Below are 144,179 nucleotides of genomic sequence, written 5' to 3' on the forward strand. Positions count from 1 at the left end.
TAGATTCTCACATATTTCCGGTAACTTTTGATACTATGATCCTAAAAGGAGCTCAACGAAAGAAAGCACCAAAGGAAGAATTCTGAACTGGAATCTATATTTCACTTATTAGTGGACATATTATCACAACAAGAGGTGTACAAGAAATAGAACTCTGCCGTTGACTTGTATGATGTACTGTATCGTGTCCTGCCACCCATGACAAGCAAATCGATCAGATATAGTGCTGTCGTTATACATGTTTGCAGGCATCACATGTAGGCGCTGTCCGCAAGGCGTGGGCTAACTGCGGTCTTGAGAGGCACTGCCTTGGGGAGCACGAGGCCAAACCGCTCCTCCATGTTGAGCTCTTCCACGTCGTCGGCGAGCTTCCAGTCGAAGGAGTGCACCAAGGAGCCGAGGGTGTACTGCACAAAGACGAGCCCGAGCTGCATCCCTGCGCAGATCCTTCGGCCGGCACCGAAGGGAATCAGCTCGAAGTCGTTGCCCAGCGGCTCGATGTGTGCGTTTTTGCCGCTCAAGAACCTCTCCGGCTTGAACTCCAGAGGGTCCTCCCACACGTTGGGGTCCCTCCCTATGGCCCAGATGTTGATGAGGAGCCTGGTTTTCTCGGGGATGTAGTAGCCGTCAACCTCGCACGATTCGAACGAGTAGTGTGGGATGCCCAGCGGCGTGGAAGGATGCAGCCGCAGCGCCTCTTTGCAGATGGCTCGCAGGTAGGGGAGTTTGGGTATGTCGGACTCTTCCAGCCTCCGGCTTTTGCCGATCACTTGGTCCATCTCAGCTTGAGCCTTCTTCAGTATGGTTGGGTTCTTCAGCATCTCCGCCAGCGCCCACTCGATTGTGACGGAGGATGTATCGGTTCCAGCGACGAACATGTCCTACGAGGAAAAGGACAAGGTTACATCTCTGTCGAATCATGACACTTGTGGTGATGCGTGAGGAGAGATGAGCATGATGCGTTTGTAAACGCCGGGGGTAGTTGGTTGTTCATATGATACTAATATGTTATGGGAATTATTGTGGAGGGGAGAAGGAGCTCACGAAGATGAAGCCTCGGATGTTGACGTCGGAAAGCGACACGCCATCGGCGTCCACCTTGTTGGCCAGCAAAAGGTCGAGCACGTCCGGCCTCCCCTTGCGCTCGTGCGCCGTCTCCTGGTGCTCGGCCACGAACTCGGAGAGGATGGCGTCCATCCTCAGGTGGGCGCGGCGCAGGTGGCGCTGCACCCCCTGCAGATCCATCCACGCGATGGCCGGCACGAAGTCGCTGATGTTGAACAACCCCACCCCTGTCAGCATCTCCGTGACCGCGTGCTTGAACTTGCTCGACTCCTCGCCCTGCGCCGCGAACACCCGCCGCGACAGCACCACCTGGCCGATTATGTTGGCGTTGGAGCACACCACCGCCTCCTGGACGAACACCGGCCGGGAGTTTTTGCTCGACTCGCGCATGGAGCGGAGCAGGCGGCCGACCTCGTCGGCCCGGACCTGTGCCTGTTCCGCGATTGCCTTGGGGCCGAGAAGGTGGAGGTTAGAGAACCTGCGGAGAAGCTTCCACCGAGGCCCGTAGTTGGAGAACACGAAGTTCTGGCCGTCGTAGGTGACGTCCTTCCCGCTGATGGTGGAGGGGCGGTTGGCGAACTGGAGGTCGTGCGCCTTGAGGAAGGACCGAGCGGCGCCAGCCGTGGAGGCCACCACGACCCGCACGGTGCCCATCTTGAGGTGCATGATGGGGCCGTAGCGCTTGGCGAGTTCAGCCAGCGAGGCGTGGGCCATGGGACCTATCTGCGGCAGCGCGCCGAGCACCGGAATGCCCTTCGGCCCGGGGGGAAGCGGCAACCGTGGGTTCGATCGTAGCCTGCGGCGGAGGAGGAGGTGGACGACAACGCTCAAGAGAATGCCGACGATGAGCACAGTGTCAACAGCCATGGTGATGGTGGTGCTGCGTTTGCTTGGCTCAATAAAGGTCCGTCTGATGCTTCATATATATACACATGGAGAACATGCACAGAGGCCGAAAAGTCAAAGTCTAGCGGATGATGTCTGCTTTGAACGTCTCAATGGCGTTGTGGCCGCCAGAAACACAAACGTTTATTGCACACAAAGGAAGAACGAGTTGATGGCTCTTTGAAAAGCATTATTATTATTATTATTATTATTATTATTATTATTATTTTTTATTCAGCTTTTCTTTTTTATCTTGACTTGAAACATTAAACCTTGTGGAAATGTTTGTTTCTTTTGTGGGCTATATGTCTATACATGATCTGTAGGTTGGTCTCTTATATCGATGCATCGTTCTTAGAAATATAGACACACACACAACAAATGACAGTCTTCGATGGAGGGTGGTTTAGCCAAAATTGACTCGTGCAAACAGAGTAAATTTTAGTCAGTCAAACGTAATACTTGAGTGATCAACACGTATACTACTCACGACATGATTTAATTAATAATATATATGACACTTATACATAGATTCGAACATAAGACAATATACTAACCAATTGAAGTATCTTAGCAAAGACTATAATACCAAAATGGTAAATCTAAAATTTTACTTATTGTATAATAATTAATACCATTTTTTTTTTCACTTTGCACAATAAGCCATAATTCTCTTTTTGTTGTTATAATTTGCATACCGCAATATCATAAGTTAAATCAAGAATAACAATATACTATTAATCCAATGGGGACTACAACTATGTATCCATAAGTGGAACATTTATGGATGCATATGTTAAGCATAACTCTTGATAGGTAAACTAATACAACTAATTCTAAATATTAACTAATAAATCTTTGGTATGAAAAAAATAATTGGTGTCACAAGTAAATCGAATTTTGGCAACACAAATCTACTTTTGGTTAGCCTCATAGCAAGGAGCAATATGAAGAACACTACATGACTATAATTTTGTGCATCCACACCTCCTCCCTCACCACAAGACTGGCAGGCAATTCTTTGTAGTATTGAATCTGTTCCAAGTGCGTTGCTTACGGAGGACAATATTATTTGTGGAGACATGAAAAGGACTTGACTTTGTGATATGTGCAAGTTTAGGGTTCATAAATTTTGAAAAAGAATGATGGTGGCATGCTTAATTATTCAGGAGCATTTATTCTCATATATTATGCTCAATTTTGTATCGGATTTTTGTTTAGGTTAACGGTTCAAAATCTCATCACATAAATCATTATATTTAAAATATTGACTCGATAGTGATGTATTAATTTATTTTCTAGGGGTTAAGGATTCATAATTTTCGTCATATAAATTTTATACCTAAGACATCCACTTAATAGTAGTATATTAGGCGATATACTAGTGTATCAGATTCGCCTAAAACATTGATCCGATAGTAATATACTGATTTTACGCTTGTGATCATATATCGGAGACATTCACTAAAAATCGAGATTATGAAACATCATATAAAATATTAGTTTAATGGTCGTGTATCATATTCAACTACGAATATTCAAAATCTCATTCGATCAATTTTACACCTAAAAAAATAATTAGGTAGTAGAGTGCGAGGACTAATTAGCAAACGTTATAGAATCAAAGCTCATCTAATAAATTTTCATCTATTCAGAGACGTAAGATCTTATGATTTAACATATATTTATTTTATTTGACATGAGGTGACGTACTTAACAGTTATCCTCCCGTCGACGTCGAGCCCTGCATGAACAACGGTGCCATCCAAAAAAGGGGAACCATGTGACGAAGTTTCTTCTACGTTCTTATTCTCGCGAGAGACAGCGTAGTAAAGCAAACACCGACGAGTCCCTCTACGAAACGCTCCAAAGGGTTTGGTGGTTCCAATTCCCTTCCGAACTAAACTTTGACGCTGCCGTCCACTTGGGAAAGTTTGACACGGCAATCACATCACCTTATCTTCCTCTCCAAATCGTCAGCCATCTCTCTCACGGTCAAGCTATATAGTCCAATGACTTCTCTCGTGCGGGCGAGACGGCACCTCCTCCCTTCTTCTGTCACAGGTAGCGGCGATCTGTGGCAACCTCACACGTTGAATTGCTATTCTGCTAGTCAAAGTTTGTGCATGATAGCGGGGTTGGTGGCCATATAGATCTGAGGTTTCTTTATAGGGCTCCAAACAATTTAGCCAACGAACGACTCATTCTTTTTAACCCTTCCTAGTTAAATATTATGGATCCATTGTTGTCATTTAAGAAGGGATTCGGACAAAAATGAACTCTACAAACGGGCAATCTATCAAAAACTATATTCTTACCGATTCATTAGCCACAAGTAGATGTATGTATGCCGCTAAGAAGATGTCATCAATAATGTGATCGGAGAAATTAGTGTAAGAAGTCATTTTCAGATACAGCTAGCTCAAGGAAGGAAGGAAGGAAGGAGGATTTTGTGAGATTTCGATTTCAAAAGGGATGGATAATATGAGGTGTTGTGTCATCGTCCTTTGTCTCTGTGCAATTGTTGTATTGATAGAGTAACTACGTAGAGACATGGAAGAGTTGGTGGCATTTTCCATGGTCTATATTTATGAACATTGAATTGTCCCAATCACGAATTCAACCATACAAAGCATTGAACCACATTCCCGCATATATATATATATATATATATATATATATATATATATATATATAATTCAACTGTTCAACTGATGATGTCTCTATAAAGATATTAAGTGCCGACGTCGTCGCCTTCTGCGGTGCTGCTGCTGTTGCAGGCGGAAACAAATATTTTTGAAGTGTGATAGATAAGTGCCATATTCGGAACAGTCACTTCTTGGGAGTAATTAATTGGCAGATCACTCGTGTTAGGCTCGTCGAGATAAGTCTTTCCATCACTCTGATGCAAATCAACCCAACGTGGAGAGCTGTTCCTTTCGGTGTGCTGTTTCTTTCTTTGACTGTTGAACTAATCTAGTTTCTTATGTTACGGTGTGTGGAGGAGAACAAACAAAGAGTCAAAACATCTCCTCTTTTTGGCATTATTTATTTATTGATCATTTTTTCTAAAAATTTTTTATAGAAAATTTAATTACAATAGTTGTTTTTTACCAATTGAGTTTTTTGCTGTCTTTGAATGTATTGACGGGTTTCGTTTGGGTTATTAGGAGCCGAAAACTGTTGCCTCTTCACTCCATTAATAAAAACAAAAAGGCTTAAATCTTCTTTGGAAAGGAAGTGAGAGAAATTGTGGTGACACTTTGATAACAGATAAGATTTTTTCAACTACATGAAAAAATCTCTCTACTCTTTTCTTTTTATTCCTTTTTCGCTTGATTTATTTTGTTAAGAAATCTATCTAATCAACCTTAGTTGTGGTTTTGGAATCGACAATTTTAGTTTTAAAATTGAGGATTTTGATTCTTCTATATTCAAAATTGATTCCAGATTATTTTAGTTTAGATTCTTAAAAACTTTGGATTCTAGATAATTTTGATATCAAAATCACTGGTTTCGATACGACCATCATTTTTTATTAATAAAAAAATAAATTCGAAATCGTTAGTTTCGATTCCATTTATGATTTCTAAGAATTGGAAATGAACCATATAATCTCAAATTTGAACTATCAAACCCTTAATTAGGTTCCATATTGATTCTAAATCGCTATGATTCTTATTGGTAATGAATGAGGCTCAAAGCAACTCATGTAGAGAAATGATGTAAATCTTTTTCTTTGCTACACAGAAAAAAGAAAACCGACTTAAATTAAAGATTTTTTGAATTAATTTTGTGATTGAATATAATCTGAGTGTAATTTAACTAAATTTTAAGCGTTACTATATCAATTTTTACTGAACTAACTCAAACTTTTACAAAACATGATTCTTAGATCAGAGCATCCGTATAGGATTTAAGAAAAAAAAATCTCCAAATATTCATTATAATTATTTTTTAATTTTAAAAATTTATGATAATGAATTATTAAAATTTAATATTTTTTGAACCAATATCATATAACTTTATCAACTTCTACTGAGTAAATCTAAATTTTGATAGAACCATTAGGACATGATTAAAAGATGATTGGTTTCATATTTTTATTATTTAAGAAGTTTATAATAATTAATTATTAAAATTAAAGATTTTTTTTAATATGTTTGGCGATTGAGTGTAATATAGTTTAATTTCGAATATAATTGAGTCAAATTTCACTAAGCTACTCAAACTTTCACCAAATTACTTTGTCATGATTCTGATATGATTATTTTAAAAAAAATTATGATAATTAATATCAAAATAAGAGATTTATTAATACGTTTTGTTTTGCTTTCGATTATAACTTAGTTCAATTTCAAGTACAATCTGATCAATTTTTGCTAATCAATTCAAACTTTCACATAATTATTAAGGCAGACATAATTTTAAGATGTCTAATACCAGTTTATTTATTTTTATAAAAAAATTATTATAATTAAGAATTAAAATTTTTAATCGATACTATAATGAGTTGCAACTTTGATCAATAAGATAGGATTATAGGATGATCGATTTATTTATTCTCTTTTCTAAAAAAAAATTATAATAATCAATTATTAAAACTAAAATTTTTCGACCTAGTAATAATTTAACTAAAAAAGTCTAAAGGATACTTCCTAATACCGATGACATCAACCGATAAAAAAAATCAATAGTTGAGGGTTTTTTTCCAGTAAACAATGCCCTTCTCATTTCGCACAACGTTAAAAATTGTACCAACTTTCTCCATTCAACTGCAAAATTTTGTGCACCATAACATCATCATAAAATGACACAAACATTCTCCTTTAACACAAAAAATGCAAATGAAAAAACGTTGAAATTGTTCTTTTATTCTCACGCAACGCTGTCCGAGCAACGAAATGACCTAAAATTTTCTTATTTCACACTGCAATCCGACGGTTGAAACTGCACAAACTTTATTCTATCACACAATAATACGATGGCAAAGAAATAATAACAATTTTGTTTTTTCTGTGCAACAATACAACCGTGGAAAAATGATCTCCACATGCTTGCATTACACAAAAACATGTTAACTGAGAAATAAAACAGATTCATTTTAATCCATTAACACGCATGAGAAAAAAAATGCAAGAATAGCACATTTATACTTTTTTTTCTTTGCACAGCGATAAAAAAAAAATTGAACTCACGGAGCTATGCTACAGTAAAGAAATCACATGGCCTTTCTTTTCGGCTGAAACCAAAATTTCAAACTGCACAAAAAAACTAATAAACAGGCAAAAGTTCTACAGGCCGAACCGATCAGCATCTGTGGTGCATCAGCCAATGTGACAGTTTAAAAAGAAAACCAACGATTATCCCGAGACTCGATTGTTTAATTTAAGCTTATTTTCTCATAACAGATACATTTCTGTTAATTTGAAAGGGCCTAAACAACAGATATAGTAAAAGACTAGAACAGATTTGATGCTATAGCGGGGCCTGTCATAATATACAACCTAAACCATGAAAGCTAACACGAGCCAAGTGAATAATAGGTAAGATGGTTTTTGCTCGATTGGTCCAAATGATAATCTACACCTTGTAGTTTCCACTTCCATTAGGGTCAAATATCAAAAATTGCCCAGCTCCTGAGTTACCATCCAACTCCATTTCCTCCACTCGTACCGTCTCCAGTATCGGGTTGAGATGCTACTGATCTCCTAGAATCACCCCATCCCGGAGCTGAAGCACCAAATCCAGTGTTTGAACTGCCTGAGCCATTGGGATTTGCTAATTCCTCGGTCAAACCGCCAAAGCTAGTGCCTCCACCCCAGCCACCTGTGCTGCTGCCACCGCCACCGCTATTCCCACCCCAGCCAGGACCAGTACCACCGTTTCCAACTCCCCCCAAGCCAGCCCTGACCTCTCTGCCACCAACATTGCCTCCTGTCCCCCAGCTACTACCTCCACTGCCACCTTCGCCCCAACCACTCTTGCTGCCACCCCCACCCCATTTGTCACTGCCTCTATCAGCATAGCCACTTCCCCAATCCCCACCACCGGTACTACCACCAGTGTTGCTCCCACCCTGTCCACCACCACTGCCCCCACTGCCCCAGCCCCAAGGGTCCCTGCCAGGGGAATTCTGAACTTTGGCACCAGGAAATGTGCTCAAGCCATTGTTTTCATTTGAACCCCATTTTGTAGCACCATAACCAGAATCGTGGCCCCCACTGACCAAATTATTTCCTCTGCCATGCCCTCGCCCATGCCCTCGGCCTGGACGAGGAAGCCCACTTGGATGAACATCTCGACTGCCAATGCTCCTAGAGTCAAATCTGTCACCTGGTCAGAAAAACAACACAGGATGAGAATTGCAATTAAATGCTGCCAGCAACAAGGCATATTTACCAGAAAAGATATGTTGGTAACCAAAATTTACATGCCAACATGACTTCAGTTAAACAAATGAACTTCATCAAACTAGCACATTCAAACAAACACTGTCAAGGAGATGCAATGTCCAGGAAACAAGACACCTGACACTTGTGCCAGTCATCACTCAGCCACACCACGTGTTCCCCTCTTCTGCTTGTTGGACAGAAGAATTAGGACAAACAACCTTACAACTGATTAAATACTAATGTTAAAGTTTGGCCCTGTAGGTGTCATCATAAGATGTTTCTCCCTGAATTGTGGAAGGACCACCACAGCACAAAATATTCTACATGAATACTAGCAATAAAGGTTTTTAAGCCATTTTACTAATTTGCAAGAAATTCATTTTAAATCTGGCCAAATTCTAGCCCATTGCTCAACAATTTTCATGGCAAAACCACATAATAAACCAGCCATCACTACTGATCCATGACAATGAAATGCATTTAAAATGGATCTGATGAATCTTCATACGTAAGATCAATGTCAACTCAAACCCTGTTTTAATATGGAATGACCAAGTATTAGTTATTTGACTCCTTTTGGGGATTCTCATCAAAGCCAATTTAAGTGTCAACTAAATTTATATTCATAAATAAACATATAAAATCAGTTCATTTGAGATTTAGTAAGCTATTTGCTGGATATCCAATTTACTCTGTTCAACTCCAACAATATTTCTTCCCAGCATCGTAATTAAACAATTCCACATATAGCATGAGAAATCAATATAGTATGGCTACTTTTACTTCTTATGGTAAAGCAATCATAGTACCATTTAGTTTTCTTATCCAATATAGTATGAGACACAACTATAACGATAATGGACTTTATCAATGAAAACACAGCTACTTGGGGCGAGCCACAGGAGAATACACGAAATGTAAGAACAATTATTTATAGAATTCAATGAACTAGACATAACCAAACCAAAAATCTCAATTTGATTTGACTTTGGTTTTCAATGATTTTAGGAACAGTTTTAGTTTCAGACAGCTAAGAACAAGGGGCCTGTTTAATTCAAAATTGTCACAATATGCAAAACCAAACTGAACATCCGTACCAGTCAGCATCATACCATGCCAAAAAGATATCAGCACAATCATGCTACAAAAGGACAATCCCCGAGATGGATAACACAGACAAAAAAAGTAATTATCAAAAGGTAGCTGACATGTTCTTTGATAGATAACAAAATTTTAAAGGAAATAGTGAAGTTCAAATTCTTTCAGATAGCTCATCAGGAGTGTATTTAGTTTTTCAAAACATGAACTTGGTAAGAGACGGTAATACAATATTAGTAACAATGAGACAATTAAATTGACAGGTAAAAAACACAACAATTTTTTTATTTTCAAAAGCATGGTTGGTGAGAAACGGTGATACAAGATTAATAGCACTGACAATTATATTGACACAAAAATAATAACAAACAACCTTACTCAGCTTTGAGAACAACACATTTCAATTATAATATTTTATCACATACCTGTTCTCGAACCAGGCGTGGAAGATCTTTCCCGGTCTGAATTTGCATGACCTCTCCAGCCATCATTACTGCCTGCTGAGGCACTGCCTACAGATCCCCCACTAGAGGAAACCCATGCAGGGCTTTTGATTGGTACCATTGCAGCAAGTGTTCGTAAAGATGGGCCAGCATCAGGTGGTGGTTTGTCTATGTTCTTCTGAAAATAAGCCACCAGGCGATCAATGTCATCAAAATCCTTTTTCCGAAACCTAAAACCTTTTGGATACAACCCAATATACTCATGATGTGGATTTGAACTTCTGATATAGGATAAAATGAATGTCCCTGGATGTTCATGAGAAATCCCAAAACAATAGACTATCCTCATTGGATTTACTGCCTTCTCTGCTCTCAACAAATCGTCAACTTCCATCTTTGTTCCTTTTCTGAATTTGCGATAAGAAAGCATAATTTTCAGGTGAGCGACCAATGGATCAACATATCTATCCATAACCTGGAAGTCAAGAAACAACATGCCACTTGAGAGATGTCAACTCACCTAAATGTTTATTAATAGAATCAAAAGACTTGTGCATTAAATCCCTCTTTGTTAAGCAATCATATATAGACAATCAACATGATTAAGATGAGAACTGTAACAAATTACCAAAACTTAAATTCTGGCAACAAAAAAAAAATGTAAAGTTGAAAAAATACAGAAAATCCAAACAATCAGAAGAGTATGGTATGGGATGTAATAGAGCTTCAACGTAATAAATCTTTATTTCGTTCTGTGAAAAAAAGTTAGCCTAACACTTATCGTACATATATAAGTGCAAAATACAACAATTATGATTTTGTCCTTTCCACTACCGGTTAGAAAGTTTGAAATGAGAGAAAGAGAAAAGCTTTAAGAGGATTTATTTCATACTCTGGAAAAAGATTTGATATACCGTCTTAGCTTTACTTTTAAAGAATGTTAAAAATATATATATAAGTACCTAAAAAGATTTCACTTTGACCAAGGAGTGAAGTCAGAAAAATACCCTTCAATTGCATTTTGTATTATTTTTACAAGTTCTGTGGGAAACCTCTAAAAGTAGGTTAATTAAACAGTTTATCACTTGCAAATATTTAATCTAAGCACCTTTTCCTGAGCTTTTAAAAAAAGTCAAAATCATATTACTTAGTCCATATTAAAATTGAAACTGTGTACTCTTTCATAACACTTGGCAAGCTTTCAACAATTGCAATATATAATGAAAAATGCATAAATAGTAGAAATGGTCTCATGAAATATTTAATTTAGATGCTATATAATACAAGCTGAAATAGGAAATACTGAGTTTTCAAGCAATACATACAAAAAAAACTTATGATAACTGTTATCCATGAAGCATGGTGATTTTGTGTCATTTTATAAAACCAAACAATTTCAAAATCTCTTACTACAATGTTTAATATGTTCTCTAGTGTGTTTCATAATATTAAACAATATGCTTCAAGGATAATCATTACTGAGAACTGAAAAACTGCAAATGCAATTAAAATATAATAATATATATGTGCACTAACTTCATCAAGATCTTCAAATGTATCTTTATCAATTGTCAATGTCTTTCCCAGTCGAAGTAAGCTGGTAATATTTTTGTGATCTTTTCCACCTTCCACTATTTCTTTATGAGCATATACTCCATCAAAAACTTTCAGTGTCAATGTCAAAAATGAAGGCCCTTTAGAACTGGGTCGGATAATGCTCTCACCAGGTTCCTTATCAGATAGGTACTGTTGCAATAAATGATTTTAAAAGTTAGTCTCAAAATATGAGGGCATTAAGTAAGAGGCAATACTGAATTCCATCAGGGGTGCAACTTGTCAAAAAAACACACCTCCATTGTTTCATCAGCTGTCAAATTCTGGAAACGGGGATGAACAATCATCCTTGGTTTGAAATGTTTCTTTGCACGTTCCTTGTCCTTTCGGGCCTTCTCCATCTCACTCTGCAAACTGATCTCATCCTCATGGTAATAAGGATCACGATTACGAATATTGTAAGGTCTTCTCCTCAAATCACTAGCCTTGGTTGTCAGGTAAACCACAAGTCTATTCTTATTGATCTGCTTAATCTTGCAGGTAAGTATATCACCTTCATGTACCTTCTCAGGATCATATCCGTCGTCTGAGAAATCATCAGAGAAAATCATCCCTTTCAAACCAGAATCAAAAGCACAAATGATACGATTTTCTTGTACATGGCGCACTGTGACCTGAACAATTCTCCCTTCTGAAATGGTATCATCCGTTTCACCAGAGAGCATAGCAAACTCCTCCTCTGCACCAGGTTCTTTGAAAGGTGTCCGCCAATCCTGGAAACCATGTAGAAGCTCCATCTTTATATCATACAGGGTCTCCCTTTTGTTGGTCCCATACTGATTAAAAATGCTTTTGGCATACTCATTGATGTCGAGCACTTTAAGCATATGTGGCCTCTCCCTCACATGTTCGATTGCCATCTCTTGTACATCATCATCCATATCGTTAGGTTCATTCGGAACATCTTCAGCATAAACATCCTTGGCCAGATTCTTTGCTAGATCATACGACTCTGGATGAATTCTTGTGTCATCCAGAAGGTCCATAATGTGACTGCTAGCAGAAGCTGCCCCACTCCGGCAAACACGCAAAAATCCAACAGCATTAATGAAAACTTTCTTTCTAAGAATCTTTCCCATAGGTATCTCCTTACGATTAAAAATGGATCCGGCCCTAACAAATGCTTTTTGCAAAGCAGATGCTTTCCGTGGTCCAAGACCAGAAATGAACTGTAAAGGAGCAAAAAGCCATTCATGACTTGCAGCTAGATTTATATCCACACCAACCTGGTTGGTTGCATCAATCATAACCTGCTCAACAACCTCATACTTCTCGTCTGGTGTAAGAAAATGTTCCAGGGGACAAAGTTTCCAAGATAGAATCTCTTTCCCTGGTCCACAGAGTGTAGCAACCATCGCCAAAGGGTTTTGCAGATATCGACCAAGAGCCACGGCACGTTTCACAATACCTTCAAGGAAAACTACATCAGAAGGATCAAGAATAAAATTAGTATATTATTCAAATAAAATAACCTTTACCTGGTTGACCAGGGAGTTGATCCGAAGAAATTCTTGAATTCTCATATAGGCGAGGCAAGGATTCATCCCCGAAGACAATACTGAAATATTCTAGATCCTGGCTGACATCTTTTGGATGATCTTCCACTATCTTGAAAATAACCTACAAAACATAACATATGGGAAGTCTTAGGTCCTAATAAATTCTCAGAATAACTAATATCCATCAAACAGTCATCAAGTGGATATATATTTCTTCAATTGTATATGCATGAACCAAGTAGTCTTTAATATTCTTAAAAATGCATGATTACTTGTAAAGTTATAATTGTATTCAGAAAGTAATATATGCAGCATTCACTATTGAATTAATCAATTCATTCCCAAAAACAGAAAATTATAAACTACAAAACAACCATTCTTTGTCATCCATTCACAATCAACATGTTTTCTGAGGCATTACATAGTAATTTTATTCAAGTTACTTCATATCATCCAAATTGCATGCCATTATAAGCTGTATAAATTGGAGTATTTGTAGCATGAAGCCGTAGTAGATTATATATCAGCAGTCCACAGTAGAAAGTAGACTATATGTCAGCAATCAATGGAAAAAGAGGTATTAAGTTGAGCATGTCTTCCAAGAATTAGAGGATGTGGCATTCCTGATCATTAGAACCTAAACTGAATTATTTCATCATCCAACATCAATTCCTTGGTACTGGATTTTTCTTTTGAGCATTGTTGCACCTATTGCTTCTCCAAGGACTTCGCTAGTGGTGTAAGATGCATCTAAAACCCATGTATTAAAATCTCAGTCCAATACTGATACCGGCTGGTGTCCAAACTCATATGGTAACTCATAAGAGCAGTGTCCGACACTCAATATGAGTCAGTACCACCCAGACCAGAGAAAAAAAAACACAGAGAAAAGAGGAGGGTATATGGGCAGAGGAGGAGAAGAGGAGGGGATCAGGAGGAGGCAGATGAAGAGGAAGAGAGGAGGCAGACAAGGACAAGTACTGGCATAAGGAGGTGACAATCTTGACGAGGGGACAACGTCGACCCAGCAAGGAGGCAGTGGCAGCGACACGACGAAGTGGAAGAGGAGGCAACAGAAAAAGAGAGAAGCAGAGAGAAAGATTGCCAACTGTTAGGATGTAAGAAACCCAAATAGTTGCCAGAATTTAAAAACCTGATGTGACATCAAGCTACAGGCTTAATGCATGGTAACCATAACGTCAGTATGTTCCCTGCTAGTAAGTCCAGAATAATGAGCTTACCCAGCAGTTGCTTGGTTTCAGACTTTGGACAAAAAAAGCAAAAGAGAGACAGAAAAAAGAAAACATGGATCGCTACAAGATTCTAAAAACAAGATACCTGTACTGTGCTACAGGTGTAGGCTTACCTTTTGGTACAACTTGGTCGATCTGTTTACTTCCCAATAGGCCCCAAAGTGAAAAAGAAAATCATTCTCTTACATATCAAACACAAATTCCTTGCAGAACCATTTTTCACGAAGTTCTTGATACCTTACCAATCCTTAGACAAAATCCATAACCTAGTAATTCCATTCAGGCTGACAATCATGCTTCTTGAACTCCCAAAGATCCATTCTCCACATCTTTCCTCCAATATTTTCTTTTGAACTAAGGCCTAAACAGAAATATATAGTACGTACTACAATTTTGGCAACCAACTGACACCTAATTTGAACACAGCCAAAAAAATGGTCTTACTGCAAAGTAGTCATCATATGTTAACAAATGGTAAAATTTTGAAGTAAAGTCAGAAACCAAAATTGAGCACAAACCACAAGAGAAGAAAAAAGCTTATTACTTCAATAAGACGCTGCTTGTATTTGACATGGACAACTAAAGTTGAACACAACAGGAAAATAACAAGTAATGATACTCTTATCAGTATCTTAACCAGCTTAGTATAAATATGCAGATATTGAGAAATCAAAGCTGGATAGAAGTATCAGTAATTGCATCTTAGGCCACAGTTTCAGAAGCTACAGAATTTCATATACAGCAAACAACAAAACTAATGAACTAAAGTGCAAAAGTTGCAACCAAGCAGCGATTTAAAAAGGCACTCGGGTGCTCGCCTAGGCGCTCAGACGAGGCGAGGCGAGGTCCGAGCACCTCGCTAATCTTCCAGGCGACGCGCTTCAAAAAGGCGCCGCCTGGGCGCTCGCCCGAGCCCAGGCGCTGGGCGCTTCGGGCGAGCGCCTGGGTTAACCAAGGCGACCGAACCAGGATTTTAGGTCTGGTTTGGTCCTAGTTCGGTCTCCGATGGTTAGTTGGTTCAATCGAACCAACTAAAACTGATATCAGTGACAACCCAACCCTAACCCTCGTTGTCGTTGCGCCTCCCGCTGCTCGCCGCTGCCTCCTTACACTCCGCTATCGCTTCCTCTTTTCTCAGTCAGCAGGCTCAGCACCCCCTTACACTTCCTTCTTCTCCTTCTGTTAACAGTATACAGTATACTGTTAACAGTATATTATATACTGTTAATATTATTAGGTTTATTTGAAATTATTAATTTTTAATACTATTAAAAGATTAATAATATATTATTTTAATTTTTAATACTGTTAATTTTTATTTATTTGAAATCATTGCTAGGTTTTAAGATAAATGACAAGTGTACAGAGCAACTCAATTGAGTCTCCAATGGCATAAAAAAAAAGATTCAATGAAGATGATTTATGTGAAAATGACGATAATATTGATTATGATGAATGACTTTAATATAAAATTTTATTGTTTTGAATTTTAAAACTTTTTGTTAATGTGACATTGTGATTTTGTATTTTAGATTTTCTTAATTTAATAGCATATTTTAATTTAAAATTTTAAATAATTATATTTATTAATTATATTATATATTTTTATATTTTAGCACCTCGCTTCGCTCGGGTGAGCGCTAGGCGTTTTTGGACCATAGCGTCTTTTAGCGCCTAGCGCTTTTTAAATCACTGCAACCAAAAATTCCAACAAAAAAAAGATGTATATGGAACATAAAAAAGGGAAAGAAACACAGCACGCACTTCATAAATGTCACCCTTCAGAAGCTCTGTTACTTAAGTGCAAATAGCAAACCTAATAAACTAAAGTGCAAAGTTGCAATCAAGAATATAAAAAAAGATGTATATGGCAGTGTAGTCAAAAGTGCTAGGCACCAAAAGGTGCCATGGACCCAAAGTGCCCAAAGAGCGTTGCTCGAGCGAAGCAAGGCGCTCTTAAATATTATAATTTAAAATTATATATCATGATTAATAAAAATAAACTAAAACTAAAATAATACATCAAACTTGCATTCATTTAAAGTACCAAACTACATTGTCTATATCAATAACAAAAATGACAGAATAAAACAAAATTAAAGATATATTAAAATCCAGTTCATCATTTTCAATCTTGTCACCATCTTCCTCTGTAGGTGATTTATATTCCTCTTCTTCCTCCTCTTCCAATAATTGCAGCTGTTCACAGAGGAAGGGGCAGCTGCTGTTCACTACAGGCAAGACGGGAGGCAGCGGGGCAGCTGCTGTTCATTACAGCAAGAAGAAACAGCCGCCACTGCCGCTGGATAAAAGCGTCGCTGCAGCCTCCGGAGGGAGATGCTGCTGCAGTGCAGAAACGGGAAAGAGGGTTCTGCGTTAGGGTTCTTCTCGTGTGCGAGAAGAAGGGTTTCGTGCGACAGATAACTGGTTCATTTGAACCAGTTCACTTGCGTTCATTTGGTTTGACTCAGGCTCAACCTGGACTGAGTTAAACCAGGAGGGCGCTCGGGCCTCCACTGGGACCTAGGCAAGCGCCCAGGTGCCCGGTGACTTCAATGGTATACGGAACATAATAAAAGGAAAGAAACACAGCACATACTTCATAAATGTCATCCTTCAGTTGTCTGCAGGCCATATTTGCTGCTCCCACACAGACAGCATGAGGTTGATGATCTGTCATGAACTTCAGAAGCCTTTGATGGTCATTTTTCTTTCTCTGTTGATCAGCAACAGCCTGGGATCGAACACTAACAGAACCAGCATACAGCACATCCACCATTTCTCCTGCCGAGTCCAACATAACAATTGTAGTTGCAGGCTTCCCAGGTCCCCAACAGCAAGCCATTACCCTTGATTCAGATTCATCCTCCGGATCATTGTCTGCATCCTTCCGCTTGAAAGGGGCAACAGAGACTTTATTCCACAACTGTCTTCCATATTCCATAAGAAGCCAACTCTTGGCCCTAGCAGTCAATAGTGATTGAGCTTCCTTTGCCATTGATGGAAGAATAAGGGTGAGAAATGAGTCGTCCAATATCATCTTCCGTTGCTCGTTCCAAAGCTGAGCAGATCTACTGACACGCTCACTCAGATAATACTCGGAAGCATCACTTAACAATTTCTTTTGGATATCTTCTGGTAATTTGATCGTGACCTTAAGCAGCTTCTCTTCTTCACCTTTTTGGATAAGTAGCCATTGAGCATCCACAAACTCGGATAACGGCTTATTGCGGAGCCACTTGACACCTGCAAGCTGATGATAGGAATCAATTGCCATATTTCCCTCAGGAGTAGGACTTGTTGACACGACAGCCTTCTCCATAAAGATACTGCGCACATGTCTTCTAACATTTGGCTCACATCCAATCTCCACTGCTGCCTGCAAGAAAACAAAGTCAAAGTTGCGACAAGATCAATAAAACTTGAGACTAAGAACATTACATCCACACAGAATCTTTAAGAAGAAAAAGATGAATACAGAACACACATACCATGTGCCGAGCACCTTTAAGCACATCTTGTGGTGTTTCAAACAAAGCACATGTAAAATTTGCTGCAATTTCTTCAGGAGTTTCTTTTGCATCTTCAAATTCATCTGATATCTGATAAAAAGGTAAAACAGCATTCAGAACATTAATTCCTAGTATGACAATGAGCAAAAACTCACCAGAAACAACAGGCTAGAGGCTCGAAACATACCACATATACAGCCCCAGTATGTATACTAGTGAGTGATACCAAAGGCAAATCACCAATTCTATGAACGTTGACTATTTCTTAAAAACTAATAACATTTTTTAACTTCTTGGGCAAAATAAAACCAGAATAAAACTCACCTTTTCTAATGAGAGAAGCAGCCCAAACTGCTCAGAATTAGCACCAAATTTGTTAGCAACCTCCCAGAGACCAGCTTTGTGGAAACTACTGTACAATGATTTCCGCTTTGGTCTCTTAAATTGAACATCCTCTGTATCAACTTCACCTGGAGGAAAATGCAAATTGAACTTGGCATCAATATCATCAACCTCTCTCTCTGATCTTGCATCCTTCAGGGCTTCCGTAATTGATTTGAAAAGTTGTTGATTTAATGCAAGTCTCATTTCATTATCAATTCTTCGAGCTTCCTCTTCAAAGCGTTTGTTATAGTAGGAATGGAGGGCACTTTTCCTCTTCTGAAGCAACAACCATTTTCTGTCCAATGTCTGAACAGCCCAGAGCACCTGAAGACAATTGAGACTGCTTTTAAGAATATGTTTTACTCACCCACTATAATTTCTTTATAAAAAAAAGTTATACAATAGGTTTACTAGGAAAATTGAGATTGCTCCACAGAATATGCTATAGCCCACCCACCACCAAAGAAAATTATGCAACAGACTTACTAGGATTTAGTAGAGGAGAATTTAAGTACCTTATGCCACTTCATCTTCGGCGTTTCTTCAATATCTGCCATGTTGGCATCAGGATCTTTCAAAAGACTGTGACATAACTCCTTGCGGTACATGCTAATGAAAGGAATCTGAGAAACAACAGCAATTACTGATCAATATCCTTATAAAACCTTAATAAACATATTTGAATACATCAAAGAAGTCCCTACATCAAGCTTCTGCACATGCATCATTGTCAAGACATTTCCAATTTCCTCCTTATTTATCTCTTTGACTATTTGATCATAACCAACTAGAGGAGAAATACCACCACTAGTAAGTTGGCTGTATATCCACGTACTCTCGTCTTCTATGCTTTTATCATCGGTCGGAGGTGACCCAGTTTTGTCCTCAGACACCTGCAAGGGAAAAGAATATACCAACACCAAGAGATATTTCGTAATTTACAAGTCCACCTACCATATGCTACATCTTAAATTTTATAAACAGATGATGAATTGTGTTATTACCTGAATTCTCTCAGGCACATCTGTTTCTCGGATAATGTCATCCTTTGGGGTCATATACTTCTCTGAGAGAATAAAAGGTTCAAACTCATCCTCCAGTCTCTTCTCACTCCAACTGCCATCAGCAGAAACAGCTGCAAGGCCTTGCTTCCGTAGCATTAGAAGCTCATCAACATCACCAAATATTTCATGGGCTTCTTGCAAAGCAGATGATGAAACTCCTGGGGCTTGGCGTGACATCTTTTTCTTGGGCTTTTTCTTTCTATAAGAAGTCATTCAATGGTCAAAATAGTTAAGAGAACAGTAAACGTGGCAACGGAGCATATTGAAAAGTTCGAGGAGAGGTATCTCTTCAGACCTTACAACAGCACCAGTCTCATCAACATCTTCTTCATCCACGATAAAATCTGCCATTTCATCTTCCTCCCCAATAATGTCCGCTTCTTCTTCTTCTTCGGGCTGCTCTTCTTCCTCAGCGATATCCTCTAATGGCACCACTGTATGATGAAAGAGAAGGATAGTTAATTTCCACAAACTAATCATCTCTTCAATTACACGAGTTGATTACCTTCGTCATCTCCAAACAAGCTACGCTTAAGTTTTTCTTCAGCTGTTCGGCCACCACGACTGTCCCTATCAAATTCTTCATCATCTGAAAACCCAGACCGCTCCACTTCATTGTCCCTTCCAGCCTTCTTCAATCGCTTAAATTTGCTACTCTACATGCGATTACCCAATAACAACTCAAACAAGTCATAGCCATGTTTGAGGAGGAAACACACAAAAATCCCCAAGGGTCTTAACAGTGAGAAGCAAGGTCAGGAGACATACTGGTTGAGGTCGACGGAATCCGGTTATGTTGTTGTCTTGAAGTAACTCATAATCATCCTCATCAAGAACGTAATTTTTCTCTGAATCCCTGAAGTGCAGATCATACAGCTATAAATATGAAGAGGATTTCACCTATTAAAAAAAGCCACAAGGGAAGTCAAGATGCATTACCTTCTCTTCTTCTTCCTTTTTCTATGTCTCTCCTCGTCACTCTCCTGTTTTTCCTCCTCCTCTTCTTCCTCTGCTTCCTCCTCTTCCACATCGTCCACTATAAATCCATCTTGCTCGTACTCATCCTGCCCCTCTTCTGCTGACAGAAAAAACAACTTATTACACGCTAAAAAGACTGTTACCCCAATCACCCAAAAAACTAGGGCCTCTGACCACCACAGGAGAAAAAGATCAGTCGAAATCCCAACTGTACCTTCTTCTTCCTCCTCATCATCGTTGCCCCCATCACCAACGTCATCAGCGTCCTGCTCCATGGCTCGTTCTTCCTCATCCTCTTCGACCTCATCTGCACGCAACGAAAAAAAAGAAAAAAAAACTCAAAGATGAGGAACTAAGAAAGTCACTTGATTAAGACACACGAAATCACATCGAACGAGATGCAATTTCGGACCTTCCTCATCGGAGACCACCGCTCGTCCGCCCATCTCGTGTTGGAACCGGAGAAAAAGGTTAGGCTTCGAGATGCAGCCTGGCAATTTTCGACAAGGACACTGTTCTCTGCAAGATTTCGCGATCGCAAGGGAACGGATTAGGGTTTCCCGAACCCATCGCAAACGGCGAATAGAACGAGAGATCAGAAGAGTGATAGAAGAAAGATTAGATGATCGTACCTTAGATCTCGAAGTAGTGAACCGCTAGGGTTTCGGAAGAGGGAGAAGGAAGAAACCCTGACCTCGGAGCTCCACGGTGAGTACGTCGATCGATAGGGAGCGGGAGAGGGAGGGGGAGAGGGGTGAGGAATAATGAGATGAAATTAATACTTAAAAACAGATGGAGGGGCATTTTTTCTAGAAAATACCTCTTCCCAATTGGTACCTTCTTTTTTTTATTTTTATTTTTATTTTTATATTTTTTAATTTAAAAAATAAATTAATTATCTCTTAATTAATTATATTATTATTATTATTATTATTTGATTTGTTTACCGTATTTTTATTATGGTGATCATCACATTATGATCAATTAATTTTTTTTATTTAAGTGATGTTATTTTTAAACTATCATAAATATTTATTTTATTTCGTAATATGATATATCATCATTTTTTTAATATATTTTAATTGTATTTAATTTATTTATAATGTTTATTATAAGTAGCTTTCAAAGTATCTTTTATTATGATTATCAAAATATTATGTCATGTCAAAAATAGATCGAAACTTACGAGGGATAATTTGAATATTTTATAAATTAAGGATACTATATTAAAAAAAAGAGAAAATATTATTTGAGAAAATAAATATTCTCTAGAAAAACCATCCAACCCTCGTATTGAAGCCAAGGATTACTCTATACCCTATCAATTATAGGGTTTGAACGTGAATCTATTTAAATTTGATTTAGTAGTTAAAATTAATGAAATCATAATTTATGTCAGAGTTCTCCTCGGAATTAAAAGATTAAGATAGTTGATGGGATATAAAATGAAATAAAATTTTTGTATATGAATAAATACTAGTAGGCTATAATACACAGCGGAATTAAATGAAATCATAATCAAATATAACACCGAGATATAAGTGGAAAACCCCTCCAATATAAAGGATAAAAATTACGGAGCAAACTAGAGATAATCCACTATAAGAATAATGAATATACAAATCTTAATCTCTTGCCCAAAACCCTAGTAACAATCACAAGAGAATAACTATGATACAAGGATTACGTCACTGTATACAATATATAAATCCTCCCTAATTCTCCCCAAGTAATCATAGTAAGAATCTACTGTAGATCTGATCTAATGAAAGCACTACTACATGATTGAGAACACTTTCTCTGTGTTGTCATTGTCTTTTTCCCTTTCTTTCTCTTCATTTTCTGTCTTGTTCTCCTCATTTTCTTTAGACTCCCGTAGCTACAATAAACTACCACGTTGTTGTCTTTTTCTACCTCTTTTTATAATCACCGCACCCCCTAATATAATATAAATTAGAATTGGGTTAAGAAGGGGTGAGCTGTGGGCTGAATATGGGTTGTCGACCCAACAATAAGTCAGGTATTGCAAAATAAACGAAGGAACATTTCAAATTTGACTTTAGAAAAATCATAACATCACCTAAGAAAACAATCCTAATGGAGTTCTTTGAGTTCTAAGCCTTCCAATTTATACAATTTTATTTTATCATTAAAGGCATTTATTTATGCCCTTCATTTTTATTTTTTCTTTTACCATTTGTCATTTTTACCATAACACCATTCACATTAAATTCTTTGTGTTTAGTCTCTTTTTTTTAGTAGATATTTTTTAAAAATTAGAAGAAATTTCTATTACATCAAATAACATATCATATTTGGACTTGAACTTAGGTCCTATGTAACAACAACTTTAATGAACACATATAATGATAGATTTGTGTATTTTTAATTCATAAAGTCTAAATCGAAGCTGATTTAAATTATCATGCATGGGGTTAAACATTATACGATGTAAAATATTAAAATGATTAAAGAACATATCAATATTTTTTATATACATTCATCTTATGTTTAATCGATCTTTATGATAATTTATGGTAAAAGGTCTCTATTTACTACAAAGAGTTAAAGCGGGACAAAAGATCCCCAACTACAAATAATCTCACCGACTCTCACTTAGGTCAACAAATAACAACACAAAGAACAAGTAACGACTTGCAACTCGTAACACACAACAGTACTCGTTGCTTATTCATTACGCGTTAATTAAGGTTATAAGAGTTCCGAGAAATGTTAAAAAGTTTCAAAAGCAAGTGTTTTTTAATAGGCAAAAATTCATTTCAACAGTTTTTCGACCTGCAATTATTATTATTATTATTATTATTTTTCATATATCATTGATGATTTTTCCTCAAAAAAAGTCATAAATTCTTTTACATCGTTATTAACTTATAATTTGATTTTAATTAATTATATAGTAATTTGTTAAATTTTATGATTAGATAAGATATATAATATAACTAATTGGATACTGATAAAACATATTGATCAATAGAAAAGAAGTTCATATTAAAATATGATTCCTTAAGGGATGTTCTTGATGATAGAGATTCTCAATAGATGATTCAATTGAAATATTATAATATCTCTTTTAGATTGATAACGATCTTAGATCTAAAGACGATATTTTTACAAATCACACAAAGATCTTTTTTTAGATGATATGAAAAGATACGCATTGTAAAATCAGATTTAATTTTATTTGATTTCGACATAAAAAATTATTTTCATATTTAATATAACATATTACATATTTTATACTAATATATCTTTGATTAGCTTTACTATCAAGCTACTTAAAACTGGGTTACACGTTAGATTTTTTGTTATGTGAGTTCATGCTAGTTAGGACAATCAATTCAAAACTTCTAATATATCCATATTGAACACCATCATAAACTATTACAACATAAATTAATTTATTTTTTTAAATCATGACAATTGATTCAAATTAGAATATATATATATATATATATATAGACACACACTCTCTTTTGCCCCTCCGTCAAGCTATTACCGGAGAGTCTCGGCCTTGTCTTCTCAGGCAAAAATCCTTGCTTTTGTTGCTGTAATTGTTGTCGTTGCTGCTTTCTCGCTGTTGGTCTTGCAACTTCCCCTTTGGAAGATAAGGTGTGAGCCTCGTCATGTCTGAGAGTTTTATTGGTTTGAGGAAGAACTCCTCTGCTCCTCCCTCCAAGCATCTGTTTGGTAGGGGCACATCGAAACACTTCCACTTTATGGATTGCATCAACTCCAGAATATTAAGCAAGTCTAGCAATTACAAGGAGAGGAAGATTGAAAGATTCTGAGCTTTCCCTTCGTCGAGTTCCGACATCTAATGAGAAGGATATGCAGTTTTCTTGATTCCGACATTGAATGGTCAATATCCGCACTTGAATCTTCCTAGTCATTTTTATGGTGATATATCTCATGCAAGAACTTGATAGAATAGAATCCATGTAGTAAACGAGCAGTCGATTCATGTTTTTTACCTGGTGGTCCGGGATGGCACATTCTCAGAGGACATGATCACAACTGGAATGTTCTTCAAGGATGATGATCCCTGACACCAATGCAAACTCATAAAAACATTGAAACATAGTTAGGAAGAGAGAGATCGAACAGCCATCATTATCACCTTAATCTTCTTGAGCAGATCATACCCTGTCATCCCAGGCATACAATAATCTGTCATGACCAAGTTCACCTCAATCTTCTACAACCAAAACCACCATCTAAATCTCATCAGGATAAGGAAATCCATGCCGCAAACAATCAAGGGATCATCTAGATCTCACGTTCTTATCTGCTGGGACAGGTGATGTGCTTTCCTCATCCTCTCTCAGACCCAACATTTGCAGAGCCTTGCTCCCGGAATCCACTGTGGTAACTGAAGCACCAACACATGCCTTTAGATCCCCCCCCCCCCTCTCGCTCCACTCTATCAAGGAGTGTCGTCGTTACCTTGGCAGGATGATGAGGTCTTGAGGAGCCTCTCGATGAGCTTCCTGTCAATGAGGCTGTCATCCACAGCAAGTACATGAAACTGTGCCTCCTCCGCAGCGACAGCCATTGTTGTCTTCCTTTCTTCCGACGACACCGCCACGCTCTTAGCGAGCGATGAAGATGACAGGAACCGGGTGTAGAATAAGCCGAAGTTGGCGTCTTGTTTGGTCGAGAGGGTCTCTTGTCTTCTCTTCTCTTCACCTTCCCAAGTCTTCCGGCATCCAGCAGTGAAACACCACCTTCCAACCCACCAAAATCTCACCTCTCGGAAAGCGAAGATCCGAAGGCTTTTACTCTATCATTGAATTGGATCCCAAGCAAAGCCACCACCCATCCATCTCTCGCTCTTCCTCTCTCCCTCGCTCTGTGAAACGCCAACGCATTCGTCTTTATCCAATTACCTCAAGATGAGTGCAGGTGATAAAAAGCATTTGGATGACAATATTCCATGCCATCCCATCTGCTCTCGGCTGTCTCCATCGTTTATGCTCGTATAAAAATAGAGACCGAATCAGAGACGCCACCAACTGTATCTTCATGCATATATGTTATTATTGTTCTATGAATGATGAGATGGTGGGATAGGACAAGGCATCCAATGTAGCATGCATGCGCCTCTGACAACTGCACACTTCATAGGCTGTCTACATCGATCGCAGAACCTAATGCAGATATTGCTGCTTCCTATCAGTGGTTTCTTATTATAATTAAGTAATATATATATAATATCTTTAGGATATATTTTTGAAAAAAAAATCTAGTTTTGATAAATAATCGTAGGGCACTCCCTTAAAAAAAAATATTTGCAAAGCGTTTTTTTTCGTAAAAAAATGATTTTACCCTTAGGTTTTTCACTCGTGACATAATCCAAAGATCTCGCGGACCCACTATTAACTACCTTTATGCATCGACCCCTAAATAGTGGGGGTAACCTTCGTCACCTCTTATAAAGTCAAAGACCTTAACTAAAGAAGGCAAAGGCCTCGGACACATTCGATATCAACCATCATGTCCTCTCTTTCGTCATCTTCGCCTAAGGGTTCAAGCTCAAGATAACTAATGGTAGAGGCGTAGGAGACTAATGATCTAAATATAATCGACCTATGCAAAGGTGCAAGCGATTAGGATGAAGGTGGCCATCGACGAAAGTGCAAGCGACCATGGGTGAAGATGCAAGGGTAAAATATTTTTTTATATAAAAAAATGTGTTGTACAAAAAATTTCGAAAATGAGAATGTTCTACCAAAAATTTCTTAAAACCAAGGACATTTTCTAAAAATTAAAATAAAATTTTATATACATAAAAAAGTAAAACTATACATTCAGAGGAATCTATATGATATGCATAAGATATGTAATACCTTAATATTTTATTCGAGGATGAACTAATATTAGTAAAAAGAAATGTGAATAAAAACTAGTTAGGTGTGACAGGATTAATTTTCTTTATGCCAATGCTGACTTTTTTTTTTTGGGACGTAAAGTGGATGAAAAGAAAACATTGAAACTGTAGAGATTATAACTAAATGAATCATGTTTGATTTACATAATAAATGTAAACTATAGGAATTATAGCTAAACTGTAGGATTAAAGCTTCCCTCACGGAAATATATAACGAGTACAAGTTTTGAATTATAGGACCACTTGTTTTAAATTTTTTGATCACCATTATTACTACATCTACAAGCTTAAACCTTTAAAGGATACATCATCTACATGCGAGTTCCTAACTGCATGCATTTGTTTGTTGACCTTTCAAGAGGTAAAACTTTGTTGCGTCTTCTTTTTACTGCGAAGGCTGAATAAATTGCAACATGTACATATTGGGCTCAGTTTAATGAATTAAACACACCTCTCTTAATTGTCAAGTATCTTAGAAGACCACATCTCATAGAACATTGTCGCAGAAGAGGATATAAATCCACTACACATTCAACCATCCAATAAAACAAACACATGGCATTTCAACTACACCATCGAGCTACATCTTAATTGGCACGATTCCTCTCGAGCGACCCACTGATTCCATCCGAAAGAAGATGGAACGGAATCAGAAGAAGCCCTCCGTCGTTGCCGAATTACGAGTGGCGGAATTCATGAACAGCAATGAGGGCACCGTAACAATCCATTCTCGTTGCACGCGTCGCAACGTCGCACGCTGCCTTCCTCCTGGACGAACACCTTCCGGCTACCATGGCAGGTTGAGCACAGCACGAAACGCACACCGCCACAGCCGCCGCAGACGAAAGCAGGGTCCTGAGCCACGACCCCCTCGAGCATTCTCCCGAGCTCACCGGCGTCATGACACTGCCGGACCTCGTCGGCCCCTCCGAGCCACCTGTTCCCGATGAACACCTGGGGCAGCGAGAACGGCGGGCCCTTTCCGAGCAAGCGCTGCAGCTCGCAGCGGTACGAGACGTCCATGGAGACGTCGCGCTCGTCCACGGCGACGTGGAAGCCGCGCAGGATAGCGCGGACGGCGCAGCAGTCCGCGAAGGTGCGCCGGACGCCGCGGAGTGAGGTAGAATAGAGGATTACCTTGGGGCGCTTCGGCTCATCGGCGAAGCGCTTATAGGAGGTCTTTGAGGCGGGGTGGCGGTGGTGGTAGCTGAACGAGCGGAGGAAGGAGGAAGGCTTCTTGAAAAGGGAGGCGGCAGAGGAGGAAGACGAGGACGGCGACGAGGACGACGGCGGCGAGAAGTCGTCGGCGAGGTTGGCCATGAGGGCTGCGGCGTCAACGGACGGTGATCAGGGGTGGGTTCCTATGGAGTCGACGTGTCTGCATCCCACTGCTGTACGACCGGCGGTGGGCTCGCCGGACCCATTTCATCCGGCATCTCGACCATTCACCTCCCTCAACAAATAAATAATAATAATAAAAACATTTGACCAAATCAAAAGCAGAAATTAGAATGCCAGTTGGTGAATAGGTAAAACCGAATCAAATAGGATAAATCTAGATTTTGATCATCTTGAAGCAAACACTTGGTACCGTTCCATAAGTAAATATATGAGAGAATCCTACCAAAATGAACATGCAGTTACTGTGAACGACCAAAAGAAATGCGATAAGGAACAAAAACATCAAGAGTACGAAACCAGGGGCTTCATGTAAGCCGCATCTCCCGCAAAGCTCACAGGGCGCATCCAAGGAGGGTGGTAAGCATCGATTGCAATCTCCTGGTTGGCTTGGAGCTCACCTTCCCCTTCATCACAATCATCATTCTCCTTCGCAACCTGAGAATGCAGACCACATGTCAGGATAACCATCACCCGAAGCTGCTTTAGTGCAACCAGATAGTAGTTGCGTTGGAACACCCATATAATATGGTAAGGTACATGCACAAGTACCATAAGATTGCATTCACACAAACCAAACAGTGTAGTAAATCGGATTATATTTCTGTCATATTCTGTCAAATATTTCCAATGGAGATAAATCATTTTCCGTTTATGTTAGAAGATAAATTAAATTGTCCTGAAGACAAATCGCATATTGATCAAGCAGAAACGAATAAGGAGCCAGTTCACATGGATCATAGCAGTTTTTATCAGCAAATGAAAACTCAGGTGAGAATGCTCATTAATTGGTATAAGATGATTGCTTAAATGGAGAGAGAAAGACAGTATGCAGCAGACGGCCGAGTAGATTTGTGAAATTTAGCTTCTCAAAGAAAACAAGCCAAGTTTCCTACAGGGACTTGTGATAGGAACGAGGAATGGTCTCATAAGAACATAAGGGGAAGAAGCAAGGTTTGCAATACCGTACCGTACCGATATTTCGACCTGGGCTCGGTACCGGTACACCCAGGTGTACCGAGTACTGTAGCACTGCTACAGTGCTACAGTACACTCGAACCCGTAACCGTCGGTCCGCGTACCAAAAACCTATCGGATCGGTACGTACCGCCCATATCGGGCGGTACAGTAGACCCTGAGAAGAAGAACTATATTGAAACATGGATAATAAATTTTATGCTAGAAACAAGTTGATGCTACCAAGATCTTGAACTAATATTACTTTCATGTTCACATCAACATCTTCTAGTTCGGAAGAACAGGGTACAACAAAGTAATTACTGATTGATCGGCCAAAATTTTGGGAAAAGAAAAGAAACATCTTAACAATAAAGAAAAACCTTGGCAATTAGCCACCTTGTCTTGGAGGGGACGTTTTCATCAATTTCAAAGTGAATCGAAAAAGTAATGAAATGCACAAACATAATAAAAAACAAGGAGATGATGCACCAGAAATCATCTAACAGTATTGCCAGGAAAAATAAACAGAGCATCTGATTGCTGGACAAGCCATAGTACTTCACCTGGAGTGGTGCTAGAATATGAGCCACACCAATCTAAATATCATTGGTCTCCCAGAAAAGGGGATGAATGATGACTAACTTGACAAGTTTGCAACTTACAATAAATAAGACACCCATAGTGGATAAAGAGCACGATTGGCATCAAACTTACTGGAATATAACCACCAATGATTATTGCTCAAGTTAGTTAAACAGGAAGATGACATCACGATGACCATTAATGTAAAATACCTTGATCGGGCAATGACAAAATGTCGGCACAAATCGAATTTTGCAATACTCATTGAACAATATAGTCATGAGTAGGAGTAAAATGGTGGAAACTGAAGCTCCCGGCTTAGACTTCAAACCAAAGATACCAATCATGGTAATTTGCATGAGAATAATGGTGATGAACAGATAGTGATGAATGTGTGGCCAGTACTGTCCACATGTATCATAAGTGATATCATACACATCTTGCATCTGCAAGGGGAGTATCCAAAATTAAATATACAGATTACTGATACCAATGAATTAGACAAATGTAACCCCAACAAACCATACAAAAAGTGATGAGACCACAACCATAAATTACCACTAAATCCATGATAGTCAATAAGCAATTGATTATTATTAGTAACTCATTACAATTAGATGATGTAATACATCTCTGTCTCAGGAGTTTGTTTAATAATACTCGTTGATATGTACTTCTCCATGATACTTGTGGTAGTTATGAGGAGAATAGAACAGTAATGTCATATAGTGTCACCCAAGTAGACAACAATGGGACTATTAGCACAGAAAGATCTTTACCTTGCATGTAGTAGTGTCAACTAACTGGTATTTACTATTCATAAAATCATGTACCCTTATTAACTATTCTACCCACTGGCACAATTATAAATTCTTTGTGATGACCCAGCAATTTCCCAATTAGGCTATGGAAATCTTGCATATCGGTATAAACTACCCAGAGCATCCAGGAAGCAAGAGTCAAACCCTATAGCACCTCCTCAGCAAGTTGAGCATGCTTGGACATCTTCATGGATGTCTATTATAACTCATGCAGAAATTAGATCCACTTTGGTCGACGTTTGACAAGTTAATGAGATCATTCCTAGTTGTAGTAGTTCAGGTTAATCCATTTCTCATATTAGTCCTAATCCATTCAATCTCACCAAAAAGGAAGAGACAAGGATTTAAACCCCTTTTGTAATGCAGATAGACAGCATTCAACGGTGAGAGCCGACCAGCTGTCAACCCTTTGGTTATGGCCGAACACCCACGAATGCCAGGAGAAGTTGGCAAGGTCAATAAGCCATCACCTGAGGGAATATTTTCGAAATAGTGTGAATACTTAAATAGGTTACAGAAGTCCCCACTCCTGGCAGTCTATATATCATGGATGTAGCTCCTAAAGCAAGTCTCAACTAATCTAAAGAGAATTTTCTCTAGTTTTTCTTTATTCTCTCATCTTCTTTGTCTCCCCTTAATTTATCTCATCTCCCTCTATCTCTTTCTCCCCTTAATAGAAAGAAGGCATTCAATGTAAACGATAGAAGTGATGCTCCTATAAATTTAGTATCAAACCCCATTCAAGATCTACACTGCTTCCAAAATATTGGCGCACTCATCAATTGTTGTGTAAATTTAAGTAGATCATACGGAGATAATGATGGAAAAGTTGACATGGTTGACTATGAATTCCCCCTTAACAAATCCAACAAATTTCACACTTTGATCAAACAAATGCACAATTCAAAACTTGGTCCAAATCGATCAGAGTTGAAGAAAAAAAATTGACTTTTTCCTTCCTTCATAGAAATGTATCAAAACTGACTCATGATAATCCTAACAATTTGCAACTTTTTATTTAATGTACATCTGAAGCAGCACTTTACAGTTTAGATGTTAAACATAGTAAGGGGCTGCTTCAATTCATATGGACCACCAACAGAGCTTCAGATAGGCCATAATTTCTGATGAAGAGTCTCGAAAACAGGCCTCGAGATATATCCTCACACCAGAATGACAAATGCAGAATGTGGCTGTATCAAGAGCATGGATAACAATCTATCTGAATCTTTGATAACAAGGACTAAAAAAGATATTTGCAGTGCATTAAAACTAAATATCACTCATGTATAAGAAAGTACTAGGATGTGTGTCTTCTTAAGGACTCTCCGAAAGAGGTGCAAGAACATGACTTTTTGTAAAGTAAAACTGATTATCAATGTGAGCAAATGTGCATAAACACAAACATGATGCCAAATATTGTCATACCTTACGAAAAGTCTAAAAGAATGAAAAGACTAGCAAAGAGCTAACTCAAATACTGTATAACAATGTAGAAAGTATATGAAAACATAAAGAATTAAAGGCGATGCAACAATTGCATTCACAGTACCGATGGTTACTAGCAGGAAATATGTTGCCATCTTTTTGGAAATATTCGGAAAGACAGCATACCTGATTTACATAAACTGCATAACCAAGTAAGAAATAAATGATAAGGAAAGGAAGCAACAGCGGTGAAATGACAGCATACACCATCCCGATCAATATTGCAAGTGAAACTATTGGAATAACTCTGTAGTAAGGGAACCCAAAAAGATAAGAATCATTCTCTATGCTTTGACCAAACAAACAGGTCCTCACAACATGCCAAGTAACCAAACCAAGCTGCAGAATTTCCAACGAAAATCCTGATAATCCATCTGTCAAAATGTATGTAATAAAGAAATCCGACTGCAAGAAAAATACAATAACCACAAGATCATCTCGCTGACTGCTCCTTCAGAAACCATGAACAAAAGAATAGGCCTAAAAAAGACATGTTACACATAGTTAACACTTAACAGTGCTTTGATGGCAAATAGGTTAGGTTACTACCATTCTCACACTTGCTAACTTATCAAGTCTACGGTAGGTGAGAACAAAAGCCTTACAATCGAAAAGGTTTCAACCCTTGCTTTGCAAATAGTAACATTCTTATTCAGGCTTTGAAGGAACTGAAATATTTACTACGTTTTAGTACAATCAAATGTTGGGGAAAAAACTCTTAATTTGAAAGAAATCAAGGCAGAATTTCAAAATTTTCCAAATTGATTTCTTTTAAGGATATGAAGTTATGAACCATGATTATTCTCGATGTCTGATGAACAGCTTTCACAGCCTACATAAGAAAAGAAATATAATTTCTTATGAAGCAAAAATGTCATTCATGGATCTCGCTTGGCAAACCAAGGATTAAAAACCTGATCTAGAAACTAATGTACCATTGGTTATCAATTAAGTTAACGTTAGTAATACTACATTTTATAATGGTTATCAACCAAATTAGTATGGTACACCAAGCTACACTATACGTCAATATGGGTTTATAGTCCATACCATACAAACTGGTACAAGAGGGGAGGCTAGGTGGGATGTGGCATGGTAATTTTCATGAAGAGACCAATGACAGTGGTGACAAAAAGGGCAACGAATAGTTGGGGGGGGGAAGAAGGTGATGCCAATGTGGTTGGCATGGCGAGTCTTGATACAAGGCCCCAAGGGCTACCCAATGGCTAATTGGGTAGTCATATTAAGGAGGATAAGCTTATCACCTGGTACAAGCCTATACCAAGTCCCTGTTCAGGGCGACATGTTTTAAAGCGAGCTTAAATCACCCAGTTTACTCTGGCTCACGTACTGATAGATTATTAGACCAATAAATGTTGCATCATACCAGACGATATTAAAAAGCATGGTAATAGAACATTAATAATGCATGACATATATAATTTTAATTTTTTACTTGTCTATAATGTCAAATAAATGTATCATGTGTCCTCACTACTAACTTTACAAGGCATTTTTCATATGTTCTCCTAATACATGATTTGCTAGAGACTTTAAAACATTTTAATTCATTATTAAACTAAACAAAACAAATATTTATTTTTTGCAATTTTAATAGGGTGGAACTAGTCTGATTGGCACAGTACCATACCATCATTGACCCACATCGTGTCGAAACTAGACCTAGATTTTAATCCTTGGCATATATAATGAAATTTCTTCCATAAGGTATGTTTTTAATCATCAGTGAGATACTTATACTGGAACTATGACTTCAGAACTATAAATTCACATTTTTGAGATCTTCATTTTAATGGATCTATGGCATGCCAATTTTAATTGGTCAGCTAACAATATTTCTGCATCCATATTCACTTCATAATATTTTTTCTTAGCATATAGTTATCATACTAACTAGATTCCAAATCAATATGGAACCTTGCAAATATTTCTAGTAAATAAAAAGAAAGAGCAGCATCTCATCAACCCATGCAGCTAAATTGATATTGTTTTGAATATAGTTTAATAACTGTTAATTTTAAAAGCTACCTGAGCTGAAACAGCACTTGCAAGATGACTAGGAAAATCCTTTGGATGAGTGAATGACTCTCCAATTTGTTGCAGTAATGACCCCGATAACAAGCTTAAGAAGAAAACATTCCCAACCAAGAAATAGAAGACCATGCTACAAGCTCTCATTTCTTTTCTGCTCTGAGAAATATAACCCTCTAATGAGGCCATATAGACCATTGCATAGGGAATGACATATATGAAGCTATTAAGAATCACACTTGGAAGATAGCCAGTCAGGAAAGAGCTCAACCCTGGTCTACAATTCAATAGAATATACGTTTGTTTAATAGTTAAACGACATAAAAGTTATGCCGAAAAGAAGGAGAAAGGAAAGTCAATGAAACTAACATAGTAAATTTATTCATAAATTTCCTTCTACTAAATGAACAGATGCAGGCGCCACAAGTTGAGTGGATATTTGATCATACAAGGTTAGAAATTAAGAATTTCATTCTCCTTAATGAACATCCTTATGGACTCGATAAATTTGAAGCATCAGAAGATGTGGCAAAAGAGTGAAAAGGACAGATATAAAGAAGAAGGGAAACAAGAGAAAAGCAGAAAGGATAAAGATAGAGAAAGGAAACAAAATAACAAGCTGAAAATGAAAATAAACTGCACAATCTGTGTGAATGATTTTCATCGTCAACAGACAGATTCTTTAAGAAAACAATCATATACATGAACGACGATAGGTTATCTTTAAATTTAAACAAAACAAACAATGGCGTGGTGGCAGTTTAAAACTTCAAATAACCAATATCAAAAAATGCATAAAAGGATCGGCCACATTCGATTGGTGGGTCTCAAAAGGATCGGTCTATAAACCACGTGTCGTCATATAACGTCTGATGTGTCTGCCAAGTGTTTGCCAGGTTATCCCTTACCTATCAGTAAATAAAAAGATTTACATATACTTATAATTATAGGCATCTAAGGGACTAAAATGTAAAAATGCCATTTTGACACCGAGGACACTAATGTAAAGTTTTAATTTGACAATTGTCTAGGGACCTACTTGTAATTAATGTTCTCAATGATTAAAATGTAAAATTATACTTTCCATACACATCCTTTCCTCTTCCACCTCCTCAACCTTTCACCACTTCTCATCACTGCCTTCAAAATTTCCACTACCTCATCACCCTATAAAAAGACATGTATACCCTTAATAAAACAGCAAGATAAGAAAATAAGAGAGAGAAAATTAGGTAGTATTTATTATTCTGTTATTTTATTATTTATTATTCTATTGATTAATGTTGTTATTTAGTTATAATGTTATGATATCAATTGGTTAATTTTACGATGTCAAATTGATTAGTCAAAAATTGATAATTTAATCAGCCCAATTAACACGTAAGGTAGCCCAACTCTGTGAACCCAACCCAAGCTAGGTTCGGGTGTATATAAAAACAAAATAAAAATTAGATGCCCTTACCATAATTCAAACCTTAGACCTTTAGTTGGATTCAAATTAAATCTATATATCATAACTAACCTACCTTTTCATATGATATATGCCATTATTTGAACTTAACATTTTCTGAGATCAGATAATACTAAATAATGATTGGTAATCATGTTCTTATATGATTAACTTAAAATTATGATATAAATAAATTTTTATTAGATTCATTAAATATTGATGAATCTTTTTTAGTTGTTTCTCATTGTTATCTGAATTTTTGGATTTAAATGATGTACTAAAGCATTTTATAATATGTGCCCACAAGATTACTAATGTTTACTGAAGACATTGGTCCTTGATATTGAGTAGGCAAATCAGTACTGGTACGATGAATCCTTTCGGTGATTTAACAGGCCACTAGACATGGCGACTAACGATCTCCTACTATGGATATGAGAGACATATCTCCACTTGTGGCTAGTGAGAGATACTACCTCAATGGGAGTGTGACATGGACCCTTTCCATTGTTGTTGGAAAGTTGTCCATCCCGAGAGTTTGAGCGTCCTCAGTAAATATCAGTAATCATGTGGGCATATATCATGCAATGCTTTAGTACACCAATTCAAATACAAAAATTTAAATAACAATAAAAAACCATTAAAAAAAATTCATCAATATTTAATGAATTTAATAATAATTGATTTATATCATAATTTCAAGTTAATTATATAAGAATATGATTAACAATCATGATCTATTCTCATTCAATCTTAAATAATCTTTAATTCCAAAATATTTATCACCCGTTTTGTTGGTGACACTTTAAGAAAAACATGATCGCTTATTTTGAATTCCAAATCTCACCTTTTCCAATCAACATAAGTCTTTTGTTGACTTTGGGTTGTTAGCAATCTTTTACTTATCGACTAAACAATTTTCACACCTCTTTATTTCATTTGAGGGTTGAACAATTTTCATATCTCTTTGCTGAATCGATCGAACAATTTTCTTTCTCCCACATCATCCCAATAAATGGAAGATTGATATCTTCTCGCATATAATGCTTCAAAAGGAACCATTTAAAGTCTAGAGAATTAGTTAATTCTACCAAATGTAGATGTTCATCCCAGCTACCACTAGAATCCATAGAACAAGCTCTAAGAAGATCTTCTAGTGTCTGTATAGTTTTCTTAGACTATCCATATGTCTAGGGGGTGAAAGGTTGTCCTAAATTTATGTTCCCAATGCCTTTTGCAAGCTACCTCATCATCTCGAAGTGAATCTAGGATCCCGATCTGAAATGATACTGACCAGTACCCCATGGTATCGAATAATCCCTTTGACATATAATTTTGCTAATTGGATTAAAGAGTAATTCTTTTTTATCAGAAGGAAGTGTGCTGACTTTGTTAGGCAATCAACTATCACCCAAATAGTGTCACACTCTCGTTGGGTTCTAGATAGACCTGACACAAAGTCGATAGTCGTGTGTTCCCATTTCCATTCAGGTATAGGCAAGTCTTGTAATTTCCCAACAGGTTTTTTATTCCAACATTTACCTATTGGCACACTAAACATTTGGAGACATTCAGCAATGTCTCTCTTCATGCTTCACCTTTTCTTCCCTAAAAACCATAAATAGAAACAAAGTATTTTCTCTAACTATTTTCTTATATCTAACTCCCAATCAAGACCTAGATATACTCATATACATAATGTATATATAACAACAAATCCTAATTCACTAAGAACTTATCTTCAGGCTTGAATCTCTAATCCTAATCTTTATCTTTCAAGAAGTTTGAATCAAATTAGGTTTTATCCACGAATTTGAAACCTCTTAGAACTCCGAAAGTACTTGCTAACCCCAACAATCTTCCCTTGGTGAGTATTTTGTCCACCCTCCCGAAGAGAATATACTTTGCCTCAAACTCCTCTCAATCTTCATCAGTCATCCTTATTGAAACTCTAATCACAAGATCTTTTGGACTTGATACCACTTCATCGGGGAGAAGATTTCCAAAACCAAACAAAGATTATAGAGATCATTAATAAAAAATATACTAAAAAGCCAATATAAGATTTTGACACCCTTTGCTTATATATAAAGAAAATATCTAATTTTTCATCATGTGAGTTCAATTACAAGTACCCTTGAATTAACCTAAATCAAGCATAAATCAGCTTGTACAGCCCTCCACATAAATTCTGAATAATTTCTCATACCTTTTCTCTCACCCTCTTCAGAAAACTTAGGTGCACCCAATGTATTTTCTCACATCTTGCTCTGCCTCAACCTACACAACGTATTTATAACAACAAAAGCTAATTCACCGAGGACTCATCTTCCTACTTGAATCCCTAATTCTAATCTTAATCTTCCAAGAAGTTTGAATTGAGTTAGGATTCATCCAAATAATTTGAATACTCTTAGAACTCTAAAAATACTTACCAACCCCAACAGTTAACAATATTAACAACATTTATTCACTAGAAAAATTGGCTTTTTCTAGCTGACAGACAGAATCAACAACAAAGACGAACAAACTTTAATGAGAAACTAGAACAAAGAACCACTTACATTATCTGTACAGCTCTGGCAGGAGGGAACCACTTCTTTAAGTTTTCAAATTGAGCGATTCCTTGAACTGCTGTCACAGGCAAGGCAAAGAAAACTGTGAGTAAAAGTGCTGCAATGAAAATTCCAGTTCTGTATAGTGCCAAAAGATGACAAGGGATAGCTAAATTTTTCCATATGACATCTCTTGGCTCTGGTGCAGCTTCTGTGGTCCATAATAGTGGATGCATGTGCTGCTGTGTCTGTGCAGCAAAGGCAGCACCACATCGAGACTTAAATGAGACGAAGGCAACAGGTAATTCCTGGAAAATATAACAAGATCTCAAAAACCTAAAAGAACTCATATTTTAAGGTTGACCAGATTACTTGTAAAAAATGCATGCTGTAGATTTAAATTAAAATACAGACATCTATGTAGCAAAAAAAATAGACATTAAGTTCTCAAATTATCATAAGGTCTCTTCTAAAACTTGTCACATCACACTGCAAGACTCAATGTACTTGTGCAACAAGCTACGCCATATAAGTTGGTCAACAAAAGGCAGAAAAACAATATTTTGATGCAGCCAAAATGCAACACAATTCAGCCTTTATAGACATTTTAGTGATCCTAGCTCATTAAAGAAGGAGCAATACATTAGACATGAGATTACTTGAACTTAAAATAAGGTATTAGTGCAGCTCATTTGGGTCCTTACTTTAGATCTAAATCTGTGGTACTGGGTAAGTAATAAACAGTGAGTTCCCTTGCAAATTTAAGAGAGAATTTTCTTTTGTTTCATTTGTTGGTTCCAGGGCGACCACCGGTGGCCTAAAGTTGGTATTAAGAAACTGATGTGCTGCTCCAAGATTTTCCAAGAGTTTTAACCAGGATCTTTAATTCAGAAGTTGCCCAGTCCGCGTACTGATTAGCCATTGGACTGTTAAATACCAGTCCATACCGAGCAGTACTATGAGTATTTGAATCTACCAAGAATTATGAAGATGAAAAAGCTACATTGGCTCCTCTGGGTTACCATCTGATCCTCTTAGCGCCGCCTCTGTCTTCTCCTCCTTATCCTCCACTTTCTCCTCTGCTAATCCTCCTATACCTCCTCGTCCTAATCCACCTCCTCTTCTCCTTCTCCTCGTCCTCCCCTGCTTCCTCTCCTGTAGCTAAATGATATTAAGGAGTAAGTTTGCTTATTGTTTGTTATCAGTACTGTTAGTTTTATTTATTTTTGATAGTTGTCACAATTGTTTTTTTTTTTCTGTCCTTTCTCTCTTTCTCTCACCACTCTCTCAACCCTCCTATGCCACATCCCTTATGTCTCAATCCCCTCCTCTGCACCACCATGTCACCGCTTCCTCCTCATCTAGATCACCACCTCATCCTTCTAACGCCTTTTTGCCTTCTCCTTCATCTCTTATCCAGTGTTTTCTCCTCCTTTGCCTCCTCTTCCTCCTAATCTGCCATTGCCTCTTCTCCTTCTGCTTCTCCCCCTCCTCCTTCCCCTTCTCCTTCTCCCTCTTCTCTTCATCTCTTTCCTAATGGCATTGACCCATACCAAGAGTTGATACATTGATTTGTACTAGTCTAGCCACGAACCAGTATCAGCACTAGATGGAGATTTTAAACCTAGGTATTACCTATTTAGGAAAGGTATTTTCTTTCAATGTTTGACATACTGTTTGAAACAGTACAAAATGGGTGTAACTTATTGGTCCACAAACTGACACTTATGTATGTTGACCAACCAGGACAGTAAGAAAAGGGTCAAGTATTGGCTGAGTGATATATTGACCGATATGGGTCAGTATCGATTGAAATTTGATCAATTCCAACCCAAATCGGATCAAGTTTAACCCCAATGATCAAACTGACCATTGGGGCCTCTTTTGGGACTTTAAATCCTCGCATGCTCCTCTCTTTTGCTCACTCTTATTCTCACTCTTTCTCACACTCTCACATGTGATTAAAGTTCCTAATTGGTGATTAATGGTAATCAAGCTATTGATTAGGATAAAAGAGGGATTCAAACATAGGATCTAATGGAATTTTTATAAAGATTAAACATGATTAAGATCATTTTCTTGCGTTAGTCCTAATTAGGTCTATTGTCTTACATTTAGGCCCAAATTCAGGGTATTTAGGGTTAATCATGGCCTTATACATTTATTTATGCCTCAAATATATACTATTCTTAATTAAATATAATAAAAATATCATTAAATTAGGATAAAAACCTTAAACTTTTTTTTTTGTGAATTTCTGGCTTTTTTTTTTTCAGGAACTATCAGTATGTCAGTATCGACCGGTATATATTGATTCGCCCATGGACCTATGCCACCGGTTGACACGATACGATGGTCCTTCTCTCCTATACAATAGGTAGTGAAATCCTAAAAGTCCAAAACTGAGAATACTAACCACTTTTAGAAAAGAAACGTGGGAAAGAATATGTCTATATTAAAATCATCACTTTAAAATGTTCTATCGAAAGAATATGTTCATCACTGATGCCCATGAGCCCATCCAAGTAAATTTAATCTTGCTTGTTTATTATTTAGCTTCTTTTAACAAAAAGGTTATTAATGCAACCATGCATCTCAAACTCACAAGTGTTAGTACTAGCACAGTGTAACTACTTCCATCCAACAATATGTAATAGGCAATAATAGAAAGGAACCAATCAGTAGACAGATGATATATTGAAGTCAGCAAAAAAGATATATGGCACATGCTTCAATTTTTGTAGCCCCCAATGATCCAATATTTCCATTCATTACTAAAGCAATTGTATAACATGACATTACTTCAAAGTTCAAATTTCTACTGCACATTTCCATTCATTAATCTTTGGTTTCATTCATAAATAGAAGAATTGAATAGTAGTTAGTACTTAGTACCTTTTTGTTGATGATATTTTCATGTTGTAGCAGATGTATTCTTTGGCGTACTTCCTGAAGACTTTCCTCATGAATCTTTGGGTCTCCAATATGTGACCAAAATGTATCACAAAGACACAACCACTTCATGGGTTTCTCAACAGCTTTTCTATGCAAATCCTTAATTTTGTGTTGAAGTGAATATGCCAATTTCTGCAAAATATTAACTTCTATAAGAAAATGGTACAGAAAAATCTCAAAAACATTAAATAAGATGTACTAATCTTGACTCTAAGTCTGTGGCAATATCATAACTGCATTACTTTTTCTAACATTGTTAGAATGTAGCCTGACCCCCTCATACAGTGCAGAGCTGCGTAGAGAACTTTATGCGAGCAATAACTCAAATGTACTCATGATGTCTGACAAGCAATCTACTCTAATCAAAAGAAATTTTGAGCAAAAAATGATATGCAAGGTCAGAATTTTTTCTGGCAAAAAGAGGATTCAGAAAGGCTCATAGAAAATAAAATGTCCATGTAACAACAATCTTATCAGCAATAAGATCATAAGTAACATCTTATAGATGAAACCAGAAAGGTAGTTTAGTCATTAGAACAGATAGAATAACAAAAGAAAATACAAATAGATATGAAACAGAGACAAATGGTAGGAGCAAAATGCATCATATGTATATATAGTATGCAATGCAGAGCATAATAGGTAAGATTCAAAATTCTAGCATATTGAGTAATAGCTTACCAGTAGCTTTCTAATGCATTTCCCATCATGGACTATTTTGTATGATTGATATGTGAATGGATGATGCTTGGAGAAGAAGTGGTCTACACAGCATCCATAAGCCTTGTGTTCAATACAAAGTGGAACTCCTCTAACTAGCACAGTGAATTGGTCAGGCCGCTGCCTGTTGTTACCAATATGTTGAAGTCGAAGAACTAGTATCACCTTATATTCCTAGTTATGGAATCATGAAACAGAACATTAACACAACTACACAGTAGTCCTCTACTTAAAACAATCATAAATTAGACTAAAGTAACACCAAATAACTTATATAAGCAATTCTAGCTACCACAACAATATTGAAATCATCACCACAATCATCCCTCATTCAGAAGAATATAGTCTTGAACTACATTAAAGGCACACCAATAAGTATAAAGTGATATAACATGACATTGATTCTCTTGAATTATGCTTGAGCTCTGAGTCCTCTGACACAAGTAAAGTTAAATAGAAGGGGCTTCAATGAATTGTGAATGGGACGCTGGGGTATTGACCTTCATTATATACAAAGAGAAGTGATCAATTATGTTCAAGGATGGGCAAGGAAAAAGCAGATACAGCTTTTGTTTGGAAAGCTCAGTTTCATATGCAATTAAATTGTTATACACTGCTCACCACATCAGATCTAAGAACCTATCACTCATCAACAGAGAGACTGCAAAATAATTCATATGCAAGAAACATATAGGACACCAATGGATTTTTTTCCCCCCCATTATTAGAACAAAGTATACAAGGGAATAGCAAGTGTGACATGATTGCTATGGATGCTTGCCAATGCTTATGAACAGGTTAATATCAGATCATCCCCAGCAAAGATGGAAATATTATTTTTCATCCACAGTGAAATGAAAAGTTATCATACTTTCTAGGTAATACAAATTAAGCCAAGATCGCTCATTTCTTTTCTAGCATTTAATGCAGCCTTATTTTTCTGTCCAAGACCATATCAGTCATTAGCTGGATCAATACAGGTTTAATGTTGTACCACACAGGATGCTAACATACGGGTCGGCACAGATCGAACAGAAAGAGGGATAAAAGAGGTGGGAGGAGGAAGGGCAGAGGAAAAGGAGGAAGAGAAGGTGGCAGAACAGAAGTGGTGGAGCAGCAGCAGGATGAAGAGGAGGCATATAAGAAGAGGATGTCTTAGGCCCTTAACATAGCACAGTGGATGCCGAGGTGACATGATGAGGCAGTGGAAGGAGAGGAGGGAAGAGTGAAATCATCAAGAGGAAGATAGGGAGAGAGAGGATCAATGGAAGGAAAAAAAAGAAAAAAAAAAAGAGGACTAGTTGTCATCAAAAACTTAAAAGAAGGATGTGAATATCAGTGTTAAGACTTCCTATCCAGTACCCCTGAATGTCAAGGGTGGTTTATTAAGGGTTACTAGACAATAACCCTTGTTTCTTACTGGACTATGTCTGTGTTATGTTTTTTAGTTGAACTGGTAAATATTAATCAGTGCAGACTCATCCAACTGGTTTTTAAATCTTTTCTTCGACCTATTGTTGTCATGAGCATATGCTGTTTTAACTTCAAAGTTCAAGGTATGCTCTCTTCACGCTAATTGTTTATCTGTGTTTTCTGTTTTTGTATTGAGAAGTGTATGTCAATTGGACTAATCACCCATTACATATATGATGAAACTCATATAACAACTTATTCACCTGCTACCTAAACAACACTTATGGATTCTTTATGGATTAGTGAAAATCATGAACAAACACAAAGAACTCAAATCGATGACTAGGTTGTTTTGGCTTTGGCAATAGTTTTACGGTAAAAAGCATAAAGCCTAAAGTGTCCACACTTGAACATCATAATGAAATTAATAACATGAAAATGTTGCACACTACAACTATAAATCTCCTGGTTTCAAATGAAACCTGTTCATTCCCACATCAAATCCAAATGTTTAATTAGTCTAATGTCTATGTTTAGAGTGAAGCTTAAATCATTCCCATATCAGATCCAAACCATATATCCATGTAGTTCATGTGTTTCCCCATAGTACCATTCATGGTCCACCTTATTGGTTCGTATAGGTGTACCGATCGGCTATCAGTACAGTATTTATTGATATATCCACACATGGTATGGTGGGATGTACCGACAAACCGATATATACCACCCATACCAGTCTCCTATTAGATCGATATGTACCGCCCATACTAGTTAATATGTCACAGTACGATGTACCTGAGTACCATTTCCCTGCTAATAAAGAATGTGTGAGTTCTCCTATTATCTATGATAGGTTTTTCTTGTAACATTTGTTCCCCTCCCACGAGAGCAAGTGAAAGGTGCAGGATGTCTTGGTTGATTAAGCATGTGAAATTTTAGAATATAACTATGTCGTTAACAGTGTAACTTAGTCAATAAAATCTTTATACAATACTCAATTCAGACAATTATCCAAGTTTCTATTCCAATTGTTCAATATCTTAGTTCAGAAAATGGTTGTGAAATCTATTCTATTTATTCTCTTATTGTTCTGGATAATTGACTAAATACTAGTTAAACATTAAAAGATACTATGGATGATTGGGAATTAATAATGAGATGAATATATAAATACAAAATTGAAACGTGACCAACTAATCTTTTTTGTTTTTGACAACCACTTATTGAATTTGTACATGTAACGTGGTCATATAGTGTTTGTTTAGGATAATGTGAGCCAACAATTTCTCGATCAGAACAAATGAAGAATCAAGGTATGAACTTAGAAAAGGTAGAAAATCAAATATAGACATTTCTGATTTGTGATCTTATACCCTACGTGGAGAATATACTGCTAGTCATAAGTATCCTACAAGCGAATCACGTGAGTGATGACACGTGTGACTTGATACGCAATCTTTTTGCTTAATATTATTATTATTTGATATTTTATCATTTTATATTGTCTGTTGTATGAATATATTATGATATTCATGGATCTGTGTAATGGGAATCAGATCATGATAAGATCATGATATTGAGACCGGTTCGCCTTTAAACATGGATCCTAAATAATCTTGATCATAAGTTACTCGAAAAGGACATCGAGATAACCGGACAGACTGGTGTGTTGTATACCTGTCCATATGATGGATGCAGCTGATCTCATAGCTGCTCATGTGGGGACAATAGGGATTTAATGCAGGTGCTCATTAGAGAATGAGTTCACTGATTGATCCGCTCATGGAATGTTGGATGGTTGATGATGCCTTATTATCAAACAGCGATTCCGTCGTCCCAATGGTGTATCTGGTCCTTAGACTTGAGACACTAGGGATGTCCTGTATGAGTACTCCACTCTTTGATACCGGACTTATAGGTTTGGAGGTTCCAGATCTAGCACAGCCGGTCATTGGGAGTGGTAGCTAACCTTACAAGGGCTATTGAGTGTCGATAGAGGATCATCCGCTCTCGATGTCATGAGAGGAATATCCCATGTGTTTTTGCTCAGACAAATCCCTGGTCAGGGTCATTCGGATTGAGAGAGAAAGAGTTCTCTCGGAGAATCCAATTAAAGTGAGACTCGTGAAGAAACTGTATGGGCCTGACAGCACCATGTCCGGTATACGGTCTCTAAGATATTAGATAAATGAGGGACTAGAGGTACACAGTAACTGAGGATAAATATGTCCAAAGGATTGAATTCTCATGTACTGTCTGGGGACTGCAACATAGTGGTCTAGTACGTCTACAGTCGATGAGTCGAGTTAATTATTATGGAGATAGTAATTCATTAGAGCCGGAAGGAATTCTGACATATATGACTTACGGCCAACTCAATATTGGGCCTAGAGGGTCCCACACATATGGTAGGCGTTGCGACGAGTAGAGGTTCGGATATGAGATTTGTTGGAGCCCTTATCTTATTAGATATCTAATAAGTTCCTGAATTGTTGGATCTTATGGATGAGATCCAATAAAAGCTAATAAGAGATTATTGGATAGAGACCCACTAATCTAAGAGGCTTGGGTAGTTGGATGAAGATCCAGTACCCAATATGGTAGGATCCATTACGATTAAGTTGACAATGGGTCTCTATAAATAGGAAGGAATCAAAGACCCATAGGCTAGAGGTTCTTTTTAGTTGCCTCCTCATATTCTCCTCTCTCCCTCTCCTCATATTGCAGCCCCTATTTGGGGCGTGTGGACAGCAAGAAAAGACAGCCCCTTCTTGATTGCATAGTGCACGCGAGGAAGAGTTTTGGACAGCGATTTGATGAGCATTTTCGTAGCTTATGCCATGTGGATCACCGTTAGAGAGGAGGATATTTGACCTGCTTCATCCTCTCCCACAGATCTACAGGTTTTCAGGGATATACGATCTCTCTAGGTAATTCTCTTACGCACAATTTTTCGGTTTCGTGGGTTTTTGCGAACTAACTTTTGCATAACGATGAAGCCTTCTTTTCTGCGAGAACTCTGGGTTTGTGTTTTTGTTCTTCCGCTGTGCATATGATGTCGCCCCAGATTTCTCAACATATACACCACTTGTATAAAAAAAACGAAGAACCTACAGGTGATAATGCCTCAAGTTAAAACAATTTCAAAGTTCATTGTTGTTGCATTAGGAGGCCAAAAAGGAATAAATGGCCGAAATAATAAAATCTCAATAAATTCAACTATTTCACAAGATCTACATACATCAAAACTTTTGCTTACAACCATGAACGATCGTTTCGCCTAGACCAATAAGAAATAAATGGTATGTAACGGTCTAATCGTGCACCAATGCACGGACCACCCCTATTTAGGATGGTCCACTCTAACCCATTAAAAAATTAATTAATTAATACTCTTTAGGGCTCATGTTCATGAGCCCTCTTCACTTGAAAACGAGCCCTCTTCGTATTCACCTCCTAATTGTCACGAACGATCGTCGCGCACCCGCAACAACTCCATTCAACGAACCGTTCATCGCTCTCATCTACATGTACAGTTGCTTGGCAGCAAGTTTTAGCTTGGTTTTAAGTCCTTTTGCTTGTAAAAATGTAAGTTCGAACAAGTTGCAGCGCTATAGTGCGACCGCTCACCGAACCGAGCAAAACAGCCCCAAAACAACCCAAAACAGCTCCGTTTTTACGTGCCACGGGTTGTTTTCTGTAGCTCGCTGCTGCACGCGAAACGTCAACCATCTCAGCACCCTGGAACCACCCGAGTGGCACCATGGGGGATGAGGCTTCTATATAATGTCGAGCGTTGAACAACCTTTTGCAAGTTCGCACGTTACCTTGACGGGAACTTGTTGTTGCGCCCGGCACTCGGTGAGCAACTTTTTGTAGACTTGCAGTTGTTCGTTCAACCCTCTAAAGTCCTTGTTTTCCTCCTCTCCCTCTTTTCTCTTGTGCACGCAAGGTGCTCGCTGAATTGCTTGTAAAGCTTCCCCTTTTCGCGAGACATTGGGACTTGTCCGTTGCTCGTTCTTCGAACTAATCAACTTTCTCTTTTACAGGTCCTTCGGGACCTGCGAGGGGTTGCAAGTGGGTTGATCTTTGCAGACAAATCGCAAGGGCGAAGCGCGACTTAGGCAATGCAAGCTAAGTTCGCGTCTTCGCCGCAAGGGTGCCTCGTGACTTAGGAAACGCAAGCTAAGTTCGCGTCTTTGCCGCAAGGGTGCCTCGTGACTTACGAAACGCAAGCTAAGTTCGCGTCTTTACCGCAATGGTGCCTCATGACTTGGGCAATTCCAGCTAAGTCCGTGACATTGTGGTATCAGAGCGGACAAGCACTTCGAGCGAGCAGCGAAGGAACTTCGCAACTTCGACATGGCAAAGCATCGTGGCTAATCAAGCAAGACAGGGCAAGCCAGAACCTTGCCCCAAGCAGCCGCAGGTGGGCAGAAAGTGCACACTCGCGCTGATGCTGTTGGAGCCGCTCAAGAGGAGCGCGGCAGCGAACATGATGAGCGAGAAGTTGGCTACTCTCCGCGAGCGGAGGAATCGTAATCTGGAGCGCCAACGGAAAAAAAAGAGTCACAAGGAGAGACTCACAACGACGAAAACCCGCTTGGATATTCTTGAAGCGAGCTTGGAGGAACTCTACAATGGCCAACGAAGGCATGTTGGGGTAGAGAGCGCAAGAAGAAGCAGAGTCTAGGATCGACACGGTTGAGGCCTTAGTCGACCGATTATCAAATGACACCAAAGACTCCGTGCAACACCTACAGGAAGTTATGACGGAACTCACTTCAAGGGTGACCATGCTCACAAGAGCACTAAATGCGGGAGGAAGCAACACCCGCGTTGCGCCGCCACAAAACTTGAGGGCACCTGAGCCTCATGTTTATGGAGGGGCCAGAGATGCCAAAGAGCTCGAGAATTTCCTGTTCGACATGGAACAATACTTTCGAGCTACGAAGCCTGATTCTGAAGAAACCAAAGTTTATATAGCAACAATGTATCTGAACGGAGATGCAAAACTTTGGTGGCGAACCTGTTAGGAGGAGATCCAACAAGGTCGGTGTCGAGTTGACACATAGGAGGACTTGAAGCGGGAGTTGAGAACTCAGTTCCTACCGGAGAACACAGAGTTCGTCGCAAGAAGGAAGTTGAGACAACTCCGCCAGAGTACTTCCATTCGAGACTACATGAACCAATTTTCTGCGCTATGCTGGACATACAGGATATGTCCGAGAAGGATAAGTTGTTCAGCTTCCTCGATGGTTTGAAGCCATGGGCTCAACAAGAACTACATCGAAGGAATGTTGCCGATGTGATCGGGGCAATTGCTGCCGCAGAAAGGCTCACTGACTTTGTTTCCTCTGAAGACCCGGGAAGAAGGAAACAACCTTTAGGCAATCGCCCTCCAAAATATTCTCGAGGGAAGGAGCTCGGGGACGAACAAAGGAAGAAGACTTCCCACAAAGAGCCAAGCCTGAAGGGCAAGGCCCCGAAACCTGACGGATGCTTCTTGTGCGGAGGGCCGCACATGGTGAGGGAGTGCCCACAAAAACAGGCACTCAATGCTTAACAGCTTCCATCCACCCCCCCTAGATCGGAGAAAGGCAAGGCTGTCGCTCTTAGTTCGAGTAGTTCTGAATCCAGCAGCGATGGTGAGGAGTCGCAAGGACCCGGGATGGGAGCAATGCATTTGTTAAACGCCATGCGGGGTCAAGTGGGGGAGAACACGAAGACAAGGCTACAAAAAGCAGGAAGTGGTGAGCTGATGTACGTAGACATCAAGCTCAATGGCCAAACGACCCGTGCAATGGTGGACACGGGCGCCACCCACAACTTTATTACCGATCGAGAAGCAAAGCGACTTAGGCTGATCTTGGAGAAGAGCCCAAGTCGAATGAAGGCGGTGAACTCGGAGGCCAAGCAAATCTCCGGGTTGGCAAAGGGAGTTCCCATCAAGATCGGAACATGGAGCGGGAACACAAACATGATGGCGGTGCCACTAGATGACTTCCAAGTGATTCTTGGAATTGAATTTATACACGCGGCGAAGTTGGTGCCAATGTCGTTCCTTAACTCCCTATGTGTGATGGGAGGTGGCGACCCCTGTGTGGTTCCCGTCTCTCAGAGAGGAGCCAGGGAACCCTAACATATATCGGCATTACAACTGAAGAAATGGGTACGAAAATGTGAATTAACATTCGTGGCTGCTATGAAGCTAGAGCCACTCAATGAGAAGGTCATTCATGAACCTGCTGTGGTGGCGAACGTCCTAAAAGAGTTCACTGACGTTATGCTACCCGAGTTGCCGAAGACACTTTTTCCATGTAGAAGCGTGGATCACAACATTGAGCTGGAGCCAGGAGTGAAGCCTCCAGCGAGACCACCCTACCACATGCCCCTGCCAGAGTTGGCAGAACTCAAAAAGCAGTTAGGTGAACTGCTAAGCGGTGGTCTTATCCGCAGTTTTAAAGCACAATTCGGAGCTCCAGTTCTCTTCCAGAAGAAACAAGATGGGAGCCTTCGACTATGCGTCGATTACCAAGCCCTCAACAAAGTGACGGTAAAGAACAAGTATCCCATCCCGCTCATCACGGACTTGTTCGACCAGTTGGGCAAAGCCAAGTATTTCTCAAAACTCGACCTTCGGTCGGGGTATTAGCAGGTGCGCATTGCTGAAGGCGACGAAGCGAAGACTACCTGCGTGACCAAGTATGGAGCGTTTGAGTTCTTGGTGATGCCTTTCAGCTTAACCAACGCTTCGACCACGTTTTGCACTCTCATGAACCAGCTATTCAAGGAGTATTTTGATAAGTTCGTAGTCGTCTACTTAGACGATATCGTCGTCTACATTCAAACGCTCGAGGAGCATGTCAAGCACCTTCGGACAATTTTCGAGGTTCTCAGGGAGAACACTTTGTTCGTGAAAAGGAAGAAATGCTACTTTGCTAAACGGAGATCTTATTCTTGGGGCATCGAATCAGTGATGGCTCCATTCGGATAGACAAATCGAAGGTGCAAGCGGTTGCGGAATGGTGAACTCCAAAGAAGGTGCCAGAGTTGAGATCCTTCGTTAGCTTCGTCAACTACTATCGATGCTTCATAGCAGGGTATTCGAAGTGTGCAACTTCATTGACGGAGTTGCTGAAGGAGGAGTAGCCTTAGAGGTGGTCTGATAAATGTGAGATTGCATTCCAAGATCTAAAGGCTGCTGTATTGGAAGAACCGATGCTCAAATTGCTAGACTATGGGGAGCCCTTCGAAGTCCATACAGATGCTTCAGACCTCACTATTGGGGGAGTACTCATGCAGGAGGGTCATCCGGTGGTCTACGAGAGCCGCAAACTCAACGAGACCGAGCGGCGATATCCGGTGCATGAGAAGGAGATGACCGCGGTGATCCACTGTCTACGAGTTTGGCGACACTACCTTCTTGGATCGCGATTTGTACTAAGGACAGTTAACATCGCTTTGAGCTATTTCCAAACTCAAAAGAAACTCTCCCCAAAGCAGGCACGATGGCAAGACTTCCTGGCTGAGTTTGATATGGTAATGGAGTACAAGCCCGGAAAAGCGAATGTCGTGGCCGATGCATTAAGTCGGAAAGTGGAGCGTGTGAATGCTGTACAATTGGAGGGCAGAGGCCAAGCAAGTCAGTTGCACTCCAACTTCCTTTCCAGGATCAGGGATGGACTGTACAGTGATCCCTAGGTAGAAGCCCTGATACAGCTCATTAAAGAAGGCAAGGCACGACGGTTTTGGGTCCAAGAGGGACTCGTTTACACCAAAGGGTATAGGGTTTATGTTCCTCGAGTGGACAATCTGAGACGTGAACTCTTAAAAGAGTGTCATGATTCCCTTTGGGCTAGACACCCAGGCATTCATAGAACCTTGGCTCTCGTGGAGAGGGCCTTCTATTGGCCGAAGATAGGGACTGATGTGGAAGGAATATGTTCGAACGTGCCTCACTTGCCAACAAGACAAGGTGGAGCAACGGAATCCGGTAGGACTTTTGGAGTCGTTGCCCGTATCAGAAAGGCCATGGGAGAACATTTCCTTCGACTTCATATCAAGCTTGCCTGTAGTAGGGAGACTCGGATCGATACTCGTGGTGGTCAATCAATTTTCAAAGTATGCAACTTTCATTGCTGCTCCCCTACACTGTTCAGCAGAGGAGGTGGCCAAGCTGATGATGAAGGATGTTGTGAAGTATTGGGGAGTCTCGCACAATATCATCAGTGATCGAAACGCTCGGTTCCTGGGACGATTATGGACCGAGCTATTCAAATTGTTGGGGTCTAAGTTATACTTCTCCACAAGCCTCCACCCCCAGACGGATGGCCAAACCGAAAGGATATACTCGCTCCTTGAGCAATATCTTCGGCACTACGTGAGTGCCAACCAACGAGATTGGGTGAAGTTGTTGGACATTGCCCAATTCTCCTACAACTTGCAGCGGAGCTCTGCGTCCAACAAGAGTCCCTTCGAGATCATTACAGGACAACAACCGTCAACTCCTCACACCATGGCAATCGGGTATACTGGGAGTAGTCCGTCAGCCAACCACTTCGCAAAGGAGTGGCACCGAAATACAGATATTGCGCGGGCTTACTCGGAGAATGCGGTAAAAAGGATGAAGAAGTGGGCAGACTTGGGAAGGCGACCGTAAGAGTTCAAGGTCGGCGATTTGGTGTTGGTAAAACTCCAACCAGCATCACTCCAATTCTTTAGGAACAAAGTACATAAAGGATTAGTGCGCAAGTATGAAGGGCCCTTCCCAATTATCAGCAGGGTGGGCAACGTCTCCTACAAGTTGCAGCTACTGGCGTGGTTCAAAATTCACAATGTTCTTCACGCCAGCAACCTAAAAGCCTATCACTCGGATCCGCAAGATGCTTCCCAAAGTGTTCCAACTCGGCTACCCCCCACCAGGGTCTCCTACGAGAAGCGAGTTAAAACTATTTTAGCGGATCGCAAGATAAAGCTACCAAATGGAGCTGAGCAGACCGAGTACTTGGTGAAGTGGCGAAAGCTTCCCCGAACTGAAGCCAATTGGGAGCCCGAAGATGCCCTGCGACATGAAGAAACAATTATCAACAACTACCAACACGCGTCGACGAGGGCGTCGACAGTTTGAGTGGGGGAGAATGTCACGAACAGTCATCACGCACCCGCAACAACTTCGTTCAACGAACCGTTCGTCGCTCTCATCTACATGTACAGCTGCTTGGCAGCATGTTTTGACTTGATTTTAAGTCCTTTTACTTGTAAAAATGTAAGTTCGAACAAGTTGCAGTGCTACAGTACAATCGCTCACCGAACTAAGCAAAACAACCCCAAAACAGCTCCGTTTTCGCGTGCCACGGGCTATTTTCTGCTGCTCGCTACTGCATGTGAAACGTCAGCCATCTCAGCACCCTGGCACCATAGGGGATGGGGCTTCGGTATAGTGTCGGGCGTTGAACAACCTTTCGCAAGTTCGCACGTTACCTTGACGGGAACTTGTTGTCGCGCCCGGCACCCGGTGAGCAGTCGTTTGTGGACTTGCAGCTGTTCGTTCAACCCTCTAAAGTCCATGTTTTCCTCCTCTCCCTCTTTTCTCTTGTGCACGCAAGGTGCTCGCTGAATTGCTTGTAAAGCCTCTCCTTTTCGCGAGACGTCGGGACTTGTTCGTCGCTCGTTCTTCGAACTAATCAACTTTCTCTTTTACAGGTCCTTCGGGACCTAGGTTGCAAGTGGGTTGATCTTTGCAGACGCAAATCGCAAGGGCGAAGCGCGACTTAGGCAACGCAAACTAAGTTCGCGTCTTTGCCGCAAGGGTGCCTTGCGACTTAGAAAACACAAGCTAAGTTCGCGTCTTTACCGCAAGGGTGCCTCACGACTTAGACAATTCCAACTAAGTCCGTGACATAATGTCACCCGTTGTTACCCACTGTCTGCCACTCACCATGCACCACCGAGGAGTATGGTTCCTCCTCTTCCTCTTCATCTTCCTCTATTGCTTCCTCCTCTTCTCCCTCTTCCTCCACTACATCTTCTTCCTTTCCTTTCCCCTTATTCCTCTTCCACCTGCTTCTTCCTCCTCCCCTCCTCTTCTTTCTTCCTCTTCCTTCTTCCTCCCTTTCCTCCTTTTCCTTCTTTTCCTTGACCAAGCCTCTCTCTTCTCCTTCTTCTTTCTCTTCGATACACTGATTCTTACCAATGTAGCATGTGTTGCTACACCAGTATCAACCGGTATGTACTGGTTTGATCAGGGAATACAGTTCCGGTACTTGAAACAACATTCCTTGGGTGATACAGAGAAGGTAGAAGGTCTGTTAGATATTCTCTTCAACGTTCAACCATTCACAATGAATTGTCTGCCAAGTCACTGTTGAAGGTGAAAGTTCGATTGCATACTCTCTTCAACCTTCAAGAATTCACTGTGTCACCCAAAGATGGCAGTAACACCCAAGAATTTATGTATTTACTTGTACATGTAGACTCTGCACTCTGACATACTTATATTTAAAATATTTAGAACAAGTTTTGAAGTGTGTCACCGCTGCAAACATCTACAGATATGCAATATAAAATAGCATAATTAATGTTACTTTAACATATATATTATTGTTTTTCCTAATGATAGCCTAAAATATACTGCACCAAATCAATATATAGATCTATATTTGATACTTCAATTCTTGGTATCAATGTCCATAAAGAACCAAAAAAGGCCCACTTTTATCACTTTCAAATTATCATAAAAAACCCATAGAGAACTATAAAAGAATTATCATCAATCTCAATCCTATCCTCCGGTGACCTTTTCTCTGGTCCTCTGTAGACTATTCTGCATAACTGAATACTAAGACTCTATTGTGTATCATAATGTCCTAGCCGAAACTTGAAACTTTTGCTACACCTACTTATAGTTTAATAATTAACAGCTTGTAGCCTTAGTTAATGGATAATCATTAAAGAAGAACCCAGCTAGAAAAACTAAAATAAGAAAAGTACACTATGCACCCAAGAATGTTTTAGCTTCTGATTAACTTTATAAAATAAGACAAGGCTAACGATGATCCACTTTCAACAATGGAACAAGGTTTATGTAAGCAATATCTATTTTGCTTGGAGAAAAATATATGAGGATCCTTCCAGGTGATGATGTAAATGTTAGAAAGGCTACAAGTGAGAATAAAACTAAAAACGTGCAGCTTCTGTAAAGTAGTATGAACTTGTTGAACCTTACCATATACAGCAAGTACAGGATATAAAATGATATAAAGCATAGGCATGCAAAATGGATCCAAAGCCTGTAACAAAAAATATAAATACTAAGCTCAATGTGAAATTTTGAATTTGAATTATTGTATATGAATTAAGACGGAAGAAAAATGTCCGCATGACAAGATGCATATAACATAATTAACCAATCAATAGGGAAATTGAAGAGTAAGGATGATCAATAAGAAATTCTTGCCTCATGTAAAAGAAGAAAAAATGTTGATATATATAGCAAAAGTCCAAAATATATTAATTTATGTTGATTAGGTACAGTGACCAATTTCTGTGAGACATTAAGTCCCAAAATCTCATTGAATATTTTATCATACTAGTCAGTAAATAGAAGGTAACCCAAGATTTCAATAAAGAAGAAGACCAAAGAAAATGCCAAAATCTCTGTCAGAATATAAAAAGAAATTGATGATCATGCAAGAACAAAATAACAAGAACTAAAAAAGCTTCCTGGCAAAATGATAAAGGACATATTCCAAAATGAGGGGTTCTGAAATCAGTTTGACACTTTTTCATGCAAACAGAAAATTAGAACTACCAATTCAGTCTTTCTAAAATGTGTCTGACATATGAAGAAATGACTAGAAATGCTAATCCCAATTTCAGGAGAACCGAGAATACCAACTGTTGCTACAAATTGCACACACAAAAACAGCATGAGAAGTTATGAATTTTCTGATCATGAAAATTTAATAGTTGATGGTAGCAGGTGAAGTTCAATGCCATATAATATGACAATCCTTTCATGAAAGAAAGTCAATCAAATGAAGAAGACACTCATGTCAAAGTTTCTCACCAACAGGAAAAACTATGCTGTGGAAAGAAAAGGAAATAGTGACTTGGGCGGCAACCATTATCTCACAAAATTGCTAATCTGCTAGTGGCACATAAAACCCAAGCACAACCTTGCAATTATTTAGGCAAGCATCATGTTGATGCGTCTTCTATTCAGATGAACCTTTTTTTTTTCTGGCATTTAAATTTAACTAGTCTATGCATAAGTACAAAGAAAATAAGCTTTGGTAAATAAGTGTTTACCCATGTCAAAAATCCAACCCCATCCTTCCATAACAATGTGTCTTGGCACATGCCTGGATGTGATCAGCATGGAATCTTATCATGCCAACTGGACAGGACATGCTTGGACTGCAAAATACTAATCATTAATTCTTACCGTGTTTGGCGATGTTTGAGCCAACACACAATAATGTAACTCATACTAGGGCAGCCCAGTGCTAAATGCTCCAGCTGTTGTGGGATTTGAGGGTTAATTATGCAGTCCTACCTTCCTAATAAAGTGGTTGTTTCCACAACTTGACCCTAATACTTAACTTTTCATTAGACTGCCTAAAATAATTCTTGCATAACTGAAAACTTCAAATGCATGACAAATCAACATTTACAAACAACAACAAAGTCATTAAATCTCAACTATTTGGGTTTGGTTGCAAGTATCTTTTGTCACTATTGAGATCCATAAAAGATCATATGTTTAGTTAAGTTCAGAGTATATAAATCTTTTTTTTTATGATTTCTACTAGTCCTTCTACGTCTTCCTCTACCTCTCATCATAGCACTAACATTAATCATTTTAACTCTTCTAAGTACTGTCTTTATAGATCTTTTAAGCACATGTCCATACCATCTTAAATGATTATCTATCATTTTATCCTCTATTGAGGCGATACCTAGTGATTTACAAATAATTTTTTTTTTTAATCTTTTCTAGTAACTCTATACATCCATCTCAACATTCTCTTTCAGTAATATAAACTTTTTATATATGTTGTTTCGTAACGCCCAATACACAGGTCAACGTTTTCTAGACAAAATATAAAAAATAAAAAGGTAAGATTGAACAAGGTAATTAACCTAAGACTCGATATGTGCAAACATGATGATAATCAAGTGTTTTTATCAGGTATATTATCTCTTTACTCAAATTAATGTACTAAACAGTTACCATAGCAGTCAATGAAGACAGTTACAATTGTGCCATGTCACAATACAAATACAACAGCCACAAAAACCATTACTAGAAGTTAAGAACTACATTTAATCTAGAAGATGCATTTATAGGTATTCATCATGGCATTAAAATCAACCTATTCCCCTCAATATCTTCCATAGCTATCTGCATTGCAAATTTGATTTTAGCATTTTCAATTATTTAGTGATTAAGACAATCCTTGGGTGGGGCTATGTGCTGAGAAATTCTCAGATTTCTTCGTCCCAAAGAGTATGAACCAATGTTTTAGAATCCAGTTAGGCTGATATACACCAAGTTACCAGTTCGACCAAATACTAAAATTGAAATGCTAAAGCTCGATACATGATATATTAAGCTCGAATTTTTTTTCTTAATTCAATGATACCAAGCAGTACAGATCAGTATAGTACCCATCAGGGTTCTCAATTTCAATGTGTACCACCCGGTACGGGCAGTATGTATCGGTCCGAGAGGATATTGGTACGTGGACGGCCCTCTACAGGGTGGTACCAATGTTTTGACCTCGTATCATGAAATACGACGTCTGTACCGGGCGATAACAGTTGAAATCCGACCATTATTGAGACGTACCGATCGGTACGCTCCGGATTTCAACCGTTATCGAGGTGTACCAGTCGGTACGACCTAGATTTCGATTGTTACTGAGGCGTACCGGTTGGCACGCCCCGGTATTCTTGAACCGCTACCTACAAATATTTTTGGAAGTTTTTTTTTTTTTTTTTGGGCATATCGTTGGTACACCTGGCGTACCATTGGTATACCTCGATATGTACTGTATCGAGCAAGGCTCGATACATTGGTACGAAACGAAATTGAGAACTTTGGCATCCACTACCCGGTATACCGATACCATACCTATCCAACAGATTATTAAAACTCTTATTGAACCAATATAAAAAACTTTGTACAAAAGTAGCAACGACTATACTTCTTATTCCATTTAGTAATATCTTCCATATACTGGCCACTTTAAGTCCTCATACAAAGCAAAACAGCTCTATGGACTTTAACAATGTATCCCACTTCATCTTAGAGGACGGACAACAGAAGGAAAAAAAGATGTAAGTTTTGATTCACTACTATCTTGGTAGAAAATGTGTGCAGAGTTCTCTGCCTGCTAGCCATAAAATTAATGTATGTTTCACTATTATTCTCCATGTTGTACGATCTTATAACACCAGGCACTGCAGTCATTTGCAAATGAGAACTAAAGTTCACAAACCGATAATATGTACATATTGTAGTAGGATATACCAGATAGGCAGATACTGTAAAACAGCATACCATATATGTATGTACTAAAACACAATGAACCAATTAAATAACAGAAATAGCATTACCTGTTACAGCCTTTCCCAATATTAGAAATTGTAAAAGCATCCATTGAATATGAAAATTCACTTCGAGAATGGCCATCTTGACAAGTAAAGTTCACAGGTACAAGTATCAGCAACCCAATTATTGAGCAAACTGTGAAAAGTTTAGTTCTACAAAGTAAGAAAGATGATGTATTAGTGCAATGAATCATATAGATTAAAAAGCAATTCCACTATTTTAACAACATTGAATCCAAAAACATTTGGGAGTATAAAGGCATAAGATCATCCGAGACATAATTGCAAGAAGCCAAGAATATATACAGAAGCATGACATAGTCTAAGAAGATCCGAAACCTTCCACAACCCATTTTTAACTTTCAAAAACCACAATTTCACTATGGATTGTGAGAAAATGTTCCCTAAGTGCATTAAACCCCATATACAAGTAATCCATGTTACGAGACGCAAATCAATGATCTTGTCTGCTGCACTTTTCAGCTTCCAACAGGACATGCTATCTAGTGTCGAGTATGCATAACATTTGTTAACGTTGGGTGGAAAGGTCATTTAAGAAATAGTTCAACTATATTGCACACCATACCTACTCTGCAACCAAGATATCCCCATCATGACCCTTCTCTCTTCACATGAAAGAACGATTGTGTTTGCCTACAGGTGTACCAAAACATAGCTCACCAACTGACCAACAGCCATTCGTTAATAATAATGTGACTGCTGCAGGCTCCTCAAGCTCCCAATCCTTCGAACCAACTGATATACTCTAGAGATATTTGAGTCTCTCCTAGAGTCAGAAGTCTTTTATTGAGACTAGATGGAGCAAATTACCCCCCTTTTCTTGGCTTTCTAGATTGTGTTAAAAAATGCAATGCTCCCCTCTGCTCTGTCCGTCACTAATCTGATGACAGAGTACAGCATATAGTCTTCAAATATCCTTTTACCACAAAATTTCTGCCACTTCCGATAACTGAATTGAATTATACTTTTAGTCATTATTCTGATTGGGCCCAAGGGGCTTGAATTACTAAAGAAACTATCGTTCACAAACAGTATGTCAGCAAGTTTAGGGCCTTTGTTGCCACCTCTCTATGGTTGTTTGAATTGTAACAACTCCATATTTCACAATAGTGGAATCCAAATTTCAACATTAATTTGCAGTACCATTGATGTAAGCAACGAGCAAAACCAGCTACCCTTCATGTCTAAGGAGACACTGACAAAACCATTTCTGTTCATGACTACCTAGCTCTCACGAGTGTATATTTCATGATTGCTCTTTTGGTACAACTAACAACAATACTAGTACAAGTTATATTGTCTATGATTCCAACAACTACTGATGCAGCCTGTTGCTGCTAAAACAGGTATAACGCCCTGACAACTGAGATATGGGCTCCAGAGGACACTACAGGCAAGTTACAAGAACTCAGGAGCAAACGATAGGCGTCCTCAGCTGTGAACTGGACCCTCATTAGCTTCCGCATAACCTATCTTGGGCATGGCACATTCACTAAAGAAAGATAAACAGCAATGAGCTTAGTACTGGTTACCCGAATTTGAAGAAGCGGAGGACGACGAGGGCGTCAAGGCCTTGGATGCGCAGGACCTCGTCCTCGGTGACGCGGAAGGCGCGGCTGATCCATGAGGCGGTGGGGCGGAGGCGGGCGAGGGAGAAGGCAGGATAGAGGGGAAGGGCCTCCCGGCGGGCTATTCGACGGGCGAAGTAGACGGGGGCGCTGCAGGGCTGTTTCTTGAGGACGGAGAAGAGGGAGAGCACCACCAGCGCCAGCCCTATGTTCATCCCCGCCGACGCCAACAAGCTCGCCGCGTTCATCTCTTCCGATCAATCAATTTGCTAACCTTTTGCCTTCCCCTTCTATTTCGTGGAACCAAAAAGAGCGATGTGTACGAATCAGTTTCTGTTTGTCGGTTAAATCGAGCAATAGGTTGTTCCAGTCTACACCTGAGTAACACGTGGCAATCAATGGGATGTCAAATTGGTCTACGACTCCTAAGAAACCGCCACGTCGTATACTATGCTGTCGCGAAGGAAACGCTTCGCCTTATTTAACCCTGAAACATCGGTCGCTTTTGCATGCGGCTTCCGCAACTTGTTATATTGTTATATAATAAAGATTTTATTATAAAGATTATATATATATATATATATATATATATATATATATAAAGGGGAGCAACAGCAGAGAATCATCCCAGTATTTCTTGACGACTGACAAGCCACAATTCTTTATCAATATCTGATGCATAATAAACATAATGATTACAAAAGGACTCCTCTCTTGAGCAGACCTGAAAGCTAAAAATCATCTACAAAAGTACAGCTTTTGATCTACAAGAGAAATAAATCAAGAATAACCAAGAAAGGCACTTAGCTCGAACATTACATGTAATCGATTCTGAATCAATGAATCATAAGCCAAACACAACTTAGATCGCCCACGGATCATCCGGTGGGCAAGTCTGGCCGCGATGCATCACATTTAATTGTGTCGATGCAACTATATATATACATACATGCCGAGATGCAAAGCAAGCAAAGGCCAAACATGTTACAGGGGAGGAAGTTTTGGACGTAAATATGATCAAGTGTCTTCTGAAAATACTTTGTAAATGAAGTCGCGGAAGCGTTTGGAGTACTGCTTCGGATCAACAGCTGATATCGAGGTTGGATCATACTGAATGGACTTGTAAGCATGTTCGAGCTTTTTGCTGATATCGTAATCCTGCAGAATATCTATGATGCCAAAATACAGAATCACATCATAGAACTCGCCCGTTGGTTCCATAACTAGCAAGGATTCACCCTCACTCCTCACTATTTGTTCAACCCTTGCTGGCATATTTACGCCTAGTTTTGTTGAAGGCAATCTGCATTTTCACGAGGATGAAAAGAATCCTGAAACCTTATTATGTACACAAAATGATCGACAAGTCCTCGCATCATACCGTATCAAATCCCAAAGAAACTCGTCCATGTCTACTCTTGACAGGCGGAGGGTTGCATCGTTCGTGTCGTCGACTTCAGAGGAAGCTGTCAGGAAAAAGAGGAGAAAGAAAGATGACATCGTTAGCATCAACTCATCAGTCACAGAGAAAGCTTTTGAGCACCAATTTGAGTTTGAGAATGACCATCAGTTGTCTCCTGCGAGGTCGATGCTTCTCTGAAATGGACTCCCACCAAAAGACTGTAATCCATTATCCTCTCCTGCTCCAGGAACTCGCAGTCTTTATCGACTTGCCTGCAGGAGGAGAGCGTAAGCTGGCTCAAAGAAATGGAAGACCAGGTGAATGGGAGGAATCAGCACACCAGACATGAACACCTGTGGAATTCCTGAAACCAGGAGTTCTGCAGCCGGAAAATTAAGTTGAGATCGAGGTCCTTCAGGGTGGTGGTCTCGTCAATCTCCGCCTCGGGCTTGTCCGTCATGCGTCCATGGGAGGACCCTTTGAGATCGAAGCGCCTATGAATAGGGTGCTCCGAGCAAAACAGGTTGCCCATTATGACGAACCGGACCTAATACATTTGGTTTGACGAGGCATTAGAGGTTTGGCTTCACTGAGCTGACATCGAACTTGAAACCAACCTTTCTCTGGGCAGCCCCAGTTAGCTTTACGCAGTGCAGACCGAAGAACTTGGTGACCAGAGTGTTCTCAAAAGCTCGGAAATGGTTGTAGTAGGCTGGAAGCATCCGGAGAAGCACCTGCAACAAGCGTAGATAAGACAGACCTACATTGCTGACACTCAGAATAGCAGAGCACGCACTCACTTTCACTTCCGATTTCTTCATCGTTTTTATCATGTATCGATCATCATTTGTGAGGTAAAAGAAGCTTCCACTCTTCCCCGGGGACGAGAGCTCGCGGAGGGCGTCGTTTCCGCAGATCGACATCATGTAGTCGGCTGGGTCAACCAAGAATAGCTGGCGAAGCGTTCTGAACATCCATGTTCAAGAGGGGAAAGATGAGCTTGCTCACACGTGAGCCGAAAGAGAAAGAGAGAAGCCATGGCAAGAGACCTGAAGACCAGTGGGCAGTAGTCCTTCCACTTGAACTCACAAGATTGGTGTGGGGGTGTTTGTTTCGTTCCTTCGGGAGGAAACCTCGTCCATATCTTCTCCTTTGGATCGAAGACTGACGTTTTCAGATCAAGTGTTTTGGGTTCAGGTAGCCTCCCTACTGCATGCCTGCCAACGACAGAGTCGTCATGATATGAAGACATCAAAGACGACAAGATTATGAGCTAAACAAATAGCAATAAAGCATTTCAGATCAAAGTACCTGATACCAAGCTGGAGATTGAGCATGAGTTCATAGTTCTTGTGCCCCTTTGAGATCGCCTCCCCCTGCTTCTTCATCTCCCTGGGCGTCCACTTTATCGGCTGCTGGATTCTCCCCACCCCCTTCGACTCCGCGTCGTCGAATCGAAGGCCACCAAGAATGTCATCCACCGACATCTCCGCTTCTCCCTCGATTCCGCCGTCGTTCTCGACGCCACAATCGGTAAGCTCGTCTGTGTCCCATACCCCGTTGTTGTTCCACGTACCGATGACAGTGTTTGCATGGCGATTTGAACATCTCGGCACACCCCCTGTCGAGACGACCTCCACCGAGGCTCTTCTCCTAGGCCGCGAATCTGTCGACTTGGAGAACCTCAAGGCTGCCTGCTTCTGCAGCAAGTCGGATCTGCCCGACCGGTTGACTGCCTTCTGCGGAGGAAGCGCGGATGCATTGTCGCCCGTGGAGACCTTGCAATCTCCGAGATCGACAGAGAAAACTCCATGGGGATCCCGGGCAGTGGGGGAAGATGCGGTCGGCGAAGGGTAGTAGACGCCCTTCTGCTGAAGGCTGCCGTTCTCCTTGCTCCAATGCCCGACGTAAACGCCTCCGTCGGCCCAACGGAAGCTCCCGTCACCCTTCGGGAGTCCATTCTCCCACCCTCCCTCGTACCGGTTGCCGTTCGCCCAGACGAGGGTTCCGTGGCCGTCAATGGCGCCCGCCCGCCACTGCCCGTCGTATTCGTTCCCGTTCTTCCAGACGTACCTTCCATGGCCATCTTGAACGCCGGAGCGCCACTCGCCGTCGTAGTAATCGCCGTTGGCGTAGGACTTCACCCCGTGGCCATGCTTAAGGTTCACGGACCAGGTGCCGCGGTAGGTGTCGCCCAAGGAGCCCGTGTACGTGCCGTAGCCTTCCATGAACCCCGACTTGAACTCCCCCTCGTAGGTGCCGCCGGAGGGCCACGAGAACGTGCCCTTCCCCATGGTCTTTCCGTGGTCCCACTCGCCCATGTACATGCAACCGTCGGTCCAGAGGTACTTGCCGGTGCCGTGGGGCAGGTTGCCGAACCATTGCCCAGAGTAGAAGTCTCCGTTAGCGAGGACGCGCTCGGCGTGGTAGATCTCCTCCTCGCTGTCCGCGGGCAAGAGGTCCGTCGGGGCGGTGGCAGCGGACGGGAGGTCGCCGCATGACTCGGGGGTAGCGAGTGCGCCATCAGGGACGTCAGTGGGGAGAACCGACATAGGGTGGGAAGACAAGGTTGTGATGGCGGGTGGCTTGCCGCTACTACTAGGGCTTGTGGTTGGTGGACTCCCGATCCTCGGGAAGTTGGTCGTCCTGAAACATTCTCCAATTTCGCCTCTTCTTGTTCTTCTTCTTCTTCTCCTCCTCCTCTTCCTCCTCCGTCAATATGCTTTCCGCTAATCTGCCATCATTTTCCAGATTTGTTTGCTTAATCCTAATCTTTTCTTTTTCCACTTGAAGAAAAGATTATTACACAGAGTAGTAGAGGAGGAAATGCATGGGTTTGTGTCGCTTGAAGAGTAGGAGGTCTGGCTGGGGCTCCGGGTAGAGCTCTCAGACCAAACACATGGAAGGAGGGAAGAGGAGGAAGTCATATCCATCGTTCCTTAGTTTAAGGTGCTTTAGAAGATGGTCAGAGGGAAGGAGGGAGGGGAATTATTTGGGGAGAGGAGAGCGGATCCGAAGAAAGAGGTCGATGCATCGTAGCTCTTTGTTATCAAGTATTGGCAACAGAACGTGAGGTTTCAGTGGGAGTGCAGATACACGTAATGGAATATACATAATTGTAAATAAACTAATAATTAATAAAAATATAACGGAATTATGGATGAGAGTACTATCAATTTAAGCTAATTTTGACGAAATATATGTGTTATGCAACGCATAACAATGACAAGGACAACTTCATAAACGGGGAAAGAGAGGATTAAACATCAGAATATGGGTGTTACAATGGGTATAACATCATCAAATAAAACCTTTTATCGAAAACATAAACAAAAGAAGAAAAAAATACCAAAAATATCTTTTTTTTTAACTACCAAAATTTCAAGAAAAATTTTACTTTTTATTTTTTGTACCTTTATCTAACTTCTTTTGTATCTACTCTCGTATCAACTGGTTTAGCTTTAAGAATCAAAATTAGGTGATCTTTATTCAATATGTGTTTTTTAATATAGGGTAATTTATAAATAAAAGTTTTTTATTTTAAGAAATTCTCATTTAACATCTATTTTTTCAAAAATCTTGGTAGAGCTTTTTTTTCCTGAAAGATAATTTTGCTCCTTGCCTTTGCTCCGGAAGCCACAACCTCCACCTTTGGACGCCAGCACCTTCATCTCTGTCTGTCTCTGGTCATATCTATCTTGACTCCTACCATTGGTCACCTATGCTTTTATATTGGACTCTTAGTCGCCTTCATATGTTGGGCCCCATTCTCGTTTGCCATTAGTGATTTTTACCTCTGTACTCAATCGCGATCATCTTTGTCCCATTGTCTCCATACCCTACTAATCATCGACTCCATCCCACACCACTATTCTCACTTGCACGTTTTATCATTGTCATTCTTGCTCGTGACCTTCTTTATCAAGATCGACGATGTGGATGATGAAGACAACAAGGGGGTTGAGTGCTCTCAACCGTAGCCCTCACTTATTCTATGGATAAAATTATTTTTGAGAGAAAAGAGATACTTTGTAAAGTTTTTTTTGAAAAGAGGACACTAACTTGACAATTTCTCAAAATAAGATTTTTAAAATTATCCTTTAATATATATCATACTAAAATTAAAATTATCTTGGTTGTCATTAAATGCTTATTCTGCATGAAAATTTGGAATGGCATTCAGTAACATTTATTAATTTTAGTAGGGTATCTATAATTCTTTTATGCGAATCCATAGAAGTTTATTATTTTTGTATTGATTCGAAGTTTAAATTTTATGAATAATAGTTGTAATACATACGAGTGGAGGTTTAAATACAAAATATTCCAAATTAATAATATACCTTCTCATTTTTTAAAGAAAAATTGAATCGTGCCAACTATATCAGGTGCAACGCACGTGACTCTGATCACCTACTACTCCAAAACGTTAGGAGACGGCGGGGGCGGCCGTCCTGATTGCCACGTGTTCCCCTTGTGTCCCATTCACCGTTCTTGAAGCGTTACGCACCCTCCATCTGCCGGTGCAAGAATGTGGCGACAAACGGGGGCCACCGTGGGGCCTGCCTCTTTGCAGGCACGTGGATTTGATGGTGAGTCTTCTTGCGGAGAGCTAAAAATATCTGCCGTTTATCATCTACAAAGATATAAGAGTACCATGTCCAAAGTCCACATGGCGCTTCCTCGACATCACCGCCGCTGCACTCTTCTGTGATGTTCGCCGCCACCGCCGCATGTCCTCTTCTCCGCTTCCGCTCCCTCCCGCTCGGTTGCTACATCTCGCCGTCTCGCTCGTACCGCCAGCGCCGCCCCATCGACTGCATCAGAGTCCTTGCCATGGCCGGGTCCTCGACCTCCGCCGCGCCCCATCGCCACACCAACCGCCTCGCATCCGAGCACAGCCCTTACCTCCTCCAGCACGCCCACAACCCGGTACCCTCTACCCACAGGACCTTTTTCGCTCGTAATTATACTCTGTTCCTCTTCCTTCACTCTTTCTGTCTTCCAATTTGATTACGTTTGATCATTCCGCCTATACCCCGTCGGTGAATGAAACAATTTGACGGCTTCTTGAGTTGTTTGCTCGAGGTGGTTGTCGAATTTGATGTTTTTGTGGTCGAAATCGGTACTTCTCTATCTGATTTCCTCGTGGACATAATTAAAACGCCGGAGCCTAATTGTCTCGCTGTCCTCAAATGATATTTCCTTTTAAATCAAACATTGTTCTCATATGATATGTTTGGTTTCTTGGAGATCCGAGCATTCCGGTGATTACTTGTGATTGCATTTGATTCGCTTTGACGTCATAGATTATGTCTATTCGTTCTGCATGGATAATGCTCGTGCATATATTGTCGACTTCAAGGATGAAACCAAGTAAAACAACCGTTGGAAATTATTTTGGTGAATTATCTTTTGACAGCTGATTCTCTTTTCGTTTCTGCAATTGAAGGTTGATTGGTATCCATGGGGGGAGGAAGCCTTTGAGAATGCTCGTAAAAGAAACGTTCCCATCTTTCTATCAAGTGTGTGCACTTAACTTTAAATCTTCTGAGAAATTTTGCATCTTTAGGATTTCTGTTTGGTCAAAAATCAGTATATCTTCTTATCTTGCTTAACATATTTGTCCTGTTGCGTTTATCTTCTCATCTACTTGCGTTGACCTGGACATTTCGGTTGAAGTTGGATACAGCACGTGCCACTGGTATGCTTTTTCATCCTGCTGTCAGTCCTCCCCGTTTTCTTGTATATGCAGTCTTCGTGTCTTCAGCGCGCCTTGCACACTGCATGATGTGTTATGTTGGAATCATCTGCAGGGCTGTTTTAATTTCTTACAAGTATTATGTCAAACACCCATAAGGGAACTTAAATAGATGTTCCTTAAAAACACAATATGGAGAACTATAACTAACACAGGGAGAGAGAGAAAGCATGCCATTTTGTCGTGGTCTAGTCATAATTATTGGTAGATCCTTGACTTCCAATCTTCTATTATCGTGTTCATTTAAAACATTTCTGAATCCCCTTGGTACCTCCTCTCCAAGCTAGAAAGATAAGATCTTTACAAGAGGTGTCTTTGTTTTATGCAAGAGCTAATATGAATCTCTTAAGCCTCAGAGCAAATGCATACAACAACAAAAAGTCATATTATCTCAACTATTTCGGGTGGGCTATATTGAATCTTTTCTTATTGTGTTGTGTACAATACAATATCTCTAGTTAATTAAGAGCAATCAATTCTCTTTTTATTGTTTATAATAAAGTCTTCTTAAATCTCCCTCCCTCTCTTGAAATACTAAATATAATCAACTCATCTTTTCTAACAAAATTTTTAGGCCTCATTTGAATATACTCATACAATATTAATTGTTTCTTTATAATTTAATACTCAATAGAGATTACACCTAGTTGAAATTATCTTTTTTAATTATCTTAGAACACCTTATATCTATCTTAGTATTCTCATTTCAGCTATATGTTCTGCATGTTATTTTTGTTAGTTGTCCAACAACTGAATTTTTCTTGGTCAAACTAGAGTCTTATATAATTCTCATTTTTATCTAAGGAGCTCTTGCAATTATGGATCTGTGAAACCAATAATGCTTTATGGATATGACTGTTGAGCAGTTAAAAAAAACATATACAAAAATTTATGTTGTCAAGATGAGAATGTTGAGATGGATATGTAAAGTTATTAGGAAAGATTGAAAAAAAAATACTTTTATTCATGAATAAATAGGTATTGTTTTGATAGAGGATAAGATAAGAGAAAATTATTTAAGATGGTATGAGCATGTGCTGAGATAATCTCCGAATGTAGTAGTCAGAGAAGGTAAAATAATTAATGTTAGTGGTATGATGAGAGATAAATGAAGATCTAAAAAAACTTAAATAGAAACTATAAACAAAGGTTCAAGTATTTTGAACTTAACTAAACATATGGCTTTTTACAGATCTCACTGGTGCAAAAGATTTATGTAACTGACCCCAAATAGTTGGGACTTATGCCTTGTTATTTAGAATTTGTTTAGAATATCTAAGGGGCACTTGATAATCATACAAAACCGAAGATATCCCTTTCCATTTCTACATACCCACTTTTACTCTATGGATAATATATTTATCAATCTTCTATTCTGTTGAATAATTGAACAAGGGTACCTACAACTTTTGTATACCAGAACTTGTTGTCCATCTACAACTGCAATTCTCTTTATTTTATTGAAAGTAAGTTTCATATGCTCTTTTAGTCCTGCATAATCTAAAGCTCAAGTTTCTGAGGTTTATTCATAATGCAAGTTAAAATTGTTTCTATATAGACCTTCATCAAAAAAATTAATCTCATCAGCATATAATACATATTATACATGACTAGTCAGCTCATCTATTATAAATGTAAAAAGCTAAAGACTTGAAGTTGATTGTTGCGGCAACCTTATAACATAAAACTCATTACACTCCCTCACAAATCTAATTCTAGTGCTAAACTATAATTCATATCTTTCATGACATCAATAGTTTTCATTATATTAATTCATTTGTAATTAGAGCAGCCTTGATTATCTCCTTCTATTCTTGTAAATCGGTACCAAAAAGCTTTCTCACAAGTCACCAAATATCTTCTCATTCTTAAAATTTTGCTAAATGAATTAGTTGGCTACCTTTAGGAGACTTTAAAACCTCAATAGGGCTGCCATTAATATCTACATATTTTCATCCTTTTGAAATTGCTTCTGTCTCATTTTCTGTAATTTTATGAATAAAACTGTGATTTTTAGACTCACTATTTTCGAACTTTAAAGCTAAATTATCTGTAGGAAATTCATTAAATAATATATAGAAATGGTTTTTCAATCTTTCCTTGATCTACATATCATTAACCAGCATCTTTGACCTTCATACTTTATACACCCAAAGTCACTTAAATCCTTGAGAGTTTTTTTCTTTATCTCTGGCAATCTAGACTCTAGAGGATCTCTTTTTTCGATCTTTAGAGTTTAGTACTTATCTTACCATGAAAACTGCATAGTTCTAGAATTTTGTCTTTTGTGCCTTTTTTTAGCTGCAATGTTATATTCTTATAATTTTGCCAACTTTTTAAGACATAATCTTTTTGTAGTAATTGCTTTTTAAATTTACATCCTTGCCCTTAGATTCTCCAAGAAACTCCTTTGACATCAGGTCCACATACTATTAATATCGCCCTTTTCTAGGTTTAAACCTCATCTCTATCCTCCTTGCTTTCAAAAAGCCTTACATGACTGGTTGCAATTTGCTAGATGCAAAATTTATTTTCGTCTGCTCCAGATGGAATGTAAAACATTGTTGATGTGTTCTCTTGGTTTTTGTTAATATTCACTGATCAAAATTCCAGGTGCCATGTCATGGAAGTTGAGTCATTCGAGAGCAAAGAAATTGCCAAAATGCTAAATGAGTGGTTTGTCAGCATCAAGGTGCATATCATTTCATACAATAATTATCTAATGCTCTTTTTTTGTGAAAATTGTAAGTTAGCATATCCAAAATAATTATAATAAAATGAATTTTAAAAATAAAAGGAGAAGAAGTATACTGTATGTTGTGTTCATACATTAGTGCAACCTACTTTATTTTATGACAATTGTCTCATATGTTCAATCTACTTCTTTTGTGCTTTCGGCCACCGTTGTGCTTCAGTTCAGGAACTTCCAAATGTGAATGCTTGCATATCTTGTAAAATACTGGTTCTAATTATTGGTTTTAATAGGTTGACCGTGAGGAGCGACCTGATGTTGATAAGGTAAAAAATTAATGGGTAATAGTTTTCAGTTACCATTATCAGTCAAATCCCTTTTTCACTTTTGAGAATGTTGTGAAGAGATCATTTCATGTGGTTGATGTGTTTACCTTAAGTTATATAATTGTTTTTTCTAGGATCAGTTTAGGTGCTTAAAGCCTTCTCATGTGGATATGCAAATAATTATATTCTCTGAGTTCTCTAATTATGATCATATGCCTTTACAGGTATATATGACCTATGTTTCTGCATTATATGGTGGTGGTGGTTGGCCTTTGAGTGTTTTCCTCTCTCCTAATCTTAAGCCTCTCATGGGTGGGACATATTTCCCCCCTGATGATAATTATGGACGACCAGGATTCAAAACAGTCCTTAGGTACCTGGTCTTGTCTATTGCAGTTAGGATTAAATGACACTAAATTCATGACCTGTTTAACTCGAGTTTTTGTTGTTACTTGTGCCTAGAAAGGTGAAGGAAGCTTGGGAAACTAAATGTGAGATGCTTGAAAGGGGTGGGACTCTTGCAATTGAGCAACTTTCAGAGGCACTTTCTGCAGCTGCTAAATCCACTAAGTTATCAGATGAACTAGCTCAAGCTTCATTAAAAACTTGTTCTCAACAGGTATATTATGGTAAAAATTCAGTTTCTAACTCATGCTTATAATTTTCCAAATGGACTGCATTTTGTGGCATTGTTAATAAATGTATATCTAATGGTCATGAGGTTTAATCCCTTAATCACATCATTCATCCACTATTCATGCTTATGACATGTGACAAGTTGTTGAGCAAGTATGCTTATATTGTCTCACTATTCTTTTTCAGGACATTATATATTAAGCACCTGAATTGACATATATAGTTAGTTCTATGTGAAAATTTTCCTGTATTAAGTGTGTATTTGTGGTTAGAAAATCTGTTTAGTAAATTATAGACTGATATTTAACAAGATTGTCAAAATAGTTTTTTTTTCCTTTCTGATGATTTTGAGACTGAATCTTTAATCTTGTTATGAGTAAGACATTTTTTCCTTTGGGTATTGAACCTAATTATCTCTGTCCCATATTTCAAGTCGCCATTTTTCCAATACTTTCTCCAAGGATCTAATTGGGAATAGATGAATCAGATTGCTGAGTTTTCATACTAACTTGTATGCTATTTATATTACCGTTCAGATCATTCTGGATCGAGCTTATTCTTTTTAAGGTAAACTTGAGTTTGCTGAACCACCTTTTTCATCTTGAGTAGTTCAGCAGTTGTATAAGATATTGATGTAGATGCCCTGAAATGGTTTAGACAAATTGATTGTCTTTGCGTAAGAGTTGGAGTCAGGTCTGGTTACTTTTAGGTTTGCGAAGTAATATAATAAAGCTTGCTTGTCATATAGTGTTGTCTTGAGGGTTTCACTTTCTCGATGTCTTGTTTTATCAAGTGCAACTTCCTCTACATGACCACTTTTATTATTGCTTTTACCACTGTTTTGTTGGCTGCCACCGGTGCTGTCACTGTGATCACCACCATTGCTTCTGACTCCGGTATTCATTGTCTCCACCGGCACCATTATGACCATAATGTTCATCATCACAATTGGTTACCACTTGGTCATCAGCATGGTCACAACTACTACCGCAACTACCACCAACCTTCACCTTCACCGTCTTTCTACTACTACCTTATCACTAGTGGTGCTACTGCTACCAGTACAACCATCGTCATCTATTATTACTGCCACCACCATTGCAGCAACTGCTAGTGCAGCTTGGTCACTACGATCATTACCACCACTACCATGAGCGTCATTTTTATCCTCCATCACCATTATCATTGTGGCCACTACTGTCATTGCCACCGCCAACGACAATGCCATTGCTGCCACCATCATTATTAGCATTGGTCTTTGTAATGTCTCACGGACATTACTGGCCATTGTTACCACCACAATAACTGCCAAGACCATCACCATTAGCTGTCAATACCACTCCATAATAGCAGCCAACCCTGTCATTGCCACTGATACCTCCATCACCATGCCTGTTGCCGCCAACTCCACCGTCATTATTGGCACAGTTAATACCAGTGCTTGTCAAGAGGATTCTCTAACAAACATTTGTTTGGTTGAAAACTCACATGGAACACAATACTTATTAACCAGCCATCTTCACTAGTATGCAAATGTCTCTGTGATTCAGTGTCAAAAGGAAGCTTTTCCAAAAGCTAACTCATGTAGTAGTACTGCCAACACTTTTCTTTTAACAGTATAAGTTTTTTTCTTTAATTTATTATTGTTAGTGACTAAGTTTTGTCATTGCAAGCTCAGTAGTTATGTGATAGTTAAAAGTTATTATCACACTCAGCTGGTGGGTTAAAATCTTGTTTTTCTAAAAATGAAAAAGAGGAAGTTTCTATGTGGTGGAAGAATCCAACATTCAGAGTCTTGGAGAGGCATGCTAGATGCTTGTACCTTTGGAACAAATTGACATATTTCCCAAGCATAAACTCACTTTTTATCTTGACTTCTGAAAATTTGACTTAGCTATAGTTAAGTCTTTTTTTTTATAGTAATTTTATTTCTAAATTAACATAAAAACTTCTTTGGCCACTATTTGTCGGGTAGAGATTAGGTTTATTAGCCACTATTAAGGTCTCAGTCTGTGTCTCAGCTTCAACAACACTATAAGCAAAACATGAGAGCGAGGTTAATAGACTGTCTAAACACAATAAGGATCCTATTGTACATTATCTGCAGATTGACGGAGGAGATTTGTTTGAAGCATCTTATTTATGAACACCTGTTTTGTCATGTTGCACTGATTAATTTGTCATTTTCATTTCTTTGTTCTATTCTTCTCCAAGATACCGTCCTATTCATTCTGACACCAGATTATGCCATTTGAATGCTTTTACTAGCTTGCAAGTAGCTACGATCCAAAATTTGGCGGATTTGGTTCTGCTCCAAAGTTCCCTAGGCCTGTGGAAGTCTGCCTTTTGTTATATGAGTCAAAGAAGTTGATGGAGAACGGTAGGCAAAGTGAAGCTAATAAAAACATGCAGATGATATGTAATACCTTGCAGTGCATGGCCAGAGGTGGTATTCATGATCACGTTGGAGGTGGATTTCATAGGTACAGTGTGGATGAGTGTTGGCATGGTGAGTACTTAATGATTGTGGTTTGTGGTTTGTTATATATTAGTCTCTTGGTTCCATTGAGTTATAAAATGATTCCAATTTTTACCATGTGTATGATACAAAGAATTAAATGACTGATCGTCATTAAACCTGCGACCTTTATCATATCAATGGCAACATTTTCAATATTGGTTGTGATAGTAAGCAAGTTACGTGTCATCATGTGTTGAAAAGTATCAATGATACTAATATGCTGGATTTAAGTGGTAACATAAAATATGCTGGATTTAAGTGGTAACCTAAAATATTTTGCATCATTTTCAAGATTTTGAACAATTTATTAGTTAAAATAATTTTTTTGTTATATATATATGTGTGTGTGTGTGTGTGTGTGTGTGTATATATATATATGTATATGTGTGTATATATATATGTATATGTGTATATACATATATATGTATGTATGTCCCATCTCTAATGAATAGCATAGAGCTAGCCCCCATAATTTTTAGGGCATGCCTTTTGGCCTCCCCTGCAATGTGGTCATGGGGTATACTTAACCCAATTATAATCTTTTATTTTGTCAATCCTCCATAACAAGCATAACAAGGGGCTCACATATTGGTGGTGAACATAGTTTTGAGCAAGATTTCTTCAGTCCAAGTCCTATATCGATACCAAACTGGTACAAGATCGATACTTTTCAATGTATCGATCACATGATATGCTGGCACACTGATTGGTATGGACCAAATTGAAAGAGAGAGAGAAGAGGAAGAGGAAGAGGAGGTGGTTGAGGAACGGAGGAGAAGATGGTGGCAGAAGAGGACAAGCCAAGGAATAAGAGGAGGTGGAGTACCAGAGATTGAGCAAGAACTGGCAATAGTAGAGGCGACGCAGCAAGGCAGTGGTGACAGTGGGTGGCTGTGCTGAGAGAGATGCCTAAAATAGAGAATTTGAGGTGAAAAAGGATGAGAGAGAGAGAGAGAGAGAAGAGCATGCAAGAAGTAAAAATAGGAAAAAATAAATTAAAAAAAGACAAGTGTTAGAATTATAAAAAATAATAATAAAGGTACCTGGTGGTGGGCTTACCTCCCACTGCTGCTGGTTTCATCCATTAGAAAGGTAGCATTTAATGCATATCTCTACCTAGAATTTCTTTTTATATATATATATATATATATATATATATATATATATATATATATATATATATATATATATATATATATATATATATATATATATTCACTCATAAAGATAGTTTATATATTTGTATCTTGTTACTGAATTGTCATGGCTTCCTTGTTATGCAGTTCCACATTTCGAGAAGATGTTGTATGACCAGGGTCAGGTCGCTAATGTCTATTTAGATACATTTTCAATCACAAGAGATACCTTCTATGCATCTATTACTCGTGATGTTCTGGATTACTTGAGAAGAGAGATGATTGGAGATGCAGGTGAAATTTATTCAGCAGAAGATGCTGATAGTGCTGAGCATCATGGTGCTTCAAGAAAGAAGGAAGGAGCTTTTTATGTCTGGACAAGTCAAGAGGTCTGTTTATTTTCTCAGATTAATTGACAGTTGATTTATGATAGAAAGCCAAGTCATGTAACATGCAAATGCTATTATTCCTTGAATGGTTGTCTGGCAAGCAAGATTTCCTTCATATCATAAACTAGGGATATATTGTCTTCATTACAAAGTAAAGTAACATGAATTGAAGTGTGCACATTATGGATTACAAACACCTTTCTGAAGTTACTATTGAGCATTTTTCAATTGCTAAAGACATTTTCTGGGGCAAATTGTTAAAGATAACCTGTGCTAATATCTGAAATTTTGTGATCTTTCTCATCAACGGCCTCCTTTTCTCCAGTAGCAATATTTTGCTTTTTCCTAATTATTTCTATTGAATTTCATACAATTATTTGCCATTTATATTTGTTAGTTATATCTTATATTTCTTTGCTTCTCTATGTGCTTTTCTGACAAACAGGAGTCTTGTCGCAAGTGACTTGGGCTTGATAGTTAAAACTACAACGCTGTTTTGCGTTTTAACTGTTGCAGCTCATTTCTCCTATGATATGTTCAATTCCTTATTGTTATTGTTGTTCGACAATCCATGCACTATGTCCTTGTGCTCAAGACCTTATCATTGTTTTGTATATGGAATCTTAATATCACCTTTTAAGGTAATCATTGTTTCCATAAAGATTGCTTGCACTGTAAATCTGTTTGTGTCTTTTGCTTTTGATTGGGTAGGTTGTATCTCTATCTCCTTGTTGGTAACATGGAGATGTAGAATCCCTTGTTCATTTTTATATTTTTAAATGCCTAGTAGGTGTTATAGCTCTTCTTCTCATTTTTTCCTTCTTTCTCTCTCTCTCTCTCTCTTCCCACCATCACAACCTCCTCTCCTCCAGTGCCTCCTCCTTTTGATCTTCTGCTTCCGCTTCTTCTTCTTCCACTTCTGCTTCCTTGTCTCTTCCTCTGCCGCCTCCTACTTGCTGCGAGAATCTTCTTCTCCATCTCTGCTCTCTCTCTCTGGTCATCCAGCCAACTCACACCAACAATATATTGTACAGCACCTGAATGGTCCAGCCACTGACTGGTGTTAGTCGCAGACTAAGAATAACATACTAGAATACACAGTAACATCACCTTTATGACAATGTATACAGCCCCATAGTTTGGTGAGATCATTCATTGCAAAATTGTACCATGCATAGAACCTGTCACCTTTGCGGCATGCTGTCCTGTTCAATATTCCTAGTTCAGACTTCCAGGTGCATGCACCTGTATTGGTTCTAGACAGAATTTAACATACTCTAACACTGTAATATCACCTGTATGACAATGTGTATAGCCCCTTAGTTTGATGAGATCATTCATTGCAAACTGGTACTGTGAGGAAAACTGTTGCCATTGAAGCTTACTGTCGTGTTTAACATTCCTAATTCAGATTCCCCGGTGCATGCACAGAAAAAGAATTGGAAATGTATGAGGATGTCTAACAAATATAAGGTAATATGATGCAAAATATTCATTTTTAATTCTGGCCCATCTCTTCAGGTGATCTAGCATTGCCTCGTGGAGTCTGCTACCGTCTAATACCTGCACTTGTTTGAATGAATAAAATGTTAACAGAATTTGTAACTAGTAGAAGGTTAGATCCCATTGACTGGTTCAAAAATTTATTTTAATGTTAATGGATTATATTGGTGTTCTTTTTTTTCATACAGGACATTGTTTAACTTGTCTTTTTTTTTTTGCTTTAATTGTCGTTATGTCACTAATATTCTCAATTTCTGCTAAAGGTTGAAGAGCTGCTTGGAGAATATGCAAATTTGTTCAAGGACCATTATTATATAAAACCATCAGGAAATTGTGACCTTTCTAGAATGAGTGATCCTCATAATGAATTTAAGGGCAAAAATGTGCTTATAGAGAGAGAAGATATTCCCTCCATGGCATCAAAGTGGGGAAAGTCTGTGGATGAGTACTGTCATATTATGGCAGAATGTTGTAAAAAACTATTTGATGTGAGATCAAAACGGCCAAGACCACATTTGGATGATAAGGTCTCAGATTTTTATTTTCTCATGCTCGAATCCTTTGTCATTTGTGAAATTATGACTATGAACTTGTAGTCTCTAGCAAAGCTTCTGAATAAACGTGGTGCATTTTTCAGGTAATTGTTTCATGGAATGGGCTTGCAGTGTCTTCGTTTGCAAGAGCTTCTAGAATACTCAGAACAGAACCAAAAGGAACCAAATATTATTTTCCAGTGGTTGGATGTGATGTAAGCTCACCTCTTTCCAGTCACTTCTCAGCATGATATTAGTGTTCTTTCATGTCTTTTGACATCTTCTAGGTTACCTTGGGTTTTGTCATATAAATGTTCTGTAATTTTCATATATCAAAATGCATGCGATCATAAAACTACTTGTGCAGTTGCTCAGAATACAATCGAATTGAAAACTAATTTTTTGGTGCATATAAATTAAGTTTATGAATTGTCATACTCATATATATGTTGGGAAGTAAAGAGGAGAGCATGATGCAACACAGTGAGCTAATGAGGCCGTGAGAATATTCTTTTAAGAGACACTTACTGCTTTTTTATTAGAAGTTCAGTTATTTCTATGTCAAGTTGTAAGTATTCTTTTACATATGCATGTATTCTAATGTTATTTTGCTTCAATTTGAACTCGTCATTTCTTAGCTTCTGGATAAATTTCACCAAGGAAGGCGACATATTAGTTGTAACATATCTCCAAGCAATTGTCATCTGGCATAACTTATCTAGATCTACTTAGATGTTCATGCTGACCAATTGGTATTATTGACTGTTAGAGCTTTCAGTCTAGACATACCATTTTTAACCAACAACCAAAGTGTGAATGTGTACTGGACAATAGTTAAATGCAACTGATGCTTAGGCATAAATAACATGCTTCTGCCAGGTTCATGTAAGCGGAGCCAGTATATTAAGGAATGTGTGGCCATTGTCTGCTCCCATCTAGCTTTGATTTAATTGTTTGATTTAAGCAGAGTGAAGGTTCACTAATATAATACATTTTACAAGATGAACCATTGTTGTTGAGAGAACTCTTTGGTATATCTTGACAATCAAGAATCATCAACTTTGTTGAACTCTAAGATGTTAAAAGCATGTCTAGTTATGTATATTCTTAAGAGTAGTGAAAGAGTAAATCTGAATACCTTTCTGTTTAATGATACGTTGGCCTGACATTATGAAGTTCCTGTGTCTTAAATCTTTCATCTTGATGTTTTATGTCACAAAAAGATGTTGAAAAATGCCAATTCTAGCCAGTTCAATTGAATGTTTTATGATTTAAATACCTGAATAATGCACACCTCATTATCATTTCTGGAATTTAGTTGATACCTGAACATTCTTGGCATGCTACATGTGTTATCAACATTCAAGAATATTCAAACTTGTTCAACAAGTAATAACCTATGATACTAATTGTTGTTAAGTTGCTTCTCTTTGCAGCCAAATGAGTACCTCGAAGTTGCAGAAAAAGCTGCTTCTTTCATTAGGAGAAACCTATATGATTTGAGCACACAAAGGCTACAACATAGCTTCCGAAATGGTCCATCAAAAGCACCTGGTTTTCTTGATGATTATGCCTTCCTGATCAATGGTTTGCTAGATCTTTATGAGTTTGGTGGTAAGATTGACTGGTTATCATGGGCAATTGAATTACAAGCTACACAGGCAAGTAAATTGTCTTTGGCTTGATATTGTCTATGGCTGCATTATTGATGTAAATTAACACAAGGCACCTTTGACAGGATAAGCTCTTTCTGGACAGAGAAGGGGGAGGCTATTATAATACTCCAGGGGAAGACCCTTCTGTCTTATTGCGCATAAAAGAAGATCATGATGGAGCAGAACCATCTGGGAATTCAGTTGCAGCAATCAATCTGATAAGGTTGTCATCTATCATTTCTGGTGCAAGCTCTGAAGATTATAGACGGACAGCTGAGCATCTTCTGGTAAATTTTTTTTTGTATTAATCGGTTGACGTTATCATTGCTTTGTTCATTTCGAGGAAATAGTCTTTCTGCTGATCACATAGCTCTAGTATGAGCTTCTGTAAGTCTTGGAAAAAAGTGGTTCAAAATAGGCATCAGTCATTTACTAATTTTAGAACTTGATTCAGAAAGTTGTGGTCCTGGCCAAGCTGTGAAAGGGCTGTCACTGTCAGCAATGATGGTGAGAGGACATTAAATTTAATTGTTCTATCCTTGTAGGGAGGGCAAGCCTTGGTACAATGATAAGGTTGCTCTTATGAGACCTGAGAGACCAGGGTTTGAGTCATGGAAATAACCTACTTAAATATTTAAAGATAAGATTGTGTTCATTGACCCACCCTAGACCCTGCCTTGGCAGGAGCCTCGTGCACTGGATACGCCCGTCTATCCTTATAGGGTTAAGTTTAACGAAGTAAAATTGTATGAGCAATTATGTAAAATTTAGTTATAGTGATTGTTGTTGGTCAAAATTGTGCAGCGTTAGTTTGCTAGTTCCAGTATACAGATTGGATATATGCTATAAACAATAAAATTTTAGTGATTGTGTGGAGTATACAAATTAGGGTGCTACAGTGGTCATCATGTTCCCCACAATACTTTCTGTACAGGCTGTTTTTGAGATGAGGTTAAAAGATCAAGGCATCGCTGTCCCACTAATGTGCTGTGCAGCTGACATGCTTGCCGTCCAATCGAGGAAGCAGGTGGTCTTAGTTGGTGATAAAGCATCTGCAGAGTTTGATGACATGGTGGCAGCTGTTTTTGCATCATATGATCCCAATAGAACAGTAAATTCTTCTCTTTTCTTTTTCAGCTTTGTTTTTTATTAGTCTTTAAGCTTAAACTATCATGTTTTTGTGGTTGTTCTTAAAGAAAATGGAGTTACCATGGTAAGAGCTTGGATAGCCCACTCGGAAAATACAGCTTCCTGAATTTATACATGGAACCTGTTCCAAATTAATAATAAAAAAATTATTTCAATTACCGATTGATTAGTTATTACTAGTTCAAAGTGGGACTTCAAGACATTTGATGCAAGTGAACTTGTGTAGGAGTTTAATCCGGGTCATGGGTCAAGTCATACTGGATTTTAGTCATATTTATCACTGTTCTAGAATTTTCTGAAGGACTTTTCCTTGAAACTGTAGCAATGTTTCTCCTCTATCTATTAATTGCAGCATTTTGTATTGTTGGTTTCTCAGCAAAATAGCCTCTGTATCACTTAGTTTCGTCCACACAAGTGCCACTTCACCATGCATATAATTCTCGTTATCTCAAGTCCTGATTTATCGAGGATTGAAAATTTTGATGAGATCTATGAACGATAAGGATCGAAGTTGGGTAGACCAAAATTTTGGATTATACAGTAGCAATGATTTCTCAGTTTACGAGATGATATATTGTGATGTCAAGTAACTCGCTGATGCTGAAACAACCCTAAGAGGGTGAGTTAGCGATGTCAGCTTTAGCGTAATATAGTATAGTGCATGATGGTGCTTACATTCCTCAAAAATTGCAGGTGATTCAAATAGACCGCAGCAGCAAAGAGGAGATGGAGTTTTGGGAAAACTGTAACCCCGACATCGCACGAATGGCGAAGGGTACTGTGGAAGACAAGCAGGCCGTCGCTCATGTGTGCCAGGACTTCGTGTGCAGCCCTCCGGTCACCGACCCAGATGCACTGAGAGCCTTGCTTGACAAAGCGTGAGGTCTGCCTCATCCTGTACAAGCCATAGGTAGTCTGCCATGTTCATGAAGATCGTGCTGCTGTGGTGGCTGTTAAAGCTTGCAGAAACAAGTGCGATGATGGCAGTTGTAGATGAACTTGCCATGTGAAGAGATGATGCAAAGCGAATGAGAAACTGTGTTTAATTTGGTCTCCCGTCGAAATGGCTTGAGTTAGAATCCCGTTGCATGATTGATAGATTGTGATAGGGAATCTATTGTCAGTAGACATGTTATTGCAATGTGAGATCCAAGTCATTCTTAATCCATCTGTTTGTATGAACGAAGATTAAAGTAGGAAAAAATTTGTTCTCATAAAGGCAATCACAAGTTTCCTTCTCATTTACGATAACAATGAAAGTCTTTTTGCCTCTAGCTCTTTTGTTCTCATCTTCATCGATTTCTCATACAACATGAAGAAGCACCAGAAGCTATCGCTCTTACGCAAGAATGACTTTGCCACCGGCCTCGGACCATCGAAGGTGATCTCCGAGACGATGTTGAATTCCATCTCTAGCGAAGTGAGGGAAGGGGAGATCTTTATGGTGTTGGGTATGAATGATCCTGGCAAGTTCACTCGGATCGATGACCTCGTGAATCACATCGTGGCGGAGAGCCTATAGGGTCCCATCACACTCAACAATAAGAAGCTCGAGAGGTAGCTTCTCAAGGTGATCTCCGCTTATGTCATGCAGGACGATCGCTTGTACCCCATGTTCATCGTGGAAGAGACCTTGATGTTTTCTGTGAAGTTTCGACTGCTGCAATCGATGTCCGCCTCGAAGAAGAAGAGCTAGGTACAAGCACTCATCGACCAACTCGACCTCTAGTCCATTGCCAAGACCATCATCGGTGATGAGATCTAATGCAATGTCTCCGACGAAGAGCGTCACCATGTGTCGCTCGGAATCAACATCATCCACGGCCGAGAGTTAGGAAACCCAACCCGTATAAAGAGAAATTCTAATTAAAGGATAGCTTTGGTTAGGAAACACTTAACGTTTTAATCATGATAGCTTTGGTTAGAATGTCCCAAGATTTACTATGCTTGAGTTAAGAAACCCAACCCGTATAAAGAGAAATTCGTCACGCTGAGAGGGCCCAAAATCTGCCATGGCGAGAGGACCTGAAATCTTTCAAGCGAAGGGAGAAATTGAAACCCGCCACGACAAGAGGATCCTAAATCTACTACGAAGGAGGAAGGATATAAAGCCTACCACAGTGGGAGGACTCGAAATATGCTACAATAGAGGGAGAAATTGAAGCTCGCCTTAGTGGGAGGACTCGAAATCCGCTATGATGGAGGGAGGACTTGAAGCTTACCATGACAAAAGTCATGACCTACTGAAGAGAAATCCACTATAGCAGAGGCTCAAGGCCAAATGCACTCGAGATGTGTGTTGCTAAAACTTGACTCTTGTGAAGATAAATCCACTAAGGCAGAGGCGCAAAGCCAAATATGCACTCAAGACGTATAACTTAGGAAAACCCGACCCATTTGAAGAGAAATCCACTATGGCGAAGGCATAAGCCCAAATGTGTGTCTAAGATGCATAAGTCGAAAAAACCCAACCCATATTAAGATACATCCACAATGACGGAGATGCAAGGCCAAATGTGTCGGACACGCGTAAGTCGGAAAAACCTAACTTGCACTAAAATAAATCTGCTACAGTGGAGGCGCAAGGCCAAATGTGCCCGAGATGCATAAATCAGGAAAACTTGACCCGTACGAAGATGAATACATTATGATGAAGGCACGATGCCAAATGCGCCCAAGATCCGTGAGTCAGGAAAACTGAAACCACGTGAAGAAAAATCCACTATGGCGGAAGTTTGAGGCCAAATGCGTCTGAGATGTGTGAATAAAAAAAATCTGACCTATGTGAAGATAAATCTACTATGGCGGAGGCATAAGGCCAAATGAGCTTGAGACATGTAAGTCGAGAAAACCTGACCTGCGCCAAGATAAATCCTGCTCCGATGGAGGCATAAGATCAAATGCACCCAAGATACGTGAGTCAAAAAAACCCAACCTGCGTGAAGAGAAATTCACTATAGTAGAGGTGCAACGCCAAATGCGCCTGTGATGCGTAAGTCGAGAAAATCTGATCCTGTGAAGAAAAATCCACTACGGTGGAGGTGCAAGGCCAAATGTGTTTGAAACACGTATGTCAGAAAAACCTGACCCGCACCAAGATAAATCCGCTATGATGAAGACGTAAAGCCAAATGCGCTTAAGATGCATAAGTCAGAAAAATCAACCCATGCCAAGATAAATTCGTTTTGGCGAAGGTGCAAGGCCAAATACACCTGAGACCCGTGAGTTGGGAAAACCTAACTCGCATGAGGAGATATGTTATGACGGAGGTACAAGGCTAAATGCGTCCGAGACCCTTGAGTCGATAAAACCTGACCCACATGAGATCCACTATAGTGGAGACCTTAATATGCCCGAGACGTGTAAATCGAGAAACCCGACCTATGCCAAAAGAAATCTATCACGACGAAGATGCAATGCAATATGTGCTCGAGGCGTGCAAGTCGATGAATCCGACTCGCGCTAAGCGAAATTTGCTATGACAACAACATAAGCCCAACACAACCGAAACACTTGAATCAAGAAAACTCGGCCCACAAGACAAGATCTGAACACTCCCACATCGAACGAACTAAATGACGCACTTCATACCCCTCCCGAAGCAAGCTTTCAAGAGGTATAAATGATAGAGAATCTATTGTCGGCTGACACGTGATTGTCACATGAGATCCAAGTCACTTAATATCAATCTTTTACGTGGACGAAGATTTAAAATAAGAAAACATAAAATTTCTTCTTATCCATTATGACAAGGAATATCAATCTTTTACGTGGACGAAGATTTAAAATAAGAAAACATAAAATTTCTTCTTATCCATTATGACAAGGAAAGCATTCAGAAACTTCCTTCGCATCCTCTAAGGTGTAAAAAGATAATCTCAATCTCGATCTGCAAATAACACCTTTTCATCTCAAAGATATTTATCCAAATCCTACTTATGAAAAGACACGAGTAATTATCATATATGTGCGAAGTATCATAGTGAGGATTTTAATTCACGATAGGAGTTTAAATACACAGTTGTTATATTATTTGGCAGAGTGTGTAACAAAATAATTTTAATTTAAGCGCATAAATTAACGGACAATTCATGATCGAATAGAACTTCTCATAAATTCATGATCGAATAGATCTTCTTTCCTCCTCTAATTGCTAAACTATCTTAAGTAATATCTACGTTGACTTTAATTCCATCTTTAACTACTTAAAAAGTGCAGGACTTTAGTTCCACTCGTACTTCATGCTTTAATCATGGTTTATTTTCTGTATATATATATATATATATATGTATGTATATATATATATATATATATATATATATATATATATATATATATGTATATATATATGTATGTATATATATATATATATGTATATATATATATATATGTATATGTATATGTATATGTATATGTATATGTATATGTATATGTATATATATATATATGTATATGTATATGTATATATATATATATACATATATATATATATATACATATACATATATACATATATATACATATACATATATACATATATATATATATATACATACATAGATATATATATATATATACATATATATATATACATAGATATATACATATATATACATACATATATACATAGATATACATATATATACATACATATATACATATATATACATACATATATATAAAGCCACAAGGCTTCAAAGTCATAAAACCCTCTCAACAATGAACTAACAACACCAATCCAAATGACTCGGTCTACCACAACCCAGTAAGAAAAGCCCCGACAGAGACGTAGCTATGTAAGTATCTGGAGGCTTTGAAGAGTATACATACCCAGCTCGATCAACCCATGCAAAGTTGTCTCAGATAGAAACCTTCCTTTTTGTCTGTCCTTGAGCATTTTTAGTGGTGGTGCCTTTATGGCATAAGAGCTGATAAGCTGCATACATGCTGCTTACGATGACAACCAAGATGATATTGCCAGCAAAAGAATCATCGTCCCGAAACCATATCGCAAGAGTATATCAGCAACGGTATCATCCAACCTCCCTTGTAAAGTCTTCAACCATGCATGGTAAGGACAATGCACCTCCTGAGGAATCCAATTTGTTAAGGAGTATCCAATCTTCAAACTTAGAAGGTTATCGCAAGGAACACACCTTTGCTTCCTCATTGCCAAGGTTCTCCTGGTTAGGTTCATTTTCAAGCATTATTCTGTGATGCTCACCATCTTCGATAAACAGTGATCCTTCCATTTCAGATGGCATGGACACGCCTGTATATGCTGCATCGGTGTGAACTGTTTTCATGACCGACCCAAAAAAGCTTGTCACAGGTACCTTGTCATGTCCATAGCAAAAATTAGGTGAAGCACACACAAAACACCAAGCTGTCTCGTCCCATCCAACCAATTAAACATTCAAAGTGCTTTAACATCAAAAGAGAAAATAAAAGCACCCACTTGTTCAAGGTGGCTAATTCAAAAAATACCTCACTCGATGGTCGCTGATATAGATCCATTCTGTAGTATGCCGTAGACATCAACAGACTAGGGTTATATGAATTGAAAAGGCTGCAAATACAAAAACAGGTACTAATAAATAAAGTATGCATGAGAAGATGCTCTTGATTGCTATTATGTCAAAATATATTCATTTGGACATATTCAATATAATTGACAAGGAAACAAAGTCATTCACAAATTCAACAAAAAAAGAGACAATAATGGGAAAAAAAACCATAATGTCCAGTGTAGGTCAACAATGATCCATCTGATGTGTCAAAGAAAAATAATGTCTTAACATGGAACAAAGGAGTTAACTAGTTTTTCTGATACTTTCACTAGCACTACCTTTTTGACATTTGGTAACCCATCTATGTCCATATTTATTAGACATGCCCTGCATGTGAAGCATGAATCTTGTCCTGCTTGTCACCAAATCCTCGAAGTGACAGGCACTTCAAACCAGTATTTAGGTTTTCAAGTGTATGCAACATCAGCATTCTTCTTTACCTAATTCTTTATTTTTCTTTCCTGCTCTATTACCAACACTAGATAAATTTTCCTTTTATAGCTCAATTTCAGTTCAAGACATCTTTTTCCCATATTAAATTTTTGGCATCTATGTTATATCTGCCTTGCATTTTTTTCATGCAAGAAAATAAGCATTCTACAAAAAAAATTCTTTTTAATAATTGGACGATTGATGTTCCTCTTTGACTAATTAAGAAAATAGATCCATGATAGTAGTGGAATTTTTGGATATCAATAACAAATCAGGCATTAATATTAACACCAATGCAATATTACAAAGTTATTGAATATCAGTTCTTTAGCTCTTTGGTGGTGGGATTGTCTCTTCAGAACTATAAAAAAATTACAAAGTAACTCATTAAAATATAAAGAAGAAACTGCCACACAGTTTGAAGAATATTGGTAAACTGTCATAAGTTATACATAATGAAAGATGCAATATGCAGAGTTATAAAAGGCATAAACAAGATTCATACCTTCTCAATGATGCATTACTGTACATATTCAGCTTCTCAAAAAATGCAAGGGTGTAAAAAGTGAATCTATCCACAACTGACACACCAATCTGTGAAAGGCATATAGAAACTAAGATACAGTTGATTGAAACCAAGAAACAGGAATGAAGCTTAAGCTCAGATCTGAACTAAAACCAGCAAAGTATTCTTACAGAACTGAATGGAATCAGAAGAATTGTCTTACATTAGAGTCAAGATGATGAGAGTACGAATTTTCACCTTTCATACTACTCCCGATAGCCAAAACACCAGGCGACTGAAGCTGCAGAAACCAAGAATTTTGTCAAGAATCTTAAACGAGATAGTGTAAACTAAAACATATTTCTTTTGATTTTCTGAATGATAGCAGAAAGTTCAATGTGTATCTAGGCTATCCACGTCCCATCCAAAAGAGAAACTCAGAGACATTTATTTGCCAGGGCATAAGCAAGAACAGTAACGAATTCCTGTGTTTCTTCTTCCAACCATTACCAAGGGTGGCTGGATAACATCATAAGATATTGCAATCACAACTCTCTTAAAGGCATGGAGTTTCCATTTTGAGCTACATCTAGTGTCCCTCCCACTAATCTGGAAAAAGTTCATTTTTACTGATTTATTTGTTTGTCTGTTTCGGCTGGATAAATCCTTTACATGGGCCACCACAAACACTAATATTGACACCTAATATTAGACAAGTTCTGGGAAAAGAACATTATGGAGATATTATGTCTGAGCAAAACACCACTTCTCCAGCATATAACTTGTTCATGACATGTCAGCATAAGCGTGTTCTGACTTATATACACAGTGAACCACATATTCCAAGAAATTCATTCTATGGGTATAAATCTTCCAGCCAAGCCATTACACAACAATAATATCCACCAAGAAGCGAAAAACCATAGGGAAAAAGGGGGAAAACTTGAGGAACAGGAAAAGAGAATTACATGGGTTCAACTTCTGGAAAATATCTAATCTTTGTTAAATTATTGATTGCATTAGAATTTAAAACTTGATTAATAACCCTATTGACGGAATAACCTTCTGGAATTTGACAAAAATGGAGAATAACAAAGTTTAGTTATTATTTTTTAGTTACTGTAAATGTACATGGGAGACAAAGTAAACCTGAGAAAAAAGAGTTGCAGCTTGACAGGTGTCAACCATTATAAGCAGCTCCTTGAATCTGGTGAATGATTTTTGCAGAGTAGCATAAAGAAAAAGTCAGAGAACTCCAATATGAAGCAAGAATAAAGCCATAAGATATCACGAGCAATATGTAAGATGTTAACAATGAAAACTTAAGTTTATTAAATATAACAACTTCTTGGAAGTTGAAACTAGAAATGAAAGAATTTAGTACTAGCTGGAAGGACATAAGCACTTGAATTTACAACCTACTCTTCTCTTTCATTTGCCTCACTGCATCAGCTAAATCATGGCTCTGAAGTTCTTCGGAGTCTTGAAACTTTAGAAATTCATCTCCTCCATGCCCAGTCATATACAAGAGAATGTGGCTTCCTTCATCGCTTAAAAGACGCTTTGATCTTGGCACAGCAGGATCGTGCCTCCCGGTCAGCACTCTCAAGAAATTTTCAACAGTCACTTCATAACCTCGATAGTCAACCTAAAGGGTAAAAAAGCAAGCATTTAAAAGTCTTTGTATTACAATGGACAACTACACTAGGAAGAACAAAAAATCATATTGCCAACTTCACTTCTCATCACTGTTTTCATGAATCAATCTCTTTAAAGACATAAAATCTCCAGTTCTTCTTCACTCAATAGCTCAAGATTATTTTTCTTCTATGCACCTGTATGTTGCTTTTAATCTTTTATCATGTTAAAGTTGTTTTCCCTTCTAGAGGAACATCATATATCTGTTCAAAATTTCACACAGATTATACTAGTAATTTATAGTTTCCATAATTTTACGAAGTCTCCATCTTTGTTTTACAAACATATGCTTGCGTGCGACATAATAGTCATCTTTAAAAAGGATGGGCAGATACTATTAGCAGGCTGATATTATAGGAAATTCATTAGAAATTACTCTTTTCAAATCTTCAGTGAGATCCATTTTTATTGCCAAGTAAACCGGAGTCCAAAACCATAGCTACTCAGATCTCTAATGCCATCTTCTGATTAATAGTAGGCGTGAGATTTTATCTTCAAAATGAATTAATATTTACGAAGTCTGGGTTATTAAACTTCAGTTAAAAGTCAATATAGATCATTGCAACTTCTAGTAGAAGGTGAATGAACATGCTGACACACCAACTGAAGCTAGAAACACATAAAAGGGTAAATACAATCAATCAAGAACTTGCAGAAAGGAGGCAATAGGTGTTATGATAGTGAAGGTTAGAGCATTTTTTTAAAAAATAAAAAAGTCCAAACAATAGAGTTAGTCTAGATCAACCTCAACAATAACAGTAGAAATGATTTCCAAATTGTTAGACAAGAAAACATTATATTGTTATTGAGGTAGAGAAAGAAAAGGGCTTGATAACTTAAATGTGAATTGAGGTATCAGCAATTGTTTTGATGGCTTCCCTTCTCTTTTTTCCTTTTAAACTATAAGCAGAGCAATTGAGCAATCTAATCCAGGCTTACTTCTTTTTCATTGCTTCCTGTATTAAGATCGGCTGCACGAAAGAAGGAAAAATGTTTTACCAAATACCAGGAATACCAATTTCCATGTCTTTGGTTAGTTAAAAAACAATATATAGCTTTTGTTTATTAAGTTTTTTTCTAGAAACAAAACATAGGGTTTTAATCCCTTTTCATAAATTTCCAGCCTATTTTCCTTCATTTTCTATACTTTATTTACCAAATTTCTATTTTTCCAGGTAAATGTCAAACAGCATCTAAATTCTGTTTACTCCGATTGGCTTATCGAAAAATACCAAGCTGTCACTAATCAATATGAAATTTGGATGTGAAATTAATTGTCAAATATGGCAGAGGTAATTAAAATTCTCTAATGCAAATTAAGAACCACTAAATGACTAGAAGGAACCGAAGACTCACTTCAACATTATCCCCATACAAATTAAGCTGGTGATTCTCATTATTAAAAACTTGAGCAGGGTAGTTGTTTCTAGCGTTGCAAGCCATGTCATCAGCCAGCATCAGTATTATTCTTTCATCTGGTATTCCCAGACGCTTCACTGTCCTGAGAGAAACAGAATAAACCATGCACCTGAGCAAGCTATAAAGATCAAGACAAAAAAATTCTAAGAGTTGTATATGCTTCCACCTCACCTATATAAAGATAAAGTGTTGGCCATATGTCGATAGTTGAACCTGGTAAAAATGAGAGGATTGTTATATCAAACAACAAACTAAAAGAAAGAGTTGGGTTGATGAATGTAAGGAAGTGTGCTTGCGCGCAAAAAATAAAAGGTATGTGCTCTATGTCACAATTCATAATAAGTGAACCACATGAATAATGAGTCCTAAGCATGGAAGATTGAGAAAAAGCCACTGCCACAGCAAATGCTTCAATCTCCAAAAGTTAATTGCTTAGTATTAATTATGTAGTGACTATCATTTCAGAAGTTAAATACAAATAACTTACTGTTAGAAAAACGGCTATCCATGAATGGCATCTGAATTCACAAGAAGCTCTTGGTAAATGCTTACCCAATTGGAGACTGAAATTAAGAGGCATCAGTCAAAACCCAGTTGGTAACCTATATAAGCTTTGCGAATAACGCCTTGGTTTACATTTTCAATTTTTTGATGATTGAATTCAAGATTTCTGGATCAAGGAAAAAATCATTTTAATAGTGTTAACTTATGATCCTGAGAGTCTTGACTGCTCATGTGTTATGGATGCTGCCCTTTTTTAATGATGCTAAACATAATTGGGCTATCTTCTTCTATAAAACTGAAGTTTACATGTTAACCTTGTTGTAAATCTTGAACATGAAGGAACTCTTAAGAAACATCACCAAATTGTAAGATGGGAGAAGCAATTAATATGATGGTTCAAATTAAATCCAGATGAGTCCTACAAACCACAACCTGGGAGAAGGTTGCTGATTTCTTCTCCCAAATCATAGTGATGATTATGCCTTTTGTTAGAATCCCTTTATTTTCTAAGCTTTGAATAATGTTTTATTGAGTTTGTCTAGTTCAGTAAAAGTCGATTAGAGGTTTATTTGATATTTATTTATTTATTAAGAGTCCAAGTCCTGATGGACTCAGGGGTGGAACTCTATAAATATAGATGTATCTATTTTCTTTAACCTATCAATGAAATATTATTTCAGTCTTTTGACAAACCCTAGGAGGCCGATCCCCTTGAAGTGATTATCCATTTTCTCCCTCTTCTTCTACAATAAAACCCTAAGGATCTTAGCATTTGGTATCAGAGTAGCGATCCTCGATGTTCTCGCTGCAATTTCTCACAACACTCGCCACAGCCATCGTCATTAAAAAAAAAAGAAGTCGATAGCCGCCCCATCTCGCTAAAGCGAGAAAGGGCCACCGCCGCTGCTCCTAATCCTCGGCATCTCGCTACAGTTCCTCATCCCTTCCAACAGCGTGCCTCCTAGCCCTTAGCAACTGCCACTAGTAGCCGCCCCATCCCGCTTAAGCGAGAAAGGGCCACCGTCGCTGCTTCTAACCCTCGGCGCTCCCACAACCTTCTTCCCGGCCAGCAAATGTACCACCCCTCGTCGCCCTCAGCCAGGATCGCTAGCGCCCATCCCAACCGCATGGTCACCAGCGTCTCGTCCCGTCGCGACTACCTCCCAACGACCACAACGAACCCTCGGCGACGCTGCTCCCAACCGCACAACCATTGCTGCCTCCCAACCCTTAGCAACAGCGATCCCTCCACACAGCGACCACAGCGACCATCGCTGCCTCCCAGCCCTTGGCAGCAGCGACCGCAGCGAGACATCAGCGACGTGCTCCCAACTGCGCCACCATCGCTGCCTCCCAACCTCTAAGCGCCTAGGGCTTCATCGACATCCTCGCGGCAACCCTTAACTCCCACAGCGTTGCCAGCAACTAGCGTCACAACAGCAACATCGAATAGGGCGGTGCTGATGCCCTTGACTTGACATCAAAAATAGGAGTTGGGGATTATAGATCTGCAGTGTTATGCAAATGGCTACCGACAACACAGTAAAAGCCCAACTAAAAGCCTTGGAAAGTAGGATTGAGAATCGACTGTAAGAAACCCTTAGTGATTTCAAAAAGAGCCTATTGGAGAGCTTCAGCAAGTTTCAGCAAGATGAAAGTTCAAGTCTTACGTTGTACCGATCTGGAGACACGGGAAAAAGGATCCAAGAACGGGACACAAGCTACCCACGCATGAAGGTGGAATTCTCAAGATGGGAAGATGGAGATCCGACCAGTTGGATCTCTAGGACAAAAAAAATTTTCGTTTTTCACAGAGCTCTAGAAGAATCCAATGTGGAAATAGCTTCAATCCAACTAGATGAAGATGCAATACAATAATATGATTGGTACGAAATATGCCACAGGGTCCCCTCGTGAGAGCAATTCAAGAGAGGACTTCTCGTTTGCTTTGGACCATCTGAATATGAGAATGTTGATGGGTAGCTCGCTAAAATTCGTTAGATTTCTACAGTGCTAGAATATCATAGCAGATTTGAACGATTATCAAATCCAGCCAGAGATTGGTCCGAACGACAACTGGTGGGAACATTTATTGAAGGACTTAATCCAAATATTCGGTGTGAAGTCAAAGCTCGCCAACCCCGCACTATGACAGTCACAATCTTATTTGCACGTCTGCCCGAGGAAAAAATCAGCAGGGAGAATCGTCGAAACAGAAGTGACAACAAACATATGATTAGCAAGCCACCCACCCCATCTATTCCCAACAGAAACCTTAACACCCAAGACTAACCCGAGAAGAACTCAAGGAAAGATCAACGAAGGGTTTGTGCTGGCACTGTGATGAAAAGTAGAGTAAAGAGCACCGATGTAAACAAGAGCAACTTCTGATGATTGAACCAATCGGGGAGGAGCTAGAAGCTGACAATGTGGACTCCGATCATGAAGGCATGGATTCTGATGAAGATGTTAGACCTATCATACATATAGTGCATACATTAGTCGGCTACTCTAACCCGCAAACTATGAAAGTTGGAGGAACTTTAGAACATCAGCATGTTATAGTTTTGATTGATACTGGTAGCACTAACAATTTTATGGACAGTAAGGTTGTCAACCGATTGACCTACCACATTGAAGGCTGTGACAAATTCGAAGTAAAGGTCACTGATGGACGGATTTTAACTTGTGATAGCAAATGTTCAAAGATAAAATTGATTATATAGGGCCTTATGGATTTATTTTTCCTACCCTTAGAAGACTTCGAAGTGGTGCTTGGAATTAAATGGCTATCAACCCTGAGTGATGTTTCTTGGAATTTTTCTAAACTAATCATAAAGTTTTTTATTAATTGAAAGCAGATGATCCTAAAGGGAAGACGTGGAAGTAAGGTCACAACTGCCACTAGCCATCGGATAGAGAGGGTTCTTTAGAAGACTGCAATGACTACTACACCGAAAGGCCGACCTATTGCTTATATTATCAAGAAGTGGAGACTGTACTTACTTGATCAACGGGTTGTAATGCACCGCAAATATTCTCTGACTGAAGTGCTGAAAGAGAAGCTCCCAAAGTTTGATGTTGTTTAGCCTTGAGGACAAGGCTGATTTGAAGGGGAAGGAATTGTTAGGATCTATTTATTTTATAACTTTGAATAATATTTTATTGAGTTTGTATAGTTCAGTAAGAGTCTGATAAAGGTTTATTTGATATTTATTTATTTAGTCCAAGCCCTGATGGACTCAGGGGTGGAACTCTATAAATATGGATGCATATGTTTCTTTCCACTTATCAATAAAATCTTATTCAAGTCTTTTGACAAACCCTAGGAGGTCGATCGCCTCGAAGTGATCAAGGAGGTCGATCTCCTCGAAGTGATCATCCCTTTTCTCCCTCTTCTTCTACAATAAAACCCTAGGCATCTTATCATTTTTCTGATTTCAGGTACATATTCAGAATGGATCCATTTTTTCTACTGTAAGGCTTTGACCATTTAAGATATCTTATAAACTTGCACCAATGAAGGAATTCAGAACATTCAAGTTGAATCTGCATGTGTAGATCAAAAAATGAATAAGGCGGAGACTACAAAGTAACTATTTTTGGGGTTACCAGAAGCGGGAGGTGCAGACCAAGACGGCCCAATTGTTGTTGTGCATCGTCGCCCACGACGAAGGCGAAGACGAAGTTAGAGGGACCAAAACCAAGAAAAGCAAGAACATGCGCGACCAGTGCGTCATCACCGGATCTCGAGTCGCCATGCCCGTCCAAACTCTACTTCGATCTCGATTTCGGGTTTGGAAGGGCAATTGAGGAGAAAGCAGCAGTGTTCGGCGGTGGCAGAATCGGCGTGGAATGACCGTCCGAGAAGCAAGCGGCCTGAGGAGGCACCGGATCGAGGGGTCGTAGGCGGAAGCCAATGACCGAAGGGTTACGAGCGATTCGGTTCAGTTGTGTCTCGACTCAAGGTTATTACCAAAGCGTACCGATTGTTCGTGGATGGCTAATTACACATGACCTAAGTAATTATGTAGTTTGCGATATTTAGTATTTCGATTTTCTATTTTAAAAAAATTATATTGATATTTTTATAATTATAAAAATCAAATATCTATACCCATTTACTATACCACTATCAATTTTATCAAAAAATAAAAATAAAAAATAAAAAAGATAATTTTAACGATTTAGTTAATGATAATGAACGGTATTGATGTGACAAATGACGGTATCACTAGGAATCATGAGTAATTATTGTGGATGAGAAAAATGATGATAAGATGTGAGGATCGTTCGGTAACTATAAGTGTTGATATCATTGTAAGCGACGAAAGAGTCGCTCAATATCTGTATCAGTGTTGACACAGATGTAGAGCGACAATTGTGTCTGCATCAATGTCGAGTAGCATTTGCATCAACATCGTTCATACATCGGCAACTGCATTTACATCAACATCGACGTAGTTATTGAGTGATCTTTTCATTGCTCTATATTTATGTAAACATCGATGCAATTACCGACTTATCACCGCCTCTTACCATCACTCTTCTTATCCACAACAATCACTTGCGCCTTTGATTTCATCACCCACCACCACCACCGACGTTATCTCTCACTATTGATGCTATCCGTCATCACTAACTGAAATGATAAAATTATTTTTTTATCTTTTCTTTTTGTATTATATTGGTAAAACCAATGACGTTAAGATAAATGGATATATATATTTAATTTTCGTAACTATAGGGATGCAACGTTACTTTTTAAAATATAACGATCGAGATACTAAAGGGAACTAAACATAGCAATAACATGTAATTAGTCCTTTCAAAGAACATGAGTTATAGCCCAATGGATTCAAGAAGCCAATTCAAATTAGTATCTAATTGGTCAAGCAAACCAAATCGGACTCATTAGATTATCCCCAAAATAAATGCAATCAAAGCATTTTAACAATATATAATAAGCTAAAGAGTGTATTAGAAAATTATCATTCATTTTCCACATATTGAAGGAGTAAAGATGAGATTGGAGTTTTCAAAAAATATATCCGTAGTTGTTCATATAATCCGCAATGAATCTCAAATAACGGAACCAAACATCTAATTCTAAAGAATAAAATATCGACAGTCGAATCTTTATACTCTCATATTGAAGTTCTGATAACAGGAGCATACCGAGCTCAAGCGTGAAAAAGAGAAATTGTGGACGCCCTTATGTTTAGTTGGTAAAATCTATAAGATAAAATAATGCACATAAAAAATAAGATAAGCCTCTCGAATTATATAACCTTTAAGAGCATAGGCGCACCCTATACGACCGATAGGAAGGAACGAGAAGACTCACCTGTTTTCTAACGGTATCTTTTTTTTATAAATGATAGAAAAAAAACTCGTTAATCATATTCAATTGAAATGGGAGATTTTGTTTTGTTTTTTTTTTTTTGATAGATTTTGTGATCGAGTATAATTTAATTTAATTTCGAGTGTGACTAAGTCAACTTCCACTAAACTAACTCAAAATTTTAAATAATAGAAAGAGAATTATTTTTTTAATAAAAAATTATGATAATTGAATCATTACTATTCTTGAAATGGAACTATTATTAAATTAGTTAAATTCCGAATGTAAATTTATCAACTTGATATTATTTTTTATAAAATTTTATGATAATTAATTATAAAAATTAAAGATTTTTTTTTTAATATATCATGTGATGGTGTAACTTAGCTTAATTTCAGTACAACTTAATCAATTTTCACTAAACCAATTTAAATTTTCATCAACCTATCTCGTCATAATTCTAAGATGAGTTCTATTTTTTTTATTTTTACAAGATTTCATGTTAATTTATTATTAAAATTTTAAAAAATCTAAATAAATTCTATGATCAAGCGTAACTCAATTTAATTTCAATTTTAATTTCATAAAATGACTAAGATGTTATTTTAAAAATAAAACAATAATTAATAAAAGTTTTTCTTTTTTTTTCGAGCCAATCTTATAATTAAGTAGAACTTAATTTAATTTCAAAAATATTTTTTTTGGAAAACGTGATAAAAAAAAAAGCCAAACTTTTTGGAACTAAAATACCCAAGTTCTTAACCCTTAACTGACATCTCAAAATATTTCAATATATATATATGCGATCAAATTTTGAACCCTCTCAATAAACGAATGTTAAATGAATACAATATACCACCGACAATGTAAGTATCACTGAGGTTCTTTGCTAATCCAAATAGCTCGAAGATTTATATAATCCGAAATTTTAAACCATAGAACAAGATGTAACATTTACGTTCAAATATCACGTTAACATCCACAGCATAGTTTCTATGCCAGACAAGTCAGGAGCATGATCAAAACTCGGATGAAATACAATGACCAGACAATACTAATGTGAAAGATCATCACACAAACTCGAAATACTCCTATCAAGGCAGCATATCAAAATATAAAGATAGTTCCAATATCCCAAAATGCAGAAACATAAAAATCATCCATGTGATGATGAACACATGGAAACGAGATAACTAGAGCATATTGCTCATTCCTCATCATCCTCGTCACCGTCTCCTCCGGTTGCCTTCTTTGCGGCGGCTTTCTGATTTTTTCTCTTCACTCTACCGGGTCGGCCTCCACCGAATGGACTGGTAAGTGAGAAATCTATGTGCTTTGCGGAATCAACTCTGACCATGAATGATGCGATGTTCACAACTTGCCTTCCGACTCTGTAATCATGGCCAACTCAACATTTAATTAATAATAGAGTAATTTAAAATAAAGTTAGATTTCACTAGATCTCCATGGAAAATCTGACAGGTACAACTACCATATGAACACTAAAAATCTATTTGACATGACCAAGGTAAAAGAAATAAAGATTATTGTAAAATGGATAGCTTCAATATGGAAGACCAAGAGCTTGTTTCCAGGAACTAAATAATACAATACAGAGTCCAGCATACTACAGCACCTACAGGTAAAACAAATCATAATACAAGACCATCAATGTCAAAGATGCTCTTATCAAACTAGTAAACATTCTAAGAATCACAAATGTCAACATCTAACAGTGATTTTCACAAGCTATATTCGCAAAATAAGTAACACATCCATATGTCAATGGCAGATACTAAAGAAGATAAATATCCATTGTCATTTACCAAATGACAGTTCTTCATGCTAATAGTTGTATTTTAGCACTTCCTCTACCAATATCTCAAAATAAAACAATTATGACAAATAATCCATCTACATGATTAGATTGTAGGTCCAAAACCAAATGCTTGTAAGCAAAACCAAAATAACCCACAAGATAAAAACCATATCATAAGCCAAATGAAAAAACAATAACAACAGAACCCTGAAGTATCTAAAAACTAAACAAAGAAGTAAAATCAGTCAACCTAGAATGTGAGGTCATTTAAGTACCACTATCCTCTCTCTCAATAAAACTACCTAATATACATTCACTACTCAGTGGTAAATAATAAGAGAAAGGAGGAAAAAACATAATTTTAGTATAACTAGAAACATCAGAGCTTCTTGCAGATAATCTTTCATAAGAATGAACTTGGAACTACTTTTGAATTTTCTTAGAGAACAGGAGAATGCATTCACCCTTACAGGTTTAGAATCTTTGCTAAGTGTCTTAGGAATATATTTATTACCCCAACCCCTCAATGAGATACACCTGGGACTTTCATTAGCCAGGTTCACAATGCATTACATTCTACAACAACAATAACTAAGTTCAGGAAATCTCAAATAATTGAAGAATGAAGGAATCATACTCGATTCACATCATCGATAAACTACCTGCTCCATATGTTCTGCCGTGGATATTTTGAACAACAAGAACTACTTGAGCAACCACCGAATTTAGAACGAGAAAAATATAAATAAGTGGCATGAAAAAATAGAAGGAAGGATCCAATCAGCTAACTCAACAGAACACCTTAACAAGTCACGTCTGACTAAAAGTAGAAAGGCAAAAGATCACCGAGAAATGAAATCATGAAAGCACACATACGATAAAAAACAGACCTTTCCGCACAAATATCTCTACAGCATCGGAGCATTAGCAGGCATAATAGTAAAGTTTGATCACCTGATGTGCCGCTGCCTTATCAGGACCCGAGCATGGTGGATGGACTTGGCCATTCCAGACTTGAACACGAGCGTCTGGAGGCGGCGCTCCAGAAAGTTCTCCACGGTGAGGGCAAGGACGTAGTCGAGCTTGTTCTGGCCCTCCTCAAGGAGCCCGTAGCGGTTCATACGGCGGAGCAGGGCCTCTCCCTCAAAGATCCGTCGGGGGTTCTTCTCATCGAGCGTGAGGAGATCCCTGGCCGCGTTCCGGATCCGGCTGAGAGCGTACTGGACCCTCCATAGCTCGCGCTTGCACCGCAGCCCGTACTCCCCGACCAGTTTGAGTTCCGCGTCCAGCCGCTCCTTCTCGTACGGGCGGCGAGGTTTCTTGAACGTCTTGCCATCTACCAAAACAGATCATTCGATAAGGTTTACGACACATAGGCGTCAAAATCAAAAGCCAACATCATAAATCTAAGGGGTAAAAGAAAGATCTTTGGAACACAATAAAACACTAGCTTTCAAGAATCAGACCGAACAACGACAAACCCTAGGGAGAGATCAACCGACTACACAGTGGAGATCGAAGGGCTTACAGTTGCGGTAGAAACTGACGTGAACCATGGCTGGTTCGCGTTCTTCTCTGTCGCCGGCGCAAGCGCGGGTCTCTCACGGAAGAGATGGGAAGAAGAACCCTAAAAGACAGGCGGTGGCTACGGCACGTGCACAGTGAGCCGAGCTCCATGTGGGTCCCTGTTTCTATCAATGGGCTTCTAATGGGCCATTGAAGCCATATTATGGCCCTCGCTAACCAGAGACAACTGGTCGACTAAAATTACAATCCATCTCCCTTCTAATCGTCATCGCTGGTGTGACTTGGAAGTTTGTTGGCTCACCTCCATCGTTGGTTTAACTACGATAATACCCTATACAGAACCAATTCAATTGTACTTCCACGTCAGTTGGCTCACCTCCATCGTTAGTTTAATTACGATAATTCCCTCTACATAACCAATGCAATTTTACTACCACGTCAGTTCCACGTGATGTGGGACCCGGCTAAAACGTAGGGTGCAAATCATGGGTATGTCATTCATGCCGTGACAAGCCAACTGGGCCCCACAAGGAGGTTGAAGGGGTGTTTGAGTAATTTAAACGGTTCGAACGCGCAACAGTAACCATTGGAACTGCTGCCAAATAGGCGACCAAATCGGCGAAACCGTCCCTATAAATATCTCGTTTCTTCGACGCTCTTCTCTCGTTTCCAGATCGGCATCGCTCCTCGTCTACGATTCCCAGCCTCGGGAAGGAAAGAAAGCCTGATTAGAAGTGCCCTTTGAGCTCGGCCATGGCGTGCCGAAAGCTGGAGATCACCTTGGTCTCGGCCAAGGGCCTTAAGGACGTAAACCTTATCTCCAAGATGGCCGTCTACGCTGTGGTCTCCCTCTCCGGAAAACGCCGGGGGCGGCAGCTTACCCCGCCCGACCGCGAGGGTGGTCGCAACCCAACCTGGAACTCCACCATCCGCCTCACCGTCCCCGTCGACGTCGACCTCGCCCGCCACTCCATCCACATCCTTCTCCGCACCAAGCGCGCGCTCCGGGACCGCGACGTCGGCGAGGTCCGCGTCCCACTCTCGGATCTCCTCTCTGGTGCCTGCGGTGGCCCGCCGCCCGTCCAGTTCGTCAGCTACCAGGTCCATAGGGTGACGTCCGGCAAGCCCAACGGCGTCCTCAACTTCTCCTACAAGCCCGGCGAGTGCGTCGCCGCCTTCGCCCTCGTCCCCTCGGCCTCTGCCTATCCGCATCCCTTCATGGCGCACCCCACGGCTCCCGTGATGTTGTACCCAGCAGGAACGAGCTCGGCAGCTTACACAGCGTATGGAGCGGGGCTGCCGTATCCACCGCCAGTGGTGTACCAGCAACTGCCGCCGCTTAGTTATGGACACCCCCTTGTCGGGTACGGATACGGATACTCGCCGGCGAGTTACGGGTACGGGTATGGTGCTGCTCCGCCGCCGGTAGTACAGCCACATAGGAAGAAAATATTGGGAACAGGGCTGCTCGGTGGTGCGCTTGGCGGGCTTCTGGTCGGGGATATGATATCCGACGCTGCTGCCTACGATGCCGGGTTGTAAGAGGTGAGTCTTCGTCCTATTCATTTCTTGGAAAAATAGCGAAGATTTGTAACAAAATAATTTTTTTACATACTTATATTGTTTAAATGATCAATTTAATTGGTTATCAGGTGGAATATTTATCTTTTCTAGTAAACCAATAAAATCATGGATTTATATTGAACTAATCGACCTAAAATGTTCTGAAATTTCTCGACATGGATTTGGAGAAAACAAGTTATGCATGTTATCATTTCGACATCTTTAGAAAATTTCCCATGTTGTAGCAAATTTAGTTTATCTATATGGTTTGAAAACTATAATAAAAATTACATGAGTTCCATTTGTCCCAAACATGAGTGCTAAAAAACAATAGTGATATAACTAACAAAATCCTACTTTGTAAAGGTTTCCCTGTTTTGGCACAAAAGACTAATGATGTGACGAAAGTGACCCCATTGGAAGTACTAGTCATTCAAGCAAACTAGTTTGTTTCTTACCACAAGTGGCCTCGAAAAATTTGTTGCTTACCAATATAATTATTTCAACCTTTATAAGAGTAGGACTTTCATTTATGTCAACAATAATGCACTTGTTTTTTTCTAAGAACAGTATAACACTATACAAAATCAATATTACTAGTCTGAGTTTCTTTTTGTAAGGCAGATCATATGTCTTGTACAATGATTACTGAATGGTAATATGGTGGTATAACCCACAAAATCTTTTTCTCAAGTTTTTTATGATACAAATATCATTCATTTGACAAAAAGAATTCTCAAGGGCACTGTCTTATCTTATAATAATGTTCTTATATTGAGTTTCCTGAAATAAGTATAACATTAGTATCACATAAATATTTTCTGTACATGAGATATCACACAAGACAAAGATGCTGACTTTCAAATAATATTTGAAATACACAGAGGGATAGATATATTAACTTGACTAATTGTATTTAAGCTAAAATTATAAATTAACTTTACAATAATTATAACAGGCCCTTAAAATCTCCAGTAAAACAAAGAGGAAATTACTCCACGTTTATATAGATAAACTCCTAAAGAAGATGTTGTTGAGTTTGGGGCCTCAGATGTTATATGATTGGATTTTTGTATCATTATCGAATGTCTTCTTTCATTGATGGAAGAGGACAACCTAAAAAATACAAAATAAATATAAGAAAGAAAAAAGGCAGATGAAAAGAGGGAAGAAGAAAGTTAAGAACTAGAGAGAAGTTTGTGATACCTCTAAGGCTTTCAATTGTCTTTATTAATTTATAGGCATTTATGCTTATTTATATTCTTACACAATGTAGAAGTGAATAAGGACTCACCATTAAAAGAGTTTATTAATGGAGTATTAATTGCAGACTTCACAAAATTATTTTATAACAAGACCGTAATTCTGAATGCGTGATTTTTAATAATATGATAAATGGTATAACCTATAATATGCTCATATTAGGACTTTAAGATACTAATTTAACTATAAGTAAAGACTTTAGAGACCTTCCAAAAAAGGTTAAAAATATAATGATTGAAAATACTAAGTAAACTCCAAATCCTAATAACTCATGGATGTCCTGCAACAATAGATCACTCCTATTAAGATTAGGAACAGTTCTACTTATGTCTTGAACTGTGTCTTGTTTGAATTGATGTTAATGTGATTTAGTTTTGCTCAAAACATCGTGTTTCAATATTGTCATGGTGCACCTGGTTTCCATCCTTGTTGCTATGCTCCAAGCCAGTTGGCCCAGTAGCTTGCAGCATGAAATGGTGGTAGAGAAATAAGAACTAAAAGAGGAGAGCTGATTTGAGTATACTAGTGGACCAAGACTGCACAAATGTAATGATGTCATGTTGTTGAACCAAATGACTTGACATATCATCAGCTAGTTATAACTAGCTTCTAGATCATCAAGACAATATACCAACTTAGCAGCATCATCAGCAAGGCCTTAACATCATAAAAAATAAGATTCGGATAACAATCCATTGCAGGTCTTGCTCTTTAAAAGGAGAACTCAACTGAAAATTGTTTAGTCTCTTCTCTCTTTAAACTTTTGGTGCACTGGCTCTCTCTTTAAACTCATTTATTTTACAGGATTCATCTTCAAGTGTCCTCAGCCTTTCACAGAGCACCTCGATGGCTCGGTCCAACTCTACGATGCCTTGGTTTTCCATATTGTTCACCTCAGCAAGAAAGCTTATGCTGGCTCAACTTAGCAAGATGACCAAATCTGACTTCATCTTGGGGCGGAAAGAAGTATCTAGTTAGTTATATTATGCAAGAAATAATGGGTTGCACTATTATCATTTAATGATGAGTCCATGCCTGTGTTTTATTGTCTATGAGATGTTTTCATGGTAAGTGGCAGAGGAGGAGGTTGTGACAAGGCAATGAAAAGAACACGAGTAAAAAGGGCAAAAATATAGATGGATTCTATCTGAATTTGGAATCCCAGGAGTATATGATACCATAATGTAAAAAATAATAATAATAATCTTGCTGTGCTAGATGATGGTTGTAGAATTATCATGGTTCTCTCACTGAATGATTGCTGATTGACTACACAACTTTGATCCGGTCATGATGTATTTTTCTGCATCTTTCTTGGTGTCATAATCTACCCTAAACTAATTCTGTTCCAATTTACCTTGTATGAGTTGTGAAATGGAACCATTACTAGTTCCAACTCTGAATTCAAATTCTGTCATTCCACTGCCTCTCCTTGGTCATGTCATAATCTCCACCATGCTATTATGGTTACTACTGCTGCTGGATTTCTGTTGAGTAATAATTCTCTGCTGCTGTTTGGCTCAGGCATAGTTGAGTTATTTAGACTATTAAGATGAAATTGGTTTTGACTTCTCCCTTTGGATCATCTACTTAATCCCGGACACTCGAAACCTTTCAGATTAAGTGCTTAAACTATTACATATTACCCTTGAATGATTGCTGTTATAGATCTACCTAGGTTGGAGATAGATATGATTGCATTCAAGTGGACCTTCAGTGTTAATGTTAATCTAATAATTGGCCGGTTTAATTTTTGGCTTAAGGTTCTAATGGAATAGTAATTTCATGCTTAGTGGCTTTATCTATTGTTCAATTGTCTTGACCAAGATTTCAAATTTCAATGCAGTGTCGATGATGATCTTTGGGCGAACCGGTATAATTACAGTGTGAATTGGTATAACCCCATGCGAGTCGATACAATTTGACGGGAAGAGGAGAAAAGAATTGAAAGAAAGAGAGGAGGCATAGGTTGAAGAAGAAAGTAGAGGTGGCAATGTGGTAGAAATAGGAGAAGAGGAAGAAGGAGAGGAGATAAAAAAAAGTTACCTATCATCATCTTAATCTAAGATGGTAGATTTATCATTCATATTGAAGAATACTATCATATGATAAACCTATTCTCTAATTTGTTATATATATTAATATTTTTTCTAAATTCTTATAAATCTTAATTCTAGTAAATGATGCCATTTTTCTTCTTTAATATTAAACGAGGCTAATTATATATTACCTCTTATAATTAGTTATCTTTAGCATTTGAGTCCTTATACTTTAAAAAAGTTATATTAGCATCCTTATAGTTATAAAAGTGAAACATTTAGTTCTATTTATCATAACAATGTTAATTTTATTAATAAAAATATAAAAATAAAAGATAAAAAAATAATTTTAACGTTCCAATTAGTGGTGACGAACGACGTCGATAATAGCGAATAGAGTCAGTGGTGTGATGATGTCACTAGAGATCACGGGTGATTGTTATGGATGAATAGAGCAACAATGAGAGGTGAAAGTCGCTTTGCATTTGCATTGATACTTATATAGTTACCGAGCGATGAAAGGGATGCTGATGTAAATGTCGAGCGGCACCGCTTTACATCTACGCTGGTATTGATGTAGCTATCGAGTGATATAGCTCGGCATCGTATCATCGACCCTTTTATCGTTTGATAATTGTGTTGACGTCGACGAAGATGCAGAGCAACAAAATGGTCGCTCAACATTTACATCAACACTGACATAGATGTAGAGAGGCATCGCTTGGCAATTGCATCGGTACTAACGCAGATGTAAAGAGGCCCTCACCTCTCGTTATCATTTTTCTCATCCACAACAGCCACCTACGACCCCCAATAACACTGTCGTCCACTACTATTGACATTATCTGTCAACACCAATTGGAACATCAAAATTACTTTTTTATTTTTTATTTTTATTAGTAAAATCAAGTAAATAGACCTAACTATTTTACTTTCTTAATTATAAGTTTGTCAATATAATTTTTTTAAAATATAGAGACTAAAATACTAAAAAGTAACTAACTATCATAGCACTACTCTGGTACCATCTCTTTCATTCTCTTTGGACCTTACTACTAGAAAATAATCTAATGACTTGAAAAGCATATGAATCATCATCATCTCTCACAAATATGGGACCTAAAGGATTTTCCCAAATGTATCTAAATTCTAATTACCCATTATGTTGAATATTCACCAAATAAATGTTAAATGATGAATATTGGAGCTGAGGAGGGTTAATATAAATAGTTTTTTAATAAATATAGAAGTTATGTTCGTGGCCTAATCGCTACTCACTCACTCTTATGTTATATAGAAGCAATTTTACTATTGTTCTCCATTTATAGAATAATAATAATAATATTATTATTATTATTATTATTTATTACTATTATTATCATCATCTTATTCTAAACGTAAATAATAAAGAAAAGAAAATTATTAAAAAGTACAGCCGACAGTGCATGTTCCTATCAGGCATTAGAAGCTTATGGATTCTTCTTTGGTAACTAAATGGGATGGAATAAATCCTCCTTCCTTAAAATATGTTGCAACTTTACAATCTACTTTAACCATTTTGACGAAGGAATCGATCCAACATTCCCCATCGACTTTATTCTCAGATTATTAATATTTCAATCTCATCCATATCGCCTTTGACAACCATCGTTGGAGGATTTAATGCAAAGATTAGAAGAAAACCATGCTCTATCTAGTTGGTGAATCTTGATGTTTAAGCTTTGCATCATTGGTGGCGAAGTTATTGGAGCATAAATCCAATCCATGGAGGGAATTGGATGGCAATTGACGTTTATAGTTGAACATGCATGAGTGACAAAATTGACAATTTAAAATAGTTCATGAGGACCAATCACTTGCGTAAAACAAAAAGGAATCACATTCTTAGATTAAAAATGCGAAGTATCTTTTGATATTAAAGTAAATGTAGTCCTTTCAAAATAGAACACATGATAGTGGTTAGATCATGCTAAAAAGGCTTTGTACGGTTTTGTTGTAGTTGGATAAAAGAATTTATCCATTGAGCTTAAATATTTCTTCCTCTCTTCAATTAATTAATTAAGGGTAACACTTGGATAACTACTAAGAACTCTTTGGACTTATGAAAGTAAGTCATGAACTATTGAATTCAGGAAAGATGGATAATATTGACTTCAAAAGTGAGCCATGATAGTACTACTAAAAGTAATTTATGTGCCACATTTTGCTTCACTATTTTTTTTACTTGAAATTAAACATTATACCTATAACATCGTTAGTTTAGTCTCACGTCATATGTTGAAGGCATTTAAATTAATTTATAGGAGCCACATGAGTGCAAGATCATATGAAAAGATGGTTTAGATTCAATAAATTAATGAGTTAGTTATCCTATCCAATCGGATATTAATAATAATTTAAAGCCGATTTGATAGGTGAAGAGTTAGAATATAAAAAGAATAATATATAAAAGAATAATGTATGAATGAGATGAGAATAATTTAAAGCCGATTTGATAGGGAAAGAGTTAAAGAGTATAAAAGAATAATGTATGAATGAGAGGAGTGTATTCTATCGAGCCCATGAAAAGAAGAATATGATTGAAAGTACAACTCAGATGAAGATTATAATGTAAATAAAATCATTAGTATCATTGTCAAATCTCCATATCACACACATATATATATTTCTTCTACAATATCTAAAACGTATTATGCAATTTATTTGTAGGAACATTTGTCAAACAAATTTGATTGGTAAATTACTTGAAGTTTATTATGACTTCACATATATCAAGATTTTAATGTATCGCATACAAAAAAAAAAAGAAGGGAATCATCAATATTTTTTAGTAATTCCAGAGAAACTAAGAAAAACATATTTTTTATATGAGAAGATATACAAAAGTTTTGAGTCTAGATTAATTAGATTAATCTCATATTTATGTAAGCAAAAGGTATAAAAATTTTATATGTCATTTTTAGATCTATATTTTATTATATTTTTAGCATTGTGAAAATGTATAAAGGGTTTTTTTTTCTCTACATATTATTTTTTATAATAAAAATTATAATTTCTCAGCATTATTTATTTATTTATTTATTTTGGTGTTGCTTTTAGATTTGTGTTTTATTTTTGTTAATCCTATATCAGACTCCATAATTTCTTCCCACCACACTCTGACAATGCAAGATGAAGTCAAGAGAGTGTACCCATAATGATCATGACAGGAACCCTACATCTCAGATCTTCTTGTCACCGAGTGGCAGCATTCAGCACACACACACACTCTCCTGCAAAGCAGTGCAGCAGAAGCAAGAAGGAAAGCTGGAGAAGGAAGAAAAAGGCAGAGTCACATGTGCACACACACACACTCTCCTCCTGCAAAGCAGTGAAGCAGAAGCAAGAAGGAAAGCTGGAGAAGGAAGAAAGAGGGAGAGTCAAAAGGTCAAACTAGTTTGGCAGGTTTGGCCACATAAGCTGGCAAGTGTTATGAGTCCACCACATAAAAAGAGTCCAAAGAATCTGCTTTCCTCCTCCACCTAACCCCACATGCTGAACCAAAGGCTCAGAGACACAAAACAAGTATCTAATACTGCTTATGTTTTCTTCTTGGAATAGGAGACCACAAAATTGTTAGACAATGGTCAAAAAGAAAGAAAGAAAAGTTGGGGGTGATCTTGATGTCTTTAGGAATCTTAAACATGACTACAACTCTCATTAACAGGTAGCTACATCATGTCTCTTTCCTCATGGTTATGAGCTGTTTTCTAGAAGGGATAATAAAAATTGACCATGCATCATGACATTTTGACCAAAAACAAAAAAAAAACCCTAAATACATGCTTGGACAAAGTTTTGCATGTTTAAAATTTTACATCTATATTATGATATAGGGCTTTTGATCTAGTGGTTGGTGTATATAACATACATTGTAAGTCATATAATAATGAAAAAGATGAAATGATATCTAGTCATCATCAACCCCCTCCTGATTAGTGGAAAATTAATAATAGGAGAAGAGAGAATAAATAATTAATAATACATTTTTTTGTTGTATGTTCAAATATTTGATCTTTAAATTATACTCCAATTTTCATATTATTTTTTTTATCCATTTCTTCCAGAGTTCAACAAGCACCCATTTGAACTTCAAAAAAAAAAAAGAAAAAAGAAAATCCTGTATCAAAATTCAAACAACTTATCATAATATCAAAGAAACAAGAACTAAGCATAGTTGATGAAATAATAACAAGGAAGCCAGTAGACCAATAAAAATGAAGAAGGGAATCCTCATAAATTATTTACTAAGAAGTTGGAGATGTATGAGGTAAATTTAATGCATAGGCAAAAAATTTATTATGTGGAATAACATGTGAATTTAATAGATAGACCAAAAATATAGTAAGTGGCATAACATGTAAAGTAGCAATTAGCTATCAATGTACTTTCCTCCAAAGACCCCACGTGACTATTTCGTTTTTCCCTCGTTGCCAAATTCATGTAATCCAAACTCCGTCTTTAAATACGCCTCATCGGCACACTCCCTCTCTCCCATCCCACTCCTCTCTCTCTCTCTCTCTCTCTCTCTCTCTCTCTCTCTCTCCCTGTGTTATGGCTGGGGTTTGGGTGTTCAAGAATGGGGTGGTGCGGCTGGTGGAGAACCCGGGAGACGAGCAGGCGTCGACCGTTCGACGAAAGGCGCTGCTGCACACGCCCACCAACGAGGTGATCACCTCCTACGCGACGCTGGAGCGGGAGCTGCTGGGGCTGGGGTGGGAGCGCTACTACGAGGAACCCGACCTCCTCCAGTTTCACAAGCGCTCCTCCATCGACCTCATCTCCCTCCCCAAGGACTTCTCCCGCTTCAAGTCCATCCACATGTACGACATCGTCGTCAAGAACCGCCACTCCTTCAAGGTCATCGACCTGTAGTCTGCCTGCATGCACACCCAACCCTACTCCTACTTTTGAATAGCGTGTACTTTTCCTTCCTTTTTTTTTTCTCTTGCCGGTTTCCGATATATCCTGTGAGTGACAGTGTGGTACGAGCCATGTATACATTATATATGTGATATATATATATACACCGTGATTTGAGTTCTGAGAGGTTCATCAGTAACATGACCGCATTACACAGATAGAGGAAGCAATAACATCATCCACATCTGCTAGGCTAGTGATGTGAGAGAGCATGCAGAAGGCTGTGTTGACGGAGAGAAAGCGATGGCAACTCGTCGGTGGGGGATAGCACGTGTGGTGGAGGAGGGCATCGGAATGCCTCAAGGATGTCACCCCATGCGTGAACTAAGCAGCGGGAGAATCGATTCATGTCGATCTCCGAGATGGCAGAGAAGAAATATGTCGACCTATTCCGTTGACCGATCGATCGCACAGATCATGTGGAACTAATGCGAACGATGCAATCAGAAGATAATTCATGTGAAGTAGAGCTGCGCGTTCGCTCGTTCGTCCCCCCAAGACAGCTAAAATGGCTCGTCCTTCTCATGCTTTTGGCGATGCCCCGTTGCTTTCGATCGTCGACAAGACGCTCAAATTCCCCACGAGGAGTGCAAGCGCATTAGCAATTATTCGCCTAAAAGTTGCAGACAACGAACAACAAGATCGGATGACCGCCGTAGCGTACGCTTCGTCACGTCATGAAAGCAGCGGCAGCAGCCAACCCAGCAGATTCTGATGTTGAATTCTACTCCCTCTCTTCTTCGGCATCTTCCTAAGGTCCAATCTTTTATTAAATTTTCAGAGTATTTTCTCTCTCTATCTCTCTCTCTCTCTCTCTCTCTTATTGTCGTCCTGTGATCTCCGAGTCGTCCATATGGCCTTCGGCTATCGTCCTTTCTTTAGATTCTGACAAGAAATAATGGTTCGATAATTTAGTCTCACATCCAAAACGAAAGTTGACTGACACTTTAATTCGCTTCTAACAGGTTGATGTGATTAGTGTATGTATTATTTAAGTATTTCTCGATCTCAACAAGTTAATAAGTTAATGAAATCGTGATAAAACTAATATCTTAAAGGAAAACTTTGAACCCATCATTAAGCCAATATCTATGGGTAAAATATATTATATGATGTTTCGAATATTCGATCATCGACAAGCTGTTGGTATAGTATATCATCACAAAATCGATGTTTTTACGAATGATAAGTAAATGTCTGTGATGTAAAATCTAGAATTTAAATTTTGGTAAGTGAACCTAATAAACAGTAAGATATAAAATCTATCATATATTGTTTCGAATATTTAATTCGTAGTAAGTGGGACTAATAGACGGTATTATTAGATGCCTGATAAAATAAATAATCATGTGGATACAAATCATTTTGTGATAGGAGCCCAAATGAGATAGTGAAAAATTAGATGGGTCACAACAAATACACAACAATTCTCTTAATATGTTAATTCATTTAGTTATCTACCTATCTAAAACTTCATTTATTTTATTCTATTTTGTCACATTTAGTCTCTCTCTAAGGTGATGAAATAAGTTTGAGAATAATCTATGAATCAATTAACAATTGGCTAAAAAGAGAGTGAGATAGGAAAAGAAAATAATGGATTTAATAGCCCAAGCCCAACCCTAGAGGACCAAAAAGAAGCACCAAAGCAAAGGAGGCTCATATGAATCTTCCTCAAAGGTAGAAGAACACACAATCTATTGTATTAGTAAGGGCTGTTTATTTTTCTTGTGTGTGACCTCTTTATCCAACATCTCATGTAGAGAGTCTTGAGGTAACCAAGAAAACACACAATCCAAGAAGATATGCAGCGCTAGACTTGGATTCATGTGATTAAGAATGTGGCTAAATCATCCTAAGCTAAAACAAATCTCCCCTAACATCATAGTCTTCGTTCGGTAGCATCGATCGACAAATGTGCAAAGGCAAGAAGATATCCTCGATTTTTAATTTGTTGTAATGTTGATATGGTCAGAATATGATGATCATGTTTTAATTCTTAATCTCGAATTGATCAATTCATTCTTTTCTTAATTTGACACAATCAATTCTCGGTGACAACCCTAATTCTCCAATTTGAAGTCTTGGAGGAAACTTCTTGTGCTCAGGAGAAACCTTACAAGCATGGATGTGGTGGGTGTCTGTCACCTGTTTGATGAAAAGTCCAGACGGTTCAGTTCTTGGACAAAGAAATCCATTCAACTCGCAGTCTTACAAAACACGCAGTAGACTTTGTATCCAACGCTGACCACGAGAGAATCTTTGTCTTTCTTGCAGCCTTTGCCCACTGGAGACAGCCAACTCATCCTTTTGGCCAGGAAAACAAGCTTTAAACCCCACACACCCAGTCTTCGTAATGTGTGATCCTCTGTGTCGTCGTATAGCTTTCACTTTGTCTTTTGTTTTCCTGCGTTCCAATTGATGCCAATAAGTAGGGCAAAGTTGAGCAATTATTTTCCACATGAAGCCGAGCTTTTTCCGGTGAACCGAAAGGTTGCAGAGAAGTTGTGGAAATTCCAACTGGCGAACGCTCCGCTTGCTTTGTCTTCAGCCATTCATCCGCACAAGGAAGGCTGCATCAAATGTCTCTCTGCCTCTTGAAGAAGATAAACAGTAAGAGAGAAGAAGAAGAAGAAGAGATTTTTATGGATTCAGACCCCCACCAAGCAACTGGTGTAAGACATGACCTTCATGTGCATGTCTGTAGTTGGTGGCATCATCTGCAGCATGACTGTTGTTCTTAATAATGACCAGTCCAATTCCATCTCTTTCTCGGTCTCTATTAAAGTAGCTTTTATGAGAATAATTACGTGATCATGGTGGAGATATGACATTGAATTCTAAGCCGAGATATTTCATGAGATCAATATTTTTGGTAACTAAGGTAGACTTCTTGACTTAAAAGAGTCTACCGTGGGTCAATGTTGCCTTGGGTTTGGTCCGAGTCAACCATAGAATCTTGACATCAAGTAGATCTATTATTAATGATTTATGTCTATTAGGTTAATACATCAGTTATCCTATGTATAAAAAATATCATAACTTAGTGATAGGTTTGTATCAATCATCTTATCACATCAGACTAAATTATAATAAAATGATATTAAATCATCTAAGCTAATGGCGATCCTTTTATATGTCAGTCGTAAGACTGTATCGGGTGGACCTGATGAAATATCAACAATCATCTGACAAAAATAATATGATTGAGTCAATAATTTTAGTTAATGTCAATGTCGAGCGAATAAAATTGAGCTGTCGATCAAACAGAGGATAGATAATATGTCAGTTTTGTAAGAATGATGTGTCGATCGAGTGATAATAAAATATCAACAATCATCCACGTGTCGCAATCGCTGTATAAATGATCAATCAAATTTGCTTTGATATCTAGATTTTCCACTTACGAGAGCCACATGATTGCAAAAGAATGAAATATGGGTAACCTTCTCTCTCTCTCTCTCTCTCTCTCTAAAGCTGAAGATTGTTCAACCAAAGTTGTCTCCTCCTCACAGTCCACCAAAACATGGCCACTTCAGCACAAGCCAGAGCAATAATCTTTACTATCAGGGGTCCACGACACACTCCATCTCACAGTCCACCAACACAAACTCAATCCACTGCACTGCCACTTGAGCACAAACACACTGGAAAGCTTTCTTATCAGGAGTCCACAAGCCAATCTAATCTAAAACAGGAGCCACTTGCCACTCCAACCTCTCTCTCTCTCTCTCTCTCTCTACAAAGCCAAGTGTGCACACCACAGCAATGTCGCACCGTCACTAGCCACCAAGAGAGACCTCATCCCACAGCAATCAAAACACACGGCACTTCCTCCCTCATCATCTCTCCTCTCTTTTGAGTCTTCTTATCTCTCCTTAGCCTTCTTCCAACCACTGCATCATTCTCTACAAGCTTCATGGCATCAGGAGAAGAAGCTTCAGAATCTCTCAAATGCATGGTATTAATTACTGAATCATGCTATTTTTCTTTCTGCCTTCAAATCTTGATGCTCGAATGATGTATTTTGTGGCTCAGACTTGGGTGTTAAAGGTCTCCATCCACTGCGAAGGATGCAAGAAGAAGGTGCATAAAATCCTTAAAGGCATTCCAGGTAACATCATGCCAAAGCCATAACATTCTTCTCTTTTCCTTTGTTTGTCTGATAAGGTTAATCGTCTTCTTCTTCGTCTTTTCAGGTGTTTATGATACGGAGATTGACGCAAGACAGAACAAAGTCACGGTTAAGGCCAGTGTTGACGCTGATACACTCATAAGGAAGCTCGACAAGTCCGGGAAGCGCGCCGAGCTGTGGCCGGAGAGGAAACACAGCAATCAACAGCCCAGCAATGGCGACACCAGCAATAGAAAAGAGAGCAAACAAGTCCCTAAACACAAGGAGCCATCGGTGAGCTCTGAGAAGAAACCAATCCTCTCCGAGAGGAGCCCTGCTGCTGCTGCCACCGTCGCTCCCGCTGCCAAACCACCTGAAGCTGACCAAAGAGAAGCTCAAGCCAAACCCCCAAAAGACTCATCACAAACCAATAGGGTAACTGAGGAAAGCGCCATAAAAGATCCCCAAACTTCCGATGCAACGAAGACCGACATCTCCACCAAACAGCACGATAATTCCGCCGCCGCAGCTGCTGCATCCGCCGGCGGAGATCCGAGTTCCCATAGCGGTGGCGGCAAGAAGAAAGGCAAGAAGGCTCAGAAAGAGGGCTCCGCGGACTTGGGACACATGCCCTCTTATCCGATGTACCCGCCACCCCCGGCGTACGTGACGAGCTACAACATGGCGCAACCGAGCTTCAGTCAGGCCTACTACGCCCCCCCAGTGCCGCCCGCTTCGCAGGGCTATGTTTACATGCCACATCCACCTCCGCCAGAGTCGTACTACAGTTATCCGGAACCGAGCTCACTGGCATCGACGCAGCCATCGCCGCCTCACGACAGCATGTTCAACGACGAGAACCCCAACGCTTGTAATCTTATGTGATCGGAGCCGCCGGCAGACGACCGTCGGAATCTGGAAGCCTTCATAGTATATCCTCTCCTTCGTTTAGTCAGTTCGTAGGTGTTCGACGAATCTACCTGAGCTTGTACCACTCGTACGAGTGAAGTACTCTTGCATCAGCCGAGATGTGTTCTCCTTCTTCACATACTCTTCTGCAGTAACATGTTTCTCGTGTAATTAATACTACTGTGATCACTTGTTCAAGCTTAAGACCAAGCTCGGTTGCCATTTGTGTTCTGGTTAATTGCAGGTGTTACGACTGACCATCTTTCATATCTAACAGTAGTGTATGACAAAGCTGACCATAGTGGACTGTGGGCGTTTGAGCCCATGTCAACTTCACCTTCACTGACGAAACGGAAACAGCAGCAGCAGCAGCAGCTGGGTTGGTGGAACATGGGAGGACTTACTGCGGAAATAGGACGAACAGGTTGGCTGCATTCTCGGGGTGTTAGTTGCAAGCCTTTCCTGCACTAGTGTTGGATTATTCTAAGTAGATCAATGGATACTGAAGCCTAAAGTTATGTTGGGAAGGGGTTAAACTATCAACCTAATATTATGACACCCACAGACTGTGATCAAGGCCATGCTTTTGATTATTTTAGAGAAGTGCTCATGAGAGAGGATAATGTTGATGGTGCAACAGCTTGCATCAGGCAGCTCCACATGGGGCAGTGCTCATTTCAACAGAGCTCTCAATTATTGAAAGTTTTGCCATCTGCAAGAAGGACAACACCATTGGCATCAATAATGTCACCAAGGCTAATGCTTATTGCACTCACCTGTGCCATCTCCAGGTCCATAATTGGTGCATGACCTTGGACTCCACTTGCCATTGATATCAGTCTCTATCTCTCTCTCTCTCTCTAATTGAAGGATGAGTGGGCACTGTTTGCTTTAGAACAGTGATCATATTTGTCCAGCTAATGATGGTGGTGTTGATTGCTTTCTGGGAAAAAGGAGGCCAAGGAAACATGCAGGAAAATGTCATCTTATGTTAGGGGGCTGCATCAGATGTGAGTAGGTATCTTAACTGGGAAGCAAATCATGTGGTCTGTCTCTACAGCACAGCACTTCTTCTCCTTTGGAGCTCATGTGGGGTGCATGCAAATGATGTTAATACAGGTCATTTGCCATTACAGCTAAAACTATCTTGTTTCCAGTTATTTTCCTGGAGTTGGTCTTGTAGTGTAGATTGGACAATAGCTTAATGATGTAAGAGGAATCAGCCACTGTTAGGAACCTGTTTAATATGGTATGGAATGTGGAGTTCTTCTAAGAATGTATGGAGTAGAGGAGGAGGAAATGGGTGACTTTGGACTGTCGTTGGATTCGGTCATCGACTTGATTGCACGCAATCAAACTTCCCCATTTGCAAGAAGAAGATCGACCATGACATTGAAGGCTCTTCGTTAGTGTCATGACGATGGAATCGGTAGTTGAATCGAAAGGAATGCTTGACCTTCCATTTCCACATAAGCTAACAAGTCCAATTCAAATCCATCTTTTGGTTTTGCCAACCAATCTCCACTGTACCTTCATCTTTAGTTGATAAATAGTTTAATATTTTAAAACTAATATCATCATAGATAAGAAATCCTAATACAAGAAAAAAAAATTTAATTCCTAATAATCAAGATTTGATTATCCTTTAAATATCTTATGTTTCTTTGGATTTTGATGAATGAAAATGACAAGTTGTGATGAATATATAAGAGGATATATAATGCTTATTTGAGGATCTATGTAAGAGGATATATAATGCTTAGCAGAAATAACTAAAGATCTCATAATTGACTAAATTCTATCTATCTAACCACATTAATCTTGTATTTTTTTTTGTGTATCTATCAAACCACATTGATTGCTAATCTTGTATCGAACCACATTAAAATTTTCTTTCCCTCAGCAAGAAGTGGATTAACAAGTATATTAGGATTCTTAGACTAAGTGTCCCAATATAATAAGAAATCATAATATAAAAGGAGTTCTTAATCAAGGAAAAACCCTATAGTAAATAGGATTTGATTATTCTATAAATATCCTATGTATCTCTGGATTTTGATAGGGGAGAGTACGATGTAAGGAATATTTTTAGTATTCTTAGTTTCTCTCTAGGGTTTCTAGAGAGGGTAAAATATATATATATATATATATATATATATATATATATATATATATATATATATTTATAATTTATATAAGAGTATCTATAAGAAAGTCATACTTGTGTCTATTCTTTCTCTAGGATCTCTAGTATTTATCTATAGATGTAAGTGGAATTTATTGAACTATGTCAAATCTTGTGTCTATTTTTTGATATATTATTTGATTATTTATCTCCATGGTTCTCTTTTTGATTTTTGTTTATTTTTCTCTCCCTCTTTAAAAATGATACAAGAGCTCAAAGAGCTCAAAGTCAGATATTAACAAGAATAAATAAAATTTCTAGTCAAGAAGCATAAAGTGAATAAATTACTTGAGAGATATTATTGAGATTAATAAATATTTTAAAAATTCTGAAACTAATATTCTAATGAGACAATGAATCCTAATACAAGAAAAAATCAAAGAAAATCATAATAATTAAGGTTTGGTTCATCTATTAATATCTTATATATCCCTCGATTTTAATAAAAAGAGAATAAGATATAAAAATATTTTTTTGTGCATCTCGACTTCTCTTTATGGTATCAAGAGAAGATACACTCTTTTAAATAGTATTATATATATATATATATATATATATATATATATATATATATATATATATATATATATATATATATATGTATGTATATTAAGTGCCAAGATAACTCAAGATTTTATAATTGATCTCACATGATAAAAGATTTAATTTTTCTCATAAATATATATATATATATATATATATATATATATATATATATATATATATATATATATATATATATATATATATAGAAGTTCTCAAACCATATTAAATTTTGTATCAATTTTTAATATATTATTTAATTATTAATTATTATATTTTAAATTATCCTTTTCCTCGGTAACCGTATATGACATTCTCTTCTTGCCTTGTTTCCTATATTACTATCCATGTCCATGGCCTTGCTCTCCTGCTCTCCTCTCCCCACCACCCATCTCTCTTAGAGGCTTCAGCTTGGACTCTTCTTTCCCAACAGGAACCGCTCTTTGTTCCTCACCAGGTCTTCTACTGACAGTAGAGCAGGCGTGGTGAGTCTTGCTATTACTCCCGAGGTGAAGCTAGAGAAGAAGGTGGAGGTGGCCGGTTTCAGGGACCCCAGATGAATCAGAGAGACATGACACTCAGAAATAGTTTCACGGATGGAAAGAACGATTGGGACACTATAATAAAACATTATTTTTGCAACTATATTCTTGTCATGATTCTTTCTTTAATTTACTCACACTAAAATACTTCTCTACTTATTTCAGCAGTTCATTTCTAGTGCATAGGATGCAAATTAGAAATACTTTTATTTTTATTTTAAATACTTACAAAAATATAAAAAAGAAAAACCCAGGCTGCTGCAAAATATAGATTATATATGAAGTACCTTAATACTTGAAATCATTATATCAGCAGAAGCAAGAACTTTAGAGTATAGTATAATATCATTAGCAGGGTAGATTATACATGAACCAACTAAAAATATTAATTATAGTGGCTTGCTTCACAAGACCTCTCCAGGAAACAACCTTCTATGAGAAGCAGTGGCAGGCAACTTGGCAAGATGATGATACAAAAGCTGGTAATTGAAGTGTCAAAGACTTAACTGCACTGAGTAAGAGCAGGTTTGGTTATTAAGCAGAGGTTGGATTGAGTACTACCATCAAGGCTTCATCAACATTAGTTATATGGAAAACTTCATACTGATGTGCAAATCACTCATTTTGTATCTGATTGAAGTGCAGTGTATACTGTATAAGAATTAAGATCTGCTGTCATATAGCAATAATCAGATCATCAAGTTATAAGTATAAAAATTCACAGCATTCCTGTAAAAGAAATATTTTTTAAAATTTTTAAAAATATTTATAACTTGAAAGTAATAATAATAATAATAATAATAATAATAATAATAATAATAATAATAATAATAATAATAATAATAATAAAATAAATAAATAAATAAATAATGAGAGAAATTCGAAGCTTCTAGAGCCCCATGGTAAGAACCCTATTGACCAAATAGATCGGCCCGGCCCGAATGGCCCAATCGACCCGATACACGAGCTTTACTAGACCGCTGGAACCCTACTCTCGTTTCGTTTCCCAACCGGCCACCGCCCTTGATCCCGTCTCCAATGCCTTTCTTGATTGAATCCAAGTTCTTTTCACGAAATCTCTGTGTTTTTCTTTTGCATCCATGAGTGACACCGACTGATCTCAAGTTTCGTGTGATCTTTCGAGGGTTTCTTCATTTGTTGTGTTTTTCTTTTTCTTTCGTTCTATAAGATCCGTTCGGAGGGTTCTTCATTTTGTTTGTCTCACCGTAGGTTGAAGTGGAGATTTCGCTGACATGTAATCTCCTCAAGATTCATCTTTTATCATCGATAATCTCCGCAGCTTTTATCGATTTCATGCGTTTCATTGTCTTTCTTTATGCTTGTTCTTGGGATCATCTTTTTCGGTTTCGGCTGGGAGAACCCGGCTCGCGGATCTCTTGACTGCATCTTTTTGATAAATAGCTGGCATCTTTTTTTCATCCATTTTGATGCGTTTCGTGTTCTTACCACCTCGTTTGTGCTTTCTTTTCTAGGTTTGGAAAATCAGTATCGTGGGTTTCTTGTCTTGGAGGACTTGTGTATGACTATCCTCCGAGCTCCCTCTTCTGAAGTGGAACTTTGAGGACGCATTTTGGCAGAACAGAACCATGTTTCAAGCTTGCGGCCTCTGGGTTGTTGTATTTCTAATTTGTTTTTCTTTTGCATCAATTTAGCTTTTTTATAAATTATGTTTTTTCTCTAATAGAAAATGTAGGATTTTGTTGCTTCTCTGTGCATACATCAATTTAGCATCAATTTATTCTGTAGTTCTTTTTTACATCTCTGAGTTGTTGTCCAATTGTGTTTTTTACGTCCTTCACTGAAAAAAAGTTTATTCTTTATTACAATTTTGGTGTGTGGAATTATTTGGGCTATGCATCAGGTGATGAAAGCTTAAAATGTAATCTTAGGACACCTTCCTACACCTTCCTACACTGCCCAAGCTTAAGCTACGACATATATTTTTCTTGTTAACAGAACTTCTATTTTGTTTTAATCACTTCTTGTTTACTAAGGAGTGGTTTTAGTTTTAGTCTATTATCTGAACAAGTCATTATTGCTGTTGTATGCTTAAATTTATTAGTGATGCTAGCCTGATGATTATTATAAGAACGGAGATCTGAAAGGTGATCTTTGTTGAAGTCTAAGTCTAAAACAGCTTGGGCTCCAAAGACAACTATATGCAGATTTCTTTTAGCATATGAAGGCTTGCATGTTCAAGTGTACTTTTTTTAGCATAGTTCTTTTTCATGACAAGGTTATATTGTAAAATGAAGTTGTGCTAATTTGTTATCTTTTTTCTTTTGTTAACGAAAATTGACCTGTTAGAATAACATGCAAGCAATGCAGAGGTTGCTGGTGCATGCTTTGCTGGTTGAAATTTTATCTTTTTCATAAATAGCTTGGTTTTGAAGTTTGCACTGTGATCATAGACTTGCACATCGTGAATTTTTTTTTAATTTTAAGAGACTCTATTGCTTGTAATTTCTTGATATAGTATAGAGCTTCAGGTAAACTGAAATTCTTGTTTTAGTTCTATGGAAGAATAATTCTGTTATGTATATTTTTGTTCTTGATTAATATTAGCATGGTCAATTTATCTTAATTTTGATGAAATCATGGATTTTAATGTTTTTCTAGAGCATGATTGTATGGCGCTTCTTGGGAGCTTGAGAGCGACGATGTATTACTTGCTCTCCTTTGTCTATTCCCTTCACATCTTCACTTGGAAATTTTATTCTCTCTGATGCTTTATAATTATGTAGGATTTGCATTCAAATTGAGAAATTGGAACATATACATACTTGTCATGGAAAGAGAGGCTAACTTTTAACTTTGATGTCATATATGTGTTGAGGTGTCTCTATTTGACCACCAAAAAGCCAAAAAAGAAAAATTACCTTTACGTTAAAATCTAAACATATGTGAACCTTCTTATCTTTGAACTAGGATTATTCTGTCGAGATGATAGTTGGAAGTCATTCTGGGTTCTTCTTGATCTCTCTATGTTGTACTCGTACTTATTAAATATGAACTATGCTTATAGGAGATTTTTTTTTTATCATGATGACATCCCTCTTGTAAGTGAAAATTACATCTTAAAGTTGATTCTAGAGAATATCATTTTTTACTTGCAAGCATGTCATCAAATGTGACTCTGAATAATGTGGTCATCCTCCATCTTCGTATTAGTGATCCCTGGTCTTGCTCGACATGGTTATGTTTAGCTTATTCTTTCATAGTGAATAGACCTTGTTGGCTAATTGGGAACTTAAGGCTCCCAAAGATAGTGTGTCGCTAAGCTACTATCTTTCCATGGCTCGATGTTGGTAAGGAGATTTCACCTTTGTTGAAGCACTTCTTCGAGGTTGGTAACGATATGAGACTAGCAATCCAGAGTGATACAAGAGGAGTGGGTAGATGTTAACATGACTTGTTGATTATGTCCACCTCATCCAACACCAATATTAACAGAAATATTCATATTTTTAGTGTAGCTTACATTATTAAGCAACTGCTAGGGTTGTCGTCACTAAGCTTGGCCCAGAGTGGCCAGTCTCCCTCATGATAAGGTGGCGGCGGTGGCAAAGAAGCAACACCTGCTTCATCGTTCAGCTGCTGCTCCATCTGCTGCATGAGGTATGTGGTTGATTGCTCGCCACCCTTGTCATGTGTTTCAACTCTTTCCTCATCACCACCATCTTCATTCATATTTGCTTCCTCTTTCTTCTTCTTCTTCTTTTTCTTCTTCTTTCCTTCGACAGGACGCTTTGTGTCGTTGCATCCTTCTCCTCTATCAATATCGCCCTCTTGGGACTCGACATCTTCCTGGATGTTTTCCTGGTTTTCATCCTTGGTAGCCAACAACTCTGCAACTTTTCGAACCTTGCGAAGCTTTTTGATCAGAATCGCAGGATCTACGTTCCCAGTGACGATCACCCTCTCCTCTTTTACATCGAGATCGATAGCGTGGACCCCTAAGAATTTCCCAACTCAACATCGAAGTGTACGTATATGCAAAGTGAAGGATCAAACGATGCACAAGTAGAATGACATACCATCAATCTTAAGAAGCACCTTCCTTATTTTCTTTTGGCACCCGACACAGCATGTGTGCACTTTTAGAACACATGTCTGCTTTTCCTCGACAGGAAGCTTTGTATAACTGCATCCTTCTCCTCCACCACTGCCACCGGCATGGGACTTGACATCTTCCTTCTGCGGTTGGGTGTGCTCTTGGTTTTCATCCTTCGTAGCCACTAACTCTGCAACTTTTCCAATCTTACGAAGCTTTTTGATTAGAATGGCAGGATCTACGTTCCCAGTTACGGTTACCTTCTCCTCTTTTGTATCGAGATCGATAGCGTAGACCCCTGAGAATTCCCCGACTTAACATCAAAGTGTACGAGTATACCAAGAGAAGGATCAAGCAATCCTCAAGTAGAATGGCATACCATCGATCTTAAGAAGCACCTTCCTTATTTCCTTTCGACACTCGACGCAGCATGTATGCACTTTTAGAACACATGTCTGCCTTTCCTCGACCGGAAGCTTCGTGCCACTACATCCTTCTCCTCCGCCACTACTACCCTCTTGGGACTTGACATCTTTCTTCTGCGCTTGGGTGTTCTCCTGGTTCCCATCCTTCGTAGCCAACAATTCTGCAGTTTTTTCAATCTTGTGAAGCTTCTTGATTAAGATGGCAGGATCTACATTCCCAGTGACAGTCACCTTCTTCTCTTTTGCATCGACATCGATAGCATAGACCCCTGAGAATTTTCCCAACTTAAACATCAAAGTATATATATATATATATATATATATATATATATATACCAAGTGAAGGATCAAGCAATGCACAAGTAGAATGATATACCATCAATCTTATGAAGCAGCTTTTGTATTTTCTTTTGGCTCTCGACACAGCATGTGTGCAATTTTAGAACATATGTCTGCATGTGGAGAAAGAGAAACCCAAGTAATCATATGCTCAAACAAAAAGAAGGGATGAATTTACCTTTGTTGGAAGGATCATGTCGTCTTCTTTATCGCTCTTCTTTTCCAGTTGGTCACAATTTTTCGAGCAGAGAAAACAACACTTCATAGATCTGAGAGATCAAAGACAAACAACAGAGAGAGGATGAACAACATGTAAAGCCATTGTGAGATGTCTCGGCTAAGCAAAAACCCAAGAATTCATCTTTTAATCCTTTTGCACTTGCTCAATATCTCATTATAATTGTTTAACTATGTACCATATACCAGATGATTATGCACTCTTCTAATAAATGGAAGAGACTTTACACAATATGAATTCTTTCTTCTCTAAATGAATGATGAAGAAAATTATATATTATTCTGTATCCTTAACTTGCTGCTCCTGACAACATATGGACCGACTGTTCATCCATCTTGTCGGATGTGTCTGTCTACTCTTGATAAGGAAAACAAATGCATTTTGCCTCACTTTATTTACCATATTCATTTCTTAGCATAAAAGCATTTTATCGTGTCCAATGTCCAACATTCATATACATATATGTTTTGCCATGGGCATGAAGCATGTTACATAATATCACATACATATAGTAAAAATCATGTTAAACACACATGCCTAATGATATTAAATTGGGTTTCAAATAATTGATTGATCTCTAAACAATTGTCAAATTTGTTGAACCATGAGATAGAGGGAAACTAAGTCCACTAGCCCATATGATTGGCTTGAACCTACCTAAATTGAATTGGCTTGGATAAAAGTTAAATCTGCAGTAGACCTTAGATCAAAGCTAGGTTAGGTCCAAATCAGATCGGTGCTATTGGGGTCCACATTCAAGAACCTAATCCAACAATCATCCCTTCTTTTCTTTTCTAAATATCATATTGTAAATAATTATTATGTCATATAACTAGTTAATTATTATATGATGACATGAACATCATTGAATCTGGTTTACTAACTATTAGATCATGATATAAAATTTTATAAGAACTAATTAGAATAAAAATAGTTTCTACAATGTAAAAATTATTATTTAAAATATAAAATTAGCGAATATTATTTTTATGAAATATTAATGAAATCAAACGATGATTTCAATCCTTAAACTAAAGATAATTATGGGAAACCTACATTCCCATAAAGGCGGTGATTCTCACATATGCTGTCTTTAAAGTCGAATCCCTTTGAGGCCGATGATAAGTGAAAAAGTAAAACTTGATTGCCCAAATATATAGAGAGGGGATACGAGAAAATCTCAATTGATATGGTAGTATTTATTCAATATTAACTTATATTTTTAATTAAATATTAGATTATTTATTCATATTTAAAAGTAAAAAATAAAGATATGTGTTTAATATTCGAGCATGAAAGATTAGGAAGTAATGTGGTGTATATGTTTTCTAAATTAGGAAACATAAAAGACTATCTCATTTTTAAGATTTAGTGCTAAGTTCAATTTACCTAAATGGAAGAGATGTTATGTTATATGAAATTTTTTTTTTACAAGATTATAATATCTTTCTAGAGTTAAATAAATAAACATCACTTTATTAATATGCATATCTTATAAATATTTATTATAATTTATTTATTTATCAAATTAAAAGTCAAAAGTAGTCATATGTTTTTATTGAGAAACACAGTGGTAACTCAAAAATAAATCTAATTGGCTTTACCTAGTAGTAGAGAAATGTTTACTCTCCAGAATCTGATTTATTACTACTGGGAGACTACTTTGAAAATAAAAAATAATTTTTTTTAATAACGATAAGTAGAAACTCCTATAATTCAACTATAAAATGTATATAAAAGTCAATCATCCTACATCAAATACTCGAAAGAATACTCTCCCAACAATGGATAGAAAGAATTTATACTATTAGATGCGTTTGTGTTCTCCTAACGAAGACAAACTTATATTGTACTCATAACAGGGGGATGGAGTGGTATCCCTCACTTGTTAAAATAGAAATATGTTTCTCTCAATAATAAATGGAGAAATCGTCCAACTACCTCATCGGGTGGCCCATTAGTCCCCGAAACGAATTGCCCAACCGACTCTGGTAGGAAATAACATCATCTTATATTGGTCATATCTACATCGGGATTAAATAATATATTAAAATATTTTTTAAATATTATTAATATCAAATAATATCAATTAGCCTTCAATTGAGTTAAACCTTAGCTCAATCAATCCAATTAAACTCGATTTAACAAAAATATATTTGAATCGTTCTTTAATTCTTATTTAATCAGTCTAAAACCACCCTAGAGTGATATAATTTAAATCAAATTAGTTTAATTTAGATTAAATAGACTTGAATAAGTCAAACTAATTCAGAATCAACCTAAATCAATCTAAATTGATCAAATCTGATTTTATTCAATCCAGGGGTCAAATCAAATAAAATAAGGGTAATGGGTTAGACTGCATAATACTAAGCTAGGTTGGGTTAGCCCATGTATTGATTATATATATGACTATGCATGCACCATATCAGGTTGGGCTAGCCCATAATTTATGGATTGCACATGATTATCCATGTTGGGTAGTCCAAGTTGAGTTAGCATGTAGGCTAGGGCTTGACCTAGGTGAGACCTAATCTATTGACTGATTTCAATCCAAATCCTAACCAATTCTCTCAGTTTTGAATTATGATATTATAAAATTATAATCAAACATCTATTCATTAGTAATAAGTCATTAAAACATAATAAATAATAAAAAATTAAAAAGATAAACTATATAAAAAGGAAATAACATTCTTAATCAAGTATTATATATATCTAACCAAAATCAAATATCAAGATAAAAATTTTAGAATTGCATATAACATGAATAATTTCAACTTGTTTTAATCACAAAATAAGTTCTAAAGCTTTAATAAGATAAAATAAGATTTTAGAAACTTCATATAATATATTTTAATTTAATAATAAAAAATTGATATTTAAAGTAATAAAAAATATTTTAGAATTATATATAACATATTTTAATCCAAAAATAAATTAAGACATTTAAAGGAATTTTGAAGATAAATTTTACTTTTCACAAAAAGGAGGGGAACTTACCTCTCCTCAGTATGATACAATTCCTCGTTTCTCTCAATATTATGCTTGCTTTGGTGAGGAACGAAAGAGAATAATCCTCCCATTTTAATAGGAGGAGGTGAGCCTTCCATATAAGGAATTTTTTTATATTTTATATTTTATTTAATATTTATTTTTGTTTAATTTTCTAACAAAATTGATATCACCCTACTTGGAATGTTAAATAGTTATTTCTTAAATTTCATTAGCAAAAAAGAAAATAAAAAAATCATTCCTAAGTTATGGATTTGATTATATTTATTTCATTCTAAAGGAAATTTGACCTCCAAATTTAACTTATATCAAGAATGTATGAATAATGTTCTCTCACATCTTTTTCTCTTTCTCAAGTTATCTCTGAACGATACCGCCAATTAATATTTACTAAAGGTATAATTTTATTCCTTAGAATATGCTTTTTCCTTTCTGGATTGGTTGCTCTACAAAAGTGACATCGTCTTTTAGTTATAGAGGTTGATAAGATATGATATGTGATGGATCCTTAATATATCTTTGAAGCATGAAGATGTGGAATACATTAGAGATGCTAACCAAAGTTAGGGCCACTACAAATCTATATTTCATAGGTCTAACCTTTTGTAATATCTTAAATGGGCCAATAAATCTAGGAGCTAACTTCCCCTTTTTGTCAAATCTTATAACTCTCTTGGTTGACGACACCTTTAAGAAGACGTAATCACTAACTTTCAACTCCAAATCTCTTCACCTTCAATTTGCATAACTTTTTCAGTGACTTTGAACTGTTAATAATCTTTGATATATAGTTTAAATATTTTCAACATCTCTTTGAATCAATTGAGGGCTAAAATGCTCCCATTAGCACACATGTGATATGCATTTTTTCCCATAAAGAGCTTCAAATGAGGTCATCTATATACTAGAGTGATAACCATTATTATGAGGAAACTCAATTATGTGCAAGTACATATCTCAACTTTCACTACCTGCTCTCACTTCTATTTAGGAATTGAAATTCTTTTTAATTTTCTCGTAGGTACTTGATATTCTATCTTCAACTATTAGCAGCTCAGACATTTAGAGACAAACTCTACTATATTTGTCACATTTCAGATTTATAAAAAGAATAATAAAATAATATTTTATTATCCATAATTTACATAATAAACTCTTTATTTTTTTTCATCCTTAAATTCAAATCCTTGTCTTTACAATAGTAAATGTTCTATTAACTAGAAAAAAATATCATATCTTCTTGGTAGGGTCACAAGTCTCTTCCACCCAAGCTTCAGATCTATTATAAAGTACTAGATTACTATGAAAATAAATATAAGATAAAAACATATCAACAACCACATATGCTAGTAGGAACCTTGAAAAAATCATAAAAATAATCCTCGATATTCATGAAATATAAATAAATATCAATAATTTAATAAGAAATGATAATACATTGATTCATCATAAAACTTATACATCAAATAAATGATGATAATTTCTTACATAATAAACAAAATGATTCATCAACCACATACAATACATACATAATAACAAAGGCGCACATCACCCGATGGTGCACTCTCCCAACATTGGATGAAGCGGTATATTCCAGAGATGGATTCCTCCAAATATTATATGGAGATAATCCATATCGCACTCCCAATAACGGATGGAGTGGTATACCTCACCCGCGCAAGTGGGGATACGTTCCTCCCAATAGCGGATGAAGGAACCGTCTAACCATCACATTTGACGGCCCGCTAATCTCCGAAGGGAATCACCATGCTTGCCCTCGGTAGGGATACATAAATATCCATGATCAGTCATTTACACCGATTCATTCACTCATGCATACATCAAGAAATCAAAATGATTAAATATTATGAGAGACCATACTTGATGTAAATCGGCTAGATTATGTTCATTGATGGCTCCGCATTGTGATAGGCATGTAGCTCCTTTCACAGGTTTTACTTCCAATGTTGACTACTGTTGGGAAATCTCGGAGGGGCGACATCACATCCGTAGCGGAAGAACAAAAACAAAATCCCCTATTCCTAAAGATATGTTCGTCGTCGTGCGAAGATTGGTGTGCAAAATTCACGAAATAGAAAACTACGTATTGTAAAGATTGTGTTATCTAGGGAGATCGTATATCCCTGAATCCTTGTAGATCTCTAGGAGAGGGTGAAGGAGGTCAAACGCCCTCCTCTCTAGCGATGATCCGCACAGCAGGGTTGCGACGATGCTCCTCAAAACTCCAAGCCTTCTCTAAGGTGGAGAGGGGGAGGAGAATAGGAGAAGCAAGCTAAAGCATTAGCCTATGAACCATTGAATCCCTCCTATTTATAGAGGTCCCCTATCAACTTAACCCTAATGGATCCTCTCCTATTGGGTATTGGATCTTCATGCAACTATCCAAGCCTCTTAGATTAGTGGATCTCTATCCAATAATCTCTCATTGGTTTTTATTGGATCTCGTCCATGGGATCTAATAATTCAGGGGCTTATTAGATATCCAATAAGATAGGGGCTCTAGCGAATATCTCATATCCGAACCTCTACTCATTGTAACGTCTACCATATGTGTGTGACCCTCTAGGCCCAAAATTGAGCTGGCCATGAGTCAAACATGCCAGAACTCCTTCTGGCTTAGTGAATTATTATCTACAAAATAATTCACTCGACTCATCGACTGCGGACGTACTAGGCCACTACGCCATAGTCCCTAGATGATACAGGGGAATTCAATCCATTGGACATGTCTGTCCTCGATTACCATGTACCTATAGTCCCTCATCCATCTAATATTCTAGAGACTGTATACCGAGCATGGTGCTGTCAAATCAATACGGTTTCTACTCGAGTCTTGCTCTACTCGGATTCTCCCAGAGAACTCTTTCTCTCTCAATCTGGATGACCCTAGCCAGGGATTTGTCTGAGCAATAAAACATGAGATATTCCTCTCATGACACCTAGAGAGGATGATCCTCTATCGACACTCAATATCCCTCGTAAGATTGACTATCACTCCCGATGACCGACTGTACTAGATCTGAGACATCCAAACCTATAAGTCAAGTATCAAAGAGTGGAGCACTCATACAAGATATTCTTGGTGTCTCAAGTCTAAGGACCATATACACCACTAGGACTACGGAATCACTGTTTGACAATAAAACATCATCAACCATCTAATATTCCGTAAGCGGATCAATCAGTAAACTCATTCTCCAATGAGCACCTATACTATATCCCTTGTGTTCCCAAACGAGCAGCTATGAGACCAGTTGCATTCATCATATGGACGAGTATATAGCACACCAGTCTGTCCGGTTATTTCGACGTCCCTCTCGAGTAACCTATGACCAGGATTATTTATGATTTATGTTTAAAGGCGAATCAAACTCATTATCGTGATTTTATCCCAATCCAATTCCCATTGTACAGATCCAAGGACATTACAGTATATACATGCATATATGCAAATACAATAGTCAATATAAAGTGATAAATGCCAGAATATAATAAGTAAAAAGATTATGTGTTAAATCAAACGTGTCATCACTCATGTGATTGGTTTGCTGGGTACCTATAACTAGTAATTTTTCACTTGACCTAAAGCCAATTACCTATATGTTTGATCCCCATCAGACCCCGTGATGCTCAAAGAAAATTTGATATATGGTTTTGTTAGTGGATTTGCAATGTTATCTTAGGATGAAACTCTTTCCACTACTACATCTCCTCGGGTTACGATCTCTCTGATCAGGTGGAACCTCCTTAGAACATGCTTAGATTTCTGGTGAGACCTGGGTTCCTTCGCTTGAGCAATATAAGGAAATCGACTCCTCGCTACCCGACATGACTCCTAGATCTATGATGAACTTCTTCATCCAGACTCCCTCCTTTGCTGCCTCTGCTGCAGCAATGTACTTCGCCTCTATGGTCAAGTCAGTAGTAGTATCTTGCTTAGAACTTTTCCAGCACACTGCTCCTCCATTCAAGGTGTATATATACCCCGAATTCGACTTGCTATCATTGACATCAGACTAAAAACTTGAGTCCATGTAGCCTTCAATCATGAGGCTACTATCTCCATATACTAGTAAAAGATCCTTAGTCCTTTTTAAGTACTTAAGGATATACTTTACTGCTTTTTAGTACTCCAAGTCTAGATCTGCTTGATACTTGCTCGTGACACTCAGAGCATGCATTATATCATGCCTAGTATATAGCATGACATACATGATAGACCCTATCGCTGAGACATAAGGTATCATATCTATGTTCGCCTTTTCTTCAAGAGTCTTTGGGGACATACTCCTAGAAAACAATATCCAATGTTTCATCGGTATGAGACCTTTCTTGGAATTTTTCATGCCAAACCTTTTGATAATGATTTCTATATACCTGGACTGAGACAAGTCATGCATCCTCTTGGATTTATCTCTATAGATTTGAATCCCCAAGATATAGAATGCTTCCCCTAAGTCCTTCATGGAGAAGTGTCTAGATAACCAAGTCTTTACTGTGGATAGCATTCCTTCATTATTCCCAATGATCAGGATGTTATCCACATATAACACTAAATAGGTGATAGCGCTCCCACTTACCTTCCTGTACACACAAGGCTCATCTTCTTTCTTAACGAAGTCATAAGATCTAATTGCCTCATCAAATCTTATGTTCTAACTTCGGGAAGCTTGTTTTAATCCATAAATGGATCTAAGCAACCTACACACCTTATCTGGGCAATCCTTGGACATGAATCCCTTGAGTTGTATCATATACACCTCCTTCTTTAGGTTTCAATTGAGGAATGCAGTTTTCACATCAATCTGCCAGATCTCATAATCATAGTATGTTGCAATAGCCAATAGAATTCAGATAGATTTTAGCATTGCTACTGGTGAGAAGGTTTTGTCATAGTCAATACTTTGCCTTTGACGATACCCCTTAGCCACTAGCCTTGCTATATAGGTCTCTACATTTTTATCTACTCCGATTTTTTTCTTAAAGAACTACTTGTAACCGATGGGTATAATACCTTTGGGCGCATCAACTAGGTTTCAAACTTTGTTAGAGTACATGGAATCCATCTCAGAATTCATAACTTCTTACCACTTCTCGGAGTCTATATTCATAATAGGCTCCTCGTAGGTCTGATGATCAATATCCTCAGCATCCTCTCCTCTAATATGTCCCACATATCTCTCAAGAGGATGGGATACTCTGCCGGACCTACGTAAAGTTGGAACTTATGTATTAGGTACCTGAACAGACTCAGGTTATAGAGTGGTGCTTGAGCTAGGTTCTCTAACCTCGCTCAATTCTATCATGCTCTCACTATCTCCGCCAAGAATGTGTTCCTTCTAAAGGAACATCACTCTCTTGGCTGCAAAGACCTTTTGGTCCTCGAGATGATAGAAATAATACTCACAAGTTTCTTTGGAGTATCCCACGAACTTGCACCGCTCTGTCCTTGATTCCAACTTATCGGGATTGTGTCTTTTAACGTGGGCAAGGCAGCCCTAAATCTTAACAACCTTAAGATCGGGCTTCTTCCATTTCTATATCTCATATGGTGTAGACACTACCGACTTAGTTGGAATTCTATTCAGAAGGTAAGTTGCGGTCTCTAAGGCATATCCCCAGAATGAGATGGGTAGGTCAACGAAACTAATAATGGACTGTACCATGTCTAACATGTGCGATTTCTCATTTCAAACATACCATTGAGCTGAGGTGTATAAGAAAGTATCCATTGGGATAAAATCCCATGGTCCTTGAGGAACTGGATAAACTCTGTACTTAAGTACTCACCTCCTTGATCTGATCGAAGAGTCTTGATACTCTTTCCAGTCTGGTTCTCCACTTCATTCTTATATTTTCTCAATTTCTCAAAGGCCTCAGACTTGTACTTCATTAAGTACACATATCCATACCTTGAGAAATCATCAGTGAAGGTAATAAAGTAAGAGTAACCACCAATGACATTAGTTGACATGGGTCTACGTACATCACTTTGTATGAGTTCCAATAGCTCAGTGACTCTCTCTCCAGTTCCACTAAATGGAGAGTTGGTCAATTTTCCATAACGGCAAGGCTCGCAAGTTGCATATGACTCATAGTCGAATGGATCTAGATATTCATACTTTACTAATTTATGGATCTAGATATCCATAACGGCATGTTAATTTGCATACTACAAATATGCATTGTTCACCTCATCTTGTTTCCTCTTAGACACACTTACATTCATGATATGTGGAGTAGTGTCTAGCATAAATAAATCATTATGCAATGTTCCTTTCGTGATAATCTCATTATCTAATAATATTGAATAACCATTGTTCTAAAAAACTAACTTATATATACTAACTATCAAACATGAAATGAAGATAATATTTTTGATAATAAAATGAACAAAATAACATGCATCTAATGCCATAATAGCTCCACCAGGCAGATGTAGGGCGACCTCGTCAATAGCTACTACAACAACTTTTGCTCTATTGCTCATCTTGAGGTACATATCGCCTCCCCCCAATCTCATAGGTCTTGCCAGAGCCTGCAACAAATTGCATATATGATAAGCACTACCGGTATCCAATATCAATGTGTTATCATAAAAATATGACAAATGGAGACTGATCATGAATGTATCTGAAGCTTCTCCAAGCTTCTGTTTCGTCCTCTCTGCAAGGTACTCTTTGCAGTTCTTCTTTTAGTGCCCATCTTTGTCACAGTAGAAGCACTGACCTTTGTCCTTTGTCGGGTCTTTCTTAGCAACATTTGTTTTACCTGGTCTGCCTTTGCCCTTGCCCTTCTTAAGGGATTTTTCTATTGAATCTCAGATTTTGATGATGAAATCAATTGATTAGTGTTTATGTTTTTAATCTGCATTTTGAGTGATGTAGGATGCTTTGATCAGGATGAGACAATTAAAGCAGGAAAAATCATATTGGGCCGGAGGAACATGTCAAAAGATTAGACGTCGGACCGATAGATCGGTCGACATATCGATAGAAGGCTTCGGGCTGTGGATTCAGACATCGGGCCAAGAAGAGCGGATATTGTACCAAGGATATCGGAGTTGCGGAGTCAACTGGTCGATTAGGCAATAGGCCGCAAGAGAGGACGATGCGTCGAAGAATCGGACGAAGCGTCGAGGGACCAATGACATGCTGGACAACTTGATTAATGCTTAATATTAATTGTCTAGATTGAAATGTATTTTTACATGTGTAGGATTAACTACGATAGCAAGGCATGAAGCAAAATGAAGTCCCGGAGTCAAGGACGCGATTACGTTGGGAGTTCGAGAGTTCGTTGGAAGTTCCGAAGGAACCAACTGAGAAGTCTTGGAGCTTGCCAGAGAAGCTCGTCGGAACTCGCTAAGAAGATCGTCGTGAAGTCCAGGAGTTCACCGGAAGCTCACTGGACGAATAGACATAGGGACTTATTTTGCTTAGTAAATGTCTTAGGATTTCGTAGTTAGCATGTAATTGGGCTTGGATTTGGGCCAACCCAATTAGGGGCCAGCTAGGCCCATGTAAAAACTGTGTTGGGCCTAATAAGAGGCCCAAACAATGCCCCAAAAAGTCTCATTGTCGTGACACAGTCTTCGAGACTGTGTCAAGCGATGGTACCACTAGTCTGGGAGGTTGTACCACCCCTAGCAAGGTGCCAGGCGATGGTACCGCTAGTCTGGGCGGTGGTACCGTCCAACACTGCCCCCCAGGCGATGGTACCACCAGACTTGGGCGGTGGTTACTGCCTAGGGGCAGTGTCAATGTCAGACTGACACTGGGTGGTGGTACCGCCCGTGCCCGGGAAACTCGGGATGGGAAAGTTTTAGGCTCTAAGTTTGAATCAACTTGAAGCCTATAAATATCCTTCTCATCCCTAGGTAAAGCACACAAGCACAAAGAGTTCAAAAGTAGAAAAACTCTGTAGAAATTCTTTGTGAGAATCCTCCTCTAGTCTAAGCGTTAGAATTCTGTAAGAGGAGAGTGAGTGCTTGTAAGGGTTGTCTTCTAAACCCGTGAAAAGGAGAAGAGGGGTGTAAAATGGTAGTTGATCTTCGCCCATTGAAAAAAGATCAATAGCGAAAGCCGGTGGCCTCGACGGAAGAGGAATCGGCAAAGTGGATGTAGGTCATGACGACCGAACCACTCTAAAATCTGGTTTGCATTTATATTTATGTAATTTATCTTTATTGCAAACCTCTTTAATTGCTTACTACTTTAAATATATTTACAAACGAGTTTCAAGTTAAGATCTTTATGAAAAGGTTTTCATCGGAAATGGTTTTTATCGAACAAAGTTTTAATCGAGACATAATCTTTCTGCTGCACTAATTCACCCCCCCTCTTAGTACCGACCCCGATCCCAACATTTTTTGCTTTTTTTTTCTTTCTGGTCTTACTAGTGTAGTGAATTGGCTTCTCTTTCTTTATAGTGCTCTTTGCCTCCCTCAACATATTGAGGAGCTCCGGGAGAGTCACCTCAAGCTTGTTTATATTAAAATTTATTATGAACTTTGAAAAAGAATCTGGTAGGGACTGAAGCACAATGTCCACACACAAGTTATCCTCTAAGATCATCCCTAGACTTATGAGTTTCTCTATCCACTCAATCATTTTTAGGACATGGTTCTGAACTGGTGTCCCCTCAGTCATCCTAGCACGGAAAAGGCTCTTGGATATCTCATATCGCTGAGTCCTTCCCTGTTCCTCAAACAGTTTGTGGACATATAGGAGAATGGATTTGGAATTCATCTTTTCATGTTATCTCTGTAACTAAGGAGCCATAGAGCCCAACATGTAACACCGAGCAAGAGTGTAGTCATCAATGTACTTCACGTAGTGAGTGATCTCATCCTCGCTTGTCCCTTCCTCGGGCGTAGGCATTATTGTATCAAGAACGTACGCGAATTTTTTCATTGTGAGAACAATTCTCAAGTTGCACTGCCAATCCATAAAATTTGGACTAGTGAGGCGATTGACATCAAGTATGCAATGTAAGGGATTTAAAAGTGATATTTTCTGAAAATAAAGATGCAGTAGAAATAAATAACATGTAGATTTTACAAAAAATAAACAATCAAGATATGGACTTCTATTTTAATATGCTCCCACTATTTTATTGGCGAGTCATGCGACACCCTCAGCACATGAAACGGAAGTCTCCGGCAGACTTTTAGTGGGGATCAGGATCCAATCAGCATCTTAGTGTAATCTTGAGGGACTCGACCAATCACACTAAGCCCGAAAGGTAGGCAACTTTTGTCGATCACAACTCCTTGTGATTCCTGTCCTATTCGGCCTTCGAATCACCATGGTCTCGAGGGACTCGACCAACCATGATGTTCGGTTAAGTCAACACTATTGTTACAAGATGAGTTTGATTCGATAATATACCCTCTAGGGACTCGATCAAATATACCATGTCCTTAGGTCATCGGTGACATCTCTATGTCATAGGCAAGATAACGAATCACGATATAGGTGAGCCTCGAGGGACTCGACCAACTAAACCTACACTGGGAATCGATCCCTACCTATAACAATGGAAGACCATGTGGGTCGATCTAATTGTCTCACGTTTACCGACTTAATATTATCGAGAGAGGGGTTTCTATGATTTGGTCTCATAATATATATATATATATATATATATATATATATATATATATATATATATATATATATAGTAGGTGTATAAGCAATCACACCAGATGATCATGAACCACAGCCTAATATGATTAGGCCCGAGCTAATGAGCCTAATCACTTACATCAAGATCTGTGTGTGCTGTGGTGTATCTCCATGCCCTGTGATCGTCCATCTCGTCCTCGTCGGTTCTATCGACATCTCAACGCATCTCCATGCATCACGATCGTCCGTCTCGTGGGTCCCGCTATTGCTTCCACGCTCCCTCTTTGCCTCCTTGTATGATTACAACTTAATCATAGGCACGCAGGCTCGACAATAAACGAGAAATATAATGGTGGCTCTAGCCTATGAACCACTTAATCCCTCATATTTATAGAGGTCCCCTGTCAACTTAACCCTAATGGATCCTCCCCTATTGGGTATTGAATCTTTATCTAACTACCCAAGTCTCTTAGATTAGTGGATCTCTATCCAATAATCTCTCATGGGCTTTTATTGGATCTCGTCCATGAGATCCAATAATTTAAGGGCTTATTGGATATCCAATAAAATATGAGCTCTAATGGATATCTCATATCCGAACCTCTACTCATCGCAATGCCTACCATATGTGTGTGACCCTCTAGGCCCAATATCGAGTTGGTCGTGAGTCATATATTTCATAACTCCTTCTGGCTCAGTGAATTATTATCTACATAATAATTCACTTGACTCATCGACTGCGGACATACTAGGCCACTACGCCGTAGTCCCTAGATGATACAGGGGAATCCAATCCATTGGACCTGTCTATCCTCAGTTACCATGTATTTGTAGTCTCTCATCAATCTAATATCCTAGAGATCGTATATTGAGCATGGTGCTGTCAAACCCATACGGTTTCTACTTGAGTCTTGCTCTAATCGGATTCTCTTGGAGAACTTTTTCTCTCTCAATCCGAATGACCCTGGCTAAGGATTTGTCTGAGTAAGAACACATGAGATATTCCTCTCATGACACCAAGAGTGGATGATCCTCTATCGACACTCAATAGCCCTCGTAAAGTTGATTGTCACTCCCAATGATCGGCTGTACTAGATTTGGGACATCCAAACCTATAAGTCCGATATCAAAGAGCGGAGCACTCATACAAGACATCCTTAGTGTCTCAAGTCAAAGGACCATATACACCACTATGACTACGGAATCGCTGTCTGATAATAAGGCATCATCAACCATCTAGCATTCCGTAAGCGGATCAATTAGTGAACTCATTCTCCAATGAGCACTTGTATTGTATCCCTAGTGTCCTCGTATGAGCAACTATAAGACCAGCTGTATCCATCATATGGACGAGTATATATCACATCAGTTTGTCCAGTTATCTCGATGTCCCTCTCGAGTAACCTATGATTAAGATTATTTAGGATTTGTGTTTAAAAACGAATCGGTCTCATTATCATGATCTCATCACGATCCTATTCCCATTGCATAGATCCAAGGACATCACAATATATATATACATATATGCAATAGTCGATATAAAGTGATAAATGTCAAAATATAATAAGTAAAAAGATTATGTGTTAAGTCACACGTGTCATCACTCACGTGATTGGTTTGCTGGGCACCTATGACTAGCAACTACTTGCCTAGTCACATCTACTATATGATAATAATCATATCAATATCATAAACTTAAGAAAGTAGAAAACCATAAATTATTTTCAAATAATATTTTCAGATAAAATATTTAAATTCATCAAATCATAAAGGCATGAAACATCAATCTCTCAATAGTCCTCAATCGAGCAAAACCCTAATTGGAATAGCTCAATTGACTTAAATTAAACTCAATTCGATTATGACCTAATAGAACCAACCTAAAATCCTTATAGAACCGATCTGGCATCACCCTAGACCGGTCTAATTTAGATTTATTTGATCTCAATTAGGTCAAGTAGGTTTGAATTAGTCAAGTTAGTTTGGAATCACCCTAAATCGACTTTAATCGATCAAACCTGTTTAATTTAGTCAATTAACGAGCTCAAACCAATAAAGAGAGAGAAATTGGACTATGTCGTATAGTACTAGCCCAAACTAAACCAACCCACTTGAGTCTTGGATAGGTCACATGCACTGCACATACTTGTTCTAAGTAATAGATTGAGTTGAAGTACAATGGCCTAGATAGAGGAACAACAATGTGTCTAATGCCAATCACATAGTTGGGCAGGTTTAATTTCATGGACTAGGCTAAGCCTTACTTATAAGTTGGGCCGAGCCTTACTACTGAACTAGGCCATGCTTGGCTCGCGAGTTGGTCATACCTAGACACATGAGTTGGGGTTGTATTTGACAATATGGATTGGGTCATACCTAACCGCATGAGATGACCCATGCTTGGCCACGTGGTTGGGTCGTACCTTGCCACATGGGTTGAATCATGCCTAGTCACATGAGCTAGGTTGTACTTGGCCATATGGGCTAGGTTGTACTTGACCACATGGGCTGAGTAGATCCGATCTAACAGATCAACCTAACTCAAGTCAGACCCCAATAAGACTTCTCTTATCAAATTAAATTTTAATATTTAAAATTATTAAAGAATAACTCAAATCCATTAACTAAAAATTTAAATTCATGATCTTAAATTTAAAACTAATTACATTACAAAATTTCACACATAATTCTTTAAACATAGATATATCTAATTAAATAAATTAGAACTATTATGTTAATTCAAAAATAAAATTTTTAATAATTAAATAAATATTAAAATTCACTTAAGCTTAAGAGATTAATATAAATCAAATAATCATTCTAATATCATAAATCAATTATTATTATTATTTACTAATCATGAAATTTTGAAGTTAAAACATCATCATACATTATAAAAGTATAACAATCTCAACATTAAGATTTTAAAACATAAATCAAAGTTAATTTAAAAAAAGAAAAGATCATATTTCTCCTCGACTATCCTTTCCTTGATATTATCTTTTTGGGAAGGTCTCTCATCAATCCTCTCATTGTTAAGCTCAATGAGAAATAACGGAGGAGTAGTCCCCTTTATATAAGAGAAGATTAGATCTCCTCATAAGGTAAGTAATAATTTAATTCTTATTTTTAATTTATTTTTATTTTGCTTTCATACACAAACAAAGAAATATAATATTTATTTTTTATAGTTCACACACGAAAATAGAATGTAAACTATTTACTTCCTAAAAATCAAATCACTCATTAGGAAATAAGTTAATTAATAATTTAATTAATTAGTAAAATTCTTAACTTATCCACGTGATTAAGGAAACCAAATTTAATCATTTCCTTAATTATAGTACACAAACATAGAAATTAATAATAAAGCAATACATCATTTATAGTAATTAATTTATATTAAGGGAGAAATTATCGGTGATTATAATATCTTTCTTCATACCATGCCACTTATAGTCTTGATGCAAATCTCGATACATCTTTGATAGTCTCGGGATGTGTTGAATCTCGTATTTTGATGATGAAACCACTTTATATGTGTTTATGATTTAATCTGTATTTTGAGTGACGTATGATGCTTCGATCAGGATGAGACAATTAAAGCAGGAAAATCATATTGTGCCAGAGGAACATATAAGAAGATTGGACGTCGGGCCGGTGGATCGGTCAACGTATCGACAGAAGGCTTCGAGCTGTAGATTTGGGCATCGGGCCAAGAAGAGCGGACATTGCGCCAAGGATATCGGAGTTGCGGAGTCAACTTGCCGATTGGGCAATAGGCCGCAGGAGAGGACGATGCGCCGAAGAATTGGACGAAGCGTCGAGGGATCAATGACATACCGGACAACTTAATTAGATGCTCAGGATTAATTGTCTAGATCGAAGTGTGTTTTACATGTGCAGGATTAACTATGATAGCATGAAGACATAAAGCAAGTTTACCAGAGTCAAGTTCGATGGGTGTTCGAAAGTCCATCGAAAGTCCGAATAATCATCGGAAGTGTTGCCGGAACCAACCGAGAAAGAATCGGAGACTTGTCGAAGTTTTTGGAAGTCCGTCGGAAAGTTCGTCGGAGGTTCCCGGAGATCACCGAGAAGGTTTGGATACTTTCCAAAGACTCGTTGAACTCACCATAAGACCGGGAGCCTGTTGGGAGTCTGCCAAAAGAAATCCGAGAGTGTATTGGAAGTCCGCTAGAAGTTCACCGGAAAGCTCACCGGAAGAAAACTCGACATTACCGGTTAAAATTTGCTTCGGGCTATGTCTTAATTTCGTAGTTTGCATATAATTTGGGTTAGGATTAAGGGTTAATCCTATAACCCGGTGATGGGTCAATTGGGCCCGAGTTTGGACTGATTTGGGCCAAGTTTAGAGCCCAATCAGTGAGTTGGAACAGTCTAGGCAATGACACTACTGGACTGGGCGGTGGCACCGCTCAGAACCCGAGAGATCCGGTAGTGGCACCGCTAGTACACTACAAGACTAGGCAATGACACTGCCTAGAACCCGAGAGATCTGGTGGTGGCACCGCCAGTACACTGTTGGACTGGGCAATGGCACCACCCAGAACCCGAGAGGACCGACGGTGGCACCGCCAGTACACTATCAATGTAAGACACTAACAGGCGGTGGCATCGCCAGCACCAGGAAACCCAAAAGCAATTCAAATTTGGAGCCCAAATTTGAATCCTCTTGAGGCCTATAAATACCCCTCAATTCTCATCAGAGATAACACCTTTTTGATAAGTTAGAAAGTGAGAAAAAGCTTTAGCAAAGTCTTGTTTTCAATAGCTTAAGTGTTCACCTCCCTCTTTCTCTTTGAAAAATCTGTAAGAGTGTAAACCACTTGTAAGAAGGTTGTAAAAGGGGTATTTGGTCCTTCTCCTTCAAAGTGATTTGCTAGTAGAAGTTGGGAGCCTCATCGAAGAAGGCTTCGAAAGTGGATGTAGGTCATTTGACTGAACCACTATACATCGTGGTGTTCCTTGAATGTGTGAGTGTTTAATTTTCTAAACCATTTCTTTACTTAGCTGCAAATCATTCGGTTTTCATCTCTCTACTCTTGACTACCTTTACTCAAGCTATTTTAGCTAAGTCATCCTTCGTCGAATCGAAATCTCTACACATTTACGAAATCGATTTCAAACTTGCGAGTTTTAATTCGCTGCACTAATTCCCCCCCCCCCTCTCTTAGTGCCACTCCGATCCTAACAATTGGTATCAGAGCAATGCTCACTCTCAAATTTGGTTTAATACCCAAGAGAGATGGCTTACTCCGACATGCAAGAGGGTCACTCTATTACACGTCCGCCTATGTTTAATGGGTCGGATTACACGTATTGGAAGACTCGTATGAGGATCTTCCTTATTTCCATGGATTTTGAGCTTTGAAATATTGTCAAAAATGGATTTCAAAAATCTTCTCTTCCGATAAGCGAATGGGATGAATCAGAGAAGAAGGTTTTTGCTTTAAACGTAAAGGTTATGAATGCCTTGTTTTGTGCACTTGACAAAAATAAATTTAATCGCATTTCGATTTGTAATTCGACTTTTGATATTTGAAGAACTCTTGATGTCACTCATGAAGGCACTAGCCGAGTGAAAGAGTCTAAAATCAACATTCTTGTGCATTCTTATGAACTTTTCCAGATGAACCCAAGTGAGTCCATCGGAGATATGTACACCCGTTTCACAAATATCATCAATGGACTCAAAGCTCTTGGTAAAGGTTTTTCTAATTTTGAACTAGTAACTAAAATTTTAAGATCCATTCCAAAGAGTTGAGATCCAAAAGTTACGGTCATTCAAGAGGCCAAGGACCTTAAAACATTTCCTCTCGAAGAACTTATTGGGTCTCTAATGACCTACGAAATGAACAATGTGATAAAAAGGGAACTCGAGAACAACCTTCCAAAGAACAGGAAGGATTTGGGATATAGAACATTTGAAGACCACTCGAGCATAAGCTCAAGTGATGGTGAACTTAAATTACAAATGAAATAAAAATTAAAAAGCAAAAAGAACGAAACTACTTGCTTTAAACGTAAGAAGAAAAATAAAAATTGGGATGAATCGAGTTCTTCCGAAGACGAGGAGAAAATCAAGAAAGGCAAGGTAGCAAACTACGCCTTAACCACTTTTAATGATGAGGTAATCGAAACCCCCTTAATTTATTTTGAAATTACTTGATGTTTTCCATGATGTATTTTTTTTAATAATTATTTTTCTTGAAAATTACATGTTTAATAAATTAAAAATACAAAAATAGGATCATGATCGTAATTTTGAAAATAATAATAAAAATTACATGTTTTATGTTAATGGAATAAAATGGTAGATTTAAATCTAATGATCATATGTATGTTTTTCTTAAAAAGAAAAAATGTGTATCTTGATGATTTTCGATTTTGATTGAAACCATGCTTGATGTTTTAATGAAAATATTAAGAAGTTTAATATCATGCTTAATGATGATGCATGGCTTTTGTATGAAAAACTAAGCATGAAAAGATAGATTCACCTAAAAAGAAAAAATGCATGACTACAACAAATAATAAAATGATTTTGGTTGAAAATATCTTATGCTCAATGAAACCATGATTGATGAATATCCTTTATGTTTAATGATTTCTTTGCCTTGTATATCCTATTATAATGAATATTTTAAAAATAAATGAAATCACGTTTGATTTGAAGTAATGCATAATGATCATGCTTAATGAGTTTTCTTTCGAAACGATGCATATTGATTTTTATGATTTATGGATTATCGATTTTCATGATAATAAAAGTGGCTTTTTCGGTTAAAAAAAATGATGATGCATGTTTTGATTTGATATAAATGAAATTAGTATGCTTATATGAAATTGTGTAAGTGTTATGCTTGATGATTGTATACTTAATGATGCATAAAGTTGTAATAAAAATATTAAAATTTTGATACAGTAATTTGATGATTTTATGCATGAGATTTTAAAGTTATACATGATAAATTTATTTTTCGATCCTAAATGTTAATGCATGGTTTTAACATAAGAACAAATATTTGAGCATGCTAATATAAAATCAATCACATAAATGGAAACAAATAAAAAGAGAAAAGTATTTTTCTTAAAATTCTTTTTTCTCTATCTTATTGACTTTAATGAATCTATTTGATCATCTTAAAAGTGATTTTGATGATTTGAATGAGTTTCATCTAACCACGATTTTTATCTTGATTTCTAAAAATTATAACTTAAAAATTTATTTTATAAATCAAGATTATCTATTATAATTCTTTCTTTTCACTATTTGAGTTATTAAAAAAGAATCATAATATGTCTCTTAATATTCAAAATTTATGTTCACTATTTATGCATCTCATCACCAAAATTCTTTTTGATATTCTATATGAATGCATCAAACACTCATGATATGATTTTTATACAATTCCATATATTCATGAAATATTTATCTCATCACCCAATTAATTCTTCTTGATGTTCCTAATGTGATGAAATAAAATTATGCATGAAATACAAATAAGAAGTTAATGATCATGCATGATAGGATGTAATGAACTTTGACATTTAGATACCATTAATTGAAAAGCTATGATCATATTGCCAAAATGATGCATCATGAATGCTTGAATATCATGTATGATATGCTCATAATGATGATTGATTTATTTGTATCATGTATGAAAAATGAAATGTATGGTTTTGAAATTGTGCGAATTTAAAAATATGATGATGCATAATGATGAAATTATGTAATGAAAATATTAAACATTTTGAAACCATGTTTTAATGTTATGCATAATAATCATGCTTAATAAATTTTGAAATTATGGATGGTGATTTTTAAGTAATTTATGGATTATCGATTTTTATCATGATAAAATGTTATATTTTCGGTTTTAAGTATGATGTATGTTTTCATACAAAAAACTTGAGCATGTTGATTTGAAATCATGTTTAATGGTTTTATAATTCGAAATTATACATGATGATTCCTGCGATTTATGGATTATTGATTTTTACTATAATGAAAGTGTCTTATTGATCTTTGTCATAATAAATCTTACACTTTCGGTTTTAAACATGATACATGTTTTTATTTGGAATAAATAAAATAAAATCATATGAATTGAAACAACTAAAAAGAGGAAAATATTTTTTAAAAAATTATTTTTCTCTATCTTATTGATCTTGATGATTATTATGATAAATCTATGTATACCATTTTGAATCTCTTGAAAGTAATGTTGAGATTTTGATGAATTTGACGATTTGAATTTGAATGAGTTTGTATTTAAATCATGATCTTGATTTCTTGGATTTATTACTTGAGATTTTTTTTTAATCATGATCTCTTCTTTGTACACCTACAATTTTTGTTAATTATAAAAAGAAGAGATTTTATAAAATGAATCATGTCATTTGTAATTCAAGAGGTCTTATCTTTCATGACATAATGCCATTGGATTTATGACTTGTATGCCTTGAAATATTTTACACTATTTTGTTCTTCTCTTATTCTTTCTTGTTTACAATAATAAAATGGGAAAAAGTTATGATCAGATGCAATTTGACAGATTAATACTATGATGATTTGAAATATTTATGATTTGAAATTATGCATATGCTTTTTATTATGATGATGTATGTGATGTATTGCATATGTGTATCATGAATACTTTATCATCATACATGAAAATAGTGATAAATATGTTAAAAATAAATGTTTGTACCATGTTAGATGATTTTACATTTTGTGCATGAGTTATAGTGATGATTGAAACAATGATTAAAATAATATGAATGATGATTTGGAGTCATGCATATAATGATGAGTTTATATGTTTTGAAAATATATATGATGATTTGGTAGTATGCATGCAATACTTTAACGTATGATAATGATGCACGTAATGATGAAATATTCATGATAAAATAATTGTTTTGATATTTAAGACTTGAATTTTCATCTATGCTATTTACCTTTGTCATAATTTAGAAATCAATATAAAGGGTCTTCCCTTCTTTTTGACAATGACAAAGGGGGAGAAAAACATGTTAGAAAGCTAATTTGCTAGCTCGCACAATTCAAGAAAAAAGCAAAAATTGTACTTCTCAAAAGAGAAGAAATTGCTATCTTGAACATCACTAAGGAGTGCTATCTTACGTATCTCAAGAAGCAAAAAGTTAACTTGCACATCTAGCAAAACTTATATTTCAAGAAGCAAGAGTTGCTTTCTTGAACATCCCAAAATTGCTAGCTTGCATGTCTTAAAATATTAAAAAATTTTTGCTAGCTTGTATATTGTAAACTTACTATCATACTACCATATATATCTATGATGATAGCAAACTTACATGATGATAAAAATGGATATTATGTTTTTCATGCAATGAGTTGAACTTGTATTTCCAAACACATGATAGTGGAACTTCTCCTTTTTGTTGATGACAAAGGGGGAGAAGTATGATCATGTTATGCATGATGATGTGTTGCAAATATTCATGATGAATAATTGCAATGACTTGAATTCAGTTTGAATTCAAGATTCTACCAATATGGCATATTGATAGGGGGAGTTTGTTTAAACTCCGGGAGTTAAGGTTAACTCCGTCATCAAGTGATTGTCATCATAAAAAAGGGAGAGATTATTGAATCTCATATTTTGATGATGAAACCACTTGATATGTGTTTATGATTTAATCTGCGGTTTGAGTGACGCAGGATGCTTCGATCAGGATGAGACAATTAAAGTAGAAAAATCATGTTTGGTCGGAGGAACATGTTAGAAGATTGGACGTCGGGCCGGTGGATCGGTCGATGTATCGACAGAAGGCTTCGAGCCGTAGATTCGGGCATCGGGCCAAGAAGAGCAGACATTGTGCTAAGGATATCAGAGTTGTGGAGTCAACTGGCTGATTGGGTAATAGGCCGCAGGAGAGGATGATGCGTCGAAGAATCGGACGAAGCGTCGAGGGATCAATGACATGCCGGACAACTTGATTAGATGCTTAGGATTAATTGTCTAGATCGAAGTGTGTTTTACATGTGCAGGATTAACTATGATAGCATGACGATATAAAGCAAGTTTACCGGAGTCAAGTTCGATGGGTGTTTGAGAGTCCGCCGAAAGTCCGAAGAATCATCGGAAGTGCTGCCGGAACCAACCGAGAAAGAATCGGGGACTTGCCGAAGTTTTCGGAAGTCTACTAGAAAGATTGTCAGAGGTTCGTGGAGATCACCAAGAAGGTTTGGATACTTGCCAAAGACTCATTGAACTCACCACAAGATCGGGAGCCTGCTGGGAGTCCGCCGGAAGAAATCCGAGGGTGTATCGGAAGTCCGCTGGAAAGCTGACTGGAAGAAAACTCGACATTGCCAGTTAAAATTTGCTTAGGGCTATCTTAATTTCGTAGTTTGCATATAATTTGAGTTAAGATTAAGTGTTAATACTATAACCCGGTGAGGGGCCAATTGGGCCCGAGTTTGGACTGGTTTGGGCTAAGTTTGGAGCCCAATCAGTGAGCTGAAACAGCCCAAGCGGTGGCACCGCTGGACTGGGTAGTGGCACTGCCCAGAACTCAAGAGATCCAGCGGTGGCACCGCTAGTACACTATCGGACTAGGCGGTGGCACCGCCCAAAACCCCAGAGATCTGGTAGTGGCACCACCAGTACATTGCTGGACTAGGCGGTGGCACCACCCAGAACCTAAGAGGACCGGTGGTGGCACCGCTAGTACACTGTCAATGTTAGACACTAACAGGTGGTGGCACCGCCAGCACCGGGAAACCCAAAAGCAATTCAAATTTAGAGCCCAAATTTGAATCCTCTTGGGGCCTATAAATACCCCTAAATTCTTAGCAGAGATAACACCTTTTTGACAAGTTAGAAGGTAAGAAAAAGCTCTAGCAAAGTCTTGTTTTCAATAGCTTAAGTGTTCACCTCCCTCTTTCTCTTTGAAAAATCTGTAAGAGTGTGAACCACTTGTAAGAAGGTTGTAAGAGGGGTATTTGGTCCTTCCCCTTCAAAGTGATTTGTTAGTGGAAGTTAAGAGCCTCATCGAAGAAGGCTTCGAAAGTGGATGTA

General features: G+C 38.0%; 12 protein-coding genes across 16 annotated transcripts; 4 read left to right on the forward strand and 8 right to left on the reverse strand.

Annotated features, from left to right (window-relative positions):
* Positions 1 to 77: 77 nt before the first annotated feature.
* On the reverse strand, positions 78 to 1,969 carry LOC103971552 (flavonoid 3',5'-hydroxylase 1-like). The gene is made up of 2 exons (XM_009385601.3): positions 1,045 to 1,969; positions 78 to 881 (listed from the first exon to the last, which is right to left on the reverse strand). Exons 1-2 carry the CDS (start codon positions 1,930 to 1,932, stop codon positions 252 to 254), a joined length of 1,518 nt encoding a protein of 505 aa, XP_009383876.2. The 5' UTR covers positions 1,933 to 1,969; the 3' UTR covers positions 78 to 251.
* A 5,332-nt stretch (positions 1,970 to 7,301) lies between these two features.
* Positions 7,302 to 20,955, reverse strand: LOC135652406 (transcription elongation factor SPT6 homolog). The gene is made up of 18 exons (XM_065173297.1): positions 20,823 to 20,955; positions 20,603 to 20,709; positions 20,405 to 20,497; positions 20,152 to 20,287; positions 19,981 to 20,068; positions 19,718 to 19,868; positions 19,508 to 19,646; positions 19,153 to 19,411; positions 18,853 to 19,041; positions 18,664 to 18,771; positions 18,089 to 18,472; positions 17,744 to 17,854; positions 16,852 to 17,631; positions 12,979 to 13,120; positions 11,737 to 12,908; positions 11,423 to 11,632; positions 9,869 to 10,361; positions 7,302 to 8,286 (listed from the first exon to the last, which is right to left on the reverse strand). Exons 2-18 carry the CDS (start codon positions 20,634 to 20,636, stop codon positions 7,595 to 7,597), a joined length of 5,181 nt encoding a protein of 1,726 aa, XP_065029369.1. The 5' UTR covers positions 20,637 to 20,709; positions 20,823 to 20,955; the 3' UTR covers positions 7,302 to 7,594.
* Positions 20,956 to 23,548: 2,593 nt separating this feature from the next.
* LOC103971554 (two-component response regulator ORR9) lies at positions 23,549 to 25,070 on the reverse strand. 3 transcript variants are annotated; one of them, XM_009385608.3, is made up of 5 exons: positions 24,655 to 25,070; positions 24,489 to 24,580; positions 24,329 to 24,403; positions 24,183 to 24,253; positions 23,549 to 23,891 (listed from the first exon to the last, which is right to left on the reverse strand). In XM_009385608.3, the coding sequence occupies exons 1-5, from the start codon at positions 24,761 to 24,763 to the stop codon at positions 23,696 to 23,698; spliced, it is 543 nt and encodes a 180-aa protein (XP_009383883.2). In that variant the 5' UTR covers positions 24,764 to 25,070; the 3' UTR covers positions 23,549 to 23,695. The 3 variants fall into 3 exon arrangements, with proteins under 3 accessions (XP_009383883.2, XP_009383882.2, XP_065029370.1); XM_009385607.3 differs by having other exon boundaries at positions 24,329 to 24,406; XM_065173298.1 differs by having other exon boundaries at positions 23,819 to 24,093; positions 24,329 to 24,406; positions 24,655 to 24,903.
* Positions 25,071 to 26,608: 1,538 nt separating this feature from the next.
* On the reverse strand, positions 26,609 to 27,418 carry LOC103971581 (uncharacterized protein At5g39865-like). Its single transcript, XM_009385637.3, has one exon. The coding sequence runs from the start codon at positions 27,416 to 27,418 to the stop codon at positions 26,792 to 26,794; it is 627 nt and encodes a 208-aa protein (XP_009383912.2). The 3' UTR covers positions 26,609 to 26,791.
* LOC135652654 (CSC1-like protein At3g54510) lies at positions 27,413 to 59,003 on the reverse strand. Of its 2 annotated transcripts, XM_065173749.1 has the most exons (11): positions 58,665 to 59,003; positions 57,118 to 57,264; positions 53,720 to 53,783; positions 41,041 to 41,253; positions 40,300 to 40,491; positions 37,414 to 37,712; positions 33,397 to 33,676; positions 31,474 to 31,752; positions 29,251 to 29,484; positions 27,797 to 27,934; positions 27,413 to 27,551 (listed from the first exon to the last, which is right to left on the reverse strand). In XM_065173749.1, the coding sequence occupies exons 1-11, from the start codon at positions 58,946 to 58,948 to the stop codon at positions 27,432 to 27,434; spliced, it is 2,250 nt and encodes a 749-aa protein (XP_065029821.1). In that variant the 5' UTR covers positions 58,949 to 59,003; the 3' UTR covers positions 27,413 to 27,431. The 2 variants fall into 2 exon arrangements, with proteins under 2 accessions (XP_065029821.1, XP_065029822.1); XM_065173750.1 differs by lacking the exon at positions 41,041 to 41,253.
* A 602-nt stretch (positions 59,004 to 59,605) lies between these two features.
* Positions 59,606 to 62,648, reverse strand: LOC103971582 (phosphatidylinositol 4-phosphate 5-kinase 6-like). 2 transcript variants are annotated; one of them, XM_009385639.2, is made up of 9 exons: positions 61,686 to 62,648; positions 61,414 to 61,640; positions 61,152 to 61,319; positions 60,903 to 61,068; positions 60,720 to 60,836; positions 60,456 to 60,649; positions 60,244 to 60,374; positions 60,082 to 60,166; positions 59,606 to 60,003 (listed from the first exon to the last, which is right to left on the reverse strand). In XM_009385639.2, the coding sequence occupies exons 1-9, from the start codon at positions 62,427 to 62,429 to the stop codon at positions 59,718 to 59,720; spliced, it is 2,118 nt and encodes a 705-aa protein (XP_009383914.2). In that variant the 5' UTR covers positions 62,430 to 62,648; the 3' UTR covers positions 59,606 to 59,717. The 2 variants fall into 2 exon arrangements, with proteins under 2 accessions (XP_009383914.2, XP_065029591.1); XM_065173519.1 differs by having other exon boundaries at positions 61,414 to 62,558.
* Positions 62,649 to 64,760: 2,112 nt separating this feature from the next.
* On the forward strand, positions 64,761 to 79,632 carry LOC103971557 (uncharacterized). Its single transcript, XM_009385610.3, has 15 exons — positions 64,761 to 65,034; positions 65,555 to 65,627; positions 65,785 to 65,806; positions 68,477 to 68,555; positions 68,849 to 68,881; positions 69,106 to 69,254; positions 69,344 to 69,500; positions 71,786 to 72,026; positions 73,322 to 73,563; positions 75,330 to 75,593; positions 75,704 to 75,814; positions 77,036 to 77,260; positions 77,338 to 77,541; positions 78,189 to 78,365; positions 79,097 to 79,632. The coding sequence occupies exons 1-15, from the start codon at positions 64,816 to 64,818 to the stop codon at positions 79,283 to 79,285; spliced, it is 2,385 nt and encodes a 794-aa protein (XP_009383885.1). The 5' UTR covers positions 64,761 to 64,815; the 3' UTR covers positions 79,286 to 79,632.
* Positions 79,633 to 83,123: 3,491 nt separating this feature from the next.
* Positions 83,124 to 92,499, reverse strand: LOC135652667 (uncharacterized). The gene is made up of 10 exons (XM_065173778.1): positions 92,144 to 92,499; positions 88,199 to 88,240; positions 87,965 to 88,109; positions 86,329 to 86,558; positions 86,060 to 86,117; positions 85,134 to 85,211; positions 84,911 to 84,999; positions 83,891 to 83,972; positions 83,560 to 83,739; positions 83,124 to 83,492 (listed from the first exon to the last, which is right to left on the reverse strand). The coding sequence occupies exons 1-10, from the start codon at positions 92,290 to 92,292 to the stop codon at positions 83,355 to 83,357; spliced, it is 1,191 nt and encodes a 396-aa protein (XP_065029850.1). The 5' UTR covers positions 92,293 to 92,499; the 3' UTR covers positions 83,124 to 83,354.
* A 2,407-nt stretch (positions 92,500 to 94,906) lies between these two features.
* Positions 94,907 to 97,376, reverse strand: LOC135652471 (small ribosomal subunit protein uS4y-like). The gene is made up of 3 exons (XM_065173416.1): positions 97,223 to 97,376; positions 96,649 to 97,030; positions 94,907 to 95,266 (listed from the first exon to the last, which is right to left on the reverse strand). The coding sequence occupies exons 1-3, from the start codon at positions 97,248 to 97,250 to the stop codon at positions 95,083 to 95,085; spliced, it is 594 nt and encodes a 197-aa protein (XP_065029488.1). The 5' UTR covers positions 97,251 to 97,376; the 3' UTR covers positions 94,907 to 95,082.
* Positions 97,377 to 97,905: 529 nt separating this feature from the next.
* On the forward strand, positions 97,906 to 101,099 carry LOC103971583 (protein SRC2-like). The gene is made up of 2 exons (XM_009385640.3): positions 97,906 to 98,766; positions 100,852 to 101,099. Exon 1 carries the CDS (start codon positions 97,975 to 97,977, stop codon positions 98,761 to 98,763), a length of 789 nt encoding a protein of 262 aa, XP_009383915.2. The 5' UTR covers positions 97,906 to 97,974; the 3' UTR covers positions 98,764 to 98,766; positions 100,852 to 101,099.
* Positions 101,100 to 106,626: 5,527 nt separating this feature from the next.
* LOC103971560 (flowering-promoting factor 1-like protein 1) lies at positions 106,627 to 107,169 on the forward strand. Its single transcript, XM_009385615.3, has one exon. The coding sequence runs from the start codon at positions 106,680 to 106,682 to the stop codon at positions 106,998 to 107,000; it is 321 nt and encodes a 106-aa protein (XP_009383890.1). The 5' UTR covers positions 106,627 to 106,679; the 3' UTR covers positions 107,001 to 107,169.
* Positions 107,170 to 110,728: 3,559 nt separating this feature from the next.
* Positions 110,729 to 112,275, forward strand: LOC103971561 (heavy metal-associated isoprenylated plant protein 35). The gene is made up of 3 exons (XM_009385616.3): positions 110,729 to 111,009; positions 111,087 to 111,162; positions 111,248 to 112,275. The coding sequence occupies exons 1-3, from the start codon at positions 110,968 to 110,970 to the stop codon at positions 112,045 to 112,047; spliced, it is 918 nt and encodes a 305-aa protein (XP_009383891.2). The 5' UTR covers positions 110,729 to 110,967; the 3' UTR covers positions 112,048 to 112,275.
* The last annotated feature ends 31,904 nt before the right edge of the window (positions 112,276 to 144,179 follow it).

Source organism: Musa acuminata, chromosome BXJ3-11 (assembly GCF_036884655.1).
Source record: "Musa acuminata AAA Group cultivar baxijiao chromosome BXJ3-11, Cavendish_Baxijiao_AAA, whole genome shotgun sequence".
NCBI classification, from domain to species: domain Eukaryota; kingdom Viridiplantae; phylum Streptophyta; class Magnoliopsida; order Zingiberales; family Musaceae; genus Musa; species Musa acuminata.

Bases quoted from the DNA above. Each gene is read 5' to 3' on its own strand.
- LOC103971560 (XM_009385615.3), top strand. From the start codon at position 106,680: ATGGCTGGGGTTTGGGTGTTCAAGAATGGGGTGGTGCGGCTGGTGGAG.
- LOC135652667 (XM_065173778.1), bottom strand. From the start codon at position 92,292: ATGGCGACTCGAGATCCGGTGATGACGCACTGGTCGCGCATGTTCTTG. The intron at 85,000-85,133 runs GTAAGACAATTC...TGCCTTTCACAG, and splicing joins CTCATCATCTTGACTCTAAT to ATTGGTGTGTCAGTTGTGGA. The intron at 83,493-83,559 runs GTGTGTTCCTTG...TGGATTCCTCAG, and splicing joins TTGGCAATGAGGAAGCAAAG to GAGGTGCATTGTCCTTACCA.
- LOC135652471 (XM_065173416.1), bottom strand. From the start codon at position 97,250: ATGGTTCACGTCAGTTTCTACCGCAACT. The intron at 97,031-97,222 runs GTAAGCCCTTCG...CTGTTTTGGTAG, and splicing joins CGTCAGTTTCTACCGCAACT to ATGGCAAGACGTTCAAGAAA. The intron at 95,267-96,648 runs GTGATCAAACTT...CCATGATTACAG, and splicing joins ATAAGGCAGCGGCACATCAG to AGTCGGAAGGCAAGTTGTGA.
- LOC103971554 (XM_009385607.3), bottom strand. From the start codon at position 24,763: ATGGCTGTCGCTGCGGAGGAGGCACAGTTTCATGTACTTGCTGTGGAT. The intron at 24,581-24,654 runs GTAACGACGACA...TTGGTGCTTCAG, and splicing joins GACCTCATCATCCTGCCAAG to TTACCACAGTGGATTCCGGG. The intron at 24,407-24,488 runs GTGAGATCTAGA...TTTTGGTTGTAG, and splicing joins CTGTCCCAGCAGATAAGAAC to AAGATTGAGGTGAACTTGGT.
- LOC103971583 (XM_009385640.3), top strand. From the start codon at position 97,975: ATGGCGTGCCGAAAGCTGGAGATCACCTTGGTCTCGGCCAAGGGCCTT.
- LOC103971582 (XM_065173519.1), bottom strand. From the start codon at position 62,429: ATGTACATGGGCGAGTGGGACCACGGAAAGACCATGGGGAAGGGCACG. The intron at 61,069-61,151 runs GTCTCTTGCCAT...ATGGATGTTCAG, and splicing joins TACTGCCCACTGGTCTTCAG to AACGCTTCGCCAGCTATTCT. The intron at 60,004-60,081 runs GTATGATGCGAG...GTGAAAATGCAG, and splicing joins TTTCTTTGGGATTTGATACG to ATTGCCTTCAACAAAACTAG.
- LOC103971581 (XM_009385637.3), bottom strand. From the start codon at position 27,418: ATGGCCAACCTCGCCGACGACTTCTCGCCGCCGTCGTCCTCGTCGCCG.
- LOC103971557 (XM_009385610.3), top strand. From the start codon at position 64,816: ATGTTCGCCGCCACCGCCGCATGTCCTCTTCTCCGCTTCCGCTCCCTC. The intron at 68,882-69,105 runs GTAAAAAATTAA...ATGCCTTTACAG, and splicing joins AGCGACCTGATGTTGATAAG to GTATATATGACCTATGTTTC. The intron at 73,564-75,329 runs GTCTGTTTATTT...TTTCTGCTAAAG, and splicing joins ATGTCTGGACAAGTCAAGAG to GTTGAAGAGCTGCTTGGAGA.
- LOC103971552 (XM_009385601.3), bottom strand. From the start codon at position 1,932: ATGGCTGTTGACACTGTGCTCATCGTCGGCATTCTCTTGAGCGTTGTC. The intron at 882-1,044 runs GTGAGCTCCTTC...TTTTCCTCGTAG, and splicing joins ACATCCGAGGCTTCATCTTC to GACATGTTCGTCGCTGGAAC.
- LOC135652406 (XM_065173297.1), bottom strand. From the start codon at position 20,636: ATGGGCGGACGAGCGGTGGTCTCCGATGAGGAAG. The intron at 20,288-20,404 runs GTACAGTTGGGA...TTCTGTCAGCAG, and splicing joins TGATGAGGAGGAAGAAGAAG to AAGAGGGGCAGGATGAGTAC. The intron at 17,632-17,743 runs GTATGTGTGTTC...GTTTTCTTGCAG, and splicing joins TTAAAGGTGCTCGGCACATG to GCAGCAGTGGAGATTGGATG.
- LOC135652654 (XM_065173749.1), bottom strand. From the start codon at position 58,948: ATGAACGCGGCGAGCTTGTTGGCGTCGGCGGGGATGAACATAGGGCTG. The intron at 37,713-40,299 runs GTACTAAGTACT...TATATTTTCCAG, and splicing joins AAAATATCATCAACAAAAAG to GAATTACCTGTTGCCTTCGT. The intron at 27,552-27,796 runs GTTTCGTACTCT...TTATTTGTTGAG, and splicing joins CGGCTTACATGAAGCCCCTG to GGAGGTGAATGGTCGAGATG.
- LOC103971561 (XM_009385616.3), top strand. From the start codon at position 110,968: ATGGCATCAGGAGAAGAAGCTTCAGAATCTCTCAAATGCATG. The intron at 111,010-111,086 runs GTATTAATTACT...TTTGTGGCTCAG, and splicing joins CAGAATCTCTCAAATGCATG to ACTTGGGTGTTAAAGGTCTC. The intron at 111,163-111,247 runs GTAACATCATGC...TCGTCTTTTCAG, and splicing joins AATCCTTAAAGGCATTCCAG to GTGTTTATGATACGGAGATT.